This window comes from Stylophora pistillata, chromosome 11, assembly GCF_964205215.1.
Source record: "Stylophora pistillata chromosome 11, jaStyPist1.2, whole genome shotgun sequence".
Taxonomy (NCBI): domain Eukaryota; kingdom Metazoa; phylum Cnidaria; class Anthozoa; order Scleractinia; family Pocilloporidae; genus Stylophora; species Stylophora pistillata.
The window spans coordinates 10639617-10767116 of record NC_142529.1 but is presented as its reverse complement, the minus strand read 5'-3'; the positions used below and the strand labels follow the sequence as shown (position 1 = coordinate 10767116).

Genomic DNA, 127500 nt, shown 5'->3' with positions numbered 1-127500 from the left:
AGAAGAGAGAGGTTTTTTCTCTTGTTTGTTTTAGTTGTTATTTTTAATTACTGGGTTTTGGTTACAAGCATGCCAACACAAATTACATGTATGTGGGACTTGAAATGAACTCAGGTGGGCATTATGTTTTTGTGCAGCTTTGTTACATTCTTTCTGTTGATTGTTATGCCATAAAACTTATTCGTAAAGTTGAGCGCCATCAAGGTGAGAAATTTCTTGGACAATTCAACAATTGTCTAGAAGGAAGTATATTTTAAGGAGCAATTGTATCAAGCCAGTAATCACTGTAAAAGAATTGTAACTAGAATTGGTACTTTTAGAATAGTCATACAACCCACACCCCTCTATTACCTGCAGATAGATTAACAAAGCTGCAGGTAATTGGTTGTGAATTAGCATCTATGGGTAATAACATGATTTCAAGTGTAATTTGGTGTTAACCAACAGAAGTAAATTTTTCAAAAGGTAACAAAAATTGCACAAGCCTGTAGTCTTTGAAAAGTTAACAAGTGCTTATTTGCATCAAATTGCATTTGCAATCATGTCGTTACATGTCAAATAATTTACATGACAAAAGCACTACAGAAAGTGAAGACAGACAAATTTTGACAGGGCATTGGCTATTTGTAATTAGCATTTCTGTTACAACATTGTACTGGTGTCACAACCTTGCACTGAAATATGCGCTAATTTTCAGCCAATTTATTTCTTGCCACTAGCTGAAGTTGTTTTGTTCATATACTGTAATACTTTTGATGAGTATACTGTGTTTATTTGACAGAGAAAGCCCTGCAAAGACATTTACATAGACTTCCCGAGCCTCCAATGATAAGAGAAAATCTTAAAAAAGAGATAAAAATGTTTGTGGAAATGTTGCAGCAGAAAGCAAAGAAGGAAGGAAGGTACATTGTACAAATTATAGATTGTATAATGAGTTTCATGTAGTAAGTATCAGTTTTTCTTTGTTAGAACAAAGATGTGCTTTGATTGTAGCACAGATTTCTCAAGTTTAACACGTTATACTGCGTAATAGATACAACTATCCATTAGCTCCCTGTCTGAAAATATTTGTAAGTTTGTAAAGAAGTTGTAAACTTAATGCCAAGATTTTTCAATACTGCACTTCCTTGTTAATCATCTATTGATCAAAACTTGTTATCAAAGCCAAATTTAAAGTGAATAGTCTTTAAGGAATTAGTATATAAATATAAAATTATTTGAAGTTGATTTCTTTACTTACTTGAACCTGCCGATTATCTATAGATAACTACCTGTGACAGATATTTCTACATTTGTTAAAACAATTTTCCATACTAGAAAAAACACACAAGGCAGAACAAAAACTTGACCTTTTCACAACTATAGAAACAGAAGGATCCATTTTGTTTGACATAATTTATTTATTATGATTTGACCCAACTCAATTTAAGTCGGCAATTTGATTTAAACTTTACAATCCATCAATCTACACTTCCTAGGAATCCATCAAACATTTTGAGTGACAAGGAGTCTGATATAGTGGAATATGTGTTTGACAATGCAGGTAGGTTCAACACTGAATTTATCGCTTTCCCGATTCCAACCACATTGTTTTAAAATCTACGCCCATACATTTAATAATAATGGAAGATGTATGTGCATTACAAGATCCAACAAAACTGTATTTTTCATTCAATAAGCCTTTCTGTTACCTTGATTGGAACAATCATATGGCAATTTTGATGTGGATGTTTCTTGGCATCAGTGATAGAAATGCATAGAAGTCTGTTTAATTTACTGATGTAGGCTCTCTTTTTTTGTTATTGACAGCTGCTCGACCCTCCAGCTCAGCAAGTCGACCATCCACTGCTCATTCTTCCAGAGATGGAAGGCAAACCCCTTTGAGGGCAACACCCAGTAATGAGGGTAGCAGGTGAATATGTAGATTGGTGTAATAGGCTGTTTGCTTCTGTCTGTTGGCTTGTGCTCTAAATGTAGCCCACAAATGTTATTTTTCTTCTTTTCTATAGCCAAACAGTATAATGCAAGATAAAACAATATTGTTTATGTTCCCGGGTATGGATATCTTTTGGGCCTGACTCGGAGTCATTGTAGCCCAAGCTGCTAGGCAAGGGTTAAAATGACCCTGTGAAGGGCTTAAAACATAATTATTTATGTCCAAGAACATAAACTGTATATTACTTTAAATATTACTTTATTACTATAAACTCTATTGTTACTTTAGAGTGCATTGAGAAATTTAAAACACTCAGAAAAAAATGGTAACAAAACAGTCTGACTGAGCATGCGGATGTGTGAGTGGGCTAAAATATATTTGTAGCCTGCCAAAATCTCCATTTTGACATGCAAAATCTGCCACAATCAATGCCCCACAAAGTGATAATTTATACGAGTGACTTTTTTTTTCTTTGGTTCAGGTGCACTTCTTCTCTCATTGACCATCTGGAGTCCATGAATGACAAGCTGAATGCATTGGAAATTGATAGAATTACCCATCATTTAAGGTACTCACTCAAATTCAAACCTCAATTATCCCAAACTCAATTATCCCAATTTTTCGCTTTAATTTGTAGACTTGCTTCTCTGCTCCCATTATCTAGGAACAGTTATATCCATATTTTCCATTATCCAGACTTTTGATTATCCAGACTTTTAAGCCTAGTCCCGGCAAGTCTCGATAAGCAAGGTTAAACTGTACTAATATTTAGCAGTGATTCCATTTCATTTAGCAGTATGTTAATATCAAGTTTTCAGATATCATCTTGATTGGTCAGGAGGAGAGCATACATGTATGCTTGTAGATTTTATGGCCTCATGTGGAATGATGTAACTTTCTGACTTTTCTGGATACTATTGTAGCCTACACTTTTCAGAAGTTTTATCCTCTGGTTACTAAGTAATTACTCTTAAATTTTAGTTGCGAAAAAAAAATTGTGTGAAAATTTCTGATGACCACTTTCCTAACTAATCAGATGCAAAAATAAACCCATTTGTTTGCGACACCTTTCCCACACATACAACCATTTATGAACTCATTGGGTGACCTTGTCCTGTTGTCCTTTCTTCTGATTGGCTATTTTGATTACTTTGGCAGCATGTTCCAAGCAATGTATTTAATGCAAATGGGAAAAATTTTGTCCAGTTTCCAGATGCAACTACTCTTTTGCTTTTTATTAATCCATAATTTTCTTGCATGTATTTTCAAATTGTAGGCAATTGTTGGTAGAGGAGAAGGAAGGTCTTCTTGGAGACATAACATTTTTGCAGGTACAACTGATGTGTCCTATCATGTTGTGATACTTTACCCCTAACTTCTAAAAGTGATTAACATGTAACTTCTCCCTATAATATCCATACATCATCCAGCAAACAAGTAATGAGAATACTGAAACTTTCTAGGTAGCAGTTGTTATCTTGACCTGATGCCAAAATTCTCACAACTTATTTAAAAGAAATCTCTGAATATAGAAATCCAAAATGTTGACACACTTTCCCTGTTTAAGTCTAATATGTAAACGTTACTCCTAAGTTGAATCCCTTCTTTTCTTAAGCTGCTTAAGTATTATGTTTGTTCATAGTTAATAGTTTGAGTGCCTGCTATTGTTTGTCATTTATTTTGTATGTGTGTGTGTGTTCTTTCCTTTTTAACCTAAAATATTTGTACCCAGATCAAGTCAAAAAACTGATACCAAGGAGGTGGCGTGGCCGAGTGGTCAATGCGTCAGACTCACAATCCACTACTCCCAGGTTCGAGACCCACCCTGACCACTACCTGGATTTGTTTCACGGAAGCTCCGAGTTCAAATCCTCGGCCATCCTTGTAAATAGCCAACTGGCTTGCCTCCAGCCATTTGGGATTCTTAATGACAATGTTCAATTTGAAAGATTTGTTTCAGTTGTTTGCTCGCCCCCACTAGCACTTGTGCTATAAACACTGCCGAGGGTAAATAAAAGCTTTTTTATTTGTATATATTTTTTTACCTCACTGTCGTAAAATATGAGGAGCCTGTAGCTTGCATAAGCCTTTTGGTTTCCTCACAGGTTTCCTCACCACGCGTTAAAACTTCAGTTGTATTATATTAATGTATATGTAATTCCTTTTATTTCTACTGATGTATCATAAATTACAAAATGGCAAATGAATAAGACATTCAATTCAAATTCAATTCAAGAAAATATGCAGCAGCTAGAGGTAAGAATTTATAATCAGTTCTAATGGGAGTTCAACGGTTAAAGCAGCAGGGTTGCTGCTGTCAGTGAAGCTAGTGCTCACTTACTGTGGTCTAAGCTCATAAATTCCACCTTTGAGTTTAGTTGGACGACCCCTTGTGGCTGTTTGACGAAAATTTCCCAAGAGAGCTGACTTTCATTGAGGTTGTCGCCGTATGCTGCTTTAATTCAGCTGGACATTATTTTCTGTTTGTTTCTCAGGATTGCTTAATGGAGGAATCAGACTATAGAGGCCAGGTTACATCACCAAATGAACCAGAGCCGTCATTGAGAGGTAGCATTTATTTTTGTGAATGTAAGCCTGCGAACATGCCCTCATTATCACATTAGCCATGCAGGATGCACGTCCATCCGTCAACGGAAGGATTTGAGGCGCGTCGGGAAAAGGTTTGCTGGGGGTCTGGCCCTAGACTTCTTGCAGAGCTCTCTCCGGCTCGCATTATTCGAGGTCACAAACTTTCCCGCGGGCAAAGACACGTTCTTGCTGAAGCACTTACAATGAGGGCTAACACTCAGGCTAGTGTGATTGTTTATTCAGATTGCATTTCAGCTGAGTGTTATCAAACCAAAACCCAAACTAATCACCAGCAGCCAATCACAACGTCAGGGGAAAAAAACACAAGTAGCTAATCAGAACACAAATTAGCATCAAGCAAACGGCATAAAGCGCTATTACTATGACTCATGTCGGACAAGAGCACTCAAGTGAGCCCCAACTTTTAACCACTGATGTAGCTGGGCGCAAGCGTGTTAACTAATTTGTTGCGTTTAAAGCATGCCCCAAATATATTGAAAGGGTGCAAGCTCTTTCGTATTTATCATTATTATTATTATTATTATTACTATTATTATTATTATTATTATTATTATTATCTTTATTATTATATTATTTTGGTTTAGATTTGCGTGATTTGGGAACGAAACTCGAGAAGGAAGTTCTTAACAACGTTTCAGCAGTTGCAAAGTAAGTAGTTCAAGATCTGATTTCTCCATCTCCGTTTAAACTCTTTATTACAAGTGATCGATGTATTTCGGTATAATTTAAGTGTCAGAAAAAATATCGTATACAACTATCTTATAAAACCAACTCAAGGGTTTAATAACCTTTTCCTTCATGTTCCAAACGTCGGTTACCTAGCGACAGCGACAGCGACAGCGACAGCGACAGCGACAGCGACAGCGACAGCGCACATTCCTCACAGCGGGACAACTTTTGTATTGTACCAATAATGTATTTTGACTTTTCTGCATGAGCAGCAATACCATGCTCTTCAGATTATGTCAGATGTGTAACGCTTCCCTAAACAGTTTGTCTCTGCCAACAACTATTACCATGATCACCCTGTTACATGTGGGTGTTCGACGCTAGAACGTTGCGGAAGCTTATAATACAAATAACTGTCCATGCCGCAGTCAAGAATGAGTGGCATCAATTAGAAGAATGTTTTATAAAGTTCCAAAACATAACTTCAGAATTTTCCAGTATCCACATTTCTTACTCCGTGAGAACACTTTAATTACGTACCGAGAGCCCCCGCTGGCAAAATTCTCTAACGGAACGACAAGTGACTAACACCTCTCTAGCCAGGAAACAACAAAAGGCCATGTTCCGGGCCCGTGGCAATGGTCATATCTTATTCTCTCACTCGTTTTGTATTGTAGACAATCGCAACGAAAACTGTCAGACTCCAAAAGACAAGCTTCGTTCAAAGAAAAACCTTCACTCAACAGACGTGTATCCACTGGGGCCGAACCTCATCCCGTACCCAGACCTTCGCTTTCTGCACAAGACCGACGTCATCGTGGCATGGTACTCAACCGCGTACTTACAAGTAAGAGCTCTGAGGTCAGCGGAGTTCCTCGCGGGCAGATTTCCCCTCCCCTACCGACATCTGCCAATCAAAAAAGACTGACGCCCTCTCCGCCTACTTCGGCGAAAACTGCTCGGCCGGGTTCGGCCGCGCGGTTTCGGAAAATGGTCGTTGAATGTCGTGACAGTGGAAGATAGTGCGTTGATCAGAAACTGTGTGCACGAAGGTTTATAACGTCTTTGGCAATTTTTGCATTTTAGTAGGCCGCGAAGTATTGTTAACGAGTCGTGTAATTTTTGTTCCGAATTAATTTGGACTTAACCTGCGTGTGAAGTTTTGGAATATTTATATTCCACAAGTGTTTGGCTGGGAAGGCATCTTCTTCAGGTCGCGCCTTGTCCGCGTCCGGATCAATGTGAAGCGTTTCTTGACTAGCAATTGATGAAACGTCACCCAGTTTATGCTGTGCTCAACTAATTATGTAACGCACTTACAAAAAAAACAAACAAACAAACAAACAACAAAAGAAAAACACTTTCTCGTGATAGGTTTCTTTTTTTCCATCAAAGACTAAAGAATCTGTTCGGGGGTACCCTGATTGTAAGCAGATCATGGTAAATGAATTTTTTGGAGGAAGAGGTAATGTTATTTATTCCGTTTTCATTTTTGTACAAAATGCATTCAATGAAATGAAAGAAGAGTAAGAAAACACGCACTGCTTTCTATAGCTTCTTTTCCTTCGTTTTAACTCGTGGCTGCGTGAAGCAAGGAAGCGGGTTTTTGTGGGGAATCCGATATGGAAGTGTGTCATTGACTTACTGACTTTTACGTCAGTGACAAAAAACCGCTTCTTTGCTTCACGCAGCCACAAGTAAAAAAAAAGGAAAAGAAACGAGGGGTAATTTTGTAATAAAACTATGATGCTGCGTCGGTTACAAAGTAATTTAGTGTTATCAACTGAGTTGATAAATGAATTGGCCACCGTTTAAGAATTACTGACGCGGACGTTTCGAGCGAAGGGCTAACACTCGCTACGTCAGCTTTGAAACTCTTCAAGATGTCCAATTTATTTCATCAACTGAGTTGATAAAATCAAAATAAAACATGTTTTCTTGTAGATATGGAATGTTTCTTGCCAGATTCAACTCGATTTCTCACTCATTTGGTAGAAGTATAGAAAACAAATAAAGGTATTTACAATCAAGGAAAGAGGCTTCACCGAAACATTTTTATTGTCTCCTCTAGGGAGGGGAAGAGACATATGTTGTCGATATGAGTGAGTAGGTGTAACAATAGGATTCAGACCTTGCCCCAATTTTGACCCGATGTTTACGGAACTACTTATTGTTTTTTTGGGAATACCCAGTAGTTCAACATTCGTACTCGATACACAGTTGAGTTCTCTCCTTTTGTCATTTCTTGCTTAGAGCCACTAGCACATTATTTTAAAGTAGTTCCTGCCATGACAGTACAGAAGACGATAAGTATCTCACAATCATTTTAGGTTGCACGCGATTTTAAATAACAGTAAAAGTTTTCCTGGCAGAAATATCTTAATAAGTTTGATCGGCACATCGTGGAACCTCAAGGAAATGTTTTTTCTCTGAAGAGAGAGCATTTTACCGTTTTAATCATAAAATTATGTTGATCCGAATACGTAATTATCTTTTCAATTCTTGCCGTGACATTACAAAAGACGATAAACTAATTTCACGTGGCATCCACTGACCCGTAATTTAAATCAATACTTTTCCTGCAGAAACACCTTAATAGATGTGATCCGCACATCCTGTAAGCTTTGAGGAATTTTTGTTTTTTGAAGAGAGCGTTTTACTGTTTAAATCAGCCACAACCGAAAAGCGCCACAAAAGAAATTGCAAAGCGAGCAAGCTGCGAATTACAGCTAAATACGATACCTTGAGTTACTCAACAGAATGATTAAACGGCCAGTGACGGAATTACAGAACATGTAAATTGATGCAATAGATGTATCAATGCGCTGCCCAACTAAAGAAAACGACATTAAAACAAAGGCGATGGTATCTTTCATTCAACGGACATGGTTCAGGACAAAAAACGCCTCACTATATACGGGAAATTTAGTGAGACAATAACATGTCGCAATAGACAGGGAGTTAATTACCTTTCCAGTCGAAAAAAAAAACAGGAGCACACAATTAAGTTTAGTTCTTGTATACAATCCATCCCTAGAATCAGCAATAGTCAAGGCCTCCTTGAAAATATTATCTGTTCTCAAGTTGGCAAATGCAGTTAACAGTTTTTAAAATCATGCCAATGCACTGAATGGCTGCATCTAGGAAAGGTTTCAATTCAACTTGGAGGTTTAGAGAGTCCTCCGAGTTCTCTTCCCTCTCAAGGCGATTAAATGGAACCACAGTAATTCTTGAAAAAACTCTAAAAACCAAAACAAATTAATGAAAAATGTTTTCCCAAAAGTTTGCAACTCTTTCTGGAGTTAAGTTTAAAATAATTAGTTTAGGTTTTGTTCTTCACTAGAATATCAAATCACAAAGTAGCGACCTCAACTGAAGCCATGCTTTTCTCATAATCATAATCTTGAACAATAGTATATAGTGGAACCCCGATTTAACGAAGTGCTAAGGGACTGGGGAAATTGGTTCGTTATACAGTGAAACCTCGATTTAAGGAACCTCTACATAGCGAAGTCCTCTGTGTAATGAACGATATTTCAGCTTCAGCCCGGCTAAAGTTACAGTAAAATGTATGCCACAAAACCTCCATATAACGAACCCTCAATATAACGAACCAATTTCACAGGTTCTGCTGTATCAATGTTTTGTAGCATACATTTTACTCTAACTTTAGCCGGGCTGAATCTCAAAATATATAGCTAGTTCTACCGAGGACTTCCTTATGTAGAGGTTCGTTAAATCGAGGTTCCACTGTACGCAAATGTATCTTATCCAACCTCACAGTCCAACCACATACGTTCTTAGTTTTTCTTTGTCTTTATTAGCTGTTATTTTACATCCTGTAGATTCATGTTATGATAGGCACTGTTCTGGGCTTCAAGGACCTTTGGCTTGATGCTGTTTTCATTTTGGACCAAAAATAAGATATACGACCGCATTTGCTGGTAAGCACCATTCCCTCATGTACACTTGTTTTTGAGCACACGTTTTAATCTTATTTAGACTATTCCATTACCGCTGGACAAACGTAGCAACTACCGACCACAAGGATTTCCTATGAAATGATTTATTCAAAAATGGAAGATAAAAGAAATGGATTTTGACACAGCATTCCGGTCATATTTGGGGCGTTGCAGAGTTGGTTTTACAGCCTCGAAAAATACAAAATGACCCAAAATACTATCAGAGATACAAGCGAAAAGACAGACAGACGTTAATGTACCTGGAGGGTAAACCCTTGTGCGGTTGAAACCACAGCTTTACAAAATATCTCTGTGCCTAAACTCTTTGTAAAGGCTGGGTTTGACAAGCTGACCGCGTGCGTCCGAGACGAGAATAAAGAACAAAGCTAACTATGGTGTAACGTGATCTAAAACATCTGCAGATTTGATCGGAAAAGGTTGATAAGGTCCAGCGTTTTTATCAATGTAAACTCAACAAACTGAGATTCTTAAATCGTTTGAAGAATATACGAACATGGCGTTTATTGATGGTAGTGAAAAAGCTATTGAGCGGCACATAAAGAGGAACAAAAAGCTGTTAGCTCGAGAGAGACTCAGTAAACTGTTAGATGACGGAACTGACTTGCTTGAGTTGTACCAATTTGCTGGACTTGATCTTGAGTATCATGACGTGCCTTGCGCCGGGGTAGTTACAGGGATTGGAAAGATTGCAGGACAGTTGTGTGTTCTTATTGTCAATGATTCAACAATGAAAAGTGGAACCATTTATCCTATTGCAGTTGTCATCCTCAATTCCATTTGACGACAAAAAGAGAAAGAAAACTGTCAGGCACCTCGCTTATAGTCTAATCGTGATATGACTTTTTGTGTGTGTTATTTGTTACTTTCTGTGTATGTTTCCCTTTCTCACCCATTCCTCCAATCGACAGATTTAACGTTGCTCTGGTAACCATGAGAGTCAGAAAAACTTTTCAATTGGAGTTTGCAGTTACATGTACATGGCTGTACTTAAAAATTTGGTTTTGGTTTTCAGCTTGCGTAGTCAGTCATGTATCAGACGAGCGTTGCAAAAGAAAGTAATTTTCATTTCGACACCTTCTGAGATTGCATATTGAAAGAGCCCTCTACTCAGTCACAAATCTAGCTAGCTGAAAGAATTAGGTTTTTCTCAAATACTGTACAATATTATTTGTATAATTTATTTTATTTAAAGAATAAAAAGGAGATTACGGAAGGACATCAGAGGCAACTGGTTAATAGAGAAGTATGTTCGGCTCAATAAAATTTAGACCTTGCTTGTTTAAAAGGCAAAAGCTGTAAAGATAGTTTCAGATATTCAGCATCGTACAAATGCATCTTGGCTGTTTCAGTGACTTATAGTTACTAGAGCCGAGATCATCGTTAATACTCTCAGGCTTGTTTTATATAATTAATTAAAAAAGAGGCTTGTTTCATAGAATTCATTAAAAAAGAGATGTACATACATTTACATGTATTTCAGCAATTTCGGGTTTTTCTTTTTACTATTTTTTTTATTAGGTTAAGCGTCAGTTAGAGCAGAAGGAAGTTGAAGAGGAAGGAGAAGATATTCGACAATTTTCTCAAGCTAAAAAGGTACTTAAGTCTTAATGAGGAGCTCAAATTAAAATTTACCTGTGTTTTTGTCCTGTGTATTTCTTTTTAAAAATTCGAACTCTTCTTGTTTGTCCCTTTGAAGGTTGAAACCCTTCAATAACAGTTTTTCAAAATTCTTGCCTTCACTAACTTATAGTTGGTAACTAACTTACTTTATCTCCAGTTTTGCTGTGTGTTTGCTAAAGTAGTGTTTCTGGTCTTTTGCAACTGTAGAAAATGGCAAGGATGCGTAAAGAGAAAGAGAGTGAACTGTTCAGACAACCAACAAACATATGTATGAAATACATATATATGAACTGCGGTTATAATAATATAATATAGATCAATTTCTATAGCGCATTTCCATGTAAAATGCTCTAATGCGCTTTACAACACTGTGCGGGGGACTTTTCCAGACTGCCGGCGGCAGTTTACAATTAATAAAGGAGAAATTTTTACAGATGCCCCCTCCCCCCATTCCCAGTAAACAGGCCAGACCACATCACAGTAATCTCGTGATGTGGGTTCTTTAACGTCCCTTGCCGAAATTAACTAATTGATAGGTGCAGGAGACGGGACCTCCGGCTTTACGTCCTATCCGAGAAGACGAAGCAATGTGAGTGAAGCGTCTTGCTTAAGGACACAACGTCAAGCCCCAGCCAGGACTTGAACCCGGGCCATCTGACCTAGAGTCCAGCGCACTGACCACTGGACGCACTGACCATATGAAACGTATATGTGCACGATCCTTCGCAGTTAAGCACTATTTAAGCAATAGTGATTATCAGACCTGAAAAAAATTCAGGCCTGTACGGGATTCGAACCACTGACCTCTGCGATACTAGTGCAGCGCTCTACCAATTGAGCTAACGAGCCAACTGGGAGCAGGCCATCAAATTAATTCGACATAAACCCGTAGATGATAAATCAAACAACAAACATATGTATGAAATACATATATATGAACTGCGGTTATGAAACGTATGTGCACGATCCTTCGCAGTAAAGCACTATTTAAGTGCTTTAATAAGTAATCAATTTCTATTTATAGCGCAGTAAAGCACTATTCGCAGTAAAGCACTATTTTTTTCATAAAGATTAATGGTTCATTACTTGTTTGGAAGTGTTTTTTTCTGCCAGGAGGCCTCAAAATCGTTCTTTTGGGGCTTCCAAAGTTCGGCGGTTAATTCGGCTCGCTCTCCACAGTGAAGAAATATTATTATAACATAACCAAAGTAAAGCGCGCACTCTGATTGGTCAATTTAGCGTCCCTCGTTTTCCCATGGGTGTACGCTGCTGACGTGAGCAAATGCAAAGACTATTTTTCCACGGGCGCATCTTTTTCTGGCCACGTAAGATTTGTTAAATAAAAGGGAACTCTTTAGCTACAATGTATCAATGTTATGTTATAAAACAAATGGTAAACACCACAGCGTACACTATTGAGTTATGGATGCACTTGAGAGGTTTGCTAAGCACTCAAGAAGCTAGAGTCGCTCTCGGCTATCGCCTCGAGCGACTCTTACGCTTCTTTCGTGCTTAGCAACCTCCCGCGTGCATCTATAACTCAATAGTTTGTTAATTATCATTATTATTATTATTATTATCATTATTATTATTATTGTCGCAGAGAAATCAACTGAATGCTACATTCTAATCAGGCAGCACAGGACGAAAACCGTAACCTGTGAGCCATGGAGTAAAAAATAAATGTACATTAACTAATCCTAAAAAGCTTTTCCGTTGTGTCTACGGTCCTCCCTCTGACAGGAACTCAAACTGCCACCTTGAAAGTCCGGGCAATATTCAGCGTGCCCGAGAGCACTGCCGTCTGCATCTTTCGCAGTACGTCTGTGCTTCTGCCTCCCACCAGCTCGCGCATCATGACATCCAGCTCCCATGACCACCCCCCGAGGGCATCCATAATGATGTTATATTGCTTCACCTCGTAGCCTGGGAACTGCTGCCTTAGTTCCCAGCGAAGGGGTCCGTACTATTATTATTATTATTATTATTATTATTATTATTATTATTATTGTATATGGAACGGTTTTTATTCGTTGAAATGTTAAAAGCTTTCTTTTATGTCACCAGCCCGAAGTGAAGGAGCGAGAGCGACAAGCCAAGGCAGCTGAACTACGCTTGGACAAACGCAACGGAGAGCTGCTCAGAGAGGAGGTCAGATTCAATTCCAAGAGTACGCCAACAAGGTCATCACTAAAGCCAAAGACAATGACCGTAATCCGTACCTACTTATGAAGGCCGCTCAAGAAACGCCCGGAGGAGGTCGTGGGCCCAAATTTCTAGGCAAAAGAGGACTTCAACCAAGTTACCTTGTGGGTGATGCTACCGGCGTGCAGTTGCCAAATTACTCCAATGGAACAGTGAAGGGCTCATACAAGAAAATTTACGGCAATCCCGGCGATAGTAAGAAGCGCTTAGGGTTTACCTGGTGACTGATCTCAAGTGCGATGAATTTGAACTTGTAAATAGACTTCCGTTTATCGGAGATAACTTCTTGTTCTTAGAGTTTCCAGAGTGACCGGATTTCATGAAGTGTTATATGCTGGCAGGAATTACAAATATAACAGAAGACTACAGGTTTCCAGCTTTCTTTTCCAGAGATCTAAAACCACGGCGAAGTATTTTGGCAAAAAAAAAAGCGTGCAAACAGAATAAGAAAGATGGTAAAATTGGACTTCGGTCGTCGGATGAAGGAAAATCTCCCTAGTTGTAAAACAATCGCTTGTAAAAGGAAACTTTGATATAACAATGTATGACTTACTTTCTGTCCATAAGATATAATGAAAATGATTAAGGTAGCAAGGAACGCGTATTGTCTTTACGCAAAGAATTCTTATTATGCCTAGCACCTCGATGTTTCACGGGGCAACTGTAGTATATAAGGAATACCATTTCAACTTTGTTGATATATCCAAATTATTTCGTTACACCCACCGACGCAGCCCCAAACAGTTTCTTTCGGAACCATCAGCCTTTATAAGGAATACTGTTTAGTCCCGCTAAAAGATAACTCGCATTGAACCATCTCCCCTGAATTTTCATGTGCGAACGACTTAGCGTGTATATCGTGACAAATTAGTTGCATTTTAGCAAGGTTTCCAGTTGAGCAAAGTAGCGAAGACTGATTGTCACCAGCGCACCTGGAATTCTTAGTTTCCAGGAAAATATTATCATAATTTATGCTGACATGATTTTTCCGACAATCAACTCTGCTATTCAAATAACTGATTATCACGCAAGCTCGTAAACAGTTTCAGAGAGAAGACATTGAAAGGAGATTAGCGTAATCAACAAAGAGTAATTCGTGCTTTACGAATTCATGCCCGCTCCCTTACAATACGTGAGTAACTTACCGTGTTTATCTCTCTCCTATTTGTACTATGTACAGTGATAAGGTGGAATAACTATTTGCCTTGATATCAAGACCTTTTTCAAAGGCAAAAATAGTCAAGGTCGGCTATTTACACGAGGTCTAAACCAAACCGCGTATTTACGCAAGCAGTGGGCCTTACGTACGTATTTTCTATAAGTGGTAAGTTTTCATTCAATGAACGTCCTTTCACTGCTAGCTTTCGGCTCTCCTAACACTCCTCAAAAAAACAAAGGTTCGGCTAAATTTCAGATGGCCTTGAACGCGGTTCTGATAAACAATGGCTAAACTTTGTTCCAATGACCGGCCCTCAGTCTCTAAAACCAATCCGCATTGGAAAAAGCAATCTGGCAGACGTCTAAATTTGGCCATTTGGAGGTTAACGATATTTCTTTTCCGAATGAAGGCTTATTACGAAACATAACGTGGCAAATTTCAGGGTCTTCTTCAATACGAAAACCAAAAGATTCAGGAATCGTATAAGTAGTTTATCAATGCTTTTTCTCCCCACAGGAGATTGGAGCGGCTAACACACCAGAAAATTTATTTTGTTGTTGCTGTCGTTTTTGTTGTGATTGTTTCCTTTTGTTTGGCAGATATCTCTTCCCTGACAATGCAGCACAACCCCGTCAATAAATTCCAAAATCCACTCTTCTGTAACTTAAACAACGGCATTTAATACAAAAGCAATTACAAAGAAAGTGAAAAACAGGTCAATACAACAATTGGAGTGGCGTGATATAATATCATCCGGCTCCAACTAAACTTTCTGAACTTTTCCCCTCGACAATTCGTTTAAGACATAATTTTGAAACTGCCATGCCGTTTCCGAATAAAAAGAAAAGAAAATTAAATTATTCATTGAAGCTTTTCGTTTTCCAACTGAACAATTGGTTTTTAACAGCATTCTTAAAATGTATCTGATACATTTACACAAGGTACAATTTATCGCAATCAAACGCAAAAGAGAAATCTTTCTAAATATTGGTAAAAACAAGGTTAAACCTTGGCCATAACAAATAGAATCAGGCGCTCAAAGTCTGACAAAATGAATTAATAAGATGCAGAAAATAACTTCGATAACAAATAACTAGGTAAAATTCCTCGAAAAGTTAGTCACGCAATTTCCACTCGTCTAGAACTAAGATTATCGAACAATTGCGGGACAGCTGATTGCTCTTCAAGTTCTCTGGAAACTATCTGTACAAGCATATAACTTTCACTCAGCTATACGGCAAAAATGGATTAAGAAAAATTTTAAAAAAAGAAACCTATTCGACTTAGACGAAAATGCAACACCTAAAAATGTGTTTATAGGTAACGACTTCATTCATATTACATTACAGCTACCTAGCCAGTCGTGATAATTTTAAGACATCACTTATTAAAAAAAAAAACATTATAAACTAATTTAAATCAGACATCAACACACTTTAAAGTTCTTTCTCTTTGATATGTCCAAAATTCAAGAGCATTTCTGGAAGCGAAGAAACAATTTTTGAGACAATAGAAATCTACAGGGGCTCTTCTTGAATTTTTAGATTGAACCGTCGTTTGGTTCTCTCTGTTTTGAAAAGAAGACCACCACAGACATTTCATCGGAAGCCCAGTAGGTTTTGGTACAAACGTCTACAGACAACTTTAAACTGCATCAGCTTTCTTTCTTGAAGGCTCACTTCCTTAACTGAAAAATAATAATAAAAAAAATACGTTGAGAAGAGCAAACTTAGGGGAGCTTGTTGAATTTCCGTAAATCTCTTTCCTTAATTCGGCTATGCGAAATAAGACGAGACAGTGCATAACAGGATCAATTCGAACGAAAGTGATTTTTAACCTCTCTTGTTTTCTACGAAAAACCATATCGTAGAAAATGTTGCGAGTCATTTGCATGCCATGTCAATTTGCTCGTGCAACAAGGAAACTCTAGCCTGAAGAAAAAGAATCGCATGGCAAAGAAAAGCATCTCTTCCCACATCTAAAGCTATCTTTCTGATCTGAAGTCGCTTAGTACTGAATTAAAGTTATAAACAGAGTAATTACATGGTTCAGCATCTAAATTTCCTCGAAATCCAGGTGAACATCATCACCAATGAGTACGAATGGTGCCCACTGCTTCACCTCCTTGAAATTTCCAGATTCTCTCATACACTTCATGGCTTCATTAAGAGCTTCACTTGCCCTCTTGCCTTTAACCAGTGCATCGTAGAAGAAACTCATGAACTCCAGGGTTGCCTCGTCTTCAATCGCCCACAACGTTACCACAACCGATCTAGCTCCGGCACCCAAAAATGCTCGCGCGATGCCGACCACACCCTCGGCCATGACCTCCCCACGGGCTGTGTAACAACAACTTAGAACAACTAGTTGCGCCCGCAGCCCAACTTCTAGAACATCTTTCATCGTCATTAGATAATCAGTCTCTTGAGGCTGAGGGTTTTCTCTTGCGGTGTTTGGAGCCAAAAGGATTTCTCCAGTTTCCATTTTACCATGCGCTGCAATGTGTACTAAAGCCACCGATGAAAGTCGTTTTAAAACTTCATCTTTTGAGGCCATTTCTCTTATTAGTGGGGAAGTATTGAGGATTCGTCCGATCATCGCAACTTCTTTCTTTGCTCCTGGCAGTTGTATCAACGGTTTTCCCTGATGAAGGATATGTTTAAAACATGGGTCGCCGACAAGCAAAGCACCAGTCTTCATGTGGAATTCAGCTGGGCAATCATTAATTAATCGTAGAGTCGTCAGGGACGGAAGCATGCGAATTCTGAGAGAGTCACTTAGGTATGTTGACTTCGGGTCCTCTAGAGCTGCATAAGGTACAAGGCAAAATGGCCCCTCAGGGACAACTGTGAGCACTTTACTGTCGATCAGATCAGCGATGGGAGTAATGGTGATATCATAAAGCTTCTGCAGAGCAGTTGATTGTGAAGACTTCACATCGATTCGAATCATATCGTTCGCCGCCTCCTCCTCTTTCAGCGAATCAATCGGCCGATTCTCACCGGTTACAGCATCTCTACTAGAACCGATCTCCTTAAGGGCGTTTCTGTTCATCTGCTCGATGAAAAATTCCAATTCTTCCTGATATCTGTAATTATTGACATGTACCTTTCTCAGCTGGACGTTATCATTGCTAAGGAAAATCCAGAAGTAAACGCAAGGCCCACTAATGGCGATGAAAACTGTAGTAGATGGAACACGACTCAGAAAAACGTCTGGGCTGGTATTTTCTGAATAGTCTCCAACCTTATATTTCGAGTTCATAAGATCTCTCAGAGCCTGAGCACGTCCTTTTTCTGCGGTAAAGAGAGCTTTGACAACTTCACCAAGCCTAAGGTTTATGCGCCAGAAAGCTGTGTATGCACCTTTGTGCTGATTGCGATAGCAAATCTTCCAGTTGTCATTAGGTTGAAGACTATCCCTGATATCATCATAAATCCTTACACTCGAACGACAGTGTTCAAGCGCTCTCATGAGATTCCCTTTAGATTCCAAATTTATACCAAGAGAAAAGTGTGAGCCTGCCTCTCCTGCCTTGTCTCCCACTTCTTTAGCAATTTCTAGATGACGTTGATGGTACCCGATTGCTGTTTTGAACTGTCCTAGACGAGAATAAGCGCAGCCGAGATTGGCATAACTTGTTCCCTCTGCGGCCCTGTCTCCCACTTCTTTGGCAATTTCTAGATGACGTTGATGGTACCCGATTGCTGTTTTGAACTGTCCTAGACGAAAATAAGCGCAGCCGAGATTGCCATAACTTCTTCCCTCTCCGGCCTTGTCTCCCACTTCTTTAGCAATTTCTAGATGACGTTGATGGTACCCGATTGCTGTTTTGAACTGTCCTAGACGAGAATAAGCGCAGCCGAGATTGCCATAACTTGTTCCCTCTCCGGCCTTGTCTCCCACTTCTTTAGCAATTTCTAGATCACGTTGATGGTACGCAATTGCTGTTTTGAACTGTCCTAGACGAGAATAAGTGCAGCCGAGATTGCCATAACTTGTTCCCTCTCCGGCCCTGTCTTCCACTTCTTTAGCAATTTCTAGATGACGTTGATGGTACCCGATTGCTGTTTTGAACTGTCCTAGACTACCATAAGCGCAGCCGAGATTGCCATAACTTGTTCCCTCTCCGGCCTTGTCTCCCACTTCTTTAGCAATTTCTAGATCACGTTGATGGTACGCGATTGCTGTTTTGAACTGTCCTAGACTATGATAAGCGTAGCCGAGATTGCCATAACTTGTTCCCTCTCCGGCCTTGTCTCCCACTTCTTTAGCAATTTCTAGATGACGTTGATGGTACACGATTGCTGTTTTGAAATGTCCTAGACGAGAATAAGCGCAGCCAAGATTGCCATAACTTCCTCCCTCTCCGGCCCTGTCTTCCACTTCTTTAGCAATTTCTAGATGACGTTGATGGTACCTGATTGCTGTTTTGAACTGTCCTAGACGAAAATAAGCGCAGCCGAGATTGCAATAACTTCTTCCCTCTCCGGCCTTGTCTCCCACTTCTTTAGCAATTTCTAGATCACGTTGATGGTACTCGATTGCTGTTTTGAACTGTCCTAGACTATCATACGCGCAGCCGAGATTGGCATAACTTGTTCCCTCTCCGGCCCTGTCTTCCACTTCTTTAGCAATTTCTAGATGACGTTGATGGTACCCGATTGCTGTTTTGAACTGTCCTAGACGAAAATAAGCGCAGCCGAGATTGCCATAACTTGTTCCCTCTCCGGCCTTGTCTCCCACTTCTTTAGCAATTTCTAGATCACGTTGATGGTACTCGATTGCTGTTTTGAACTGTCCTAGACTATCATACGCGCAGCCGAGATTGGCATAACTTGTTCCCTCTCCGGCCCTGTCTTCCACTTCTTTAGCAATTTCTAGATGACGTTGATGGTACCCGATTGCTGTTTTGAACTGTCCTAGACTACCATAAGCGCAGCCGAGATTGCCATAACTTGTTCCCTCTCCGGCCTTGTCTCCCACTTCTTTAGCAATTTCTAGATCACGTTGATGGTACTCGATTGCTGTTTTGAAATGTCCTAGACTATCATACGCGCAGCCGAGATTGGCATAACTTGTTCCCTCTCCGGCCTTGTCTCCCACTTCTTTAGCAATTTCTAGATCACGTTGATGGTACCCGATTGCTGTTTTGAACTGTCCTAGACGAGAATAAGCGCAGCCGAGATTGGCATAACTTGTTCCCTCTCCGGCCCTGTCTCCCACTTCTTTAGCAATTTCTAGATGACGACGATGGTACTCGATTGCTGTTTTGAACTGTCCTAGACGAAAATAAGCGTCGCCGAGATTGCCATAGATTGGTCTCTCCCTGGCCTTTAGTTCAGCGTCAGTCTTGCTTAGTAAATCTAGCAGAAGCTTATTATTATCATCAATCTTAAAGCGAGTTGAGGTTAATTAGCTGATAAGAAGATTTTAGAGGAAATGTGCTTTTCAGAAATAATGGAATATTGGGTAGAGGTGTAGATAATAGACTTACTTTCTTAAGAACACTCTCAGCGAGCTCTCCTAGTGCAAGTGACTCCTTAGTTTTAGACGTCAGGGTGATTTACATCTAGACACACCAACCGGGGTTTTTTAAACTCCGGTCCTTGGCACTTCTCAGTGCGCCGTTAGTAAATATTGCCTGCTTTACTTTGCTTGTAACGTTTGAAACATTTATCAATGCAAAGGATACGGCCAATCCTGTGTACAACCAGCTCCTTGCTTCTTTATACAAGCAAAGCTTGACACAAGCGTTGGCTCCTGAAAAGAAGGAAATAATGGGTGGTTAGAGGTATTTCACCATCATTAATATAAAAATATAAGAAAATATCGACTTAGTGTTTTTTTCCGGCAATTTGAACTAGTGGGAGGGCTTAAAGTGAATAATAAGAACTAATGCAAAACTGTTGCCAATATTGTGGGTTCGTTTCTAAAGAAAAAGTGGCGCTGCTTTGGTGGGGGGTATAACAAAATGATTTGTTTTATTTGCTGAGTTGGCAATGTCAATCGGCCACCGAAGAGAGTTTTTAGAGCCAACGATTTTAGCGTTAGCCCTTCGTCAGAGCGTTCTGACGAGGGGTTAACGCTCGAAACGTCTTTATGGTGACCAATTTATACTATAAACTCAATATAGGTTCATATATATCATTGACACCTGGGGTGAAGTCAACCAAATTATCTTATGGCAGCAATATAGGTTCATATATATAATTGACACCTGGGGTGAAGTCAACCAAGTTATCTTGTGGCATCAATATAGGTTCATATATATTATTGACACCTGGGGTGAAGTCAACCAAATTATCTTATGGCATCAATATAGGTTCATATATATCATTGACACCTGGGGTGAAGGCAACCAAATTATCTTGTGGGATCTATATAGGTTCAACTGCAAACTTGTCGACCCTAACTTGCAGTATAGCACACATTTCCGCGCCGGATATCATTGACACCTGAGGTGAAGTTAAGTCCCTTTCGACAAAATCGCTGAAAGGGTTTTGATGACCTATGGTTGAAAAACCCACCTTTCTTTATAGCTTTCATTAAAATGGGTTCCAACTGAACAGAAACTGTTGCATCACTGAGACATTCCTCGTAGTTTCCTATGACATTCAGAAGTTAAGTGTAAGTGGTCGTTACACATCGATTGCAATTTACGAGTGACATCCGTTTATTTGTTTATCCTTGAAACCAGGCGACAGTCATTTTACTGGGTAAAATTAAGAGGAGAGACGGTTTTCGGTTTTACCCTCCTTTGTACCACTTGAAAATCTGCAAACGACACTGAAGAAATGTAGCCACACAATCGATTGTTGCTTATTGACCTATTGACATTTTAAAACTGGTAATTGGTCGTATTTAACTGAGTGTGATCACAACTCAACTCACAAAGTTCATCTTAGACGATTCTAAACACGTTACAATTTTGATGAGAGGAATATTGATCAAAGAAGCACCTCTACCCGTTTTTTGTATCATTTTGGTCCCATGCAGGATTTTGTTTCTTAGGCTCAATAACCCAACGCGTACCCAAGTTTTTTATTTGTGATTTTCCTATTTTTTTTTTGTAATATTTTAGTAAGTGAATAAGATGTCGAGGAATAAGTCTTTACAGGATGAAAAATACTTCGCGTTGTTCTTTGAAAGCTTGAAGATCTGAGTTAAAGATGAGTAGTTGGCTTGGATTTGGAAATTTCGATTTTTGTATAATTAACAATTATTCCACTAGCGCGCGTTGGATATGAGATGATTATAGCCAACTCGGCGCTACGCGCGTCGTTGGCTATCTATCATCTCATATCCAACAAGCGCTCGTGGAATAATTGTTTTATTAAAAACGTCGAATTAAATTATTAAATTTTATTAAATTTTTAGCTCCCTTTTAATTTTAAGCTGACACGTACGCTTACCATATTTGTAGATTATGGTATATTGGCTGATATATCATAATGGCTAAGCCAATAAAAAGTCTTGAATAGCATTATCCAATGATCTAGTTTTTAATAATTTATTTTATCTCTACATGCTTAGACTACGTTTTATTATTTTCCACAGCATGTTTTGAGAGGACCTCTCGCTTTTCCCACCACAGCCTGCATGAGTTTGAAAAATCATCTACTCGTAACTGAGAAATCGCCCAAGCTATTGTCTCTGGCGTATCTCTCAAGCCAAGATAATCATCTCGGCAGGCTGGTGTGAGTACTTCCGAAGAGTTCTTATAAATAACCGTGATCCAGAAAGATTTTTTTAATGAAATCTGGGGTGTCGCATTTGACGATATCTCCGTTTTGGTTAACGTCCTTAGCAAAAATATCACATTAAATCGCGAATATTATTCTGATTATTGTCATCTTTATCAGATTTTCTGAGAGATTCCCACGTTGTCCCAAACGAAAGAGTCACCTTAGGACTCGAAACTCGGCGAGAGCAACCTTAATTAACCAAGAGAAAATCCCTGAGGGTCACAAGAAATAGCGCAAATTTCTTCGGAAAAATTCAAATCACGAGGTCTGTGACCAAGCCTGGCAAGAGGGGGCGCTATTTCGTGCAAGAGGGCTCTTCTACCACTTATAAGTTAGGAACTTCTCAAAAAATGCGACGAAAGGCGGTTTTCTTAAAATTTCTTCTTTGCAGAACATTTCTGCGTTTCGTTTGACATGAGATATTCAAGTTACTATTGTCTTTAAATAAAATGCGGAAAGAACTTTAGGCGTCGATAAATCATGATATGAATGGTTCCAGATTTTTTGATTTTATTATCTTATGCTGCATGGAGGATTTAGTAGTTTTAGCAAGAAATTCTTACCCAAATGGAAATGAGCTGCTGCCCTGTTGCTATAAAGCTTGGCGTTTAGCCGTGTATCTTTGCAGTTCACTTGAAGTCCTTCCGTGTAAGAGTTTATCGCGTCATTAGTTTGTCCTTTTCTGTATTCTATGTTTCCTTCCTCGAGACATACTTTCGCTATATCTGAAATCATGCCGCTCGTGTGTTAATGGTTTTGAAATGAATGCAACGACTTTTTACGGATAATGCCAACCTTTGTTGCCTAAAAACGAACTTTTATGATGTAAAGAAGCTTAGAGCTCTCCAGAAAAGGAGAGGAGAAGATTTCGGAAACAATTATTTACGCATTTCTTTAAATAAAACATATGTAGTTATGGGAATTCGTCACTGTATCTTGGCTATTAAGTAAAGTTATTCGGTTGGCTTTTATTCATAGAAGCTTTCCAAACCCCTTTTACACCATTTGCTGGAGATTAGTACTCTTAGATGCTGTGGGTGAAGTACGGTGGAAATACTTCGGCGGAAAACGCGAATCGTCCTTCGAGCCCTTCCCCGCTTTCATGACATCCTCGAAGGAAACTATTGATTGTAAGATTCCAAAAAGTTTCAAGAACTTTCGATTCAATTCTTAAAGTTATCATGAAACTTTTGACGATCAAAGATAAACGTCCTGCAGAATACTCAAATTGGAAGTGGCGAATCGCCCGGTCAAGGTGGTGATCACTTGTTCAAAGGAATGATCGATAGTTCACATATAATATTGTTGATAGCATGACTCTTATTAGGCACTGGTTCTCTCACCTCTCAGAGGGTCATCTTGTACATCTATTTTCCAGTCAGTTGAAGTGGCTTCACATTCCTGTGTTGCTGAAATTATGATAAAAATTAACGTACCCTTGTTAGAGACCACAACTATAAGCGATTCCAGCGTTTCCACATTTACCCGGTAACTGTAGCGAGTTTCGTTACCCAGGATACCGGCGCATTTATTTAGCTCCTATAAACCTTTAAGAGTAACTGTCCAAAAAAAAGCCGAACCAGACTTACTCAACCACTCGACCAAACGGCCTTAAAACCGCTTCAAAATATTCATGTGGCAGTTTTTTCTGTTGCTTTCTCTCACCTGTGGCCTGACGCTCATTGTCCAAGTCCACTTCTTCTCCCGTTGTTGGGAGGTTACTTTCCGCCATAACTAGAAATAAAAACGGAATCGATTGTAATGAATGCGTGTACGGTCCGTGCACGGTTCGTCCAATCATTATTTTTAATGTTATAATATATGTTGACCAACAGTCAAAGCCAATGTAGAGTCTTGTTTTGTTTTTTCACTCCACATTATACCAGTACAGAACCTGATTTTACCTCAAACACATATCGTTTTATTAAATTTGAAGTCAAAACCACTTTACCTGATTAATGTAAAGAAAAAAACGTCAAATCGACAAAAATTGCCAAAATTTTAGAAATAATCATTTCTTTACTTCTGCATTATGATAAAAAGCCAAAAACAAAATCAACTTCTGTTTATCGCTTTTCGTTTTATGTGCAAGTTTAAACAGAAAAACGAAAATTGACTTCCGTTTTATCGTTTTCTGTTTTTTGCCTAAACTAAAACAAATAAACGAAAAACAAATTTTGAGTTTCGGTTAGTCGTTTCCTGTTTTATTTAAGTGCCTTTGGGGGTACATAACCTTATGCAAAATGGCCGGGGGAGGGTAGGGGAGTCCTGTATATGGGAGGGGTTAACGCTCATTTGCGATTTTAACGGGAACTCTTGACCAGTGATAAGCCCTCTTATATTCAGCTCTTAAGTCGCTGTTGCTGATTGGCTAAAGCCATGCGTTTGTACAGCACTATGCTTTGAGCGCGACACGTCGACCTCGTGAGGAAAAAACGTTTCGAACCGTCAGTCGCGGCCGTCAAAGTTGCTTTTTAATATCAAAAGTGTTATAACGAGACAGAAGTAAAGGCTATAGACGTATAGAGAAGACCAGAGTAGTGTGCTTTGTATGTTGTCTTGGTGGTGGTGCTTTGATCGCGTAAATATTAATGGAGGACAGAACATTCGTCCTTTGGCGCGCACAGCAGCGAGTGAACTGAAGATGACTTGACAGCTGATCGTATTTCGGCAGTGTTTAAGGTAAGACCAAGGGTAATACAGCATCTCAGTGGCAATAATATAATAGTATTTATCACCATAACATTGACAAGAGTTTCTACTATCGCTTTTCGTTCGGTTTTTATTTTTTTTTAAAACCTCGCAAATACCAAGGTTGAGTGTTTCGTTTTCCTGCGCGGCTCAGTAAATAGCACCCGATAATGAAGTAGCAGTGCACATCTCTATTTTAAGAAGGATTTGTTTCCGTTTGTTTTGTTTTTTATGCTTTGAGCGCTGACTCTTCCTTGTTTCAAAATATTTTTAGATTGAGAGGAGGTCCACAGTTGAACAGACCAAACCACGTCACACTGAATCAAATTAAAAAGATAACAATCCAAAAAAATACACCCTAAACAGCACAGTTGATGAACAAAAATACAAAATATTTTAAAAAATAATTACTTTGATCACAAATAAAGAAGCGACCTAACTTTTTCTCCAATGGAATCCGAAATAGTTAATTGATTCATTGATTGATTTTGAACCTGCTTTAGTCGCAGGCATGTGTTTGTCTTCATAGAGAACACTTCGATAGGAGACTTTCGCTAACTCGGCTAAGGGTAAAGTCACCCTCCACAGACTAGACATTTAGTTGTCGACAACTATTTGTTATTGGCAACTGAAAAACCTAATGTGTGGGACTAGATGGCGGCAATTACGCAGTTTCCCTTTTGGGGAAACTGCATTAGTTGTCGTCAAGTAATAGTTGTTGAGGATTTCTCAAGCCCTTGCAAGCCTGACTTAGTTATCGACAACTAATCCTCCAATGTGTGCAGCCAATGTGTGCAGTGCTTTAACATTTAGTTGTTGATAACAATTGTCGACAATTGAATGTCTAGTCTGTGGAGGCCCTGCAGTGAATGTAATTGCGGTAAGAACAAAACACTGTTCTCCGATGGCCACCGCAAAAACCCAGTTCAATCTGGTTCCTCCTCGGGCGCTTCGATTTTAGTCGCAAACAGGCGAGCTCGACGCAGCAGAATCGGGGAAATTCAATGGTTTCCTGTCTGTCCTGCGAGTTGCGAAATAGTACAGGGAGAGATGTAATCTCGTATTAGGCAACAGGGACTACACTTGCTCAGGTTGCCAGAGAAAAAAACAAGAATTCGCGGTTTTTTTATAGTGGAGAAACTCTTACTGTATATCTTCAGAGGTGTCTCGCACCCAAGCGATGTAGCGCGTCCCGTTTAAATTGAAGATACCTAAACTCCTGTATTAAAGTAAAGCTTATACGACTGTGGCTATCAAACGATACTAAGAATAGTAAAAAAAAAGTGAGTTGCCGAATTTTTCATGATCACTAAATGCGAGCTCCCGAATCACCTTTTGAAAGCTACAAGTGAAAGCCAATTGCGTTTTTGATCAATTTAATTTTTTCCTCGGTTTCAGGCCCAAAGCGCTAAAAAAACCATGTCTGCGTTTTGCCACAACCCGTTACAGTAAAACGTTATAGGACATTTTTGAAATAGGTGAAAAAAATATGGAGTGATTTTAAAAAAATATGATCTCGGTAACAAGGTACTATTTAAATTTGGGGGCAATCGAACAAATTGCCTTTGAGTTATAGCTGTTCTTTAAAGTGTGCTTCAAGCGGAAAAAATTATTTGAGAAAACAGCGTGAAAAAAAAACTCATGCTTCGCAAACAAACTCCGCCCACCAATGCCTTCAACTAGGTTCTCACATAACTGAGCCAAATAGAGCAAAGTGAAAAACTCGTGTGTTTCACAATGCACTGAAGGCGGGGAATAATTTTTCTGTAGCTCGGTTTTTCTTGAAGCTGCACTGGCAAAATGGGGAGGACGAAAAAGATACATTAATGCTGCAGTGGCTGGGCGAACATACTCCAAACGAAAGCGCGGCAGACACACCCTGGCAAAGCAATTGTGCATGGATAATATTCCAACGATTTCTCAGTATCGGACTCATGAGAAAAGTCTCTTTCGGGGGTGGGGGACACCTCCATTTATGGGCTATATAGGTATGTGCCGCGGGATAGGGTAAGGTTTTTGAGGTTCTCGATCTTTAAATAGGGTATCGTTTTTGCCCCTGTGAACAATGTGTTCCCAGCGCTATCCTTGGATAGGTTACCTAAATTTTATCAACTAAAATTGCAGTGCAAAAATGCCTAGCTAAACGAAAAAAACACTAATCTGAGAAAACCAAAATATCCAGTACAAGTATTTAATTGCAAACTGATGTTATAAAAATGTGCGTTGTGTCGTGCGCGGTTAGCCGTTGTTTGCTTTTTTTTTTTTTTTTTCCTTGAATAGAGTGTCATTCTCCGGGTTTGGGTCTTAAATAAGATATCAATTCTTGTTTGCTTCATACTTAGATAGGGTCAGGGTTTAAGAACATTCGCAGCACACACCTATCTGAAGTTTACGGGAGTGTCTCCCCCCCCCCCCCCCGGTCTCTTTAAACATATCCCTGTTACCGCCGTCAAGTTCCCAAACTCTTAGAGAACCTCTTTCTTCGCTGGAGTAAAACCTCCATTTCTTTGCCAACATGACCTTTTTCAAAAACTTTTTTCAGAAATTAGACATTACTCTTTGACCATTAAAATTGACCAAAAGTCTAAATTTGAAGAAAATTGACCATCTGAAGGTATGCGGACACGTATTTTTCAGTAGAAGCGCAAATCTGATAACCTGACATGCTAAGTATTAACAGGTCACTCTCAGCGACCAGTCCGTATTTTTGTTTCAAAATTCAAGTTCCTGAAAAACAATCGGGAGGCAAAGCCTGATAAAAATCTGAGAGTTGATTCTGTTTAAATGGAGTGACTTTAAGGGAGGCGCATGCTGGGCCTGAATTCCCCACAACTACTGTATGTGTAAAGAAGTGTTAGCCCAGATTATACTGAAAATACCATAGTGAATGTTAACCAATACCCATTCATATGACTTTTAAAACACTTTATTTGCAGGAGCCCAAAATTACAGGCAATTAAAGGTTTCATGAACATACATTGGACCAATCAAAAAGTTTGAGGACAGATTTCAAAAATAATTTATGCTTGACTGCTCTTAAAAATCTCTGCCGGGCCATCCTCAGGCTAAGTCAGGAATGAGGTTTAAAACAAATATTGATTAAAAATTATTACTTTTATGCAGGACCTGAATTCTGGGGAAAAGAAACAATGAAGATATATGCCTGCCGAGAGGTAGAATACGAGCGCATGAAACAGAAAAGAGCCAAGATGACGTCCAGAGAGGTAAAAGGGAAAAGAGGCAGGTTTACGAATGCGTCATCACTCGCTGAGTATTAATATTCAAATATCAATCTCATCTTGGTTAAATCAGATGACATGGAAGTTCACATCCACCGCCACACGAATTGCTGCAAGAGACTACGCGATTTAGAAAAAGCGCTGGCCACCGCATTCAAGTGCACCATCTGCCTGACTATTTTTCCACCAGATGGTGTCGAATTTGCAGGTTGCTGCCAGCGTCTTGTTGCTTGCGTTGAATGTGCCGAAGAATGGTATCAAGGAATCAATTCCTGCCCACTCTGCAGAAGCGAGGAAGGAGGCAGCAAGAGCCAACGGGCACGTGGATTTGAAGGGGTTCTAAATCTTATTGAACCAACATAGAATATTTCTTAAATCTTGTTAAACATTTGACACATTCGGTTTGTGTCGGAAAAAAGGTTGTGTTGCTTTATAGTTGTAGTAAATCGAACGGTTTCGTTTACATTTTACAGCAAAGTTTGTCAAACATATTATTTCTATCAAAAGTACTTAACAAATAGACTGTCTCCTGTTCTCGTTAATATTTTTGGATTGCACTACGAAAGGAACATGTTTAGTCTCCTGTGAGAAAAAACTAAAACTTATTGGCGAGAAAGGTGTCTTGTAGCTGTATGTAGTATGAGATAGCATCTCTAAAGAATACATAATTTCCATTAGCAATTGCCTAAAAAATTACATCAAAACGTGGAAAATAGTTCTTAAATGCTTTTTTTCTAATATCTTTCTTTGCTAGCTGTTGCTCCAGCGGATCGATTCCAAACGTTTGGTCCGTAGTCAAAGTCCCACTGTACATTTGAACAGCTACTTGGACCGTTAGTACAATGTTTCTGTTAATGGCCACCGCCCTGTTTTTTGCCCATCTTCTTTCCAGTGGAACACCTTTGCCTTCGTAGCAAATAAAAAAAATTCAGTAATTGTCCTCGTTATGAAATTAATAAAGGGTACTTTCCCTTTTTTAAGCACGGTCAAAGGCGAAAAACATCGTGTGTGACTTTAAACTGTTCGCTAGCTGGTGCTCACAAGCAGTAGCTCATCGTACAATCAGTGAGTACTCACAAGCAAATCAATTAATCAAATCGCGGGGAAAACACCGTCTGTCTTTCTAATTATTATTATCAATTAGCAGAAAAGGATGATTTGTAGCGGGAGCCGGTTACCTGGAATTGGGTGCGAGTTCCAAGAGCTAACAGCGTACTCTATTCCCACTTCTACAACTTGTCTCGTTATCCAGGAGACACAGTATTTGGTGACTTCATCCTTCCATATCGATGACTCCTTCATTTTCCATCTGGACAAGTGCACGCTTCACAGGATAGTTAGTGCGACAGTTCATTTCCACCCACAGTCGTTCCACCGCATGGTTCTATAGGAAGAAAAATTTGCGCTGATGCTAATTGGCACCACTGTAAAGTCTTTCACTTATTTTGGTCATTACTTACTTGTTTTGACTGTGTCTGTACATAGGGCTGCCTTGTATTGTTGTTTCGATACAGTTTTAGCCTTTCTTCTACAAACAACACAAGATAAAACTCCTTGCCATGATCTACTCTAACTTGATCCCAGAGACCGTAATGTAGTAATGTTTCCCTATAACAAAGATAAAGAGCACTTAGAAAATGTTTTCCTTACATTATTGCTATTATAATTGTTATTATTGCAATTGCAGTTATTATTATACAACAAATTAGCTCAGTAACATTGCAGGATGGCATCAAGCCGCCTTAGATTCATTCATCATCGGTATCAAGGACTTACCTAAACACCTCCTGCTAAATAACAAGGTTGTTCTTTAATGGCATAACAGACTTAGCCGTAATAAGTGATCTATAGCCATCAACATCAATAACTTCTGTTACACCGTAGCGAATTAGTTTCTCATTTTGATCAAGGTGGAGTTTATGACCAAAATATTCTGCGTAGTACGGAACTGGATTTAAATGCCACATAGTTGATGTCTGTCGCTCGCGATGATACTGAGGGTTGACTCTTTTGAGTGATTGTCCCACTCTGTTTACTCCAAACCGCAAACCTCTTGAATGTCTGTCATCATCTTCCTTCCATACGTGGTACCAACCTTGTGCGAAACATGAAGGAAGTGTGTCAAGATAATAGCCAGACAAACATTGCAAGCCACTTATATTATACGAGTCCACTGAAACTACGCCAGTGAATTAAACAGTTCATTGTAAATCCGTTCCCATTTCTTCGTTAGAGATGGAAGCGATTGTTTTTTTTTAATATTACCTTGAAAAACAAAAGCAGAGAGATTCATTTTTATAGTCGAATGGTAATGATCTCATGACGTCATTTACTATCACTGTACTACATACAGCGATTAAGCTCGCTGAAAAAAGTTGCTAGCAAAATCATCACTTAGGGCCCGTACGCACTAGGCCGACAAAATTTAAATTGCGTTGAAAATAGCTTTTGAGTTCCTTACTCTACGCAATAATGGACTAGATACCACAGATAATTACCTCGGCAACAGCTGATGAAACAACAGCATCAAGGTCTGCTTTCGATAAGCTTCTATCTCGACTGCGAATGCTGTGTTGTGCGCAAAATCTTCTCACGCTTCTCTCCGATAATCCATTCACTCCAGGGTGAGCCTGTCGCAGTAGAAAGCTTACTTCCTTGTGGCTTTTCTTGTCATTTTCCACAAGTTTACGAAGATAGTTATGGATACCGAGGCTTTGGATCGCCATTCTTGATCGAAAATTCCCGCCAAAATTGAAAATGAGCGTTAACCCCTCCCATATACAGGACTCCCCCTACCCTCCCCCTGCCATTTTGCATAAGGTTATGTACCCCAAAGGCACTTAAATAATACAGGAAACGACAAACCGAAACTCCAAATTTCTTTTTCGTTTATTTGTTTTTGTTTAGGCAAAAAACAGAAAACGATAAAACGGTAGTCGATTTTCGTTTTTCATTTATTTCTTTTAGTTTAGGCAAAAAACAGAAAATGATAAAACGGAAGTCAATTTTCGTTTTTCGTTTATTTGTTTTAGTTCAGGCAAAAAAAGAAAACGATAAAACGGAGGTCAATCTTCTATTTTCTATTTAAACTTGCACATAAAACGAAAAACTGTAAACCAGAAGTTGATTTGTTTTTGGTTTTTTATCCCAATGCAGAAGTAAAGAGATGATTATTTCTAAAATTTTGGCAATTTTTGTAGATTTGACGTTTTTCTTCACATTAATCAGGTAAAGTGGTTTTGATCTCAAATTTAATAAAACGATATGTGTTTCGGGTAAAATCAGGTTCTGTATTGGTATAATGTGGAGTGAAAAACAAAACAAGACTCTACATTGGCTTTGACTGTTGTTCAACATATATTATAAAATTAAAAATAAGGAGTGGACGAACCGTGCACGGACCCTATATACCTGCAGGCAGGCATTGTTATATATATATATATATATATATATATATATATATATATAACAATGTTTTTCTACTCAATAGAGTTACATATGGACTTTAATACAGGTCTGTTTCGTAGACCGACAAGGAGTTGGTGCACTCATCAGTTAAATTCCATATACACTGCTGCACCGCTTGAGTCTATATACATAAGGATTGACACTGAACGGGGCTAACATCTCTGGCAGCTAAAAGATCAAAAGAAAGACTTCGCAATCTCCTGGAAAATTCTAGACAAGCCCAAATATTACAGCAATCTTACTAAACGATGTAACCTATGCACTACCGAAAAATTCTATATTCTCTATAAACCAGAAATGGTAACGCTTAACAAACGTAATGAACTCGTATCAACTTGCAGGCATAAGCGAAATTTTCTCCTTAGATTCAACCGCATCCTTAAGAACCCGTCATAGTTTAAATTTTGTATCGATCATGCTGCCTATATATATAAACTCAAGCGATGCTGCAGTGTATATGGAATTTAACTGTTGAGTGCACCAACTCCTTGTCGGTCTACGAAACAGACCTGTATTAAAGTCCATATGTAACTTTATTGAGTAGAAAAACATCGTTATTATCGCTCCTTTACTGTTGAGCACTATTCTGGATTTATCAGTATGGAACTTACCAGAAGTTAAATATATATATTTATTATCCAACTACACCTAGACTAGTACATATAACGCCATAGACGAGTACAAATATCACGCGGTATTTGTACTCGTCTATTGTAGTACCGGTGAAACAGGTTTTCTCGCATCGCGCAAGCGAAGAATTGGATTGTAGTTACGAAAACAAAAACAAATGGCGGACAATTTGAATCATATTTCCGACGAGGAAGAGTCAGAATGGCTGGCAAATATAGATCCAAGTTCATTAGATGAATCGAACGAAGAAAAACAGCTTGACGACCAGAAAATTTATCCATTTAATGAAGAAAATAGAAACAGTAGCACAACAACGCGCCAATTCCGTTCCTCTTCGCATACTTCTGTCACGCACTCCCCGTGAATAAACATCCACGAAATTCGCCCGCACTGAAACAACAGTTTGGCGTGTCGGATAATAAATAACTTATTAGACGTTTTGTTGTGTAGTATCGCTGAGTATTTTTACTTGTTATTTGTATTTTGACTCGCCCTACGGGCTCGTCAAAATACGGCACAACTCGTAAAAATACTCAGCGATACTACACAACAAAACGTCTAATAAGATATATATAAATCCCTACATAATTAAAGGGATTAAAACTAGATCTACAAGCGCAAACTATTAGAATATGGCATTAGAAATCTTATGCCTTTTAAAGTGCATTTGAAACAATGAATCTTTTACGAAACCTCTCAGTCTTGAAAACCGGGTTGAACATGCGTGACTTCCTGAGTTTATGACACTTGGTATTTTGTGGGGGGAGTAAATTCCTGGCCTTACAGTCTTTGTTTTCCAAAATGTTCTTAAAAAGTTTGTCCGTCAGGGCTTGTCTTCTGCCTGGCAGAGTTACAAGTCCTGCCTTAACTAGCGCTTCGTCATAAGGAAAACATGGAAAAATGATACGCATCGCCCTCTTTTGTACTGCCTCTGACTCGCGACAAAGATGCACGGGTAGACTGTCACGAAAGAATGGGCAGGCATATTCAGTAATAGCGAATGCAGCTACGATAGAACTGTACTAATTCATCAGAACCTAGACCTGAGCGCTTTAACTGAGACAGACAAAACAGGCGTTTCCTAGCCTTCTTAAAAACTTTGGCGATATGATGGTGCTATTTTAAGTCGCTCAAAACATTTACAGCAGGGATCTTAGCATGCGAAACAATATCAATTTGATAGTCATTATTAACAATTAATAGGATCAAGATCTCGAGTCTCCTTTGTACAAAAACAAATCCTCATTTCCTTACACTCCGTCTCGTTTGGATGGAACTTGTCCGAAGCAGCACGCGAAGCAAAGGCGTCCTGTTGCGTTTTCCAAAGTCAATAGTCTGGGCAAATGAAGTCTACCACAAGAAATTTCGTTGACCGACGTAGACTGAAAGTGAAATGTTGGGAAATTTGAAAAAAAATATTTCCCAATGCATTGCCGAGAAAAAAAACTTTGTTGCTGCATGATTTTTAGCGAGATGTTTTTGAAATTTTTCGTGTTAGGCTGGTGTAGTGGTCTGGCCTTTCAGAGCAGTATTCTGCACTATTATTAGCATTTACTGCGCCTAAATTTTTACCCTCTCATGTATGATGTAAACGCGTCAACACATGTGCTAATTCAGTCCGTTACTGTACGAAAAGAATTCCCACCAAAACCAGTTAGAATTTTGAGTGACTACTTTGTGGTTACATAGTTCAAATTGCTTAAGACTAAAATTTAACTTCTCTAAAATATGACTAGGGTGGTGAGCTTTGCGAAAAAGGTCGAATCATGTTCACAAGCCCGCCATCGGAAAACCAGAATATTAAATCGTGACGTCTTCAAGGTTTCAATTTCACACATGATCATGATCAAGAGTTGGCAGCAAACGTCGTCGTGGGGTTAAAAGTTTTACTATCGTCAGCTTCTATTGATGTCTTCTCCTCATATTTTTATGTTGCTCTCATGCGATGAGACCAGCGAGTTGGCGAGATAAAAGGAATCTTGTGCTCTGATCGGCTAGCCGAAAAGGAAAATCAAAACTTGCTCTCTCGTGATTTCCTGCTTTGATCCCGCAAAATGGTAATTTTAGGAGGTTTAATACTTCTTACTGTAGTAGCCAGTCAATTGTTTTTTGCATTTGGTTCATGTTGTACAGATTTTCCAGCAGTGCTGGCTATAACAGAGTCGCCGAGATGTCTTTATGTCGGTCAAAACAAACTGGCTACGACGAGTCTCGCGGATTCATCTGGTAATTTCTTCGTGTCTTTGTTTTCTTATTTTTGTTACTGTCATAGCGTTTTTCATCACACTTAATTTCGTTTTCTAGAAATGTTGGTTGCTTTAGCTATAAATACAACAGGCCATCCATTCTGCTGAGGAAATTGCATAGTACGTGGACTTTTCAGCTGTAAACCAATTGAGAGAAACCAAGGAATTTATCAGGGATGCATACGTGGCATACTCTCGAATCGTTTCACAATAAAGCTGGAATATTCGAATGAAATTGAAACTCCATTTTTTTTTTTTAACGTCTCAGCCTTCAAACTGCTGTCAAAAATTACATAATGAAAACTAAATGTACCTGTCAACTGTCATCCTCTGAATCCGTTTATTCCCCAAAAGATGCCATTTTTTAGTTGTTAATGCCTGAAAGTATCAAAAATAATAAGTTTTAACCCGCTGTAATATCCACTTTTGTTATTAAAATTGTTCTGCTATTATTTATCAAAAGTTATCTTGTACATTCATTTGTTGTTTTTTGTAAGTTTGTTTCCTTTTAAAGTTATTTTTGCATTTTTCTGTGTTACGATGTAGTCATCCTAAGATTTAGACTCAGTTATTTTCCTTTTGGCGGAAAACATCCGCAACATCCTGATTCTCCTCAGAGCAGGACACTCTCCGCCATATAAAACTGAATCGAAAAGAGTGAAGTCAACCCGTGAGTTTTATTCTTGTAGCAAGAGGACATGTTCTCTTGATTGCACCGCAGATTTGCTAGAAAACAGTATCGTGGCAAAGAAGTGACATTGAATCAAACTGCTCTACAACTTAGCTCACAAAATCCAAAGATAGGGTTAATGCTCCCCTTGTCGCAATTTATTGGGGAGAATATAGTGTTTAATCAACAAAATATTCTCTTTGTTCGGTTTTTCTATAATTTTCGTAATAAATTGTTGGATTTAGATCAGTATTTTTTAGGAAATGTTCCATTTTAAGCTCTTGTGGGGGTTGTAGAGCTAACAAACTGTGCATAAAATAAAAGTCTTTCCAGTTATCTTTCCGTGAAAAGTGTTGGGATTTCCTCAAATTTTCACTTTTTAGCTTTCACCTTGACAGCCCCATGAAACCTCTAAAAATAATAATGGTGAATTTATTTCGCGTAAATGACGCGCGCTAATTCTGCACTGATGATATTTGCGGTGAAACGTATAGATTTTGCAAGCTAATTCGATGCCGTTATAGATTTCATTCCTATACAATTATTATGGAATCGCCAAAGCGGTTTTTTTTTTCTTCCGCTCATGCAGAGGACGTCAACGTAGAACATTATGAACGGCGAACTATATTTCTTAAGTCTACATTAATCAGTTTTCTCTCACTAGAATGAAAATTTGGGGCGAAAGAAAAATAAATTTAGCTGTTATTATCTGTGATGGTTTTTTTTTATTGCATTCATCCTCACTTTGGGAGGATAAATAACATCCACTGATCACCGTCGGGTTATATATAGAACCGGATGGAAATGCCATCAATTAGCAGTTTTTTGCGTGATATTTTCTGTGGAAAACCGTTACGACAACCAGCATTAGCTTTACTCACCTGCTTGCAATAAAACTCCAAAACTTTCTTTTCCAAGAAGGATACGTGACTTTTCGTTGAAACTATAGGAAAACAGATTCAAAGCGTTACGCGTTTACTAAAGAAAACGTTGACAGCTTACACCGGATAAAATTCGTGCACTTCTTATAGAAATACTAGATGTAGACATTCAGGTCGTTGCTGAAACATTTCTCTTTGGAGAAACACTTAGAGTATTTAAAAACTCTTTTAAGAAAAATTTTACTGAAGAAGATTTCTGCAAGCTGGGACAGAGTAAGAGAAGTCTGAGTCTCTCTTGAGGGTTTTAGAGCCGCAGTTTTTCCAGATTCTGCGTTCAGTCGCGGTAAGGGAGGCCATATACTAGGATTCGTATGTGACAAGCGCCGGTCATAATTCTGGAGTCAACCATATGGTAGCTTCATAGATCCTTCCTAAGCAGATGAATCAGCTACTTCAAATTCTGTTATTTGTTTCTATAATCAGCATTGTGAACATTTTTCTGTCATTTAATCTGGTAATAGAAGAAATAGACGAACTAGTTTTCTTTTTCGTTGATCGAGTTAAGAACAGTTTGTTACGCTTGTCACGATTATATAAAAAAGAATAAATCTCAGCCCCCTTGAGGATTCAATCTCTAAGCCTGCAGGTCTCCCCTTGAATTTCTTCATTCGACGAAGGAGTTCAAAACTTACTCTCTTTATCTATTTTCAGACATGACGCTTTCGACATTGACTCGTGTTTCATATGAGCCAGGTGCATGTCTGTGGATCTATGGTAGAGCTTCACATCGTAAAATCCGAAGTTCAGAGGCTCGAATCCTCAAGGAAAACTCAATATGTCTCTTTGTTATCCAACTACACTCCGTAGAGTACAAATAACGCCATATACGAGTACAAATATCACGCTGTATTTGTACTCCAGAGAACCGGTTAAACAGGTTTTCTCGCATCGCGCAGGCGAAGAATTAGATTGAAGTAACGAAAAAAAATGGCTGGAAAATATAGATCCAAGTTTATTAGACGAATCGAACAAAGAAAAACAGCTAGACGACCAAGAAATTTCTTCATTTATCGAAGAAATTAATAAACGCGGTAATTGCGTTCCGCGGCACTTCGCATACTTGCGTCACGCACTCCCCGTAAATAAATATCCTTGAAATTCGCCCGCACTGAAATAACAATTTGGCGTGTTGGATAAGAAATAACTTATTGGACGTTTTGTTGTGTAGCATCGCTGAGTATTTTTACTCGTTATTTGTATTTTGACTGGCCCTACGGGCTTGTCAAAATACGCTTATGACGAATAAATATTTTCCTTTGATTTTTTTGTCTTATATTTAACTTATTTCAACCTATATGTTTAATCACTACCCGCTTAACATTGTATATCTCTTATATCCTAACTAACTAATTCAGTTCTCACCTTAACTCTTGTGAAAATGTGATTTTTCCCGCAAGTGTGTAACAAAATGGTTCACTCGGTAACACGAGCAGTTTTGATGAAGCTGAATACTATTATAAGCATGACGAAGTCGGCAGAAACCGAAAATTATGAACTGTTTCTTTCGACTCATTCGTAATTCGAGTTTATTTTGCGGCTATGCCATTTCACTATTTATCTGCCAACTTGGACTCGGACGTCATATTTCAGCCTTTCATTTTCATAAATCTGAAGATGGCACAACTATGTTAATCTTCATCCTTTTCAATTTAATTTTTTTCGCTAGTGTGGCTGGTCGTTAAGAATCAAGTCTTTCCAAAGGTTGTATTGAGAGCGTGAGCTCTAAGTGTAAAATCAAGATTTATTTCAGAAATAAAATCGACCAAAACTAGCCTTTCCGTTGCTATCGTCTCACTTGAAAAGAAGTGTATGGGGTGGTCTATTCTCCTCGGCCCTGCTTCACGCGCCTCTTCATTGCACGCGGTTGGACTCAAAGGAAACGCCCGATGTATAAATTCGGCTCCGTTTTTTCTTCCTTTTTTTTTCTTTTTTTTTTTTGCGTTCAGTAACAAAACGCAGTTCCACTACAGCGCATGCGTGAAGTGTAAGCGTATGGTTTAAAGCAATGGCTGCCTGCGTGGACAATTCCTGCCTTGATGTACGCAAAAGAAATTCGATGGCTATTACGCTTAATATACATACAAAGTCACACACCGTTCGCGGTAGACCCACACTAAAGCTTGTAGAGGGTTTTGGGAACGGGTTGGTCCGCGAACTGTCATTGAGACACTGCCATCTATCAAAACACTTGGCGTTAAACTTGATACCATGTTATCTTTCAAGGATCACATTACTAAACAGCTGCAAAAGGTATACGCTAAAAGTGGCGCACTCAGAAGAATTAGGCGTTTTGTCCCTGGCAATGTTATGTTAAGGCTCTATAAAAATTCTCCCTCATTTTGAATACTGTTGCCCCCTCTTTCTTGGAGTGGGGAATGTGCAAGTGAATCGGCTAGAAGATGCCAACTATTATATTCTTAGATCTCTGCTAGGTTATTGCAAATCTACTCTTTATGATGAATTGTTGCGAATCTTGAATATGGAAACGTTAGACCGGCAGAGAAGGAAACAACAATCCCTTATTCTGTTATATAAATGTTTGCATAACGACGGTCCCAAATATATCGGAGATTTTTTTAGTTTTAGGGAAACTATGTACAATCTGAGAGGAACGGACATTAACTTGTGCGCACCTAAATTTCATTTACATTTTATGAAAAAACCTTTCACTTATATGTGTGCGCAGCTGTGGAATGGATTACCCACAAGTGTGAAACTGGCCAATAATATCAACCTTTTTAAGAAGCTTCTTTGGTTCAGGTGCACTTCTTCTCTCATTGACCATCTAAAGTCCATGAATGACAAGCTGAATGCATTGGAAATTGATAGAGTTACCCATCATTTAAGGTACTCACTCAAATTCAAACCTCAATTATCCCAAACTCAATTATCCCAATTTTTCGCTTTAATTTGTAGACTTGCTTCTCTGCTCCATTATCTAGGAACAGTTATATCCATATTTTCCATTATCCAGACTTTTGATTATCCAGACTTTTAAGCCTAGTCCCTGCCAGTGTCGATAAGCAAGGTTCAACTGTACTAATATTTAGCAGTGATTCCATTTCATTTAGCGGTATGTTAATATCAAGTTTTCAGATATCATCTTGATTGGTCAGGAGGAGAGCATACATGTATGCTTGTAGATTTTATGGCCTCATGTGGAATGATGTAACTTTCTGACTTTTCTGCATGCTATTGTAGCCTACACTTTTCAGAAGTTTTATCCTCTGGTTACTAAGCAATTACTCTTAAATTTTGATCGCAAAAACAAATTTAAGAATAAACACTAGCGAGAAAAACACACAACGTTTCGATGACTCCATGTCATCATTCTCAAGTGAGAAGAGAATAAAAATGAATAGTTAATTTATACCGTACGAAGGTGGCAAACGTAAAAAGTTTAAAATATTTAAAATATTTAAATAAATAATTGCGCGTGTTGAGTTCATAAATGTAAACTATTAAATAAATAGTTTCGCGTGTATGGAATCCGATTGTTTGTTCAAAGATGATTTGAATGTGATCATCTAAAGATGATGTTTACAAACCTTAAGTATCCCGATCACCTCATCAATTCCACCATCTCTCACTTTGTCACCTCAGTTAGGTCGGAAAACCCTGGAGTGCAAGCTCAATTATCCTTCAACGAAAATGCTGTTCACCGAGTGGTTTTGCCTTTTAAAGATCAAAAGGCAGCTGACGCAGTGAAAAGGCAATTATCAGATCTAAGCAACAAAATCGATCACACCGTTCATCCCGTGTTCAAGAGTCGCAAAATCTGTGAAGATCTCAGAGTTCGTGAGCCTAAACCTCCTATAGTTGGCCAACAATGCGTTGTATATAATTATAAATGTGATCTCTGTGATGCAGAGTACGTCGGGTACACCAGCCGGCATTTACATCAACGTATTAATGAGCACCGTAATTCGGCCATCGGCAAACATCTAAAGAACGACCACGGCCTACAAACCATCGGCGACCTGACCAAGCATTTCAACGTACTTAAAATGTGCACCGGGAAACTGGACTGTTTAGTTCATGAAATGCTTTTCATAAAGAAGATGAAGCCCTCTTTGAACAAACAATCGGATTCCATACGGGCGAAACTATTTATTTAATAGTTTACATTTATGAACTCAACACGCGCAATTATTTATTTAAATATTTTAAATATTTTAAACTTTTTACGTTTGCCACCTTCGTACGGTATAAATTAACTATTCATTTTTATTCTCTTCTCACTTGAGAATGATGACATGCAGTCATCGAAACGTTGTGTGTTTTTCTCGCTAGTGTCTATTCTTAAATGTCTAACAAAAAAATATTGTGAGAAAATTTCTGATGACCACTTTCCTAACTAATCAGATGCAAAAATAAACCCATTTGTTTGAAACACCTTTCCCACACATACAACCATTTATGAATTCATTGGGTGACCTTGTCCTGTTGTCCTTTCTTCTGATTGGCTATTTTGATTATTTTGGCAGCATGTTCCAAGCAATGTATTTAATGCAAATGGAAAAAAGTTTGTCCAGTTTCCAGATGCAACTACTCTTTTGCTTTTTATTAATCCATAATTCTTGCATGTATTGTCAAATTGTAAGCAGTTGTTGGTAGAGGAGAAGGAAGGTCTTCTTTCTTCTTGGAGACAACATTTTTGCAGGTACAACTGATGTGTCCTATCATGTTGTGATACTTTACCCTTAACCTCCAGAAGTGATTAACATGTAACTTCTCCCTATAATATCCATACATCATCCAGCAAACAAGTAATGCGAATAGTCAAACTTTCTAGGTAGCAGTTGTTATCTTGACCTGATGCCAAAATTCTCACAACTTATTTACAAGAAACCTCTGAATATAGAAATCCAAAATGTTGACACACTTTCCCTGTTTAAGTCTAAATTGTAAACGTTACTCCTAAGTTGAATCTCTTCTTTTCTTAAGCTGCTTAAGTATTATGTTTGTTCATAGTTAATAGTTTGAGTGCCTGCTATTGTTTGTCATTTATTTTATATGTGTGTGTGTGTGTTCTTTCCTTTTTAACCTAAAATATTAGTACCCAGATCAAGTCAAAAAACTGATACCAAGGAGGTGGCGTGACCGAGTGGTCAGTGCGTTAGACTCACAATCCACCACTCCCAGGTTCGAGACCCACCCTGACCACTACCTGGATTTGTTTCACGGAAGCTCCGAGTTCAAATCCTCGGCCATACTTGTAAATAGCCAACTGGTTTGCCTCCAGCCAGTTGGGATTCTTAATGACAATGTTATGTCGAATTTCAAATATTTGTTTCAGTTGTTTGCTCGGCCCCACTAGCACTTGTGCTATAAACACTGCCGAGGGTAAATGAAAGGTTTTTTATTTATATATATTTTTTTACCTCACTTTCGTCAAATATGAGGAGCTTGTAGCTTGCAGAAGCCTTTTGGTTTCCCCACAGGTTTCCTCACCACACGTTAAATCTTCAGTTGTATTATAATAATGTATATGTAATTCCTTTTATTGCTACTGATGTATCATAAATTACAAAATGGCAAATGAATAAGACATTCAATTCAAATTCAATTCAAGAATTAATATGCAGCAGCTAGAGGTAAGAATTTATAATCAGTTCTAATGGGAGTTCAAGGGTTAAAGCAGCAGGATTGCTGCTGTCAGTGAAGCTAGTGCTAACTTACTGTGGTCTAAGCTTATAAATTCCATCTTTGAGTTTAGTTGGACGACCCCTTGTGGCTGTTTGGCGAAAATTTCCCAAGAGAGCTGACTTTCATTGAGGTTGTCGCCGTATGCTGCTTTAATTCAGCTGGACATTATTTTCTGTTTGTTTCTCAGGATTGCTTAATGGAGGAATCAGACTATAGAGGCCAGGTTACATCACCAAATGAACCAGAGCCGTCATTGAGAGGTAGCATTTATTTTTGTGAATGTAAGCCTGCGAACATGCCCTCATTATTACATTAGCCATGCAGGACGCACGTCCATCCGTCAACGGAATGATTTGAGGCGCGTCGGGAAAAGATTTGCTGGGGGTCTGGCCCTAGACTTGTTGCAGAGCTCTCTCCGCCTCGCATTATTCGGGGTCACAAACTTTCCCGCGGGCAAAGATACGTTCTTGCTGAAGCACTTACAATGAGGGCCAACACTCAGGCTAGTGTGATTGTTTATTCAGATTGCATTTCAGCTGAGTATTATCAAACCAAAACCCAAACTAATCACCAGCAGCCAATCACAACGTTAGGGGAGAAAAACACAAGTAGCTAATCAGAACACAAATAAGCATCAAGCAAACGGCATAAAGCGCTATTACTACGACTCATGTCGGACAAGAGCACTCAACTGAGTCCCAACTTTTAACCACTGATGTAGCTGGGCGCAAGCGTGTTAACTAATTTGTTGCGTTTAAAGCATGCCCCAAATACAATAAAAGGATGCAAGCTCTTTCGTATTTATTATTATTATTATTATTATTATTATTATTATTATTATTAATTTCATTATCTTTATTATTATATTATTTTGGTTTAGATTTGCGTGATTTGGGAACGAAACTCGAGAAGGAAGTTCTTAACAACGTTTCAGCAGTTCCAAAGTAAGTAGTTCAAGATCTGATTTCTCCATCTCCGTTTAAACTCTTTATTACAAGTGATCGATGCATTTCGGTATAATTTAAGTGTCAGAAAAAATATCGTACACAACTATCTTATAAAACCAACTCAAGGGTTTAATAACCTTTTCCTTCATGCTCCAAACGTCGGTTATCTAGCGACAGCGCACATTCCTCACAGCGGGACAACTTTTGTATTGTACCAATAATGTATTTTGACTTTTCTGCATGAGCAGCAATACCATGCTCTTCAGATTATGTCAGATGTTTAACGCTTCCCTAAACAGTTTGTCTCTGCCAACAACTATAACCATGACCACCCTGTTACATGTGGGTGTTCGACGCTAGAACGTTGCGGAAGCTTATAATACAAATAAGTGTCCATGCCGCAGTAAAGAATGAGTGGCATCAATTAGAAAAATGTTTTATAAAGTTCCAAAACATAACATCAGAATGTTCCAGTATCCACATTTCTCTCTCCCTGACAACACTTTAATTACCTATCCGAGAGCCCCCGCTGGCAAAATTCTCTAACGGAACGACAAGTGACTAACACCTCTCTAGCCAGGAAACAACAAAGAGCCATCTTTCGGGCCCGTGGCAATGGTCATATCTTATTCTCTCACTCATTTTGTATTGTAGACAATCGCAACGAAAACTGTCAGACTCCAAAAGACAAGCTTCGTTCAAAAAAAAACCTTCACTCAACAGACGTGTATCCACTGGGGCCGAACCTCGTCCCGTACCCAGACCTTCGCTTTCTGCACAAGACCGACGTCATCGTGGCATGGTGCTCAACCGCGTACTTACAAGTAAAAGCTCTGAGGTCAGCGGAGTTCCTCGCGGGCAGATTTCCCCTCCCCTACCGACATCTGCCAATCAAAAAAGACTGACGCCCTCTCCGCCTACTTCGGCGAAAACTGCTCGGCCGGGTTCGGCCGCGCGGTTTCGGAAAATGGTCGTTGAATGTCGTGACAGTGGAAGATAAGATAGTGCGTTGGTCAGAAACTGTGTGCACGAAGGTTTATAACGTCTTTGGCAATTTTTGCATTTTAGTATGCCGCGAAGTATCGTTAACGAGTCGTGTAATTTTTGTTCCGAATTAATTTGGACTTAACCTGCGTGTGAAGTTTTGGAATATTTATATTCCACAAGTGTTTGGCTGGGAAGGCATCTTCTTCAGGTCGCGCCTTGTCCGCGTCCGGATCAATGTGAAGCGTTTTTTGACTAGCAATTGATGAAACGTCACCCAGTTTATGCTGTGCTCAACTAATTATGTAACGCACTTACAAAAAAAAAAACAAACAAACAAACAACAAAAGCAAAACACTTTCTCGTGATAGGTTTCTTTTTTTCCATCAAAGACTAAAGAATCTGTTCGGGGGTACCCTGATTGTATGCAGACCATGGTAAATGAATTTTTTGGAGGAAGAGGTAATGTTATTTATTCCGTTTTCATTTTTGTACAAAATGCATTCAATGAAATGAAAGAAGAGTAAGAAAACACGTACTGCTTTCTATAGTTTCTTTTCCTTCGTTTTAACTCGTGGCTGCGTGAAGCAAGGAAGCGGGTTTTTGTGGGGAATCCGATATGGAAGTGTGTCATTGACTTACTGACTTTTACGTCAGTGACAAAAAACCGCTTCCTTCCTTCACGCAGCCACGAGTAAAAAAAAAGGAAAAGAAGCGAGGGGTAATTTTGTTATAAAACTATGATGCTGCGTCGGTTACAAAGTAATTTATTGTTATCAACTGAGTTGATAAATGAATTGGCCACCGTTTAAGAATTACTGACGCGGACGTTTCGAGCGAAGGGTAACACTCGCCACGTCAGCTTTGAAACTCTTCAAGGTGTCCAGTTTATTTCATCAACTCAGTTAATAAAATCAAAATAAAACATGTTTTCTTGTAGATATGGAATGTTTCTTCATATCGTGGAACCTCAAGGAAATGTTTTTTCTCTGAAGAGAGAGCATTTTACCGTTTTAATCATAAAATTATGTTGATCCGAATACGTAATTATCTTTTCAATTCTTGCCGTGACACTACAAAAGAAGATAAACTGATTTCACGTGGCATCCACTGACCCGTAATTGAAATTAATACTTTTCCTGCAGAAACACCTTAATAGATGTGATCCGCACATCCTGTAAGCTTTGAGGAATTTTTTTTTTTTGAAAAGAGAGCGTTTTACTGTTTAAATCAGCCACAACCGAAAAGCGCCACAAAAGAAATTGCAAACCGAGCAAGCTGCGAATTACAGCTAAATACGATACCTTGAGTTACTCAACAGAATGATTAAACGGCGAGTGGCGGAATTACAGAACATGTAAATTGATGCAATAGATGTATCAATGCGCTGCTCAACTAAAGAAAACGACATTAAAACAAAGGCGATGGTATCTTTCATTCAACGGACATGGTTCAGGACGAAAAACGCCTCACTATAGACGGGAAATTTAGTGAGACAATAACATGTCGCAATAGACAGCGAGTTAATTACCTTTCCAGTCGAAAAAAAAAAACAGGAGCACACAATTAAGTTTAGTTCTTGTATACAATCCATCCATAGAATCAGCCATAGTCAAGGCCTCCTTGAAAATATTATCTGTTCTCAAGTTGGCAAATGCAGTTGACAGTTTTTAAAATCATGCCAATGCAGTGAATGGCTCCATCTAGGAAAGGTTTCAATTCAACTTGGAGGTTCACAGAGTCCTCCGAGTTCTCTTCCCTCTCAAGGCGATTAAATGGAACCACAGTATTTCTTGAAAAAAATGAAAACCAAAACAAATTAATGAAAAATGTTTTTCCAAAAGTTTGCAACTCTTTCTGGAGTTAAGTTTACAATAATTAGTTTAGGTTTTGTTCTTCACTAGAATATCAAATCACAAAGTAGCGACCTCAACTGAAGGCATGCTTTTCTCATAATCATAATCTTGAACAATAATATACAGTGGAACCCCGATTTAACGAAGTGCTAAGGGACTGGGGAAATTGGTTCGTTATACAGTGGAACCTCGATTTAAGGAACCTCTACATAGCGAAGTCCTCTGTGTAATGAACGATATTTCAGCTTCAGCTCGGCTAGAGTTACAGTAAAATGTATGCCACAAAACCTCCATATAACGAACCCTCAATATAACGAACCAATTTCACAGGTTCTACTGTATCAAGGTTTTGTAGCATACATTTTACTCTAACTTTAGCCGGGCTGAATCTCAAAATATATAGCTAGTTCTACCGAGGACTTCCTTATGTAGAGGTTCGTTAAATCGAGGTTCCACTGTACACAAATGTATCTTATCCAACCTCACAGTCCAACCAAATACCTTCTTAGTTTTTCTTTGTCTTTATTAGCTGTTATTTTACATCCTGTAGATTCATGTTATGATAGGCACTGTTCTGGGCTTCAAGGACCTTTGTCTTGATGCTGTGTTCATTTTGGACCAAAAATAAGATATACGACCGCATTTGCTGGTAAGCAGCATTCCCTCATGTACACTTGTTTTTGAGCACACGTTTTAATCTTATTTAGACTATTCCATTACCGCTGGACAAACGTAGCAACTACCGACCACAAGGATTTCCTATGAAATGATTTATTCAAAAATGGAAGATAAAAGAAATGGATTTTGACACAGCATTCCGGTCATATTTGGGGCGTTGCAGAGTTGGTTTTACAGCCTCGAAAAATACAAAATGACCCAAAATACTATCAGAGATACAAGCGAAAAGACAGACAGACGTTAATGTACCTGGAGGGTAAACCCTTGTGCGGTTGAAACCACAGCTTTACAAAATATCTCTGTGCCTAAACTCTTTGTAAAGGCTGGGTTTGACAAGCTGACCGCGTGCGTCCGAGACGAGAATAAAGAACAAAGCTAACTATGGTGTAACGTGATCTAAAACATCTGCAGATTTGATCGGAAAAGGTTGATAAGGTCCAGCGTTTTTATCAATGTAAACTCAACAAACTGAGATTCTTAAATCGTTTGAAGAATATACGAACATGGCGTTTATTGATGGTGGTGAAAAAGCTATTGAGCGGCACATAAAGAAGAACAAAAAGCTGTTAGCTCGAGAGAGACTCAGTAAACTGTTAGATGACGGAACTGACTTGCTTGAGTTGTACCAATTTGCTGGACTTGATCTTGAGTATCATGACGTGCCTTGCGCCGGGGTAGTTACAGGGATTGGAAAGATTGCAGGACAGTTGTGTGTTCTTATTGTCAATGATTCAACAATGAAAAGTGGAACCATTTATCCTATTGCAGTTGTCATCCTCAATTCCATTTGACGACAAAAAGAGAAAGAAAACTGTCAGGCACCTCGCTTATAGTCTAATCGTGATATGACTTTTTGTGTGTGTTATTTGTTACTTTCTGTGTATGTTTCCCTTTCTCACCCATTCCTCCAATCGACAGATTTAACGTTGCTCTGGTAACCATGAGAGTCAGAAAAACTTTTCAATTGGAGTTTGCAGTTACATGTACATGGCTGTACTTAAAAATTTGGTTTTGGTTTTCAGCTTGCGTAGTCAGTCATGTATCAGACGAGCGTTGCAAAAGAAAGTAATTTTCATTTCGACACCTTCTGAGATTGCGTATTGAAAGAGCCCTCTACTCAGTCACAGATCTAGCTAGCTGAAAGAATTAGGTTTTTCTCAAATACTGTACAATATTATTTGTATAATTTATTTTATTTAAAGAATAAAAAGGAGATTACGGAAGGACATCAGAGGCAACTGGCTGATAGAGAAGTATGTTTGGCTCAATAAAATTTAGACCTTGCTTGTTTAAAAGGCAAAAGCTGTAAAGATAGTTTCAGATATTCAGCAGTGTACAAATGCATCTTGGCTGTTTCAGTGACTTATAGTTACTAGAGCCGAGATCATCGTTAATACTCTCAGGCTTGTTTTATATAATTCATTAAAAAAGAGGCTTGTTTCATAGAATTCATTAAAAAAGAGATGTACATACATTTACATGTATTTCAGCAATTTCTGGTTTTTCTTTTTACTATTTTGTTTATTAGGTTAAGCGTCAGTTAGAGCAGAAGAAAGTTGAAGAGGAAGGAAAAGATATTCGACAATTTTCTCAAGCTAAAAAGGTACTTAAGTCTTAATGAGGAGCTCAAATTAAAATTTACCTGTGTTTTTGTCCTGTGTTTTTCTTTTTAAAAATTCGAACTCTTCTTGTTTGTCCCTTTGAAGGTTGAAACCCTTCAATAACATTTTTTCAAAATTCTCGCTTTCACTAACTTATAGTTGGTAACTAACTTACTTTATCTCCAGTTTTGCTGTGTGTTTGCTAAAGTAGTGTTTCTGGTCTTTTGCAACTGTAGAAAATGGCAAGGATGCGTAAAGAGAAAGAGAGTGAACTGTTCAGACAACGTATGTAAAGTGTAATTAGTATGTGAACGGACTTCTCAAGGTCGAAAATAAGGTGAATGGTAAAAATTGCTGTATTTTGGATATCATTTATCAGTGTTTATTGTAAGTAATAGTAATAGTAATCAAAGTTTAACGTCTTTACGTGGGGCATGGTTACCCATATTGCCCGAGCCAGAGGCTCGTGTATGAAACGCAAGACAACAACCCACCCATCCCACTCCAGGGGAGGACATCCATCACACAGTAATCTCGTGCGTAGGAAATTAACGTCTCCTGCCCCTAACCCTGCAAAAGACGGGACCTCCATTTATTCATCTCTATGGAGGAACTGGGATTCGTCGATAACGTAGACAATCCACCTTTGTTGCCTCTTATAAATGAAACTTGATTGCCATTTTGATCATTTCGGGCGTTTGTAAGCTCTTTTATAACTTCCTGCAGTAGATCTTTACACTTCTCTATTAAACGACGACATGATGGTGTGGCTGTTAGCTTTGCCGCAGGTTTACCATCATAAATATCTGTGGTTTCGGGTTTCTATGGTAATGGGTTCCTGTGGCATTTACATAGCCATTACGAATGTAGTTCAAATATATTGCCTCTAGAATCTGTCCCTAGCAGTCAGTCTTCAAAAAACAATCAGCTCCGAATAAAGATTAATGGTTCATTACTTGTTTGGAAGTGTTTTTTTCTGCCAGGAGGCCTCAAAATCGTTCTTTTGGGGCTTTCAAAGTTCGGCGGTTAATTCGGCTCGCTCTCCACAGTGAAGAAATATTATTATAACATAACCAAAGTAAAGCGCGCACTCTGATTGGTCAATTTAGCGTCCCTCGTTTTCCCATGGGTGTACGCTGCTGACGTGAGCAAATGCAAAGACTATTTTTCCACGGGCGCTTGTTTTTTCTGGCCACTTAAGGAGGTAGTTAACCCTTATTTGGTATTCAATAAAACAGTGGCATATTTTTTTAATGATTCAACCAAACTCCATGAAATTTGGACAGAAGATAGAACTTATTGAGTTCGAAAGATTGACATGACATATAAGGTGCCACGCCCACCAGTTGCCATGGCAACCTCAGAAAACTGCGGTTCACTCTCTATTTTATGGCAAACCTATCTTAGCAAATACATACAATGAAGCAATGAAACACTACAAGGACACTTATATGGATGCAAATTGTGCAATGAGTGAAATAGTTTTTGAGTGTCGCCAATTCGAAGTCGCACTTGATTAAAGTAGCATGTTTCCATAGCAACCAACTAAGCTGCCGTAAAGGGCTAAAACTAATTCACTCATTGCACAATACTACTAAAACTACACATCCTGTGAAAAAATGGTAAAAATCCATTGAAAATTGGCAAAGATATAACTGCCACAAGTGTGTAAATGAGATTTTAAGAAAAATGCTTTGAAAATTTAAGACATGAGCTGTGAATGTAGTTCACCGTAATTCCCTTCCATTTTGGCAGTCAAGAGGCTTTTTTAGTTTTTATCAACTGAGAACATCAAGTATAACTGAAAAGTTTTTCTCCAGCCAAAGTACATGGCTGGATGGCAAAAAAAAGTCAGTTTAGTTTAGTTCTCTTCATGAATACGCTGCTCTTTTGAAGGGGCCACAACTTCAAAAATAGGTTCTGCGAATGTGATCTCCACATGTTCCTCTCTGCTTGTGGATTCTGCAACTGTGATCTCCACATGTTCCTCTCTGCTTGTGGATGGTAACACCTGAATGTCTTTCCTGGACTCAACTTTCTTTCCTTGCTTTACTGTTGTTTCAGGCTTTGAATCAAGGCCAAAGGCCCCTGAAGAGTATGATTCCTCTCCTTTCGACTTCCGCTTTGCACGCAAATTTTTCCTTTGTTTCCTATATTTCAATGAAACTTTTTGTCCTGCACTTTTTATCCTTTTTTTGTCTTGTTCCCTCAAAGCTTTCAGCATGCTTGCACCAGGATTCACTCCAGAAAGATCCATAATGACTGCTTTATTAGCTGCCCCAGTGTTAAACACAGCCACAGTTTCACAAACAGCTATTCGTACTCTTCGCACACCAACAAAGGTTGTTTTTGAACACTTGGACCACAACTGAGCATTAACACTCTCATTCTGATTTTGAGTGAGTCCCTGGAGGCACCTTGTCAAAAGAGATTCATCAGACAATCTCTCAAAAATGGGATCTAACTCTTTCATGAAAACTTCTGGTAGACGCTTGCTGTTGTCGTAAGTGTTTGTCTTGTTTTGCTTGTCTGCCCAGAATTTACACCAAGTGCTTTTCCCCTTTGGGCAGTGTCTATGCTGCTTTTCCAGAGGCATGCTCGTATCCTCTATCATGTGGCACTGAATGGCCTTGATACTCTCTCTCATTCCTTGAAGGTTGCCTGAATTTTCTCTTATAGCATTGCCATAATAGTTCTGAATGCGGTCAATAAGTTTGTCTGTTAGCCGCCCTTTTCCAGCAACACCTTTTCGGTCAGCTAGTTTTCTTCCCTTCATGTCCTTTTTATACTTCCGAAGAGCTGTGCCCATTCTCTTTTGGACATGTCCAACACACTCCTCCTTGACTACAGTGTACTTGTCTCCATATTTTGCAGCCATGGCCTCTCGCACGCGGCCAAAACAACTACTGTCACCATCACCCACAAAGGTTGTATACTTCAGGCTGTAGTTTTCTTTACTTCTACCAAACATTTCAACTGCTGCAGAAGCCTCCATATCCTCAGAGCTGGTGGAATGGTTAATTTGGCAATTTGTATGGCCAGCTTTCCAAGCTTTAAATTCTTCGGTGTCTTTGTCCATATTCGCACGAGCTCGACACTCGTGGCAAATAAGAGACTTTACCTCATAATCAAGAATCTCTCCAGTAGCCACTGAAATCACAAACACAACACCGATCTTTGAGGAATGGCCCCTTTTCTGCCATGTTCCATCAACTGTTACTGCTACCTTGGCCATTGCTTTGGCATTTTCGTCTTCAATTCTATCAGGGTGTCGATCCTTAGTAACTACAAACAGTCTCCTAGCAGCATCTTGCATTTGAACTTTAGCATGTTCTACAGCAGCCTTTTCAATTTGAATCAAGTGTTCATTGAAAGATTTCTTGGTTACTGGTGGGGGCAGATTCATCCTGGCACAAAAATCTGTTAATCCAGCCTGGCCAAGTTTCTGGGAAGCCAACACTGACCTCCTGTTGACTTCATGTGCCCCTCCACCCACACCTCCAAGTTTCTTGCTTGTTTTCAAGTCAGTCTCATGATTACAAATTGAGCATTTCAGAAAAAGACATTCAGCAAGTCCTTCCCTCTGATAATCTCGCTGATAGAGTTTGAGAGTTGACTGGGGTTTGCGACAAGAGCTGCAAATTGCAGCTGAGGCAATACCTTCACTCAACAGAGTGGCATCTTGCAATTTAAACCCGCTTGCAACTTGGTCAACATCTGCTGATGCGACTCTGAGTCCAACGCTTATCGACTTCTTTCGGGTCAGGGTACCTTCTTGCTCTTCAAAACTCGAAAACGAAGAATTTTGAAGTTTTGAGGCGGAAACATTGACTCTCACTGGCAAATCTTTGGTTTCGCTGAGGTCACTTTCGTCTCTGGCTTCACCTTCGCCGCCGCCATCTTGATCTGCTAGCGCTTTCTTTGTCAGCTTTGGCCGTTTGTTTGCCCCATTGTGGCCACAAAAACCTTTTCTTTTTTTTCTTCTTACCGATCTAAATTTCCTTTTTCCATGTTCGACCATCTCATGAAGCACAACAAGTAAAAATATTCGAAAAAACAATTCAAATTCGCCACACCACGCTTTTGAGAAAATCACAACTTCGAATCTTCGACAACCGCGCTGCATCGTGGTTACTGCAAATGAAAATCTGGACTGGACACTGTGAAATTTGGCTTTTAAGGACTGTGGAAACGACTTTTAGGGGACTTTTGACCCAACGCGGAGCAGAAAGTCCCATGACAACCAAAATAAACAAAGTGTAAACAAACGGTTGCTATGCATAAATAATTGACCTCTTCCCAATTAATTAGCCGTTGTAGGCGGGATTTTCAAATTTTTCAAAAAATAAAAGTGGATTATAAAAATTGAATAGATAAGGGTCATAGGGGGGCTTGAAGAAGTTTTTATGAAATGTTCGACTTTTTTCTTAAAATAAGGGTTAACTACCTCCTTAAGATTTGTTAAATAAAAGGGAACTCTTTAGCTACAATGTATCAATGTTATGTTATAAAACAAATGGTAAACACCACAGCTTACACTATTGAGTTATGGGTGCACTTGGGAGGTTTGCTAAACACTCAAGAAGCTAGAGTCGCTCTCGGCTATCGCCTCGAGCGACTCTTGCGCTTCTTTCGTGCTTAGCAACCTCCCGCGTGCATCTATAACTCAATAGTTTGTTAATTATTATTATTATTATTATTATTATCATTATTATCATTATTATTGTCGCAGAGAAATCAACTGAATGCTACATTATAATCAGGCAGCACAGGAAGAAAACCGTAACCTGTGAGTCATGGAGTAAAAAGTAAATGTACATTAACTAATCCTAAAAAGCTTTTCCGTTGTGTCTACGGTCCTCCTTCTAACAGGAACTCAAACTGCCACCTTGAAAGTCCGGGCTATACTCAGCGTGCCCGAGAGCACTGCCCTCTGCATCTTTCGCAGTACGTCTGTGCTTCTGCCTCCCACCAGCTCGCGCATTATGACATCCAGCTCCCGTGACCACCCCCCGAAGGCATCCATAATGATGTTATATTGCTTCACATCGTAGCCTGGGAACTGCTGCCTTAGTTCCCAGCGAATGGGTCCGTACTATTATTATTATTATTATTATTATTATTATTATTATATATGGAACGGTTTTAATTCGTTGAAATGTTAAAAGCTTTCTTTTATGTCACCAGGCCGAAGTGAAGGAGCGAGAGCGTCAGGCCAAGGCAGTTGAACTACACTTGGACAAACGCAACGGAGAGCTCCTCAGAGAGGAGGTCAGATTCAATTCCAAGAGTACGCCAACAAGGTCATCACTAAAGCCAAAGACAATGACCGTAATCTGTACCTACTTATGAAGGCCGCTCAAGAAACGCCCGAAGGAGGTCGTGGGCCCAAATTTGTAGGCAAAAGAGGGCTTCAACCAAGTTACCTTGTGGGTGATGCTACCGGCGTGTAGTTGCCAAATTACTCCAATGGAACAGTGAAGGGCTCACACAAGAAAATTTACGGCAATCCTGGCGATAGTAGGAAGCGCTTAGGGTTTACCTGGTGACTGATCTCAACTGCGATGAATTTGAACTTGTAGATAGACTTCCGTTTATCGGAGATAACTTCTTGTCCTTAGAGTTTCCAGAGTGACCGGATTTCATGAAGTGTTATATGCTGGCAGGAATTACAAAAATAACAGAAGACTACAGGTTTCCAGCTTTCTTTTCCAGAGATCTAAAACCACGGCGAAGTATTTTGGCAAAAAAAAAGCGTGAAACAGAATAAGAAAGATGGTAAAATTGGACTTCGGTCGTCGGATGAAGGAAAATCTCCCTAGTTGTAAAACAATCGCTTGTGAAAGGAAACTTTGATATAACAATGTATGACTTACTTTCTGTCAATAAGATATAATGAAAATGATTAAGGTAGCAAGGAACGCGTATTGTCTTTACGCAGAGAATTCTTATTATGCCTAGCACCTCGATGTTTCACGGGGCAACTGTAGTATATAAGGAATACCATTTCAACTTTGTTGATATATCCAAATTACATACATACATACATACTTAATTGCATAGCTCCCCCCTGGGGGCTCTTCCGCCATACATGAATATAAGATATTAAGTCATAAAAACGTCACAATAAGATAACATGATATTAAAAATTAAAAAAATAAAAAAAATAAAAAAATAAAATTTTGCTTATATTTCAATACTAAAGTCACATGTTACGAATTAAGAATATTCTTAAAAATTTTCTTTTTAAAACCACTTAGGCTATCTGTGTCTCTGATAAATTTAGGTAAAAAATTATAACTTTTAGCCCCACGGAAGGCAAAAGCCCTTTGCCCAGCCGCGATCCTGCACTTGGGCAACGTAAGCTCGCTCTTCTGTCTGGTATCTCTTTGGTGAATTTCGGAACGTTGTTTAAATCGTTCACAGAGATAGTTAGGAGTCAAGTTGTTGATGCATTTATAAACCATGACTAAGTCATTAAAAAGTAGTTTTTTCTTTACGTTAAGCCATTTAAGGGACTTCAGTGCCTCTGTGATGTGATCGTACTTTTTCAAGCCAGTCACGATCCTGCAAGCATAGTTCTGGACTAACTGAAGTTTTTTGATATTCTTATTACTTGTGTTGCTCCAAACTGTCGAACAATAAAAAAGTTTGCAAAAGACGAAAGCATTTATGAGGTATATCAGAGTGCTTCGATCCAGTAAATGTTTTATCCTATTGACTCTCGTTAATTTAAACATACAGTCAGATACCGTTTTAGTGATATGCTCATTAAAGTTAAGATGGCAATCAATGTGCACTCCCAGGTCCTTAACTACGGTCACAGGCTTGATTTCAGTTCCCAATATTGTGGCACTTGGAAGAGTGGCAGGTAAAGTTCTCATTAGTTGGGGGACGCCCACATAGAGAAGTTTTGTTTTATCAGGGTTGATGAGCAGCGAATTTCTACAACACCAACTCAATATTTCTTCGAGATCTTCGTTTACAGCAGAGATAACGTCTTGAAGTTTGTTTGAGGGGAACCCGAGGAAAATTTTTGTGTCATCCACATAGCCCAGAGGTTTGCAGTGTTTTGGAACTCGAAAGAGATCATTTACATGTAATGTAAACAATACTGGGCCCAGGATGGATCCTTGCGGTACTCCGACTGTTAAGGGTAGAGGGCTGGACAAGGTATCCTGAATCTTTACAACTTGTTGACGTTGTGTCAAATAACTCTCAAACCAGGTACAAGCTATTTCCGATAAACCAACGTTGCGAAGTTTTCGCAACATCAAGTCATGTCGAATGCTATCAAAAGCTTTGGACATATCCAAGAGAACTATAACCGACATCTTTCTGTGATCCATGTTATTTAGTAGTTCGTCTGTGAAATAAAGTAATGAGGTCTCGGTTGAGTGAAATTTTCTGTTTCCGCTTTGCATTTGATATATTATATTGTTTGAGTCAAGGAAGTCGACTAGTTGCGAGTGAGCTGCTCTTTCGCATACTTTAGATAAAATGGGTAGTAGTGAAATTGGTCTTGTGTTGGCAGGTTCCTCACTGTCGCCTGATTTAATGATTGGAACGATTTCTGCTTTCTTCCATTGTAGTGGAAAACTGCCCAAAGAAAAGGAGTCATTTATAAGACTAGTTATGATGGGAGCAATAACTGGTGAACTATCTTTCAGAATTTTTGCATTTACTTTGTCGCAACCGGGAGCTTTGTTAGACGGTGTACTCATAATAATCTTCTGCACATCGCCCGTAGTGATGGAACGAAACATAAACAAGGTATTTTGACTAGAGCTGCGAATGGATTCACACGGATGAATTCCCTCAGTGTCTCGGGAGTTGAGATTATGTTCTTCAGCAAGGTCCGTGGCTTTCAAAGCTGTCACTTTTCCCACATTAGCATAAAATTCATTGAATTTATTTGCCAGAAGGAGTGGATTTTCAACAGCGGCTAATGGAGCGTTTTTCTTGGGAAGACAACGGTTAAGAATTTTCCAAATCGAGTTGGAGTTTCCATTCGATTTTGAGATTTCAGAACGAACATGTTCTTTTTCGGCAAGCTTGATTTCATGTTTGACCTCCTGACGGAAAAAGCGATAAGCATTCCAGTGCAATTTGTCGTTGGTTTTCATCGCCTTTTTATGCCACATATCACGCGTGTTCATTAGTCCTTTGATCTCTGGTGTAATGAATGGATTAGGCCTTGAATTCATCCTGATACGTTTAATTGGGGCGTGCTCGTCTAAGACCTGAAGAAAAAGGCAGTTAAAGGCGTTAACTTGATCATCAGGATCTTCAAAAAGATTAACGATATGAAAGGGAACATTTGCCAAATCGTCAATAAAGCCATTACGATCGTAATTTTTATATGTTCTCGTGGTTACATATGTTTTCCGTGGCCTTGGTGTCTTAAACTTGAGTGTTAAGCTAACCAAACTATGATCACTAATTGCAGACTGTATCACTTCGCAAGCGTAGATGATATTTTTGTTTGTAGTCAGAGCAACATCGATGAGTGATTCAGAATTTTCGGTTACTCTTGTTGCGGTCTTGACGAGTTGAGTTAGGCCAAAAGTCGAGCAAAAGTTGATCAGTGCGCGGCCCCCAAGATCGGTTGTTCCAAGAACATTACAATTAAGATCTCCAAGGATTAGCACATTTAAGCCATGTAGCAAAGAGTCAACAAAAGTCTTACTTAAGTCTTCTAAGAAATCTATTGAGGCATCCGGTGGTCTGTAAACTGTGCAGAGAAGAAAAGATTTAAATTTCTTATACTGTACATTCATCCAAAGCTGTTGAAAATTCGATTCAGACGTTGAGGACCATTTTTCAATCACCGAGGCCTTATAAATATTTTTAATGTAAACAAGTAATCCGCCACCTCTCGTGCGTAGCCCTCGATCTTGCCTGAACGTCGCATATCCTGGAATAAGAATATCCGCGTCATGTATTGTAGAGTCCAACCACGACTCAGAAATAGGAAAAAGGTCATACTTGTTATTGATAATCATGTCTTTAAGAAGGTGAAAATTTTCGCGAGACGCCACAGAGCGTACATTAAGATGGGCGACGGACATGAGATGTTTTCGATTCTTCGTTGCTTGATTTCTGGTCGATTTGTTGCCTTGGTTTGTAGTTTCATTGCTGCCTGCTTTTCCTCGTATGGAGGGCCCAGGTTGCGGGTGAATGTCGCCAGACAAGAGGATGAGATTAACCGCAAAGATGCCTCGAGCGTCAGGCATCGCCATGGTCGTTTGGCCATGTTTAGACCATTTGCAAATGGGAAACCTTCGCTGTTTACACCGCGACGAAGTTCGACGAAAGATAGTACAACGATTTGAATCAAAGGTGATATCTTTGCTGGTGCTGTCGAGGAGACGCGAGAAAAGAAATAGGATAATGAAGATAATGACAAAAGTCGAGGGACGGACGCAAACTTGACCGACCACCATGACGGTGTTATCAAAATTATTTCGTTACACCCACCGACGCAGCCCCAAACAGTTTCTTTCGAAACCATCAGCCTTTATAAGGAATACTGTTTAGTCCCGCTAAATGATAACTCGCATTGAACCATCTCCCCTGAATTTCCATGTGCGAACGACTTAGCGTGTATATCGTGACAAAATAGTTGCCTTTTAGCGAGGGTTCCAGTTGAGCAAAGTAGCGAAGACTGATTGTCACCAGCGCACCTGGAATTCTAAGTTTCCGGGAAAGTATTATCATAATTTACGCTGACGTGATTTTTCCGACAATCAACTCTGCTATTCAAATAAATGAATATCACGAAAGCTCGTAAACAGTTTCAGAGAGAAGACATTGAAAGGAGATTAGCGTAATCAACAAAGAGTAATTCGTGCTTTTCGAATTCATGCCCGCTCCCTTACAATACATGAGTAACTTACCGTGTTTATCTATCTCCTATTTGTACTATATACAGAGATAAGGTGGAATAACTATTTGCCTTGATATCAAGACCTTTTTCAAAGGTAAAAATAGTCAAGGTCGGTTATTTACACGAGGTCTCAACCAAACCGCGTATTTACGCAAGGAGTGGGCCTTACGTACGTATTTTCTATAAGTGGTAAGTTTTCATTCAATGAACGTCCTTCCACTGCTAGCTTACGGCTCTCCTAACACTCTTCACAAAAACAAAGGTTCGGCTAAATTTTAGATGGCATTGAACGCGGTTCTGATAAACAATGGCTAAACTTTGTTCCAATGACCGGCCCTCAGTCTCTAAAACCAACCCGCATTGGAAAAAGCAATCTCGCAGACGCCTAAATTTGGCCATTTGGAGGTTAACGATATTTCTTTTCCGAATGAAGGCTTATCACGAGACATAACGGGGCAAATTTCAGGATCTTCTTCAATACGAAAACCATAAGATTCAGGAATCGTATAAGTAGTTTATCAATGCTTTTTCTCCCCACAGGAGATTGGAGCGGCTAACATACCAGAAAATTTATTTTGTTGTTGCTGTTGTTTTTGTTGTGATTGTTTCTTTTTGTTAGGCAGATATCTCTTCCCTGACAATGCAGCACAACCCCGTCAATAAATTCCAAAATCCACTCTTCTGTAACTTAAAAAACGGCATTTAATACAAAAGCAATTACAAAGAAAGTGAAAAACAGGTCAATACAACAATTGGAGTGGCCTGATATAATATCATCCGGCTCCAACTAAACTTTCTGAACTTTTCCCCTCGACAATTCGTTTAAGACATAATTTTGAAACTGCCATGCCGTTTCCGAATAAAAAGAAAAGAAAATTAAATTATTCATTGAAGCTTTTCGTTTTCCAACTGAACAATTGGTTTTTAACAGCATTCTTAAAATGTATCTGATACATTTACACAAGGTACAATTTATCGCAATCAAACGCAAAAGAGAAATCTTTCTAAATATTGGTAAAAACAAGGTTAAACCTTGGCCATAACAGTTAGAATCAGGCGCTCAAAGTCTGACAAAACGAATTAATAAGATGCAGAAAATAACTCCGATAACAAATAACTAGGTAAAATTCCTCGAAAAGTTAGTCACGCAATTTCAACTCGTCTAGAACTAAGATTATCGAACAATTGCGGGACAACTGATTGCTCTTCAAGTTCTCTGGAAACTATCTGTACAAGCATATAACTTTCACTCAGCTATACGGCAAAAATGGATTAAGAAAAATTTTAAAAAAAGAAACCTATTCGACTTAGACCAAAATGCAACACCTAAAAATGTGTTTATAGGTAACGACTTCATTCATATTACATTACAGCTACCTAGCCAGTCGTGATAATTTTAAGACATCACTTATTAAAAAAAAAAAACATTATAAACTAATTTGAATCAGACATCAACACACTTCAAAGTTCTTTCTCTTTGATATGTCCAAAATTCAAGAGCGTTTCTGGAAGCGAGGAAACAATCTTTGAAACAATAGAAATCTACAGGGGCTCTTCTTGAATTTTTAGATTGAACCGTCGTTTGGTTCTCCCTGTTTTGAAAAGAAGACCACCACAGACATTTCATCGGAAGCCAAGTGGGTTTTGTTACAAACGTCTACAGACAACTTTAAACTGCATCAGCTTTCTTTCTTCAAGGCTCACTTCCTTAACTGAAAAATAATAATAAAAAAAATACGTTGAGAAGAGCAAACTTAAGGGAGCTTGTTGAATTTCCGTAAATCTCATTCCTTAATTCGGCTATGCGAAATAACACGAGACACTGCATAACAGGATCAATTCGAACGAAAGTAATTTTTAACCTCTCTTGTTTTCTACGAAAAACCATATCGTAGAAAATGTTGCGAGTCATTTGCATGCCATGTCAATTTGCTCGTGCAACAAGGAAACTCTAGCCTGAAGAAAAAGAATCGCATGGCAAAGAAAAGCATCTCCTCCCACATCTAAAGCTATCTTTCTGATCTGAAGTCGCTTAGTACTGAATTAAAGATATAAACAGAGTAATTACATGGTTCAGCATCTAAATTTCCTTGAAATCCAGGTGAACATCATCACCAATGAGTACGAATGGTGCCCACTGCTTCACCTCCTTGAAATTTCCAGATTCTCTCATACACTTCATGGCTTCATTAAGAGCTTCACTTGCCCTCTTGCCTTTAACCAGTGCATCGTAGAAGAAACTCATGAACTCCAGGGTTGCCTCGTCTTCAATCGCCCACAACGTTACCACAACCGATCTAGCTCCGGCACCCAAAAATGCTCGCGCGATGCCGACCACACCCTCGGCCATGACCTCCCCACGGGCAGTGTAACAACAACTTAGAACAACTAGTTGCGCCCGCAGCCCAACCTCTAGAACATCTTTCATTGTCATTAGATAGTCAGTCTCTTGAGGCTGAGGGTTTTCTCTTGCGGTGTTTGGAGCCAATAGGATTTCTCCAGTTTCCATTTTACCATGCGCTGCAATGTGTACTAAAGCTACCGATGAAAGTCGTTTTAAAACTTCATCTTTTGAGGCCATTTCTCCTATTAGTGGGGAAGTATTGAGGATTCGTCCGATCATCGCAACTTCTTTCTTTGCTCCTGGCAATTGTATCAACGGTTCTCCCTGATAAAGGATATGTTTGAAACATGGGTCGCCGACAAGCAAAGCACCAGTCTTCATGTGGAATTCAGCTGGGCAATCATTGATTAATCGTAGAGTCGTCAGGGACGGAAGCATGCGAATTCTGAGAGAGTCACTTAGGTATGTTGACTTCGGGTCCTCTAGAGCTGCATAAGGTACAAGGCAAAACGGCCCCTCAGGGACAACTGTGAGCACTTTGCTGTCGATCAGATCAGCGATGGGAGTAATGATGATATCATAAAGCTTCTGCAGAGCAGTTGATTGGGAAGACTTCACATCGATTCGAATCATGTCGTTCGCCACCTCCTCCTCTTTCAGCGAATCAATCGGCCGATTCTCACCGGTTACAGCATCTCTACTAGAACCGATCTCCTTAAGGGCGTTTCTGTTCATCTGCTCGATGAAAAATTCCAATTCTTCCTGGTATCTGTAATTATTGACATGTACCTTTCTCAGCTGGACGTTATCATTGCAAAGGAAAATCCAGAAGTAAACGCAAGGCCCACTAATGGCGATGAAAACTGTAGTAGATGGAACACGACTCAGAAAAACGTCTGGGCTGGTATTTTCTAAATAGTCTCCAACCTTATATTTCGAGTTCATAAGATCTCTCAGAGCTTGAGCGCGTCCTTTTTCTGCGGTAAAGAGAGCTTTGACAACTTCACCAAGCCTAAGGTTTATGCGCCAGAAAGCTGTGTATGCATCTTTGTGCTGATTGCGATAGCAAATCTTCCAGTTATCATTAGGTTGAAGACTATCCCTGATATCATCATAAATCCTTACACTCGAACAACAGTGGTCAAGCGCTCTCATGAGATTCCCTTCAGATACCAAATTTATACCAAGAGAAAAGTGTGAGCCTGCCTCTCCGGCCTTGTCTCCCACTTCTTTAGCAATTTCTAGATCACGTTGATGGTACCCGATTGCTGTTTTAAACTGTCCTAGACGAGAATAAGCGCAGCCGAGATTGCCATAACTGGTTCCCTCTCCGGCCTTGTCTCCCACTTCTCTAGCAATTTCTAGATGACGTTGATGGTACTCGATTGCTGTTTTAAACTGTCCTAGACGAAAATAAGCGCAGCCGAGATTGGCATCACTTCTTCCCTCTCCGGCCTTGTCTCCCACTTCTTTAGCAATTTCTAGATGAAGTTGATGGTACTCGATTGCTGTTTTGAACTGTCCTAGACGAGAATAAGCGCAGCCGAGATTGCCATAACTGGTTCCCTCTCCGGCCTTGTCTCCCACTTCTTTAGCAATTTCTAGATGACGTTGATGGTACTCGATTGCTGTTTTGAACTGTCCTAGACGAAAATAAGCCCAGCCGAGATTGCCATAACTGGTTCCCTCTCCGGCCTTGTCTCCCACTTCTTTAGCAATTTCTAGATGACGTTGATGGTACCCGATTGCTGTTTTGAACTGTCCTAGACTATCATAAGCGCAGCCGAGATTGCCATAACTGGTTCCCTCTCCGGCCTTGTCTCCCACTTCTTTAGCAATTTCTAGACGACGTTGATGGTACTCGATTGCTGTTTTGAACTGTCCTAGACTATCATAAGCGCAGCCGAGATTGCCATAACTGGTTCCCTCTCCGGCCTTGTCTCCCACTTCTTTAGCAATTTCTAGATGACGTTGATGGTACCCGATTGCTGTTTTGAACTGTCCTAGACTATCATAAGCGCAGCCGAGATTGCCATAACTGGTTCCCTCTCCGGCCTTGTCTCCCACTTCTTTAGCAATTTCTAGATGACGACGATGGTACTCGATTGCTGTTTTGAACTGTCCTAGACTATCATAAGCGCAGCCGAGATTGCCATAACTTCTTCCCTCTCCGGCCTTGTCTCCCACTTCTTTAGCAATTTCTAGATGACGTTGATGGTACCCGATTGCTGTTTTGAACTGTCCTAGACGAAAATAAGCGCAGCCGAGATTGGCATAACTTCTTCCCTCTCCGGCCTTGTCTCCCACTTCTTTAGCAATTTCTACATGACGACGATGGTACTCGATTGCTGTTTTGAACTGTCCTAGACGAAAATAAGCGTCGCCGAGATTGCCATAGGTTGGTCCCTCCCTGGCCTTTAGTTCAGCGCCAGTCTTGCTTAGTAAATCTAGCAGAAGCTTGTTATTATCATCAATCTTAAAGCGAGTTGAGGTTAATTAGCTGATAAGAAGATTTTAGAGGAAATGTGCTTTTCAGAAATAATGGAATATTGGGTACTTACTTTCTTAAGAACACTCTTAGCGAGCTCTCCTAGTGCAAGTGACTGCTTAGTTTTAGACGTCAGGGTGATTTACATCTAGACACACCAACTGGGGTTTTTTAAACTCCGGTCCTAGACACTGCTCAATGCGCCGTTAGTAAATATTGCCTGCTTTACTTTGAAACATTAACGTTTGAAACATTTGTCAATGCAAAGGATACGGCCAATCCTGTGTACAACCAGCTCCTTGCTTCTTTATACAAGCAAAGCTTGACACAAGCGTTGGCTCCTGAAAAGAAGGAAATAATGGGTGGTTAGAGGTATTTCATCATCATTAATATAAAAATATAAGAAAATATCGACTTAGTGTTTTTTTCCGGCAATTTGAACTAGTGGGAGGGCTTAAAGTGAATAATAAGAACTAATGCAAAACTGTTGCTAATATTGTGGGTTCGTTTCTAAAGAAAAAGTGGCGCTGCTTTGGTGGGGGGTATAACAAAATGATTTGTTTTATTTGCTGAGTTGGCAATGTCAATCGGCCACCGAAGAGAGTTTTTGGAGCCAACGATTTTAGCGTTAGCCCTTCGTCAGAGCGTTCTGACGAGGGGTTAACGCTCGAAACGTCGTTATGGTGGCCAATTTATACTATAAACTCAATATAGGTTCATATATATAATTGACACCTGGGGTGAAGTCAACCAAATTATCTTATGGCAGCAATATAGGTTCATATATATAATTGACACCTGGGGTGAAGTCAACCAAGTTATCTTGTGGCATCAATATAGGTTCATATATATTATTGACACCTGGGGTGAAGTCAACCAAATTATCTTATGGCATCAATATAGGTTCATATATATCATTGACACCTGGGGTGAAGGCAACCAAATTATCTTGTGGGATCTATATAGGTTCAACTGCAAACTTGTCGACCCTAACTTGCAGTATAGCACACATTTCCGCGCCGGATATCATTGACACCTGAGGTGAAGTTAAGTCCCTTTCGACAAAATCGCTGAAAGGGTTTTGATGACCTATGGTTGAAAAACCCACCTTTCTTTATAGCTTTCATTAAAATGGGTTCCAACTGAACAGAAACTGTTGCATCACTGAGACATTCCTCGTAGTTTCCTATGACATTCAGAAGTTAAGTGTAAGTGGTCGTTACACATCGATTGCAATTTACGAGTGACATCCGTTTATTTGTTTATCCTTGAAACCAGGCGACAGTCATTTTACTGGGTAAAATTAAGAGGAGAGACGGTTTTCGGTTTTACCCTCCTTTGTACCACTTGAAAATCTGCAAACGACACTGAAGAAATGTAGCCACACAATCGATTGTTGCTTATTGACCTATTGACATTTTAAAACTGGTAATTGGTCGTATTTAACTGAGTGTGATCACAACTCAACTCACAAAGTTCATCTTAGACGATTCTAAACACGTTACAATTTTGATGAGAGGAATATTGATCAAAGAAGCACCTCTACCCGTTTTTTGTATCATTTTGGTCCCATGCAGGATTTTGTTTCTTAGGCTCAATAACCCAACGCATACCCAAGTTTTTTATTTGTGATTTTCCTATTTTTTTTTTGTAATATTTTAGTAAGTGAATAAGATGTCGAGGAATAAGTCTTTACAGGATAAAAAATACTTCGCGTTGTTCTTTGAAAGCTTGAAGATCTGAGTTAAAGATGAGTAGTTGGCTTGGATTTGGAAATTTCGATTTTTGTATAATTAACAATTATTCCACGAGCGCGCGTTGGATATGAGATGATAGATAGCCAACTCGGCGCTACGCGCCTCGTTGGCTATAATCATCTCATATCCAACAAGCGCTCGTGGAATAATTGTTTTATTAAAACCGTCGAGTTAAATTATTAAATTTTATTAAATTTTTAGCTCCCTTTTATTTTTAAGCTGACACGTACGCTTACCATATTTGTAGATTATGGTATATTGGCTGATATATCATAATGGCTAAGCCAATAAAAAGTCTTGAATTGCATTATCCAATGATCTAGTTTTTAATAATTTATTTTATCTCTACATGCTTAGACTACGTTTTATTATTTTCCACAGCATGTTTTGAGAGGACCTCTCGCTTTTCCCACCACAGCCTGCATGAGTTTGAAAAATCATCTACTCGTAACTGAGAAATCGCCCAAGCTATTGTCTCTGGCGTATCTCTCAAGCCAAGATAATCATCTCGGCAGGCTGGTGTGAGTACTTCCGAAGAGTTCTGATAAATAACCGTGATCCAGAAAGATTTTTTTAATGAAATCTGGGGTGTCGCATTTGACGATATCTCCGTTTTGGTTAACGTCCTTAGCAAAAATATCACATTAAATCGCGAATATTATTCTGATTATTGTCATCATTATCAGATTTTCTGAGAGATTCCCACGTTGTCCCAAACGAAAGAGTCACCTTAGGACTCGAAACTCGGCGAGAGCAACCTTAATTAACCAAGAGAAAATCCCTGAGGGTCACTGGAAATAGCGCAAATTTCTTCGGAAAAATTCAAATCACGAGGTCTGTGACCAAGCCTGGCAAGAGTGGGCGCTATTTCGTGCAAGAGGGCTCTTCTACCACTTATAAGTTAGGAACTTCTCAAAAAATGCGACGAAAGGCGGTTTTCTTAAAATTTCTTCTTTGCAGAACATTTCTGCGTTTCGTTCGACATGAGATATTCAAGTTACTATTGTCTTTAAATAAAATGCGGAAAGAACTTTAGGCGTCGATAAATCATGATATGAATGGTTCCAGATTTTTTGATTTTATTATCTTATGCTGCATGGAGGATTTAGTAGTTTTAGCAAGAAATTCTTACCCAAATGGAAATGAGCTGCTGCCCTGTTGCTATAAAGCTTGGCGTTTAGCCGTGTATCTTTGCAGTTCACTTGAAGTCCTTCCGTGTAAGAGTTTATCGCGTCATTAGTTTGTCCTTTTCTGTATTCTATGTTTCCTTCCTCGAGACATACTTTCGCTATATCTGAAAACATGCCGCTCGTGTGTTAATGGTTTTGAAATGAATGCAACGAGTTTTTACGGATAATGCCAACCTTTGTTGCCTAAAAACGAACTTTTATGATGTAAAGAAGCTTAGAGCTCTCCAGAAAAGGAGAGGAGAAGATTTCGGAAACAATTATTTACGCATTTCTTTAAATAAAACATATGTAGTTATGGGAATTCGTCACTGTATCTTGGCTATTAAGTAAAGTTATTCGGTTGGCTTTTATTCATAGAAGCTTTCCAAACCCCTTTTACACCATTTGCTGGAGATTAGTACTCTTAGATGCTGTGGGTGAAGTACGGTGGAAATACTTCGGCGGAAAACGCGAATCGTCCTTCGAGCGCTTCCCCGCTTTCATGACATCCTCGAAGGAAACTATTGATTGTAAGATTCCAAAAAGTTTCAAGAACTTTCGATTCAATTCTTAAAGTTATCATGAAACTTTTGACGATCAAAGATAAACCTCCTGCAGAATACTCAAATTGGAAGTGGCGAATCGCCCGGTCAAGGTGGTGATCACTTGTTCAAAGGAATGATCGATAGTTCACATATAATATTGTTGATAGCATGACTCTTATTAGGCACTGGTTCTCTCACCTCTCAGAGGGTCATCTTGTACATCTATTTTCCAGTCAGTTGAAGTGGCTTCACATTCCTGTGTTGCTGAAATTATGATAAAAATTAACGTACCCTTGTTAGAGACCAAAACTATAAGCGATTCCAGCGTTTCCACATTTGCCCGATAACTGTAGCGAGTTTCGTTACCCAGGATACCGGCTCATTTATTTAATTCCTATAAACCTTCAAGAGTAACTATCCAAGAAAAGGCCGAACCAGACTAAAGATTTACTCAATCACTCGACCAAACGGCCTTAAAACTGCTTCGAAATATTCATTTGGCAGTTTTTTCTGTTGCTTTCTCTCACCTGTGGCCTGACGCTCATTATCCAAGTCCACTTCTTCTCCCGTTGCTGGGAGGTTACTCTCCGCCATAACTAGAAATAAAACGGAATCGATTGTAATGAATGCGTGTTCCTTACTGCCAACCGTTTTTTAATTTCGTAGGAAAATGAATATCAAGTTTCATTTTCAATGCAATGCGTGTACCTTAGTGTCAACCGTTTTTCGATTCCGTAGGAAAATGAAATGAAATTTCATTTTCGTTTTTCGTTTTTCGCTACGCCGTAAAAAAATGAAACTGGACTTCAATGCGTGTACAATGATGCGTGTACAATAATGCGTGTACAATAATGCGTGTACCTTAGTACCAACCGTTTTTCAATTTCGTACAACAACAAAAATCAAATCTCATTTTCGTTTTTCGTTTTTCGTTTTTCGTTTTTCGTTTTTCGCGGTGCTATGAAAAAACCAAATTCGACTTCAATTTTCGTTTTTAGTTTTTCGTTTTCGTCTGGAATTTGAAAAACGGATTCCGAGGGCCTGATTACATGAGCCGGGCTGGCCCGGTTAGCCGGGCTGATTTCTTTTGTTTTGGTGTTCGCCAAAGCGTGAAAACAAAAGAAATCAGCCCGGCTCATGTAATCAGGCCCCAAGTCAAGTAACTCGTTTTTCGTTTTTCGTTTTTGGCAAGGGCACTGAAACTGACATTCTTTGGGAAGAGTCGCGGCAAAATAAGATAACTCACGGCAAAATGAAATAACTCGAGGCAAAAAAAAATCAACCCACGGCAAAACAAAATCAACCTACGGCAAAACAAAATCGACCCACGGCAAAACAAAATCAACCTACGGCAAAACAAAATTAACCCACGGCAAAAACAAAATTTAAGGGCTAGCGGTTGATATCGTTCAAATACTGAATGCGTATTGGGTATGAAGCTGTGTATTTTAAGATGGCGGATTACGAATCCCCTCGTATTCGTAACCTTGCTTAAAATATTTCAACAGAAGCCGAGTCTTTTAACATTCATTTGAGGGTCAGATACTAACTACGCATAACACTGTGTATTTTTAAAAGGCGGGTTACGAAATTATCCTTTGCTGTGAGTCTTGCAAAGAAAGTGTGTTCTTGAATGACAATATTCTGCTGTATATGCGGTTTTTTCTTCCGCTGTGGCTTAATGACCGACAGTCGCTCAAGGTCTTCAAATTATTAAATGACCGGCAGTCTGATATTTTGCTCAACTGAGTTAAGGAATCGAAGAAACCGTGGAAATTCTCTGCGTTGAAAAATACTTTGAAAAAGATGCTAGTTGTCGGTTCTTAAATCAACGAAGAAGAAGAGCCGCGTAGATTTTGTTTGTTTTGTTTGCCCAAAAATGATAAACGACGAAAGTGAAGACAGCATTGCTTGTAACGGGTGTCTCCTTTGGACTCATTTTGCATGCACTTCATTAAAAAGTCGACCAAAGAACAGAAACTGGTTCTGCAAATCTTGTAGAATTAAATACTCATAACAATTTACACGAGATTATTTTTCAGTCTACTCCTACTTCTAGGATTACTCGGTTATTAATCAAAGTCATGGCATATGGGATTTTCCATACGCTGCGTTTTCCATAGGTAGAGCACAAATGGGCGCTTCCCATGCCTCAGTCCAGCATTATAGCTACAGGGTCCGTGCACGGTTCGTCCACTCATTATTTTTAATGTTATAATATATGTTGAACATCAGTCAAAGCCAATGTAGAGTCTTGTTTTGTTTTTTCACTCCACATTATACCAATGCAGAACCTGACTTTACCTGAAACACATATCGTTTTATTAAATTTGAAATCAAAACCACTTTACCTGATTAAAGTAAAGAAGAAAAACGTCAAATCTACAAAAATTGCCAAAATTTTAGAAATAATCATCTCTTTACTGCTGCATTATGATGAAAAGCCAAAAACAAAATCAACTTCTGTTTTATAGTTTTTCGTTTTATGTGCAAGTTTAAAAAGAAAAACGAAAATTGACTTCCGTTTCATCGTTTTCTGTTTTTTGCCTAAACTAAAACAAATAAACGAAAAACAAAAATTGACTTCCGTTTTATCGTTTTCTGTTTTTTGCCTAAACTAAAACAAATAAACGAAAAACGAAAATCGACTTCCGTCTCATCGTATTCTGTTTTTTGCCTAAACTAAAACAAATAAACGAAAAACAAATTTTGAGTTTCGGTTTGTCGTTTCCTGTTTTATTTAAGTGCCTTTGGGGGTACATAACCTTATGCAAAATGGCCGGGGGAGGGTAGGGGGAGTACTGTATATGGGAGGGGTTAACGCTCATTTGCAATTTTAGCGGGATCTCTTGACCAGTGATAAGCCCTCTTATATTCAGCTCTTAAGTCGCTGTTGCTGATTGGCTAAAGCCATGCTTTTGTACAGCACTATGCTTTGAGCGCAACACGTCGACCTCGTGAGGAAAAAACGTTTCGAACCGTCAGTCGCGGCCGTCAAAGTTGCTTTTTGATATCAAAAGTGTTGTAACGAGACAGAAGTACAGGCTGTAGACATATAGAGAAGACCAGAGTAGTGTGCTGTGTATGTTATCTTGGTGGTGGTGCTTTGATCGCGTAATTAATGGAGGACAGAACATTCGTCCTTTGGCGCGCACAGCAACGAGTGAACTTCACTGATGGTGACTTGACAGCTGATCGTATTTCGGCAGTGTTTAAGGTAAGACCAAGGGTAATACAGCATCTCAGTGGCAATAATATAGTAGTATTCATCATCGTAACATTGACAATAATTTCTACTATTTGTATGGGCGAAGGAATATATCGCTTTCATTCGGTTTTTATTTTTTTTTAAAACTTCGCAAATACCAGGGTTGAGTATTTCGTTTTCCTGCGCGGCTCAGTAAATAGCACCCGATAATGAAGTAGCAGTGCACATCTCTATTTTAAGAAGGATTTGCTTCCGTTTGTTTTGTTTTTTATGCTTTGAGCGCTGACTCTTCCTTGTCTCAAAATATTTTTAGATTGAGGGGAGGTCCACAGTTGAACAGACCAAATCACGTCACACTGAATCAAATTAAAAAGATAACAACAATCCAAAAAGACACACCCTAAACAACACAGTTGATGAGCAAAAATACAAAACATTTTAAAAAATAATTACTTTGATCACAAATAAAGAAGCGACCTAATTTATTCTCTAATGGAATCCGAAATAGTTAATTGATTCATTGATTGATTTTGAACCTGCTTTAGTCGCAGGCATGTGTTTGTTTTCACAGAGAATAATAATGATAATTTAATATTTATATTGCGCAAATTAACATGTCGACATGATCAAATGCGCATCACAACACTGTTCGGGGGACTTTGGCCAGACTGCATCAGCAGTTTTACAAACAATCGAAGGAAACTTATTTGAAGATGCCCCCTCCCCCCAATTCCCAGTAAACAGGCCAGACCACATCACAGTAATCTCGTGAGAGGGTTCTTTAACGTCCCCTGCCTAACCAAATTATCTAATTAATAGATGCAGGAGACGGGACCTACGGTTCATTCGTCCTTATCCGAGAAACTCTTCGATAGGAGACTTTCGCTAACTCGGCTAAGGGTAAAGTCACCCTCCACAGACTAGACATTTAGTTGTCGACAACTATTCCTTATTGGCAACTGAAAAACGTAATGTGTGAGACTAGATGGCGGCAATTACGCAGTTTCTCTTTTGGGGAAACTGCATTAGTTGTCGTCAAGTTATAGTTGTCGAGGATTTCTCAAGCTCTTGCTAGCTTGACTTAGTTATCGACAACTAATCCTCCAATGTGTGCAACCAATGTGTGCAGTGCCTTAACATTTAGTTGTTGATAACAATTGTCGAAAATTGAATGTCTAGTCTGTGGAGGCCCTGCAGTGAATGTAATTGCGGTAAGAAGAAAACACTGTTCTCCGACGGCGATGGAGTAAAACCTCCATTTCTTTGCCAACATGACCTTTTTCAAAAACTTTTTTCAGAAATTAGACATTACTCTTTGACCATTAAAATTGACCAAAAGTCTAAATTTGAAGAAAATTGACCATCTGAAGGTATGCGGACACGTATTTTTCAGTAGAAGCGCAAATCTGATAACCTGACATGCTAAGTATTAACAGGTCACTCTCAGCGACCAGTCCGTATTTTTGTTTCAAAATTCAAGTTCCTGAAAAACAATCGGGAGGCAAAGCCTGATAAAAATCTGAGAGTTGATTCTGTTTAAATGGAGTGACTTTAAGGGAGGCGCATGCTGGGCCTGAATTCCCCACAGCTACTGTATGTGTAAAGAAGTGTTAGCCCAGATTATACTGAAAATACCATAGTGAATGTTAACCAATACCCATTCATATGACTTTTAAAACACTTTATTTGCAGGAGCCCAAAATTACAGGCAATTAAAGGTTTCATGAACATACATTGGACCAATCAAAAAGTTTGAGGACAGATTTCAAAAATAATTTATGCTTGACTGCTCTTAAAAATCTCTGCCGGGCCATCCTCAGGCTAAGTCAGGAATGAGGTTTAAAACAAATATTGATTAAAAATTATTGCTTTTATGCAGGACCTGAATTCTGGGGAAAAGAAACAATGAAGATATATGCCTGCCGAGAGGTAGAATACGAGCGCATGAAACAGAAAAGAGCCAAGATGACGTCCAGAGAGGTAAAAGGGAAAAGAGGCAGGTTTACGAATGCGTCATCACTCGCTGAGTATTAACATTCAAATATCAATCTCATCTTGGTTAAATCAGATGACATGGAAGTTCACATCCACCGCCACACGAATTGCTGCAAGAGACTACGCGATTTAGAAAAAGCGCTGGCCACCGCATTCAAGTGCACCATCTGCCTGACTATTTTTCCACCAGATGGTGTCGAATTTGCAGGTTGCTGCCAGCGTCTTGTTGCTTGCGTTGAATGTGCCGAAGAATGGTATCAAGGAATCAATTCCTGCCCACTCTGCAGAAGCGAGGAAGGAGGCAGCAAGAGCCAACGGGCACGTGGATTTGAAGGGGTTCTAAATCTTATTGAACCAACATAGAATATTTCTTAAATCTTGTTAAACATTTGACACATTCGGTTTGTGTCGGAAAAAAGGTTGTGTTGCTTTATAGTTGTAGTGAATCGAACGGTTTCGTTTACATTTTACAGCAAAGTCTGTCAAACATATTATTTCTATCAAAAGTACTTAACAAATAGACTGTCTCCTGTTCTCGTTAATATTTTTGGATTGCACTACGAAAGGAACATGTTTAGTCTCCTGTGAGAAAAAACTAAAACTTATTGGCGAGAAAGGTGTCTTGTAGCTGTATGTAGTATGAGATAGCATCTCTAAAGAATACATACTTTCCATTAGCAATTGCCTAAAAAATTACATCAAAACGTGGAAAATAGTTCTTAAATGCTTTTTTTCTAATATCTTTCTTTGCTAGCTGTTGCTCCAGCGGATCGATTCCAAACGTTTGGTCCGTAGTCAAACTCCCACTGTACATTTGAACAGCTACTTGGACCGTTAGTACAATGTTTCTGTTAATGGCCACCGCCCTGTTTTTTGCCCATCTTCTTTCCAGTGGAACACCTTTGCCTTCGTAGCAAATAAAAAAAATTCAGTAATTGTCCTCGTTATGAAATTAATAAAGGGTACTTTCCCTTTTTTAAGCACGGTCAAAGGCGAAAAACATCGTGTGTGACTTTAAACTGTTCGCTAGCTGGTGCTCACAAGCAGTAGCTCATCGTACAATCAGTGAGTACTCACAAGCAAATCAATTAATCAAATCGCGGGGAAAACACCGTCTGTCTTTCTAATTATTATTATCAATTAGCAGAAAAGGATGATTTGTAGCGGGAGCCGGTTACCTGGAATTGGGGGCGAGTTCCAAGAGCTAACAGCGTACTCTATTCCCACTTCTACAACTTGTCTCGTTATCCAGGAGACACAGTATTTGGTGACTTCATCCTTCCATATCGATGACTCCTTCATTTTCCATCTGGACAAGTGCACGCTTCACAGGATAGTTAGTGCGACAGTTCATTTCCACCCACAGTCGTTCCACCGCATGGTTCTATAGGAAGAAAAATTTGCGCTGATGCTAATTGGCACCACTGTAAAGTCTTTCACTTATTTTGGTCATTACTTACTTGTTTTGACTGTGTCTGTACATAGGGCTGCCTTGTATTGTTGTTTCGATACAGTTTTAGCCTTTCTTCTACAAAAAACAAAAGATAAAACTCCTTGCCATGGTCTACTCTAACTTGATCCCAGAGACCGTAATGTAGTAATGTTTCCCTATAACAAAGATAAAGAGCACTTAGAAAATGTTTTCCTTACATTATTGCTATTATAATTGTTATTATTGCAATTGCAGTTATTATTATACAACAAATTAGCTCAGTAACATTGCAGGATGGCATCAAGCCGCCTTAGATTCATTCATCATCGGTATCAAGGACTTACCTAAACACCTCCTGCTAAATAACAAGGTTGTTCTTTAATGGCATAACAGACTTAGCCGTAATAAGTGATCTATAGCCATCAACATCAATAACTTCTGTTACACCGTAGCGAATTAGTTTCTCATTTTGATCAAGGTGGAGTTTATGACCAAAATATTCTGCGTAGTACGGAACTGGATTTAAATGCCACATAGTTGATGTCTGTCGCTCGCGATGATACTGAGGGTTGACTCTTTTGAGTGATTGTCCCACTCTGTTTACTCCAAACCGCAAACCTCTTGAATGTCTGTCATCATCTTCCTTCCATACGTGGTACCAACCTTGTGCGAAACATGAAGGAAGTGTGTCAAGATAATAGCCAGACAAACATTGCAAGCCACTAATATTATACGAGTCCACTGAAACTACGCCAGTGAATTAAACAGTTCATTGTAAATCCGTTCCCATTTCTTCGTTAGAGATGGAAGCGATTGTTTTTTTTTAATATTACCTTGAAAAACAAAAGCAGAGAGATTCATTTTTATAGTCGAATGGTAATGATCTCATGACGTCATTTACTATCACTGTACTACATACAGCGATTAAGCTCGCTGAAAAAAGTTGCTAGCAAAATCATCACTTAGGGCCCGTACGCACTAGGCCGACAAAATTTAAATTGCGTTGAAAATAGCTTTTGAGTTCCGTACTCTACGCAATAATGGACTAGATACCACAGATAATTACCTCGGCAACAGCTGATGAAACAACAGCATCAAGGTCTGCTTTCGATAAGCTTCTATCTCGACTGCGAATGCTGTGTTGTGCGCAAAATCTTCTCACGCTTCTCTCCGATAATCCATTCACTCCAGGGTGAGCCTGTCGCAGTAGAAAGCTTACTTCCTTGTGGCTTTTCTTGTCATTTTCCACAAGTTTACGAAGATAGTTATGGATACCGAGGCTTTGGATCGCCATTCTTGATCGAAAATTCCCGCCAAAATTGAAAATGAGCGTTAACCCCTCCCATATACAGGACTCCCCCTACCCTCCCCCTGCCATTTTGCATAAGGTTATGTACCCCAAAGGCACTTAAATAATACAGGAAACGACAAACCGAAACTCCAAATTTCTTTTTCGTTTATTTGTTTTTGTTTAGGCAAAAAACAGAAAACGATAAAACGGTAGTCGATTTTCGTTTTTCGTTTATTTCTTTTAGTTTAGGCAAAAAACAGAAAATGATAAAACGGAAGTCAATTTTCGTTTTTCGTTTATTTGTTTTAGTTCAGGCAAAAAAAGAAAACGATAAAACGGAGGTCAATCTTCGTTTTTCTATTTAAGCTTGCACATAAAACGAAAAACTGTAAACCAGAAGTTGATTTGTTTTTGGTTTTTTATCCCAATGCAGAAGTAAAGAGATGATTATTTCTAAAATTTTGGCAATTTTTGTAGATTTGACGTTTTTCTTCACATTAATCAGGTAAAGTGGTTTTGATCTCAAATTTAATAAAACGATATGTGTTTCGGGTAAAATCAGGTTCTGTATTGGTATAATGTGGAGTGAAAAACAAAACAAGACTCTACATTGGCTTTGACTGTTGTTCAACATATATTATAAAATTAAAAATAAGGAGTGGACGAACCGTGCACGGACCCTATATACCTGCAGGCAGGCATTGTTATATATATATATATATATAACAATGTTTTTCTACTCAATAGAGTTACATATGGACTTTAATACAGGTCTGTTTCGTAGACCGACAAGGAGTTGGTGCACTCATCAGTTAAATTCCATATACACTGCTGCACCGCTTGAGTCTATATACATAATGATTGACACTGAACGGGGCTAACATCTCTGGCAGCTAAAAGATCAAAAGAAAGACTTCGCAATCTCCTGGAAAATTCTAGACAAGCCCAAATATTACAGCAATCTTACTAAACGATGTAACCTATGCACTACCGAAAAATTCTATATTCTCTATAAACCAGAAATGGTAACGCTTAACAAACGTAATGAACTCGTATCAACTTGCAGGCATAAGCGAAATTTTCTCCTTAGATTCAACCGCATCCTTAAGAACCAGTCATAGTTTAAATTTTGTATCGATCATGCTGCCTATATATATAAACTCAAGCGATGCTGCAGTGTATATGGAATTTAACTGTTGAGTGCACCAACTCCTTGTCGGTCTACGAAACAGACCTACATTAAAGTCCATATGTAACTTTATTGAGTAGAAAAACATCGTTATTATCGCTCCTTTACTGTTGAGCACTATTCTGGATTTATCAGTATGGAACTTACCAGAAGTTAAATATATATATTTATTATCCAACTACACCTAGACTAGTACATATAACGCCATAGACGAGTACAAATATCACGCGGTATTTGTACTCGTCTATTGTAGTACCGGTGAAACAGGTTTTCTCGCATCGCGCAAGCGAAGAATTGGATTGTAGTTACGAAAACAAAAACAAATGGCGGACAATTTGAATCATGGTTCCGACGAGGAAGAGTCAGAATGGCTGGCAAATATAGATCCAAGTTCATTAGATGAATCGAACGAAGAAAAACAGCTTGACGACCAGAAAATTTATCCATTTAATGAAGAAAATAGAAACAGTAGCACAACAACGCGCCAATTCCGTTCCTCTTCGCATACTTCTGTCACGCACTCCCCGTGAATAAACATCCACGAAGTTCGCCCGCACTAAAACAACAGTTTGGCGTGTCGGATAATAAATAACTTATTAGACGTTTTGTTGTGTAGTATCGCTGAGTATTTTTACTTGTTATTTGTATTTTGACTCGCCCTACGGGCTCGTCAAAATACGGCACAACTCGTAAAAATACTCAGCGATACTACGCAACAAAACGTCTAATAAGATATATATAAATCCCTACATAATTAAAGGGATTAAAACTAGATCTACAAGCGCAAACTATTAGAATATGGCATGAGAAATCTTATGCCTTTTAAAGTGCATTTGAAACAATGAATCTTTTACGAAACCTCTCAGTCTTGAAAACCGGGTTGAACATGCGTGACTTCCTGAGTTTATGACACTTGGTATTTTGTGGGGGGAGTAAATTCCTGGCCTTACTGTCTTTGTTTGCCAAAATGTTCTTAAAAAGTTTGTCCGTCAGGGCTTGTCTTCTGCCTGGCAGAGTTACAAGTCCTGCCTTAACCAGCGCCTCGTCATAAGGAAAACACGGAAAAATGATACGCATCGCCCTCTTTTGTACTGCCTCTGACTCGCGACAAAGATGCACGGGTAGACTGTCACGAAAGAATGGGCAGGCATATTCAGTAATAGCGAATGTAGCTACGATAGAACTGTACTAATTCATCAGAACCTAGACCTGAGCGCTTTAACTGAGACAGACAAAACAGGCGTTTCCTAGCCTTCTTAAAAACTTTGGCGATATGATGGTGCTATTTTAAGTCGCTCGAAACATTTACAGCAGGGATCTTAGCATGCGAAACAATATCAATTTGATAGTCATTATTAACAATTAATAGGATCAAGATCTCGAGTCTCCATTGTACAAAAACAAATCCTCATTTCCTTGCACTCCGTCTCGTTTGGATGGAACTTGTCCGAAGCAGCACGCGAAGCAAAGGCGTCCTGTTGCGTTTTCCAAAGTCAATAGTCTGGGCAAATGAAGTCTACCACAAGACATTTCGTTGACCGACGTAGACTGAAAGTGAAATGTTGGGAAATTTGAAAAAAAATATTTCCCAATGCATTGCCGAGAAAAAAAACTTTGTTGCTGCATGATTTTTAGCGAGATGTTTTTGAAATTTTTCGTGTTAGGCTGGTGTAGTGGTCTGGCCTTTCAGAGCAGTATTCTGCACTATTATTAGCATTTACTGCGCCTAAATTTTTACCCTCTCATGTATGATGTAAACGCGTCAACACATGCGCTAATTCAGTCCGTTACTGTACGAAAAGAATTCCCACCAAAACCAGTTAGAATTTTGAGTGACTACTTTGTGGTTACATAGTTCAAATTGCTTAAGACTAAAATTTAACTTCTCTAAAACATGACTAGGGTGGTGAGCTTTGCGAAAAAGGTCGAATCATGTTCACAAGCCCGCCATCGGAAAACCAGAATATTAAATCGTGACGTCTTCAAGGTTTCAATTTCAAACATGATCATGATCAAGAGTTGGCAGCAAACGTCGTCGTGGGGTTAAAAGTTTTACTATCGTCAGCTTCTATTGATGTCTTCTCCTCATATTTTTATGTTGCTCTCATGCGATGAGACCAGCGAGTTGGCGAGATAAAAGGAATCTTGTGCTCTGATCGGCTAGCCGAAAAGGAAAATCAAAACTTGCTCTCTCGTGATTTCCTGCTTTGATCCCGCAAAATGGTAATTTTAGGAGGTTTAATACTTCTTACTGTAGTAGCCAGTCAATTGTTTTTTGCATTTGGTTCATGTTGTACAGATTTTCCAGCAGTGCTGGCTATAACAGAGTCGCCGAGATGTCTTTATGTCGGTCAAAACAAACTGGCTACGACGAGTCTCGCGGATTCATCTGGTAATTTCTTCGTGTCTTTGTTTTCTTATTTTTGTTACTGTCATAGCGTTTTTCATCACACTTAATTTCGTTTTCTAGAAATGTTGGTTGCTTTAGCTATAAATACAACAGGCCATCCATTCTGCTGAGGAAATTGCATAGTACGTGGACTTTTCAGCTGTAAACCAATTGAGAGAAACCAAGGAATTTATCAGGGATGCATACGTGGCATACTCTCGAATCGTTTCACAATAAAGCTGGAATATTAGAATGAAATTGAAACTCCATTTTTTTTTTTTAACGTCTCAGCCTTCAAACTGCTGTCAAAAATTACATAATGAAAACTAAATGTACCTGTCAACTGTCATCCTCTGAATCCGTTTATTCCCCAAAAGATGCCATTTTTTAGTTGTTAATGCCTGAAAGTATCAAAAATAATAAGTTTTAACCCGCTGTAATATCCACTTTTGTTATTAAAATTGTTCTGCTATTATTTATCAAAAGTTATCTTGTACATTCATTTGTTGTTTTTTGTTAGTTTGTTTCCTTTTAAAGTTATTTTTGCATTTTTCTGTATTACGATGTAGTCATCCTAAGATTTAGACTCAGTTATTTTCCTTTTGGCGGAAAACATCCGCAACATCCTGATTCTCCTCAGAGCAGGACACTCTCCGCCATATAAAACTGAATCGAAAAGAGTGAAGTCAACCCGTGAGTTTTATTCTTGTAGCAAGAGGACATGTTCTCTTGATTGCACCGCAGATTTGCTAGAAAACAGTATCGTGGCAAAGAAGTGACATTGAATCAAACTGCTCTACAACTTAGCTCACAAAATCCAAAGATAGGGTTAATGCTCCCCTTGTCGCAATTTATTGGGGAGAATATAGTGTTTAATCAACAAAATATTCTCTTTGTTCGGTTTTTCTATAATTTTCGTAATAAATTGTTGGATTTAGATCAGTGTTTTTTCGGAAATGTTCCATTTTAAGCTCTTGTGGGGGTTGTAGAGCTAACAAACTGTGCATAAAATAAAAGTCTTTCCAGTTATCTTTCCGTGAAAAGTGTTGAAATTTCCTCAAATTTTCACTTTTTAGCTTTCACCTTGACAGCCCCATGAAACCTCTAAAAATAATAATGGTGAATTTATTTCGCGTAAATGACGCGCGCTAATTCTGCACTGATGATATTTGCGGTGAAACGTATAGATTTTGCAAGCTAATTCGATGCCGTTATAGATTTCATTCCTATACAATTATTATGGAATCGCCAAAGCGGTTTTTTTTTTCTTCCGCTCATGCAGAGGACGTCAACGTAGAACATTATGAACGGCGAACTATATTTCTTAAGTCTACATTAATTAGTTTTCTCTCACTAGAATGAAAATTTGGGGCGAAAGAAAAATAAATTTAGCTGTTATTATCTCTGATGCTTTTTTTTTATTGCATTCATCCTCACTTTGGGAGGATAAATAACATCCACTGATCACCGTCGGGTTATATATAGAACCGGATGGAAATGCCATCAATTAGCAGTTTTTTGCGTGATATTTTCTGTGGAAAACCGTTACGACAACCAGCATTAGCTTTACTCACCTGCTTGCAATAAAACTCCAAAACTTTCTTTTCCAAGAAGGATACGTGACTTTTCGTTGAAACTATAGGAAAACAGATTCAAAGCGTTACGCGTTTACTAAAGAAAACGTTGACAGCTTACACCGGATAAAATTCGTGCACTTCTTATAGAAATACTAGATGTAGACATTCAGGTCGTTGCTGAAACATTTCTCTTTGGAGAAACACTTCGAGTATTTAAAAACTCTTTTAAGAAAAATTTTACTGAAGAAGATTTCTGCAAGCTGGGACAGAGTAAGAGAAGTCTGAGTCTCTCTTGAGGGTTTTAGAGCCGCAGTTTTTCCAGATTCTGTGTTCAATCGCGGTAAGGGAGGCCATATACTAGGATTCGTATGTGACAAGCGCCGGTCATAATTCTGGAGTCAACCATATGGTAGCTTCATAGATCCTTCCTAAGCAGATGAATCAGCTACTTCAAATTCTGTTATTTGTTTCTATAATCAGCATTGTGAACATTTTTCTGTCATTTAATCTGGTAATAGAAGAAATAGACGAACTAGTTTTCTTTTTCGTTGATCGAGTTAAGAACAGTTTGTTACGCTTGTCACGATTATATAAAAAAGAATAAATCTCAGCCCCCTTGAGGATTCAATCTCTAAGCCTGCAGGTCTCCCCTTGAATTTCTTCATTCGACGAAGGAGTTCAAAACTTACTCTCTTTATCTATTTTCAGACATGACGCTTTCGACATTGACTCGTGTTTCATATGAGCCAGGTGCATGTCTGTGGATCTATGGTAGAGCTTCACATCGTAAAATCCGAAGTTCAGAGGCTCGAATCCTCAAGGAAAACTCAATATGTCTCTTTGTTATCCAACTACACTCCGTAGAGTACAAATAACGCCATATACGAGTACAAATATCACGCTGTATTTGTACTCCAGAGAACCGGTTAAACAGGTTTTCTCGCATCGCGCAGGCGAAGAATTAGATTGAAGTAACGAAAAAAAATGGCTGGAAAATATAGATCCAAGTTTATTAGACGAATCGAACAAAGAAAAACAGCTAGACGACCAAGAAATTTCTTCATTTATCGAAGAAATTAATAAACGCGGTAATTGCGTTCCGCGGCACTTCGCATACTTGCGTCACGCACTCCCCGTAAATAAATATCCTTGAAATTCGCCCGCACTGAAATAACAATTTGGCGTGTTGGATAAGAAATAACTTATTGGACGTTTTGTTGTGTAGCATCGCTGAGTATTTTTACTCGTTATTTGTATTTTGACTGGCCCTACGGGCTTGTCAAAATACGCTTATGACGAATAAATATTTTCCTTTGATTTTTTTGTCTTATATTTAACTTATTTCAACCTATATGTTTAATCACTACCCGCTTAACATTGTATATCTCTTATATCCTAACTAACTAATTCAGTTCTCACCTTAACTCTTGTGAAAATGTGATTTTTCCCGCAAGTGTGTAACAAAATGGTTCACTCGGTAACACGAGCAGTTTTGATGAAGCTGAATACTATTATAAGCATGACGAAGTCGGCAGAAACCGAAAATTATGAACTGTTTCTTTCGACTCATTCGTAATTCGAGTTTATTTTGCGGCTATGCCATTTCACTATTTATCTGCCAACTTGGACTCGGACGTCATATTTCAGCCTTTCATTTTCATAAATCTGAAGATGGCACAACTATGTTAATCTTCATCCTTTTCAATTTAATTTTTTTCGCTAGTGTGGCTGGTCGTTAAGAATCAAGTCTTTCCAAAGGTTGTATTGAGAGCGTGAGCTCTAAGTGTAAAATCAAGATTTATTTCAGAAATAAAATCGACCAAAACTAGCCTTTCCGTTGCTATCGTCTCACTTGAAAAGAAGTGTATGGGGTGGTCTATTCTCCTCGGCCCTGCTTCACGCGCCTCTTCATTGCACGCGGTTGGACTCAAAGGAAACGCCCGATGTATAAATTCGGCTCCGTTTTTTCTTCTTTTTTTTTCTTTTTTTTTTTTGCGTTCAGTAACAAAACGCAGTTCCACTACAGCGCATGCGTGAAGTGTAAGCGTATGGTTTAAAGCAATGGCTGCCTGCGTGGACAATTCCTGCCTTGATGTACGCAAAAGAAATTCGATGGCTATTACGCTTAATATACATACAAAGTCACACACCGTTCGCGGTAGACCCACACTAAAGCTTGTAGAGGGTTTTGGGAACGGGTTGGTCCGCGAACTGTCATTGAGACACTGCCATCTATCAAAACACTTGGCGTTAAACTTGATACCATGTTATCTTTCAAGGATCACATTACTAAACAGCTGCAAAAGGTATACGCTAAAAGTGGCGCACTCAGAAGAATTAGGCGTTTTGTCCCTGGCAATGTTAGGTTAAGGCTCTATAAAAATTCTCCCTCATTTTGAATACTGTTGCCCCCTCTTTCTTGGAGTGGGGAATGTGCAAGTGAATCGGCTAGAAGATGCCAACTATTATATTCTTAGATCTCTGCTAGGTTATTGCAAATCTACTCTTTATGATGAATTGTTGCGAATCTTGAATATGGAAACGTTAGACCGGCAGAGAAGGAAACAACAATCCCTTATTCTGTTATATAAATGTTTGCATAACGACGGTCCCAAATATATCGGAGATTTTTTTAGTTTTAGGGAAACTATGTACAATCTGAGAGGAACGGACATTAACTTGTGCGCACCTAAATTTCATTTACATTTTATGAAAAAACCTTTCACTTATATGTGTGCGCAGCTGTGGAATGGATTACCCACAAGTGTGAAACTGGCCAATAATATCAACCTTTTTAAGAAGCTTCTTTGGTTCAGGTGCACTTCTTCTCTCATTGACCATCTAAAGTCCATGAATGACAAGCTGAATGCATTGGAAATTGATAGAGTTACCCATCATTTAAGGTACTCACTCAAATTCAAACCTCAATTATCCCAAACTCAATTATCCCAATTTTTCGCTTTAATTTGTAGACTTGCTTCTCTGCTCCATTATCTAGGAACAGTTATATCCATATTTTCCATTATCCAGACTTTTGATTATCCAGACTTTTAAGCCTAGTCCCTGCCAGTGTCGATAAGCAAGGTTCAACTGTACTAATATTTAGCAGTGATTCCATTTCATTTAGCGGTATGTTAATATCAAGTTTTCAGATATCATCTTGATTGGTCAGGAGGAGAGCATACATGTATGCTTGTAGATTTTATGGCCTCATGTGGAATGATGTAACTTTCTGACTTTTCTGCATGCTATTGTAGCCTACACTTTCCAGAAGTTTTATCCTCTGGTTACTAAGCAATTACTCTTAAATTTTGATCGCAAAAACAAATTTAAGAATAAACACTAGCGAGAAAAACACACAACGTTTCGATGACTCCATGTCATCATTCTCAAGTGAGAAGAGAATAAAAATGAATAGTTAATTTATACCGTACGAAGGTGGCAAACGTAAAAAGTTTAAAATATTTAAAATATTTAAATAAATAATTGCGCGTGTTGAGTTCATAAATGTAAACTATTAAATAAATAGTTTCGCGTGTATGGAATCCGATTGTTTGTTCAAAGATGATTTGAATGTGATCATCTAAAGATGATGTTTACAAACCTTAAGTATCCCGATCACCTCATCAATTCCACCATCTCTCACTTTGTCACCTCAGTTAGGTCGGAAAACCCTGGAGTGCAAGCTCAATTATCCTTCAACGAAAATGCTGTTCACCGAGTGGTTTTGCCTTTTAAAGATCAAAAGGCAGCTGACGCAGTGAAAAGGCAATTATCAGATCTAAGCAACAAAATCGATCACACCGTTCATCCCGTGTTCAAGAGTCGCAAAATCTGTGAAGATCTCAGAGTTCGTGAGCCTAAACCTCCTATAGTTGGCCAACAATGCGTTGTATATAATTATAAATGTGATCTCTGTGATGCAGAGTACGTCGGGTACACCAGCCGGCATTTACATCAACGTATTAATGAGCACCGTAATTCGGCCATCGGCAAACATCTAAAGAACGACCACGGCCTACAAACCATCGGCGACCTGACCAAGCATTTCAACGTACTTAAAAAGTGCACCGGGAAACTGGACTGTTTAGTTCATGAAATGCTTTTCATAAAGAAGATGAAGCCCTCTTTGAACAAACAATCGGATTCCATACGGGCGAAACTATTTATTTAATAGTTTACATTTATGAACTCAACACGCGCAATTATTTATTTAAATATTTTAAATATTTTAAACTTTTTACGTTTGCCACCTTCGTACGGTATAAATTAACTATTCATTTTTATTCTCTTCTCACTTGAGAATGATGACATGCAGTCATCGAAACGTTGTGTGTTTTTCTCGCTAGTGTCTATTCTTAAATGTCTAACAAAAAAATATTGTGAGAAAATTTCTGATGACCACTTTCCTAACTAATCAGATGCAAAAATAAACCCATTTGTTTGAAACACCTTTCCCACACATACAACCATTTATGAATTCATTGGGTGACCTTGTCCTGTTGTCCTTTCTTCTGATTGGCTATTTTGATTATTTTGGCAGCATGTTCCAAGCAATGTATTTAATGCAAATGGAAAAAAGTTTGTCCAGTTTCCAGATGCAACTACTCTTTTGCTTTTTATTAATCCATAATTCTTGCATGTATTGTCAAATTGTAAGCAGTTGTTGGTAGAGGAGAAGGAAGGTCTTCTTTCTTCTTGGAGACAACATTTTTGCAGGTACAACTGATGTGTCCTATCATGTTGTGATACTTTACCCTTAACCTCCAGAAGTGATTAACATGTAACTTCTCCCTATAATATCCATACATCATCCAGCAAACAAGTAATGCGAATAGTCAAACTTTCTAGGTAGCAGTTGTTATCTTGACCTGATGCCAAAATTCTCACAACTTATTTACAAGAAACCTCTGAATATAGAAATCCAAAATGTTGACACACTTTCCCTGTTTAAGTCTAAATTGTAAACGTTACTCCTAAGTTGAATCTCTTCTTTTCTTAAGCTGCTTAAGTATTATGTTTGTTCATAGTTAATAGTTTGAGTGCCTGCTATTGTTTGTCATTTATTTTATATGTGTGTGTGTGTGTTCTTTCCTTTTTAACCTAAAATATTAGTACCCAGATCAAGTCAAAAAACTGATACCAAGGAGGTGGCGTGACCGAGTGGTCAGTGCGTTAGACTCACAATCCACCACTCCCAGGTTCGAGACCCACCCTGACCACTACCTGGATTTGTTTCACGGAAGCTCCGAGTTCAAATCCTCGGCCATACTTGTAAATAGCCAACTGGTTTGCCTCCAGCCAGTTGGGATTCTTAATGACAATGTTATGTCGAATTTCAAATATTTGTTTCAGTTGTTTGCTCGCCCCCACTAGCACTTGTGCTATAAAAGGCTTTTTATTTATATATTTTTTTTTTACCTCACTTTCGTCAAATATGAGGAGCTTGTAGCTTGCAGAAGCCTTTTGGTTTCCCCACAGGTTTCCTCACCACACGTTAAATCTTCAGTTGTATTATAATAATGTATATGTAATTCCTTTTATTTCTACTGATGTATCATAAATTACAAAATGGCAAATGAATAAGACATTCAATTCAAATTCAATTCAAGAATTAATATGCAGCAGCTAGAGGTAAGAATTTATAATCAGTTCTAATAGGAGTTCAAGGGTTAAAGCAGCAGGATTGCTGCTGTCAGTGAAGCTAGTGCTAACTTACTGTGGTCTAAGCTTATAAATTCCATCTTTGAGTTTAGTTGGACGACCCCTTGTGGCTGTTTGGCGAAAATTTCCCAAGAGAGCTGACTTTCATTGAGGTTGTCGCCGTATGCTGCTTTAATTCAGCTGGACATTATTTTCTGTTTGTTTCTCAGGATTGCTTAATGGAGGAATCAGACTATAGAGGCCAGGTTACATCACCAAATGAACCAGAGCCGTCATTGAGAGGTAGCATTTATTTTTGTGAATGTAAGCCTGCGAACATGCCCTCATTATTACATTAGCCATGCAGGACGCACGTCCATCCGTCAACGGAATGATTTGAGGCGCGTCGGGAAAAGATTTGCTGGGGGGTCTGGCCCTAGACTTCTTGCAGAGCTCTCTCCGCCTCGCATTATTCGGGGTCACAAACTTTCCCGCGGGCAAAGATACGTTCTTGCTGAAGCACTTACAATGAGGGCCAACACTCAGGCTAGTGTGATTGTTTATTCAGATTGCATTTCAGCTGAGTATTATCAAACCAAAACCCAAACTAATCACCAGCAGCCAATCACAACGTCAGGGGAAAAAAACACAAGTAGCTAATCAGAACACAAATAAGCATCAAGCAAACGGCATAAAGCGCTATTACTACGACTCATGTCGGACAAGAGCACTCAACTGAGTCCCAACTTTTAACCACTGATGTAGCTGGGCGCAAGCGTGTTAACTAATTTGTTGCGTTTAAAGCATGCCCCAAATACAATAAAAGGATGCAAGCTCTTTCGTATTTATTATTATTATTATTATTATTATTATTAATTTTATTATCTTTATTATTATATTATTTTGGTTTAGATTTGCGTGATTTGGGAACGAAACTCGAGAAGGAAGTTCTTAACAACGTTTCAGCAGTTCCAAAGTAAGTAGTTCAAGATCTGATTTCTCCATCTCCGTTTAAACTCTTTATTACAAGTGATCGATGCATTTCGGTATAATTTAAGTGTCAGAAAAAATATCGTATACAACTATCTTATAAAACCAACTCAAGGGTTTAATAACCTTTTCCTTCATGCTCCAAACGTCGGTTATCTAGCGACAGCGACAGCGCACATTCCTCACAGCGGGACAACTTTTGTATTGTACCAATAATGTATTTTGACTTTTCTGCATGAGCAGCAATACCATGCTCTTCAGATTATGTCAGATGTTTAACGCTTCCCTAAACAGTTTGTCTCTGCCAACAACTATAACCATGACCACCCTGTTACATGTGGGTGTTCGACGCTAGAACGTTGCGGAAGCTTATAATACAAATAAATGTCCATGCCGCAGTAAAGAATGAGTGGCATCAATTAGAAAAATGTTTTATAAAGTTCCAAAACATAACATCAGAATGTTCCAGTATCCACATTTCTCTCTCCCTGACAACACTTTAATTACCTATCCGAGAGCCCCCGCTGGCAAAATTCTCTAACGGAACGACAAGTGACTACCACCTCTCTAGCCAGGAAACAACAAAGAGCCATCTTTCGGGCCCGTGGCAATGGTCATATCTTATTCTCTCACTCATTTTGTATTGTAGACAATCGCAACGAAAACTGTCAGACTCCAAAAGACAAGCTTCGTTCAAAGAAAAACCTTCACTCAACAGACGTGTATCCACTGGGGCCGAACCTCGTCCCGTACCCAGACCTTCGCTTTCTGCACAAGACCGACGTCATCGTGGCATGGTGCTCAACCGCGTACTTACAAGTAAAAGCTCTGAGGTCAGCGGAGTTCCTCGCGGGCAGATTTCCCCTCCCCTACCGACATCTGCCAATCAAAAAAGACTGACGCCCTCTCCGCCTACTTCGGCGAAAACTGCTCGGCCGGGTTCGGCCGCGCGGTTTCGGAAAATGGTCGTTGAATGTCGTGACAGTGGAAGATAAGATAGTGCGTTGGTCAGAAACTGTGTGCACGAAGGTTTATAACGTCTTTGGCAATTTTTGCATTTTAGTACGCCGCGAAGTATCGTTAACGAGTCGTGTAATTTTTGTTCCGAATTAATTTGGACTTAACCTGCGTGTGAAGTTTTGGAATATTTATATTCCACAAGTGTTTGGCTGGGAAGGCATCTTCTTCAGGTCGCGCCTTGTCCGCGTCCGGATCAATGTGAAGCGTTTTTTGACTAGCAATTGATGAAACGTCACCCAGTTTATGCTGTGCTCAACTAATTATGTAACGCACTTACAAAAAAAAAAACAAACAAACAAACAACAAAAGCAAAACACTTTCTCGTGATAGGTTTCTTTTTTTCCATCAAAGACTAAAGAATTTGTTCGGGGGTACCCTGATTGTATGCAGACCATGGTAAATGAATTTTTTGGAGGAAGAGGTAATGTTATTTATTCCGTTTTCATTTTTGTACAAAATGCATTCAATGAAATGAAAGAAGAGTAAGAAAACACGTACTGCTTTCTATAGTTTCTTTTCCTTCGTTTTAACTCGTGGCTGCGTGAAGCAAGGAAGCGGGTTTTTGTGGGGAATCCGATATGGAAGTGTGTCATTGACTTACTGACTTTTACGTCAGTGACAAAAAACCGCTACCTTCCTTCACGCAGCCACGAGTAAAAAAAAAGGAAAAGAAGCAAGGGGTAATTTTGTTATAAAACTATGATGCTGCGTCGGTTACAAAGTAATTTAGTGTTATCAACTGAGTTGATAAATGAATTGGCCACCGTTTAAGAATTACTGACGCGGACGTTTCGAGCGAAGGGCTAACACTCGCCACGTCAGCTTTGAAACTCTTCAAGGTGTCCAATTTATTTCATCAACTCAGGTAATAAAATCAAAATAAAACATGTTTTCTTGTAGATATGGAATGTTTCTTCATATCGTGGAACCTCAAGGAAATGTTTTTTCTCTGAAGAGAGAGCATTTTACCGTTTTAATCATAAAATTATGTTGATCCGAATACGTAATTATCTTTTCAATTCTTGCCGTGACACTACAAAAGAAGATAAACTGATTTCACGTGGCATCCACTGACCCGTAATTGAAATTAATACTTTTCCTGCAGAAACACCTTAATAGATGTGATCCGCACATCCTGTAAGCTTTGAGGAATTTTTTTTTTTTGAAAAGAGAGCGTTTTACTGTTTAAATCAGCCACAACCGAAAAGCGCCACAAAAGAAATTGCAAACCGAGCAAGCTGCGAATTACAGCTAAATACGATACCTTGAGTTACTCAACAGAATGATTAAACGGCGAGTGGCGGAATTACAGAACATGTAAATTGATGCAATAGATGTATCAATGCGCTGCTCAACTAAAGAAAACGACATTAAAACAAAGGCGATGGTATCTTTCATTCAACGGACATGGTTCAGGACGAAAAACGCCTCACTATAGACGGGAAATTTAGTGAGACAATAACATGTCGCAATAGACAGCGAGTTAATTACCTTTCCAGTCGAAAAAAAAAAAACAGGAGCACACAATTAAGTTTAGTTCTTGTATACAATCCATCCATAGAATCAGCCATAGTCAAGGCCTCCTTGAAAATATTATCTGTTCTCAAGTTGGCAAATGCAGTTAACAGTTTTTAAAATCATGCCAATGCAGTGAATGGCTCCATCTAGGAAAGGTTTCAATTCAACTTGGAGGTTCACAGAGTCCTCCGAGTTCTCTTCCCTCTCAAGGCGATTAAATGGAACCACAGTATTTCTTGAAAAAAATGAAAACCAAAACAAATTAATGAAAAATGTTTTTCCAAAAGTTTGCAACTCTTTCTGGAGTTAAGTTTACAATAATTAGTTTAGGTTTTGTTCTTCACTAGAATATCAAATCACAAAGTAGCGACCTCAACTGAAGGCATGCTTTTCTCATAATCATAATCTTGAACAATAGTATACAGTGGAACCCCGATTTAACGAAGTGCTAAGGGACTGGGGAAATTGGTTCGTTATACAGTGGAACCTCGATTTAAGGAACCTCTACATAGCGAAGTCCTCTGTGTAATGAACGATATTTCAGCTTCAGCTCGGCTAAAGTTACAGTAAAATGTATGCCACAAAACCTCCATATAACGAACCCTCAATATAACGAACCAATTTCACAGGTTCTACTGTATCAACGTTTTGTAGCATACATTTTACTCTAACTTTAGCCGGGCTGAATCTCAAAATATATAGCTAGTTCTACCGAGGACTTCCTTATGTAGAGGTTCGTTAAATCGAGGTTCCACTGTACACAAATGTATCTTATCCAACCAACAGTCCAACCACATACCTTCCTAGTTTTTCTTTGTCTTTATTAGCTGTTATTTTTACATCCTGTAGATTCATGTTATGATAGGCACTGTTCTGGGCTTCAAGGACCTTTGGCTTGATGCTGTTTTCATTTTGGACCAAAAATAAGATATACGACCGCATTTGCTTGTAAGCAGCGTTCCCTCATGTACACTTGTTTTTGAGCACACGTTTTAATCTTATTTAGACTATTCCATTACCGCTGGACAAACGTAGCAACTACCGAACACAAGGATTTCCTCTGAAATGATTTATTCAAAAATTGGAGATCAAAGAAATGGATTTTGACACAGCATTCCGGTCATATTTGGGGCGTTGCAGAGTTGGTTTTACAGCCTTGAAAAATACAAAATGACCCAAAATACTATCAGAGATACAAGCGAAAAAACAGACAGACGTTAATGTACCTGGAGGGTAAACCCTTGTGCGGTTGAAACCACAGCTTTACAAAATATCTCTGTGCCTAAACTCTTTGTAAAGGCCGGGTTTGACAAGCTGACCGCGTGCGTCCGATACGAGAATAAAGAACAAAGTTAACTGGTGTAACGTGATCTAAAACATCTGCAGATTTGATCGGAAAAGGTTGATAAGGTCCAGCGTTTTTATCAATGTAAACTCAACAAACTGAGATTCTTAAATCGTTTGAAGAATATACGAACATGGCGTTTATTGATGGTGGGGAAAAAGCTATTGAGCGGCACATAAAGAGGAACAAAAAGCTGTTAGCTCGAGAGAGACTCAGTAAACTGTTAGATGATGGAACTGACTTGCTTGAATTGTTCCAATTTGCTGGACTTGATCTTGAGTATGGTCACGTGCCCTGCGCCGGGGTAGTTACAGGGATTGGAAAGATTGCAGGACAGTTGTGTATTGTTATTGCCAATGATTCAACAATGAAAAGTGGAGCCACTTATCCTTTTGCAGTTGTCATCCTCAATTCCATTTGACGACAAAAACAGAAAGAAAACTGTCAGGCACCTCGCTTATAGCCTAGTCGTGATATGACTTTTTGTGTGTGTTATTTGTTACTTTCTGTGTATGTTTCCCTTTCTCACCCATTCCTCCAATCGACAGATTTAACGTTGCTGTGGTAACCACGAGAGTCAGAAAAACTTTTCAACTGGAGTTTGCAGTTACATGTACATGGCTGTACTTATAAATTTGGTTTTGGTTTTCAGCTTGCGTAGTCAGTCATGTATCAGACGAGTGTTGCAAAAGAAAGTAATTTTCATTTTCGACACCTTCTGAGGTTGTGTTTTGAAAGAGCCCTCTACTCAGTGACAGATCTAGCTAGGTGAAAGAATTAGGTTTTTCTCAGATACTGTACAATATTATTTGTATAATTTATTTTATTTAAAGAATAAAAAGGAGATTACGGAAGGACATCAGAGGCAACTGGCTGATAGAGAAGTATGTTCGGTTCAATAAAATTTAGACCTTGCTTGTTTAAAAGGCAAAAGCTGTAAAGATAGTTTCTGATATTCAGCATTGTACAAAGGCATCTTGGCTGTTTCAGTGACTTATAGTTACTAGAGCCGAGATCATCGTTAATACTCTCAGGCTTGTTTTATATAATTCATTAAAAAAGAGGCTTGTTTCATAGAATTCATTAAAAAAGAGATGTACATACATTTACATGTATTTCAGCAATTTCTGGTTTTTCTTTTTACTATTTTTTTTATTTGGTTAAGCGTCAGTTAGAGCAGAAGAAAGTTGAAGAGGAAGTAGAAGATATTCGACAATTTTCTCAAGCTAAAAAGGTACTTAAGTCTTAATGAGGAGCTCAAATTAAAATTTACCTGTGTTTTAGTCCTGTGTTTTTCTTTTTAAAAATTCGAACTCTTCTTGTTTGTCCCTTTAAAGGTTGAAACCCTTCAATAACAGTTTTTCAAAATTCTTGCCTTCACTAACTTATAGTTGGTAACTAACTTACTTTATCTCCAGTTTTGTTGTGTGTTTGCTAAAGTAGTGTTTCTGGTCTTTTGCAACTGTAGAAAATGGCAAGGATGCGTAAAGAGAAGGAGAGTGAAGTGTTCAGATAACGTATGTAAAGTGTAATTAGCATGTGAACGGACTTCTGAAGGTCGAAGATAAGGTGAATGGTAAAAATTGCTGTATTTTGCATATCATTTATCAGTGTTTATTGTAAGTAATAGTAATTGTAATCAAAGTTTAACGTCTTTACGTGGGGCATGGTTACCCATATTCCCCGAGCCAGAGGCTCTTGTATAAAACGCAAGACAACAACCCACCCATCCCACCCCATGGGAGGACATCCATCACACAGTAATCTCGTGCGTGTGAAATTAACGTCTCCTGCCCCTAACCCTGCAAAAGACGGGACCTCCATTTATTCATCTCTATGGAGGAACTGGGATTTGTCGATAACGTGGACAATCCACCTTTGTTGCCTCTTGTAGATGAAACTTGATTGCCATTTTGATCATTTGGGGCGTTTTGTAAGCTCTTTTATAACTTCCTGCAATAGATCTTTACACTTCTCTATTAAACGACGACATGATGGTGTGGCTGTTAGCTTTGCCACAGGTTTACCATCTTAAATATCTGTGGTCTCGGGTTTCTATGGTAATGGGTTCCTGTGGCATTTACATAGCCATTACGAATGTAGTTCAAATATATTGCCTCTAGAATCTGTCCCTAGTAGTCAGTCTTCAAAACACAATCAGCTCCAAATAAAGATTAATAGTTCATTACTTGTTTGGAAGTGTTTTTTTCTGCCAGGAGGCCTCAAAATCGTTCTTTTGGGGCTTTCAAAGTTCGGCGGTTAATTCGGCTCGCTCTCCATAGTGAAGAAATATCATTATAACATAACCAAAGTAAAGCGCGCGCTCTGATTGGTCAATTTAGCGTCCCCCGTTTGCCCATGGGTGTACGCTGCTAACGTGAGCAAATGCAAAGACTATTTTTCCACGGGCGCTTGTTTTTTCTGGCCACGTAAGATTTGTTAAATAAAAGGGAACTCTTTAGCTACAATGTATCAATCTTATGTTATAAAACAAATGGTAAACACCACAGCGTACACTAGTGAGTTATGGATGCACTTGGGAGGTTTGCTAAGCACTGAAGAAGCTAGAGTCGCTCTCGGCTATCGCCTCGAGCGACTCTTACGCTTCTTTCGTGCTTAGCAACCTCCCGCGTGCATCTATAACTCAATAGTGTACACTGTGGTGTTTACCATTTGTTAATTATTATTATTATTATTATTATTATTATTATCATTATTATTATTATTATTTTCGCAGAGAAATCAACTGAATGCTGCATTCTAATCAGGCAGCACAGGACGAAAACCGTAGCCTGTGAGCCATGGAGTAAAAAATAAATGTACATTAACTAATCCTAAAAAGCTTTTCCGTTTTGTCTACGGTCCTCCTTCTAACAGGAACTCAAACTGCCACCTTGAAAGTCCGGGCTATATTCAGCGTGCCCGAGAGCACTGCCCTCTGCATCTTTCGCAGTACGTCTGTGCTTCTGCCTCCCACCAGCTCGCGCATCATGACATCCAGCTCCCATGACCACCCTACGAAGGCATCCATAATGATGTTATATTGCTTCACCTCGTAGCCTGGGAACTGCTGCCCTAGTTCCCCACGAAGGGGTCCGTACTATTATTATTATTACTATTATTATTATTATTATTATTATTATTATTATTATATAGAACGGTTTTTATTCGTTGAAATGTTAAAAGCTTTCTTTTATGTCACCAGGCCGAAGTGAAGGAGCGAGAACGACAAGCCAAGGCAGTTGAACTACACGTGGACAAACGCAACGGAGAGCTGCTCAGAGAGGAGGTCAGATTCAATTCCAAGAGTACGCCAACAAGGTCATCACTACAGCCAAAGACAATGACCGTAATCCGTACCTACTTATGAAGGCCGCTCAAGAAAGGCCCGAAGGAGGTCGTGGGCCCAAATTTCTAGGCAAAAGAGGGCTTCAACCAAGTTACCTTGTGGGTGATGCTACCGGCGTGCAGTTGCCAAATTACTCCAATGGAACAGTGAAGGGCTCACACAAGAAAATTTACGGCAATCCCGGCGATAGTAGGAAGCGCTTAGGGTTTACCTGGTGACTGATCTCAAGTGCGATGAATTTGAACTTGTAAATAGACTTCCGTTTATCGGAGATAACTACTTGTCCTTAGAGTTTCCAGAGTGACCGGATTTCATGAAGTGTTATATGCTGGCAGGAATTACAAAAATAACAGAAGACTACAGGTTTCCAGCTTTCTTTTCCAGAGATCTAAAACCACGGCGAAGTATTTTGGCAAAAAAAAAAGCGTGAAACAGAATAAGAAAGATGGTAAAATTGGACTTCGGTCGTCGGATGAAGGAAAATCTCCATAGTTGTAAAACAATCGCTTGTGAAAGGAAACTTTGATATAACAATGTATGACTTACTTTCTGTCGATAAGATATAATGAAAATGATTAAGGTAGCAAGGAACGCGTATTGTCTTTACGCAAAGAATTCTTATTATGTTTAGCACCTCGATGTTTCACGGAGCAACGGTAGTATATATAAGGAATACCATTTCAACTTTGTTGATATATCCAAATTATTTCGTTACACCCACCGACGCAGCCCCAAACAGTTTCTTTCGAAACCATCAGCCTTTATAAGGAATACTGTTTATTCCCGCTAAATGATAACTCGCATTGAACCATCTCCCCTGAATTTCCATGTGCGAACGACTTAGCGTGTATATCGTGACAAATTAGTTGCATTTTAGCGAGGGTTCCAGTTGAGCAAAGTAGCGAAGACTGATTGTCACCAGCGCACCTGGAATTCTAAGTTTCCAGGAAAATATTATCATAATTTATGCTGACATGATTTTTCCGACAATCAACTCTGCTATTCAAATAAATGAATATCACGAAAGCTCGTAAACAGTTTCAGAGAGAAGACATTGAAAGGAGATTAGCGTAATCAACAAAGAGTAATTCGTGCTTTTCGAATTCATGCCCGCTCCTTTACAATACGTGAGTAACTTACCGTGTTTATCTATCTCCTATTTGTACTATATACAGAGATAAGGTGGAATAACTATTTGCCTTGATATCAAGACCTTTTTCAAAGGTAAAAATAGTCAAGGTCGGTTATTTTTACACTAGGCCTAAACCAAACCGCGTATTTACGCAAGCAGTGGGCCTTACGTACGTATTTTCTATAAGTGGTAAGTTTTCATTCAATGAACGTCCTTCCACTGCTAGCTTTCGGCTCTCCTGACACTCTTCACAAAAATTTCCGATGGCCTTGAACGCGGTTCTGATAAACAACGGCTAAACTTTGTTCCAATGACCGGCGCTCAGTCTCTAAAACCAACCCGCATCAGTTGGAAAAAGCAATCTGGCAGACGCCTAAATTTGGCCATTTGGAGGTTAACGATATTTCTTTTCCGAATGACGGCTTATTACGAGACATAACGTGGCAAATTTCAGGGTCTTCTTCAATACGAAAACCATAAGATTCAGGAATCGTATAAGTAGTTTATCAATGCTTTTTCTCCCCACAGGAGATTGGAGCGGCTAACATACCAGAAAATTTATTTTGTTGTTGCTGTTGTTTTTGTTGTGATTGTTTCCTTTTGTTTGGCAGATATCTCTTCCCTGACAATGCAGCACAACCCCGTCAATAAATTCCAAAATCCACTCTTCTGTAACTTAAACAACGGCATTTAATGCAAAAGCAATTACAAAGAAAGTGAAAAACAGGTCAATACAACAATTGGAGTGACCTGATATAATATCATCCGGCTCCAACTAAACTTTCTGAACTTTTCCCCTCGACAATTCGTTTAAGACATAATTTTGAAACTGCCATGCCGTTTCCGAATAAAAAGAAAAGAAAATTAAATTATTCATTGAAGCTTTTCGTTTTCCAACTGAACAATTGGTTTTTAACAGCATTCTTAAAATGTATCTGATACATTTACACAAGGTACAATTTATCGCAATCAAACGCAAAAGAGAAATCTTTCTAAATATTGGTAAAAACAAGGTTAAACCTTGGCCATAACAGTTAGAATCAGGCGCTCAAAGTCTGACAAAACGAATTGATAAGATGCAGAAAATAACTTCGAGAACAAATAACTAGGTAAAATTCCTCGAAAAGTTAGTCACGCAATTTCAACTCGTCTAGAACTAAGATTATCGAACAATTGCGGGACAACTGATTGCTCTTCAAGTTCTCTGGAAACTATCTGTACAAGCATATAACTTTCACTCAGCTATACGGCAAAAATGGATTAAGAAAAATTTTAAAAAAAGAAACCTATTCGACTTAGACGAAAATGCAACACCTAAAAATGTGTTTATAGGTAACGACTTCATTCATATTACATTACAGCTACCTAGCCAGTCGTGATAATTTTAAGACATCACTTATTAGAAAAAAAAACAGAATAAACTAATTTGAATCAGACATCAACACACTTCAAAGTTCTTTCTCTTTGATATGTCCAAAATTCAAGAGCATTTCTGGAAGCGAAGAAACAATTTTTGAAACAATAGAAATCTACAGGGGCTCTTCTTGAATTTTTAGATTGGACCGTCGTTTGGTTCTCCCTGTTTTGAAAAGAAGACCGCCACAGACATTTCATCGGAAGCCCAGTGGGTTTTGTTACAAACGTCTACAGACAACTTTAAACTGCATCAGCTTTCTTTCTTCAAGGCTCACTTCCTTAACTGAAAAATAATAATAAAAAAAATACGTTGAGAAGAGCAAACTTAAGGGAGCTTGTTGAATTTCCGTAAATCTCTTTCCTTAATTCGGCTATGCGAAATAAGACGAGACACTGCATAACAGGATCAATTCGAACGAAAGTAATTTTTAACCTCTCTTGTTTTCTACGAAAAACCATATGGTAGAAAATGTTGCTAGTCATTTGCATGCCATGTCAATTTGCTCGTGCAACAAGGAAACTCTAGCCTGAAGAAAAAGAATCGCATGGCAAAGAAAAGCATCTCTTCCCACATATAAAGCTATCTTTCTGATCTGAAGTCGCTTAGTACTGAATCAAAGTTATAAACAGAGTAATTACATGGTTCAGCATCTAAATTTCCTTGAAATCCAGGTGAACATCATCACCAATGAGTACGAATGGTGCCCACTGCTTCACCTCCTTGAAATTTCCAGATTCTCTCATACACTTCATGGCTTCATTAAGAGCTTCACTTGCCCTCTTGCCTTTAACCAGTGCATCGTAGAAGAAACTCATGAACTCCAGGGTTGCCTCGTCTTCAATCGCCCACAACGTTACCACAACCGATCTAGCTCCGGCACCCAAAAATGCTCGCGCGATGCCGACCACACCCTCGGCCATGACCTCCCCACGGGCAGTGTAACAACAACTTAGAACAACTAGTTGCGCCCGCAGCCCAACCTCTAAAACATCTTTCATTGTCATTAGATAGTCAGTCTCTTGAGGCTGAGGGTTTTCTCTTGCGGTGTTTGGAGCCAATAGGATTTCTCCAGTTTCCATTTTACCATGCGCTGCAATGTGTACTAAAGCCACCGATGAAAGTCGTTTTAAAACTTCATCTTTTGAGGCCATTTCTCTTATTAGTGGGGAAGTATTGAGGATTCGTCCGATCATCGCAACTTCTTTCTTTGCTCCTGGCAGTTGTATCAACGGTTTTCCCTGATGAAGGATATGTTTAAAACATGGGTCGCCGACAAGCAAAGCACCAGTCTTCATGTGGAATTCAGCTGGGCAATCATTAATTAATCGTAGAGTCGTCAGGGACGGAAGCATGCGAATTCTGAGAGAGTCACTTAGGTATGTTGACTTCGGGTCCTCTAGAGCTGCATAAGGTACAAGGCAAAATGGCCCCTCAGGGACAACTGTGAGCACTTTACTGTCGATCAGATCAGCGATGGGAGTAATGATGATATCATACAGCTTCTGCAGAGCAGTTGATTGTGAAGACTTCACATCGATTCGAATCATATCGTTCGCCACCTCCTCCTCTTTCAGCGAATCAATCGGCCGATTCTCACCGGTTACAGCATCTCTACTAGAACCGATCTCCTTAAGGGCGTTTCTGTTCATCTGCTCGATGAAAAATTCCAATTCTTCCTGATATCTGTAATTATTGACATGTACCTTTCTCAGCTGGACGTTATCATTGCTAAGGAAAATCCAGAAGTAAACGCAAGGCCCACTAATGGCGATGAAAACTGTAGTAGATGGAACACGACTCAGAAAAACGTCTGGGCTGGTATTTTCTGAATAGTCTCCAACCTTATATTTCGAGTTGATAAGATCTCTCAGAGCTTGAGCACGTCCTTTTTCTGCGGTAAAGAGAGCTTTGACAACTTCATCAAGCCTAAGGTTTATGCGCCAGAAAGCTGTGTATGCATCTTTGTGCTGATTGCGATAGCAAATCTTCCAGTTGTCATTAGGTTGAAGACTATCCCTGATATCATCATAAATCCTTACACTCGAACGACAGTGGTCAAGCGCTCTCATGAGATTCCCTTCAGATTCCAAACTTATACCAAGAGAAAAGTGTGAGCCTGCCTCTCCTGCCTTGTCTCCCACTTCTTTAGCAATTTCTAGATGACGTTGATGGTACCCGATTGCTGTTTTAAACTGTCCTAGACGAAAATAAGCCCAGCCGAGATTGCCATAACTTCTTCCCTCTCCGGCCTTGTCTCCCACTTCTTTAGCAATTTCTAGATCATGTTGATGGTACTCGATTGCAGTTTTAAACTGTCCTAGACGAGAATAAGCGCAGCCGAGATTGCCATAACTTCTTCCCTCTCCGGCCTTGTCTCCCACTTCTTTAGCAATTTCTAGATGACGTTGATGGTACCCGATTGCTGTTTTGAACTGTCCTAGACTATCATAAGCGCAGCCGAGATTAGCATAACTTGTTCCCTCTCCGGCCTTGTCTCCCACTTCTTTAGCAATTTCTAGATCACGTTGATGGTACCCGATTGCTGTTTTGAACTGTCCTAGACTATCATAAGCGCAGCCGAGATTGCCATAAGTTGTTCCCTCTCCGGCCTTGTCTCCCACTTCTTTAGCAATTTTTAGATGACGTTGATGGTACCCGATTGCTGTTTTGAACTGTCCTAGACGAGAATAAGCGCAGCCGAGATTGGCATAACTTCTTCCCTCTCCGGCCTTGTCTCCCACTTCTTTAGCAATTTCTACATGACGTTGATGGTACCCGATTGCTGTTTTGAACTGTCCTAGACGAGAATAAGCGCAGCCGAGATTGCCATAACTTGTTCCCTCTCCGGCCCTGTCTTCCACTTCTTTAGCAATTTCTAGATGACATTGATGGCACCTGATTGCTCTTTTGAACTGTCCTAGACGCGAATAAGCGCAGCCGAGATTGCCATAACTTCTTCCCTCTCCGGCCTTGTCTCCCACTTCGTTAGCAATTTCTAGATGACGTTGATGGTACCCGATTGCTGTTTTAAACTGTCCTAGACGAAAATAAGCCCAGCCGAGATTGCCATAACTTCTTCCCTCTCCGGTCCTGTCTTCCACTTCTCTAGCAATTTCTAGATGACGTTGATGGTACCCGATTGCTGTTTTGAACTGTCCTAGACGAGAATTAGCGCAGCCGAGATTGCCATAACTTCTTCCCTCTCCGGCCTTGTCTCCCAATTCTTTAGCAATTTTTAGATGACGTTGATGGTACCCGATTGCTGTTTTAAACTGTCCTAGACGAAAATAAGCCCAGCCGAGATTGCCATAACTTCTTCCCTCTCCGGCCCTGTCTTCCACTTCTTTAGCAATTTCTAGATGACGTTGATGGTACCCGATTGCTGTTTTGAACTGTCCTAGACTATCATAAGCGCAGCCGAGATTAGCATAACTTGTTCCCTCTCCGGCCTTGTCTCCCACTTCTTTAGCAATTTCTAGATCACGTTGATGGTACCCGATTGCTGTTTTGAACTGTCCTAGACTATCATAAGCGCAGCCGAGATTGCCATAAGTTGTTCCCTCTCCGGCCTTGTCTCCCACTTCTTTAGCAATTTTTAGATGACGTTGATGGTACCCGATTGCTGTTTTGAACTGTCCTAGACGAGAATAAGCGCAGCCGAGATTGGCATAACTTCTTCCCTCTCCGGCCTTGTCTCCCACTTCTTTAGCAATTTCTACATGACGTTGATGGTACCCGATTGCTGTTTTGAACTGTCCTAGACGAGAATAAGCGCAGCCGAGATTGCCATAACTTGTTCCCTCTCCGGCCCTGTCTTCCACTTCTTTAGCAATTTCTAGATGACATTGATGGCACCTGATTGCTCTTTTGAACTGTCCTAGACGCGAATAAGCGCAGCCGAGATTGCCATAACTTCTTCCCTCTCCGGCCTTGTCTCCCACTTCGTTAGCAATTTCTAGATGACGTTGATGGTACCCGATTGCTGTTTTAAACTGTCCTAGACGAAAATAAGCCCAGCCGAGATTGCCATAACTTCTTCCCTCTCCGGTCCTGTCTTCCACTTCTCTAGCAATTTCTAGATGACGTTGATGGTACCCGATTGCTGTTTTGAACTGTCCTAGACGAGAATTAGCGCAGCCGAGATTGCCATAACTTCTTCCCTCTCCGGCCTTGTCTCCCAATTCTTTAGCAATTTTTAGATGACGTTGATGGTACCCGATTGCTGTTTTAAACTGTCCTAGACGAAAATAAGCCCAGCCGAGATTGCCATAACTTCTTCCCTCTCCGGCCCTGTCTTCCACTTCTTTAGCAATTTCTAGATCACGTTGATGGTACCCGATTGCTGTTTTGAACTGCCCTAGACTATCATAAGCGCAGCCGAGATTGCCATAAGTTGTTCCCTCTCCGGCCTTGTCTCCCACTTCTTTAGCAATTTCTAGATGACGTTGATGGTACCCGATTGCTGTTTTAAATTGTCCTAGACGAGAATAAGCGCAGCCAAGATTGCCATAACTTCTTCCCTCTCCGGCCCTGTCTTCCACTTCTTTAGCAATTTCTAGATGACGTTGATGGTACCCGATTGCTGTTTTGAACTGTCCTAGACGAGAATAAGCGCAGCCGAGATTGCCATAACTTGTTCCCTCTCCGGCCTTGTCTCCCACTTCTTTAGCAATTTCTAGATCACGTTGATGGTACCCGATTGCTGTTTTGAACTGTCCTAGACGAAAATAAGCGTCGCCGAGATTGCCATAGGTTGGTCTCTCCCTGGCCTTTAGTTCAGCGTCAGTCTTGCTTAGTAAATCTAGCAGAAGCTTGTTGTTATCATCAATCTTAAAGCGAGTTGAGGTTAATTAGCTGATAAGAGGATTTTAGAGGAAATGTGCTTTTCAGAAATAATGGAATATTGGGTAGAGGTGTAGATAATAGACTTACTTTCTTAAGAACACTCTCAGCGAGCTCTCCTAGTGCAAGTGACTGCTTAGTTTTAGACGACAGGGTGATTTACATCTAGACACACCAACCGGGGCTTTTTAAACTCCGCTCCTTGGCACTGCTCAGTGCGCCGTTAGTAAATATTGCCTGCTTTACTTTGCGTGTAACGTTTGAAACATTTATCAATGCAAAGGATACGGCCAATCCTGTGCACAACCAGCTCCTTGCGTCTTTATACAAGCAAAGCTTGACACACGCGTTGGCTCCTGAAAACAAGTAAATAATGGGTGGTTAGAGGTATTTCATCATCATTAATATAAAAATATAAGAAAATATCGACTTAGTGTTTTTTTCCGGCAATTTGAACTAGTGGGAGGGCTTAAAGTGAATAATAAGAACTAATGCAAAACTGTTGCCAATATTGTGGGTTCGTTTCTAAAGAAACAATGGCGCTGCGTTGGTGGGGGTATAACAAAATGATTTGTTTTATTTGCTGAGTTGGCAATGTCAATCGGCCACCGAAGAGAGTTTTTGGAGCCAACGATTTTAGCGTTGGCCCTTCGTCAGAGCGTTCTGACGAGGGGTTAACGCTCGAAACGTCTTTATGGTGGCCAATTTATACTATAAACTGAATATAGGTTCATCTATATCATTGGCACCTGGGGTGAAGTCAACCAAATTATCTTATGGCAGCAATATAGGTTCATATATATAATTGACACCTGGGGTGAAGTCAACTAAATTATCTTGTGGCATCAATATAGGTTCATATATATCATTGACACCTGGGGGTGAAGTCAACCAAATTATCTTATGGCATCAATATAGTTTCATATATATCATTGACACCTGGGGTGAAGTCAACCAAATTATCTTATGGCATCAATAGAGGTTCATATATATCATTGACACCTGGGGTGAAGTCAACCAAATTATCTTATGGCATCAATATAGGTTCATATATATCATTGACACCTGGGGTGAAGTCAACCAAATTATCTTATGGCATCAATATAGGTTCATATATATCATTGACACCTGGGGTGAAGTCAACCAAATTATCTTGTGGGATCTATACATGTTCAACTGCAAACTTGTTGACCCTAACTTGAAGTATAGCACACATTTCCGCGCCGAATATCATTGACACCTGAGGTGAAGTGAAGTCCCTTTCGACAAAATCGCTGAAAGGGTTTTGATGACCTATGGTTGAAAAACCCACCTTTCTTTATAGCTTTCATTAAATTGGGTTCCAACTGAACAGAAACTGTTGCATCACTGAGACATTCCTCGTAGTTTCCTATGACATTCAGAAGTTAAGTGTAAGTGGTCGTTACACATCGATTGCAATTTACGAGTGACATCCGTTTATTTGTTTATCCTTGAAACCAGGTGACAGTCATTTTACTGGGTAAAATTAAGAGAAGAGACGGTTTTCGGTTTTACCCTCCTTTGTACCACTTGAAAATCTGCAAACGACACTGAAGAAATGTAGCCACACAATCGATTGTTGCTTCTTGACCTATTGACATTTTAAAACTGGTCATTGGTCGTAATTAACTGAGTTTGATCACAACTCAACTCACAAAGTTCATCTTAGACGATTCTACACACGTTACATGTTTGATGAGAGGAATATTGATCAAAGAAGCACCTCTACCCGTTTTTTGTATCATTTTGGTCCCATGCAGGATTTTGTTTCTTAGGCTCAATAACCCAACGCATACCCAAGTTTTTTATTTGTGATTTTCCTATTTTTTTTGTAATATTTTAGTAAGTGAATAAGATGTCGAGGAATAAGTCTTTACAGGATGAAAAATACTTCGCGTTGTTCTTTGAAAACTTGAAGATCTGAGTTAAAGATGAGTAGTTGGCTTGGATTTGGAAATTTCGATTTTTGTATAATTAACAATTATTCCACTAGCGCGCGTTGGATATGAGATGATAGAGAGCCAACGAGGCGCGTAGCGCCGAGTTGGCTATAATCATCTCATATCCAACAAGCGCGAGTGGAATAATTGTTTTATTAAAAACGTTGAATTAAACTATTAAATTTTATTAAATTCTTAGCTTCCTTTTAATTTTAAGCTGACACGTACGCTCACCATATTTGTAGATTATGGTATATTGGTTGATATACCATAATGGCTAAGCCAATAAAAAGTCTTGAATTGCATTATCCAATGATTTAGTTTTTAATAATTAACAATTATTCCACGAGCGCGCGTTGGATATGAGATAATAGAGAGCCAACGAGGCGCGTAGCGCCGAGTTGGCTATAATCATCTCATATCCAACAAGCGCGAGTGGAATAATTGTGTTATTGAAAACGTCGAATTACATTATTAAATTTTATTAAATTTTTAGCTCCCTTTTAATTTTAAGCTGACACGTACGCTTACCATATTTGTAGATTATGGTATATTGGCTGATATACCATAATGGCTAAGCCACTAAAAAGTCTTGAATTGCATTATCCAATGATCTAGTTTTTAATAATTTATTTTATCTCTACATGCTTAGACTACGTTTTATTATTTTCCACAGCATGTTTTGAGAGGACCTCTCGCTTTTCCCACCACAGCCTGCATGAGTTTGAAAAATCATCTACTCGTAACTGAGAAATCGTCCAAGCTATTGTCTCTGGCGAATCTCTCAAGCCAAGATAATCATCTCGGCAGGCTGGTGTGAGTACTTCCGAAGAGTTCTGATAAATAACCGTGATCCAGAAAGTCTTTTTTAATGAAATCTGGGGTGTCGCATTTGACGATATCTCTGTTTTGGTTAACGTCCTTAGCAAAAATATCACATTAAATCGCGAATATTATTCTGATTATTGTCATCATTATCAGATTTTCTGAGAGATTCCCACGTTGTCCCAAACGAAAGAGTCTCCTTAGGACTCGAAACCCGGCGAGAGCAACCTTCATTAACCAAGAGAAAATCCCTGAGGGTCACTGGAAATAGCGCAAATTTCTTCGGAAAAATTTAAATCACGAGGTCTGTGACCAAGCCTGGCAAGAGTGGGCGCCATTTCGTGCAAGAGGGCTCTTCTACCACTTATAAGTTAGGAAATTCTCAAAAAATGCGACGAAAGGCGGTTTTCTTAAAATTGCTTCTTTGCAGAACATTTCTGCGTTTCGTTCGACACGAGATATTCAAGTTACTATTGTCTTTAAATAAAATGCGGAAAGAACTGTAGGCGTCGATAAATCATGATGTGAATGGTTCCAGACTTTTTGATTTCATTATCTTACGCTACATGGAGAATTTAGTAGTTTTAGCAAGAAATTCTTACCCAAATGGAAATGAGCTGCTGCCCTGTTGCTATAAAGCTTGGCGTTTAGCCGTGTATCTTTGCAGTTCACTCGAAGTCCTTCCGTGTAAGAGTTTATCGCGTCATTAGTTTGTCCTTTTCTGTATTCTATGTTTCCTTCCTCGAGACATACTTTCGCTATATCTGAAAACATGCCGCTCGAGTGTTAATGGTTTTGAAATGAATGCAACGACTTTTTACGGATAATGCCAACCTTTGTTGCCTAAAAACGAACTTTTATGATGTAAAGAAGCTTAGAGCTCTCCAGAAAAGGAGAGAAGATTTCGGAAACAATTATTTACGCACTTCTTTAAGTAAAACATATGTAGTTATGGGAAGTCGTCGCTGTATCTTGACTATTAAGTAAAGTTATTCGGTTGGCTTTTATTTATAGAAGCTTTCCAAACCCCTTTTACACCATTTGCTGGAGATTAGTACTCTTGGATGCTGTGGGTGAAGTACGGTGGAAATACTTCGGCGGAAAACGCGAATCGTCCTTCGAGCCCTTCCCCGCTTTCATGACATCCTCGAAGGAAACTATGATTGTAAGATTCCAAAAAGTTTCAAGAACTTTCGATTCAATTCTTAAAGTTATCATGAAACTTTTGAGGATCAAAGATAAACCTCCTGCAGAATACTCAAATTGGAAGTGGCGAATCGCCCGGTCAAGGTGGTGATCACTTGTTCAAAGGAATGATCGATAGTTCACATATAATATTGTTGATAGCATGACTCTTATCAGGCACTGGTTCTCTCACCTCTTAAAGGGTCATCTTGTACATCTATTTTCCAGTCAGTTGAAGTGGCTTCACATTCCTTTGTTGCTGAAATTATGATAAAAATTAACGTACCCTTGTTAGAGACCACAATTATAAGCGATTCCAGCGTTTCCACGTTTACTCGGTAACTGTAGCGAGTTTCGTTACCCAGGATACCGGCGCATTTATTTAGCTGCTATAAACCTTCAAGAGTAACTGTCCAAGAAAAGGCCGAACCAGACTAAAGACTTACTCAACCACTCGACCAAACGGCCTTAAAACCGCTTCAAATATTCATTTGGCAGTTTTTTCTGTTGCTTTCTCTCACCTGTGGCCTGACGCTCATTGTCCAAGTCCACTTCTTCTCCCGTTGTTGGGAGGTTACTTTCCGCCATAACTAGAAATAAAAACGGAATCGATTGTAATGAATGCGTGTACGGTCCGTGCACGGTTCGTCCACTCATTATTTTTAATGTTATAATATATGTTGAACTACAGTCAAAGCCAATGTAGAGTCTTGTTTTGTTTTTTCACTCCACATTATACCAGTACAGAACCTGATTTTACCTGAAACACATATCGTTTTATTAAATTTGAAGTCAAAACCACTTTACCTGATTAATGTAAAGAAGAAAACGTCAAATCTACAAAAATTTCCAAAATTTTAGAAACAATCATTTCTTTACTTCTGCATTATGATAAAAAGCCAAAAACAAAATCAACTTCTGTTTACCGCTTTTCGTTTGATGTGCAAGTTTAAACAGAAAAACGAAAATTGACTTCCGTTTTATCGTTTTCTGTTTTTTGCCTAAACTAAAACAAATAAACGAAAATCGAAAATTGACTTCCGTTTTATCGTTTTCCGTTTTTTGCCTAAACTAAAACAAATAAACGTAAAACAAATTTTGAGTTTCGGTTTGTCGTTTCCTGTTTTATTGAAGTGCCTTTGGGGGTACATAACCTTATGCAAAATGGCAAGGGGAGGGTAGGAGAGTCCTGTATATAGGAGGGGTTAACGCCCATTTGCGATTTTAGCGGGAACTCTTGACCAGTGATAAGCCCTCTTATATTCAGCTCTTAAGTCACTGTTGCTGATTGGCTAAAGCCATGCGTTTGTACAGCACTATGCTTTGAGCGCGACACGTCGACTTAATGAGGAAAAAACGTTTTCGAAGTTGCTTTTTCATATCAAAAGTGTGGTAAGGAGACAGAAGTACAGGCTATAGACGTATAAAGAAGACCAGAGTAGTATGCTGTGTATGTTCTCTTGGTGGTGGTGCTTTGATCGCGCAATTAATGGAGGACAGAACATTCGTCCTTTGGCGCACAGCAGCGAGTGAACTTCACTGAAGACGACTTGACAGCTGATATACCCTACATACTTTACCCCGAAACATTTACAGCAGGGATCTTAGCATGCGAAACAATATCAATTTGCTTGTCATTATTAACAATTAATAGGATCAAGATCGAGAGTCTCCTTTGTACTGAAACAAATCCTCATTTCCTTACACTTCGTCTCGTTTAGCTGGAACTTGTCCGAAGCAGCACGCGAAGCAAAGGCGTCCTGTTGCGTTTTCCAAAGTCAATAGTCTGGGCGAATTAAGTCTACCACAAAACATTTGGTTGACCGACGTAGACTGAAAGTGAAATGTTGGGAAATTTGAAACAAAATATTTCTCAATGCGTTGCCGAGAAAAAAAACTTTGTTGCTGTATAATTTTTAGGGAGATGTTTTTGAAATTTTTCGTGTTAAGCTGTTGTAGCGATCTCGCCTTTCAGAGCAGTATTCTGCACTACTATTAGCATTTACTGCGCCTAAATTTTTTCCCTCTCACGTATGATGTAAACACGTCAACACATGCGCTAATTCAGTCCGTTACTGTACGAAAAGCATTCCAACCAAAACCAGTTAGAATTTTGAGTGACTACTTTGTGGTTACATATTTCAAATTGCTGAAGACTAAAATTTAACTTCTCTGAAGGATAACATGACTAGGGTGGTGAGCTTTGTGAAGAAGGTCGAATCATGTTCACAAGCCATCGGAAAACCAAAATATTAAATCGTGACGTCCTCAAGGTTTCATTTTCAAACATGATCATGATCAAGAGTTGGCAGCAAACGTCGTTGCGGGGTTAAAATTTTTACTATCGTCAGCTTCTATTGACGTTTTCTCCTCATATTTTTATGTTGCTCTTATGCGGTGAGACCAGCGAGTGAGCGAGATAAAGGGAATCTTGTGCTCTGATCGGCTAGCCGAAAAGGAAAATCAAAACTTGCTCTCTCGTGATTTCCTGCTTTGATCCCGCAAAATGGTAATTTTAGGAGGTTTAATACTTCTTACTGTAGGAGCCAGTCAAATTGTTTTTTGCATTTGGTTCATGTTGTACAGATTTTCCGGCAGCGCTTGCTCCAACAGAGTCGCCAAGATGTCTTTATGTCTGTCAAAACAAAGAAAGCTACGACGACTCTCGCGGTTTCATCTGGTAATTTCCTCGTGTCTTTGTTTTCTTATTTTTGTTATTGTCATAGCGTTTGTCGTCACGCTTAATTTCGTTTTCTAGAAATGTTGGTTGGTTTAGCTATAAATACAACATGCCATCCATTCTGCTGAGGAGATTGCATAGTTCGTGGACTTTTCAGCTGTAAACCAATTGAGAGGAACCAAGGAATTTATCAGGGATTCATAAGTGGCATACTCTCGAAGCAGTTCACAATAAAGCTGGAATATTCGAATGAAATTGAAACTCCAATTTTTTTTTTTTTTTTAACGTCCCAGCCTTGAAACTGCTGTCAAAAATTACATAATGAAAACTAACTGTACCTGTCAAATGTCATCCTCTGAATCCGTTTATTCCCCAAAAGATGCCATTTTTCAGTTGTTAATGCCTGAAAGTATCAAAAATAATAAGTTTTAACCCGCTGTAATATCCACTTTTGTTATTAAAATTTTTCTGCTATTTATCAAAAGTTATCTTGTACATTCATTTGTTGTTTTTTGTTCGTTTGTTTCCTTTTAGAGTTATTTTTGCATTTTTCTGTATTATGATGTAGTCATCCTACGATTTAGACTCAGTTATTTTCCTTTTGGCGGAAAACATCCGCAACATCCTGATTCTCCTCAGAACAGGACACTCTCCGCCATATAAAACTGAATCGAAAAGAGTGAAGTCAACCCGTGAGTTTTATTCTTGTAGCAAGAGGACATGTTCTCTTGATTGCACCGCAGATTTGCTAGAAAACAGTATCGTGGCAAAGAAGTGACATTGAATCAAACTGCTCTACAACTTAGCTCACAAAATCCAAAGATAGGGTTAATGCTTCCCTTGTCGCAATTTATTGGGAGGAATATAGTGTTTAATCAACAAAATATTCTCTTTGTTCGGTTTTTCTATAATTCTCGTAATAAATTGTTGGATTTACATCAATATCTTTTAGGAAATGTTCCATTTTAAGCTCTTGTGGGGGTTGTAGAGCTAACAAACTGTGCATAAAATAAAAGTCTTTCCCGTTATCTTTCCGTGAAAAGTGTTGGGATTTCCTCAAATTTTCACTTTTTAGCTTTCACCTTGACAGCCCCATGAAACCTCTAAAAATAATAATGGTGAATTTATTTCGCGTAAATGACGCGCGCTAATTCTGCACTGATGATATTTGCGGTGAAACATATAGATTTTGCGACCTAATTCGATGCCTTTATAGATTTCATTCCTATACAATTATTATGGAATCGCCAAAGCGGTTTTTTTTTTTCTTCCGCTCATGCAGAGGACGTGAACGTAGAACATTATGAACGGCGAACTATATTTCTTAAGTCTACATTAATTAGTTTTCTCTCACTAGAATGAAAATTTGGTGCGAAAGAAAAATAAATTTAGCTGTTATTATCTCTGATGGTTTTTTTTTTATTGCATTCATCCTCACTTTGGGAGGATAAGTAACATCCATTGATCACCGTCGGGTTATATATAGAACCGGATGGAAATGCCATCAATTAGCAGTTTTTTGCGTGATATTTTCTGTGGAAAACCGTTACGACAACCAGCATTAGCTTTACTCACCTGCTTGCAATAAAACTCCAAAACGTTCTTTTCCAAGAAGGATACGTGACTTTTCGTTGAAACTATAGGAAAACAGATTCAAAGCGTTACGCGTTTACTAACGAAAACGTTGACAGCTTACACCGGATAACGTTCGTGCACTTCTTATAGAAATACTAGATGTAGACATTCAGGTCGTTGCTGAAACATTTCTTTTTGGAGAAACACTTAGAGTATTTAAAAACTCTTTTAAGAAAAATTTTACTGAAGAAGATTTCTGCAAGCTGGGACAGTGTAAGAGAAGTCTGAGTCTCTCTTAAGGGTTTTAGAGCCGCAGTTTTTCCAGATTCTGCGTTCAATCGCGGTAAGGGAGGCCATATACTAGGATTCGTACGTGACAAGCGCCGGTCATAATTCTGGAGTCAACCATATGGTAGCTTCATAGATCCTTCCTAGGCAGATGAATCAGCTACTTCAAACTCTGTTATTTGTATCTATAATCAGCATTGTGAACATTTTTCTGTCATTTAATCTGATAATAGAAGAAATAGACGAACTAGTTTGCTTGTTCGTTGATCGAGTTAAGAACAGTTTGTTACGCTTGTCACGATTATATAAAAAAGAATAAATCTGAGCCCCTTTGAGGATTCAATCTCTAAACCTGCAGATCTCCCCTTGAATTTCTTCATTCGACGAAGGAGTTCAAAACTTACTCTCTTTATCTATTTTCAGACATGACGCTTTCGACATTGACTCGTGTTTCATATGAGCCAGGTGCATGTCTGTGGATCTATGGTAGAGCTTCACATCGTAAAATCCGAAGTTCAGAGGCTCGAATCCTCAAGGAAAACTCAATATGTCTCTTTGTTATCCAACTACACTCCGTAGAGTACAAATAACGCCATATACGAGTACAAATATCGCGCTGTATTTGTACTCCAGAGAACCGGTTAAACAGGTTTTCTCGCATCGCGCAGGCGAAGAATTAGATTGAAGTGACGAAAAAAAATGGCTGGAAAATATACATCCAAGTTTATTAGACGAATCGAACAAAGAAAAACAGCTCGACGACCGAGAAATTTCTTCATTTATCGAAGAAAATAGAAACGCGGTAATTGCGTTCCGCGGCACTTCGCATACTTGCGTCACGCACTCCCCGTAAATAAATATCCTTGAAATTCCCCCGCACTGAAATAGCAATTTGGCGTGTTGGATAAGAAATAACTTATTGGACGTTTTGTTGTGTAGCATCGCTGAGTATTTTTACTCGTTATTTGTATTTTGACTCGCCCTACGGGCTTGTCAAAATACGCTTATGACGAATAAATATATTTCTTTGATTTTTTTGTCTTATATTTAACTTATTTCAACCTATACGTTTAATCACTACCCGCTTAACATTGTATATCTCTTATATCCTAACTAACTAATTCAGTTCTCACCTTAACTCTTGTGAAAATGTGATTTTTCCCGCAACCTTGTAACAAAATGGTTCACTCGGTAACACGAGCAGTTTTGAAGAAGCTGAATACTATTATAAGCATGACGAAGTCGGCAGAAATCGAAAATTATGAACTGTTTCTTTCGACTCATTCGTAAGTCATGAGTTTATTTTGCGGCTATGCCATTTCACTATTTATTTGCCAACTTGGACTCGGACGTCATATTTCAGCCTTTCATTTTCATAAATCTGAAGTATGGCACAACTATGTTAATCTTCATCCTTTTCAATTTAATTTTTTGCGCTAGTGTGGCTGGTCATTAAGAATCATGTCTTTCCAAAGGTTGTATTCAGAGCGTGAGCTCTAAGTGTAAAATCAAGATTTATTTCAGAAATGAAATCGACCAAAACCAGCCTTTCCGTTGCTATCGTCTTACTTGAAAAGAAGTGTATGGGGTGGTCTATTCTCCTCGACCCTGCTTCACGTGCCTCTTCATTGCACGCGGTTGGACTCGAAGGAAACGCCCGATGTATAAATTCGGCTCCGTTTTTTCTTCTTTTTTTTTCTTTTTTTTTTTTTGCCTTCAGTAACAAAACGCAGTTCCACTACAGCGCATGCGTGAACTGTAAGCGTATGGTTTAAAGCAATGGCTGACTTCGTGGACAATTCCTGTCTTGATGTACGCAAAAGAAATTCGATGGCTATTACGCCTAATATACATACAAAGTCACACACCGTTCGCGGTAGACGCACACTAAAGCTTGTGGAGGGTTTTGGGAACGGGTTGGTCCGCGAACTGTCACTGAGACACTGCCATCTATCAAAACACTTGGCGTTAAACTTGATAGCATGCTATCTTTCAAGGATCACATTACTAAACAGCTGCAAAAGGTATACGCTAAAAGTGGCGCACTCAGAAGAATTAGGCGTTTTGTCCCTGGCGATGTTATGTTAAGGCTCTATAAAAATTCTCCCTCATTTTGAATACTGTTGCCCCCTCTTTCTTGGAGTGAGGAAAGTGCTAGTGAATCGGCTAGAAGATGCCAACTATTATATTCTTAGATCACTGCTAGGTTATTGCAAATCTACTCTCTATGATGAATTGTTGCGAATCTTGAATATGGAAACGTTAGACCGGCAGAGAAGGAAACAACAATCCCTTATTCTGTTATATAAATGTTTGCATAACGACGGTCCCAAATATATCAGAGATTTTTTTAGTTTTAGGGAAACTATGTACAATCTGAGAGGAACGGGCATTAATTTGTGCGCACCTAAATTTCATGTACATTTTATGAAAAAACCTTTCACTTATATGTGTGCGCAGCTGTGGAATGGATTATCCACAAGTGTGAAACTGGCCAATAATATCAACCCTTTTAAGAAGCTTCTTTAATTCAGGTGCACTTCTTCTCTCATTGACCATCTGGAGTCCATGAATGACAAGCTGAATGCATTGGAAATTGATAGAATTACCCATCATTTAAGGTACTCACTCAAATTCAAACCTCAATTATCCCAAACTCAATTATCCCAATTTTTCGCTTTAATTTGTAGACTTGCTTCTCTGCTCCATTATCTAGGAACAGTTATATCCATATTTTCCATTATCCAGACTTTTGATTATCCAGACTTTTAAGCCTAGTCCCTGCCAGTCTCGATAAGCAAGGTTCAACTGTACTAATATTTAGCAGTGATTCCATTTCATTTAGCGGTATGTTAATATCAAGTTTTCAGATATCATCTTGATTGGTCATGAGGAGAGCATACATGTATGCTTGTAGATTTTATGGCCTCATGTGGAATGATGTAACTTTCTGACTTTTCTGCATGCTATTGTAGCCTACACTTTTCAGAAGTTTTATCCTCTGGTTACTAAGCAATTACTCTTAAATTTTGATTGCGAAAAAAAATTGTGAGAAAATTTCTGATGACCACTTTCCTAACTAATCAGATGCAAAAATAAACCCATTTGTTTGAAACACCTTTCCCACACATACAACCATTTATGAATTCATTGGGTGACCTTGTCCTGTTGTCCTTTCCTCTGATTGGCTATTTTGATTACTTTGGCAGCATGTTCCAAGCAATGTATTTAATGCAAATGGGAAAAAAGTTTGTCCAGTTTCCAGATGCAACTACTCTTTTGCTTTTTATTAATCCATATTTCTTGCATGTATTGTCAAATTGTAGGCAGTTGTTGGTAGAGGAGAAGGAAGGTCTGCTTGGAGACATAACATTTTTGCAGGTACAACTGATGTGTCCTATCATGTTGTGATACTTTACCCTTAACTTCTAGAAGTCATTAACATGTAACTTCTCCCTATAATATCCATACATTATCCAGCAAACAAGTAATGAGAATACTCAAACTTTCTAGGTAGCAGTTGTTATCTTGACCCGATGCCAAAATTCTCACAACTTATTTACAAGAAATCTCTGAATATAGAAATCCAAAATGTTGACACACTTTCCCTGTTTAAGTCTAAATTGTAAACGTTACTCCTAAGTTGAATCCCTTCTTTTCTTAAGCTGCTTAAGTATTATGTTTGTTCATAGTTAATAGTTTGAGTGCCTGTTATTGTTTGTCATTTATTTTATATGTGTGTGTGTGTTCTTTCCTTTTTAACCTAAAATATTGGTACCCAGATCAAGTCAAAAAACTGATAACAAGGAGGTGGCGTGACCGAGTCGTCAGTGCGTTAGATTCACAATCCACCACTCCCAGGTTCGAGACCCACCCTGACCACTACCTGGATTTGTTTCACGGAAGCTCCGAGTTCAAATCCTCGGCCATGCTTGTAAATAGCCAGCTGGTTTGCCTCCAGCCAGTTGGGATTCTTAATGACAATGTTATGTTCAATTTGAAAGATTTGTTTCAGTTGTTTGCTCGCCCCCCCCCCCCCCCCTAGCACTTCTTGTGCTATAAAAGGTTTTTTATTTATATATTTTTTTTACCTCACTTTCGTAAAATATGAGGAGCCTGTAGCTTGCAGAAGCCTTTTGGTTTCCTCACAGGTTTCCTCACCACGCGCTAAATCTTCAGTTGTATTATATTAATGTATATGTAATTCCTTTTATTTCTACTGATGTATCATAAATTACAAAATGGCACATGAATAAGACATTCAATTCAAATTCAATTCGAGAAAATATGCAGCAGCTAGAGGTAAGAATTCATAATCAGTTCTAATGGGAGTTTAAGGGTTAAAGCAGCAGGGTTACTGCTGTCAGTGAAGCTAGTGCTCACTTACTGTGGTCTAAGCTTATAAATTCCACCTTTGAGTTTAGTTGGACGACCCCTTGTGGCTGTTTGACGAAAATTTCCCAAGAGAGCTGACTTTCATTGAGGTTGTCGCCGTATGCTGCTTTAATTCAGCTGGACATTATTTTCTGTTTGTTTCTCAGGATTGCTTAATCGAGGAATCAGACTATAGAGGCCAGGTTACATCACCAAATGAACCAGAGCCGTCATTGAGAGGTAGCATTTATTTTTGTGAATGTAAGCCTGCGAACATGCCCTCATTATTACATTAGCCATGCAGGACGCACGTCCATCCGTCAACGGAATGATTTGAGGCGCGTCGGGAAAAGATTTGCTGGGGGTCTGGCCCTAGACTTCTTGCAGAGCTCTCTCCGCCTCGCATTATTCGGGGTCACAAACTTTCCCGCGGGCAAAGATACGTTCTTGCTGAAGCACTTACAATGAGGGCCAACACTCAGGCTAGTGTGATTGTTTATTCAGATTGCATTTCAGCTGAGTGTTATCAAACCAAAACCCAAACTAATCACCAGCAGCCAATCACAACGTCAGGGGAAAAAACCACAAATAGCTAATCAGAACACAAATAAGCATCAAGCAAACGGCATAAAGCGCTATTACTATGACTCATGTCGGACAAGAGCACTCAAGTGAGCCCCAACTTTTAACCACTGATGTAGCTGGGCACAAACGTGTCAACTAATTTGTTGCGTTTAAAGCATGCCCCAAATACAATAAAAGGGTGCAAGCTCTTTCGTATTTATTATTATTATTATTATTATTATTATTATTATTATTATTATCTTTATTATTATATTATTTTGGTTTAGATTTGCTTGATTTGGGAACGAAACTCGAGAAGGAAGTTCTTAACAACGTTTCAGCAGTTGCAAAGTAAGTAGTTCAAGATCTGATTTCTCCATCTCCGTTTAAACTCTTTATTACAAGTGATCGATGTATTTTGGTATAATTTAAGTGTCAGAAAAAATATCGTATACAACTATCTTATAAAACCAACTCAAGGGTTTAATAACCTTTTCCTTCATGCTCCAAACGTCGGTTACCTAGCGACAGCGCACATTCCTCACAGCGGGACAACTTTTGTATTGTACCAATAATGTATTTTGACTTTTCTGCATGAGCAGCTATACCATGCTCTTCAGATTATGTCAGATGTGTAACGCTTCCCTAAACAGTTTGTCTCTGCCAACTACTATAACCATGACCACCCTGTTACATGTGGGTGTTCGACGCTAGAACGTTGCGGAAGCTTATAATACAAATAACTGTCCATGCCGCAGTAAAGAATGAGTGGCATCAATTAGAAGAATGTTTTATAAAGTTCCAAAACATAACATCAGAATGTTCCAGTATCCACATTTCTCTCTCCGTGACAACACTTTAATTACGTATCCGAGAGCCCCCGCTGGCAAAATTCTCCAAGGGAACGACAAGTGACTAACACCTCTCTAGCCAGGAAACAACAAAAAGCCATGTTCCGGGCCCGTGGCAATGGTCATATCTTATTCTCTCACTCGTTTTGTATTGTAGACAATCGCAACGAAAACTTTCAGACTCCAAAAGACAAGCTTCGTTCAATGAAAAACCTTCACTCAACAGACGTGTATCCACTGGGGCCGAACCTCATCCCGTACCCAGACCTTCGCTTTCTGCACAAGACCGACGTCATCGTGGCATGGTACTCAACCGCGTACTAACAAGTAAAAGCTCTGAGGTCAGCGGAGTTCCTCGCAGGCAGATTTCCCCTCCCCTACCGACATCTGCCAATCGAAAAAGACTGACGCCCTCTCCGCCTACTTCGGCGAAAACTGCTCGGCCGGGTTCGGCCGCGCGGTTTCGGAAATTGGTCGTTGAATGTCGTGACAGTGGAAGATAGTGCGTTGGTCAGAAACTGTGTGCACGAAGGTTTATAACGTCTTTGGCAATTTTTGCATTTTAGTAGGCTGCGAAGTATCGTTAACGAGTCGTGTAATTTTTGTGCCGAATTAATTTGGACTTAACCTGCGTATGAAGTTTTGGAATATTTATATTCCACAAGTGTTTGGCTGGGAAGGCATCTTTTTCAGGTCGCGCCTTGTCCGCGTCCGGATCAATGTGAAGCGTTTCTTGACTAGCAATTGATGAAACGTCACCCAGTTTATGCTGTGCTCAACTAATTATGTAACGCACTTACAAAAAAAAACAAACAAACAAACAAACAACAAAAGCAAAACACTTTCTCGTGATAGGTTTCTTTTTTTCCATCAAAGACTAAAGAATCTGTTCGGGGGTACCCTGATTGTATGCAGATCAATGGTAAATGAATTTTTTTGGAGGAAGAGGTAATGTTATTTATTCCGTTTTCATTTTTGTACAAAATGCATTCAATGAAAAGAAAGAAGAGTAAGAAAACACGTACTGCTTTCTATAGTTTCTTTTCCTTCGTTTTAACTCGTGGCTGCGTGAAGCAAGGAAGCGGGTTTTTGTGGGGAATCCGATGTGGAAGTATGTCATTGACTTACTGACTTTTACGTCAGTGACAAAAAACCGCTTCCTTGCTTCGCGCAGCCACTAGTAAAAAAAAAGAAAAAGAAACGAGGGGTAACTTTGTAATAAAACTATGGTGCTGCGTCGGTTACAAAGTAATTTAGTGTTATCAACTGAGTTGATAAATTAATTGGCCACCGTTTAAGAATTACTGACGCGGACGTTTCGAGCGAAGGGCCAACACTCGCCACGTCAGCTTTGAAACTCTTCAAGGTGTCCAATTCATTTCATCAACTGAGTTGATAAAATCAAAATAAAACATGTTTTCTTGTAGATATGGAATGTTTCTTCCCAGATTCAACTCGATATCTCTCTCATTTGGTAGAAGTATAGAAACAAATAAAGGTATTTACAATCAAGGAAAGAGGCTTCACCGAAACATGTTTATTGTCTCCTCTAGGGAGGGGAAGAGACATATGTTGTCGATATGAGTGAGTAGGTGTAACAATAGAATTCAGACCTTGCCCCAAATTTGACCCGATATTTACGGAACTACTTATTGTTTTTTTCGGAATACCCAGTAGTTCAACATTCGTACTCGATACACAGTTGAGTTCTCTCCTTTTGTCATTTCTTGCTTAGAGCCACTAGCACATTATGTTTAAAGTAGTTCCTGCCATGACAGTACAGAAGACGATAAGTATCTCACAATCATTTTAGGTTGCACGCGATTTTAAATAACAGTAAAAGTTTTGATGATAAAAATTAACGGTAAAAAACTACGACGTTTCGAAGTCTGCATGACCTCATTATCAAGTAAAATGTTAAAACTGATGTAAAATTGTAGCTCAGAGATTATATACAAATAAAATGTGATAACTTCATTAGAATAATGAGCGTTCATTGTTATTGGTGTCAGATCGTGCAGTATATGTTTAAATAAATACTTTTGCACGTATTGAGTCAGACTGCGTGTTTAAGTCTGACTCAATACGTGCAAAAGTATTTATTTAAACATATACTGCACGATCTGACACCAATAACAATGAACGCTCATTATTCTAATGAAGTTATCACATTTTATTTGTATATAATCTCTGAGCTACAATTTTACATCAGTTTTAACATTTTACTTGATAATGAGGTCATGCAGACTTCGAAACGTCGTAGTTTTTTACCGTTAATTTTTATCATCAAATGTATTTCTAAACATTCTCTGATTAGTAAAAGTTTTCCTGGCAGAAATATCTTAATAAGTTTGATCGGCGCATCGTGGAACCTCAAGGAAATGTTTTTTCTCTGAAGAGAGAGCATTTTACCGTTTTAATCATAAAATTATGTTGATCCGAATACGTAATTATCTTTTCAATTCTTGCCGTGACACTACAAAAGACGATAAACTAATTTCACGTGGCATCCACTGACCCGTAATTTAAATCAATACTTTTCCTGCAGAAACACCTTAGCAGATGTGATCCGCACATCCTGTAAGCTTTGAGGAATTTTTTTTTTTTTGAAAAGAGAGCGTTTTACTGTTTAAATCAGCCACAACCGAAAAGCGCCACAAAAGAAATTGCAAACCGAGCAAGCTGCGAATTACAGCTAAATACGATACCTTGAGTTACTCAACAGAATGATTAAACGGCGAGTGGCGGAATTACAGAACATGTAAATTGATGCAATAGATGTATCAATGCGCTGCTCAACTAAAGAAAACGACATTAAAACAAAGGCGATGGTATCTTTCATTCAACGGACATGGTTCAGGACGAAAAACGCCTCACTATATACGGGAAATTTAGTGAGACAATAACATGTCGCAATAGACAGCGAGTTAATTACCTTTCCAGTCGAAAAAAAAAAAACAGGAGCACACAATTAAGTTTAGTTCTTGTATACAATCCATCCATAGAATCAGCCATAGTCAAGGCCTCCTTGAAAATATTATCTGTTCTCAAGTTGGCAAATGCAGTTAACAGTTTTTAAAATCATGCCAATGCAGTGAATGGCTGCATCTAGGAAAGGTTTCAATTCAACTTGGAGGTTTAGAGAGTCCTCCGAGTTCTCTTCCCTCTCAAGGCGATTAAATGGAACCACAGTAATTCTTGAAAAAACTCTGAAAACCAAAACAAATTAATGAAAAATGTTTTTCCAAAAGTTTGCAACTCTTTCTGGAGTTAAGTTTACAATAATTAGTTTAGGTTTTGTTCTTCATTAGAATATCAAATCACAAAGTAGCAACCTCAACTGAAGCCATGCTTTTCTCATAGTCATAATCTTGAACAATAGTATACAGTGGAACCCCGATTTAACGAAGTGCTAAGGGACTGGGGAAATTGGTTCGTTATACAGTGGAACCTCGATTTAAGGAACCTCTACATAGCGAAGTCCTCTGTGTAATGAACGATATTTCAGCTTCAGCCCGGCTAAAGTTACAGTAAAATGTATGCCACAAAACCTCCATATAACGAACCCTCAATATAACGAACCAATTTCACAGGTTCTACTGTATCAAGGTTTTGTAGCATACATTTTACTCTAACTTTAGCCGGGCTGAATCTCAAAATATGTAGCTAGTTCTACCGAGGACTTCCTTATGTAGAGGTTCGTTAAATCGAGGTTCCACTGTACACAAATGTATCTTATCCAACCTCACAGTCCAACCAAATACCTTCTTAGTTTTTCTTTGTCTTTATTAGCTGTTATTTTACATCCTGTAGATTCATGTTATGATAGGCACTGTTCTGGGCTTCAAGGACCTTTGGAGTGATGCTGTGTTCATTTTGGACCAAAAATAAGATATACGACCGCATTTGCTGGTAAGCAGCGTTCCCTCATGTACACTTGTTTTTGAGCACACGTTTTAATCTTATTTAGACTATTCCATTACCGCTGGACAAACGTAGCAACTACCAACCACAAGGATTTCCTATGAAATGATTTATTTAAAAATTGAAGATAAAAGAAATGGATTTTGACACAGCATTCCGGTCATATTTGGGGCGTTGCAGAGTTGGTTTTACAGCCTTGAAAAATACAAAATGACCCAAAATACTATCAGAGATACAAGCGAAAAGACAGACAGACGTTAATGTACCTGGAGGGTAAACCCTTGTGCGGTTGAAACCACAGCTTTACAAAACATCTCTGTGCCTAAACTCTTTGTAAAGGCCGGGTTTGACAAGCTGACCGCGTGCGTCCGAGACGAGAATAAAGAACAAAGCTAACTATGGTGTAACGTGATCTAAAACATCTGCAGATTTGATAGGAAAAGGTTGATAAGGTCCAGCGTTTTTATCAATGTAAACTCAACAAACTGAGATTATTAAATCGTTTGAAGAATATATACTAACATGGCGTTTATTGATGGTGGTAAAAAAGCTATTGAGCGGCACATAAAGAGAAACAAAAAGCTGTTAGCTCGAGAGAGACTCAGTAAACTGTTAGATGACGGAACTGACTTGCTTGAGTTGTTCCAATTTGCTGGACTTGATCTTGAGTATCATGACGTGCCTTGCGCCGGGGTAGTTACAGGGATTGGAAAGATTGCAGGACAGTTGTGTGTTCTTATTGTCAATGATTCAACAATGAAAAGTGGAACCATTTATCCTATTGCAGTTGTCATCCTCAATTCCATTTGACGACAAAAAGAGAAAGAAAACTGTCAGGCACCTCGCTTATAGTCTAATCGTGATATGACTTTTTGTGTGTGTTATTTGTTACTTTCTGTGTATGTTTCCCTTTCTCACCCATTCCTCCAATCGACAGATTTAACGTTGCTCTGGTAACCATGAGAGTCAGAAAAACTTTTCAATTTGTTTGCAGTTGCAGTTGAGTTTGCAGTTACATGTATATGGCTGTACTTAAAAATTTGGTTTTGGTTTTCAGCTTGCGTAGTCAGTCATGTATCAGACGAGCGTTGCAAAAGAAAGTAATTTTCATTTCGACACCTTCTGAGATTGCGTATTGAAAGAGCCCTCTACTCAGTCACAGATCTAGCTAGCTGAAAGAATTAGGTTTTTCTCAAATACTGTACAATATTATTTGTATAATTTATTTTATTTAAAGAATAAAAAGGAGATTACGGAAGGACATCAGAGGCAACTGGTTAATAGAGAAGTATGTTCGGCTCAATAAAATTTAGACCTTGCTTGTTTAAAAGGCAAAAGCTGTAAAGATAGTTTCAGATATTCAGCATTGTACAAATGCATCTTGGCTGTTTCAGTGACTTATAGTTACTAGAGCCGAGATAATCGTTAATACTCTCAGGCTTGTTTTATATAATTAATTAAAAAAGAGGCTTGTTTCATAGAATTCATTAAAAAAGAGATGTACATACATTTACATGTATTTCAGCAATTTCGGGTCTTTCTTTTTACTATTTTTTTTATTAGGTTAAGCGTCAGTTAGAGCAGAAGGAAGTTGAAGAGGAAGGAGAAGATATTCGACAATTTTCTCAAGCTAAAAAGGTACTTAAGTCTTAATGAGGAGCTCAAATTAAAATTTACCTGTGTTTTTGTCCTGTGTTTTTCTTTTTAAAAATTCGAACTCTTCTTGTTGGTCCCTTTGAAGGTTGAAACCCTTCAATAACAGTTTTTCAAAATTCTTGCCTTCACTAACTTATAGTTGGTAACTAACTTACTTTATCTCCAGTTTTGCTGTGTGTTTGCTAAAGTAGTGTTTCTGGTCTTTTGCAACTGTAGAAAATGGCAAGGATGCGTGAAGAGAAAGAGAGTGAACTGTTCAGACAACCAACAAACATATGTATGAAATACATATATATGAACTGCGGTTATGAAACGTATATGTGCACGATCCTTCGCAGTTAAGCACTATTTAAGCAATAGTGATTATCAGACCTGAAAAAAATTCAGGCCTGTACGGGATTCGAACCACTGACCTCTGCGATACTAGTGCAGCGCTCTACCAATTGAGCTAACGAGCCAACTGGGAGCAGGCCATCAAATTAATTCGACATAAACCCGTAGATGATAAATCAAACAAAAAACATATGTATGAAATACATATATATGAATTGCGGTTATGAAACGTATATGTGCACGATCCTTCGCAGTAAAGCACTATTTAAGTGCTTTAATAAGTAATCAATTTCTATTTATAGCGCAGTAAAGCACTATTCGCAGTAAAGCACTATTTTTTTCATAAAGATTAATGGTTCATTACTTGTTTGGAAGTGTTTTTTTCTGCCAGGAGGCCTCAAAATCGTTCTTTTGGGGCTTCCAAAGTTCGGCGGTTAATTCGGCTCGCTCTCCACAGTGGAGAAATATTATTATAACATAACCAAAGTAAAGCGCGCACTCTGATTGGTCAATTTAGCGTCCCTCGTTTTCCCATGGGTGTACGCTGCTGACGTGAGCAAATGCAAAGACTATTTTTCCACGGGCGCATCTTTTTCTGGCCACGTAAGATTTGTTAAATAAAAGGGAACTCTTTAGCTACAATGTATCAATGTTATGTTATAAAACAAATGGTAAACACCACAGCGTACACTATTGAGTTATGGATGTACTTGGGAGGTTTGCTAAGCACTCAAGAAGCTAGAGTCGCTCTCGGCTATCGCCTCGAGCGACTCTTACCTTCTTTCGTACTTAGCAACCTCCCGCGTGCATCTATAACTCAATAGTTTGTTAATTATCATTATTATTATTATTATTATCCTTATTATTATTATTGTCGCAGAGAAATCAACTGAATGCTACATTCTAATCAGGCAGCACAGGACGAAAACCGTAACCTGTGAGCCATGGAGTAAAAAATAAATGTACATTAACTAATCCTAAAAAGCTTTTCCGTTGTGTCTACGGTCCTCCCTCTGACAGGAACTCAAACTGCCACCTTGAAAGTCCGGGCAATATTCAGCGTGCCCGAGAGCACTGCCCTCTGCATCTTTCGCAGTACGTCTGTGCTTCTGCCTCCCACCAGCTCGCGCATCATGACATCCAGCTCCCATGACCACCCCCCGAAGGCATCCATAATGATGTTATATTGCTTCACCTCGTAGCCTGGGAACTGCTGCCTTAGTTCCCAGCGAAGGGGTCCGTACTATTATTATTATTATTATTATTATTATTATTATTATTATTATTATTGTATATGGAACGGTTTTTATTCGTTGAAATGTTAAAAGCTTTCTTTTATGTCACCAGCCCGAAGTGAAGGAGCGAGAGCGACAAACCAAGGCAGCTGAACTACGCTTGGACAAACGCAACGGAGAGCTGCTCAGAGAGGAGGTCAGATTCAATTCCAAGAGTACGCCAACAAGGTCATCACTAAAGCCAAAGACAATGACCGTAACCCGTACCTACTTATGAAGGCCGCTCAAGAAACGCCCGGAGGAGGTCGTGGGCCCAAATTTCTAGGCAAAAGAGGACTTCAACCAAGTTACCTTGTGGGTGATGCTACCGGCGTGCAGTTGCCAAATTACTCCAATGGAACAGTGAAGGGCTCATACAAGAAAATTTACGGCAATCCAGGCGATAGTAAGAAGCGCTTAGGGTTTACCTGGTGACTGATCTCAAGTGCGATGAATTTGAACTTGTAAATAGACTTCCGTTTATCGGAGATAACTTCTTGTCCTTAGAGTTTCCAGAGTGACCGGATTTCATGAAGTGTTATATGCTGGCAGGAATTACAAATATAACAGAAGACTACAGGTTTCCAGCTTTCTTTTCCAGAGATCTAAAACCACGGCGAAGTATTTTGGCAAAAAAAAAAGCGTGCAAACAGAATAAGAAAGATGGTAAAATTGGACTTCGGTCGTCGGATGAAGGAAAATCTCCCTAATTGTAAAACAATCGCTTGTGAAAGGAAACTTTGATATAACAATGTTTGACTTACTTTCTGTCAATAAGATATAATGGAAATGATTAAGGTAGCAAGGAACGCGTATTGTCTTTACGCAAAGAATTCTTATTATGCCTAGCACCTCGATGTTTCACGGGGCAGCTGTAGTATATAAGGAATACCATTTCAACTTTGTTGATATATCCAAATTATTTCGTTATACCCACCGACGCAGCCCCAAACAGTTTCTTTCGAAACCATCAGCCTTTATAAGGAATACTGTTTAGTCCCGCTAAATGATAACTCGCATTGAACCATCTCCCTTGAATTTCCATGTGCGAACGACTTAGCGTGTATATCGTGACAAATTAGTTGCATTTTAGCGAGGGTTCCAGTTGAGCAAAGTAGCGAAGACTGATTGTCACCAGCGCACCTGGAATTCTAAGTTTCCAGGAAAATATTATCATAATTTATGCTGACATGATTTTTCCGACAATCAACTCTGCTATTCAAACAACTGATTATCACGAAAGCTCGTAAACAGTTTCAGAGAGAAGACATTGAAAGGAGATTAGCGTAATCAACAAAGAGTAATTCGTGCTTTTCGAATTCATGCCCGCTCCCTTACAATACATGAGTAACTTACCGTGTTTATCTATCTCCTATTTGTACTATATACAGAGATAAGGTGGAATAACTATTTGCCTTGATATCAAGACCTTTTTCAAAGGTAAAAATAGTCAAGGTCGGTTATTTACACGAGGTCTCAACCAAACCGCGTATTTACGCAAGGAGTGGGCCTTACGTACGTATTTTCTATAAGTGGTAAGTTTTCATTCAATGAACGTCCTTTCACTGCTAGCTTTCGGCTCTCCGAACACTCTTCACAAAAACAAAGGTTCGGCTAAATTTCAGATGGCATTGAACGCGGTTCTGATAAACAATGGCTAAACTTTGTTCCAATGACCGGCCCTCAGTCTCTAAAACCAACCCGCATTGGAAAAAGCAATCTGGCAGACGCCTAAATTTGGCCATTTGGAGGTTAACGATATTTCTTTTCCGAATGAAGGCTTATCACGAGACATAACGGGGCAAATTTCAGGATCTTCTTCAATACGAAAACCATAAGATTCAGGAATCGTATAAGTAGTTTATCAATGCTTTTTCTCCCCACAGGAGATTGGAGCGGCTAACATACCAGAAAATTTATTTTGTTGTTGCTGTTGTTTTTGTTGTGATTGTTTCTTTTTGTTAGGCAGATATCTCTTCCCTGACAATGCAGCACAACCCCGTCAATAAATTCCAAAATCCACTCTTCTGTAACTTAAACAACGGCATTTAATGCAAAAGCAATTACAAAGAAAGTGAAAAACAGGTCAATACAACAATTGGAGTGACCTGATATAATATCATCCGGCTCCAACTAAACTTTCTGAACTTTTCCCCTCGACAATTCGTTTAAGACAATTTTGAAACTGCCATGCCGTTTCCGAATAAAAAGAAAAGAAAATTAAATTATTCATTGAAGCTTTTCGTTTTCCAACTGAACAATTGGTTTTTAACAGCATTCTTAAAATGTATCTGATACATTTACACAAGGTACAATTTATCGCAATCAAACGCAAAAGAGAAATCTTTCTAAATATTGGTAAAAACAAGGTTAAACCTTGGCCATAACAGTTAGAATCAGGCGCTCAAAGTCTGACAAAACGAATTAATAAGATGCAGAAAATAACTTCGATAACAAATAACTAGGTAAAATTCCTCGAAAAGTTAGTCACGCAATTTCCATTCGTCTAGAACTAAGATTATCGAACAATTGCGGGACAACTGATTACTCTTCAAGTTCTCTGGAAACTATCTGTACAAGCATATAACTTTCACTCAGCTATACGGCAAAAATGGATCAAGAAAAATTTTAAAAAAAGAAACCTATTCGACTTAGACGAAAATGCAACACCTAAAAATGTGTTTATAGGTAACGACTTCATTCATATTACATTACAGCTACCTAGCCAGTCGTGATAATTTTAAGACATCACTTATTAAAAAAATAACATTATAAACTAATTTGAACCAGACATAAGCGATCAACACGCTTTAAAGTTCTTTCTCTTTGATATGTCTAAAATTCAAGAGCATTTCTGGAAGCGAAGAAACAATTTTTGAAACAATAGAAATCTATAGGGGCTCTTCTTAAATTTTTAGATTGAACCGTCTTTTCGTTCTCCCTGTTTTGAAAAGAAGACCACCACAGACATTTCATCGGAAGCCCAGTAGGTTTTGGTACAAACGTCTACAGACAACTTTAAACTGCATCAGCTTTCTTTCTTGAAGGCTCACTTCCTTAACTGAAAAATAATAATAAAAAAAATACGTTAAGAAGAGCAAACTTAGGGGAGCTTGTTGAATTTCCGTAAATCTCTTTCCTTAATTCGGCTATGCGAAATAAGACGAGACAGTGCATAACAGGATCAATTCGAACAAAAGTGATTTTTAACCTCTCTTGTTTTCTACGAAAAACCATATCGTAGAAAATGTTGCGAGTCATTTGCATGCCATGTCAATTTGCTCGTGCAACAAGGAAACTCTAGCCTGAAGAAAAAGAATCGCATGGCAAAGAAAAGCATCTCTTCCCACATCTAAAGCTATCTTTCTGATCTGAAGTCGCTTAGTACTGAATTAAAGTTATAAACAGAGTAATTACATGGTTCAGCATCTAAATTTCCTCGAAATCCAGGTGAACATCATCACCAATGAGTACGAATGGTGCCCACTGCTTCACCTCCTTGAAATTTCCAGATTCTCTCATACACTTCATGGCTTCATTAAGAGCTTCACTTGCCCTCTTGCCTTTAACCAGTGCATCGTAGAAGAAACTCATGAACTCCAGGGTTGCCTCGTCTTCAATCGCCCACAACGTTACCACAACCGATCTAGCTCCGGCACCCAAAAATGCTCGCGCGATGCCGACCACACCCTCGGCCATGACCTCCCCACGGGCTGTGTAACAACAACTTAGAACAACTAGTTGCGCCCGCAGCCCAACTTCTAGAACATCTTTCATCGTCATTAGATAATCAGTCTCTTGAGGCTGAGGGTTTTCTCTTGAGGTGTTTGGAGCCAAAAGGATTTCTCCAGTTTCCATTTTACCATGCGCTGCAATGTGTACTAAAGCCACCGATGAAAGTCGTTTTAAAACTTCATCTTTTGAGGCCATTTCTCTTATTAGTGGGGAAGTATTGAGGATTCGTCCGATCATCGCAACTTCTTTCTTTGCTCCTGGCAGTTGTATCAACGGTTTTCCCTGATGAAGGATATGTTTAAAACATGGGTCGCCGACAAGCAAAGCACCAGTCTTCATGTGGAATTCAGCTGGGCAATCATTAATTAATTGTAGAGTCGTCAGGGACGGAAGCATGCGAATTCTGAGAGAGTCACTTAGGTATGTTGACTTCGGGTCCTCTAGTGCTGCATAAGGTACAAGGCAAAATGGCCCCTCAGGGACAACTGTGAGCACTTTGCTGTCGATCAGATCAGCGATGGGAGTAATGATGATATCATAAAGCTTCTGCAGAGCAGTTGATTGGGAAGACTTCACGTCGATTCGAATCATATCGTTCGCCACCTCCTCCTCTTTCAGCGAATCAATCGGCCGATTCTCACCGGTTACAGCATCTCTACTAGAACCGATCTCCTTAAGGGCGTTTCTGTTCATCTGCTCGATGAAAAATTCCAATTCTTCCTGATATCTGTAATTATTGACATGTACCTTTCTCAGCTGGACGTTATCATTGCTAAGGAAAATCCAGAAGTAAACGCAAGGCCCACTAATGGCGATGAAAACTGTAGTAGATGAAACACGACTCAGAAAAACGTCTGGGCTGGTATTTTCTGAATAGTCTCCAACCTTATATTTCGAGTTCATAAGATCTCTCAGAGCTTGAGCACGTCCTTTTTCTGCGGTAAAGAGAGCTTTGACAACTTCACCAAGCCTAAGGTTTATGCGCCAGAAAGCTGTGTATGCATCTTTGTGCTGATTGCGATAGCAAATCTTCCAGTTGTCATTAGGTTGAAGACTATCCCTGATATCATCATAAATCCTTACACTCGAACGACAATGGTCAAGCGCTCTCATGAGATTCCCTTCAAATTCCAAATTTATACCAAGAGAAAAGTGTGAGCCTGCCTCTCCCGCCTTGTCTCCCACTTCTTTAGCAATTTCTAGATGACGTTGATGGTACCCGATTGCTGTTTTAAACTGTCCTAGACGAAAATAAGCCCAGCCGAGATTGCCATAACTTGTTCCCTCTCCGGCCTTGTCTCCTACTTCTTTAGCAATTTCTAGATGACGTTGATGGTACCCGATTGCTGTTTTGAACTGTCCCAGACGAGTACAAGCGCAGCCGAGATTGGCATAACTTGTTCCCTCTCCGGCCTTGTCTCCCACTTCTTTAGCAATTTCTAGATCACGTTGATGGTACCCGATTGCTGTTTTGAACTGTCCTAGACGAAAATAAGTCCAGCCGAGATTGCCATAACTTGTCCCCTCTCCGGCCCTGTCTTCCACTTCTTTAGCAATTTCTAGATGACGTTGATGGTACCCGATTGCTGTTTTGAACTGTCCTAGACGACAAAAAGTGCAGCCGAGATTGGCATAACTTGTTCCCTCTCCTGCCTTGTCTTCCACTTCTTTAGCAATTTCTAGATGACGTTGATGATACCCGATTGCTGTTTTGAACTGTCCTAGACGAAAATAAGCGCAGCCGAGATTGGCATAACTTCTTCCCTCTCCGGCCTTGTCTTCCACTTCTTTAGCAATTTCTAGATCACGTTGATGGTACCCGATTGCTGTTTTGAACTGTCCTAGACTACCATAAGCGCAGCCGAGATTGCCATAACTTCTTCCCTCTCCGGCCTTGTCTCCAACTTCTTTAGCAATTTCTAGATGACGTTGATGGTACCCGATTGCTGTTTTCAACTGTCCTAGACGAGAATAAGCGCAGCCGAGATTGCCATAACTTGTTCCCTCTTCGGCCCTGTCTTCCACTTCTTTAGCAATTTCTAGATGACGTTGATGGTACCCGATTGCTGTTTTGAACTGTCCTAGACGAGAATAAGCGCAGCCGAGATTGCCATAACTTGTTCCCTCTCCGGCCTTGTCTTCTACTTCTTTAGCAATTTCTAGATGACGTTGATGGTACCCGATTGCTGTTTTGAACTGGCCTAGACGAAAATAAG

The 127500-nt window shown here is 39.1% G+C and overlaps 9 protein-coding genes, 2 long non-coding RNA genes and 4 pseudogenes across 13 annotated transcripts in view; 7 read left to right on the top strand and 8 right to left on the bottom strand.

Moving 5' to 3' along the window:
• Positions 1-7250, top strand: part of LOC111343978 (coiled-coil domain-containing protein 24) — an 8662-nt gene extending 1412 nt beyond the window's left edge. Inside the window, exons 2-10 of the mRNA XM_088739233.1 lie at positions 1-11; positions 782-902; positions 1479-1543; positions 1810-1912; positions 2418-2504; positions 3213-3267; positions 4432-4504; positions 5131-5194; positions 5893-7250. The exon at positions 1-11 is cut by the window's left edge and continues 50 nt beyond it. Of these exons, the coding sequence (XP_088595359.1) occupies positions 1-11; positions 782-902; positions 1479-1543; positions 1810-1912; positions 2418-2504; positions 3213-3267; positions 4432-4504; positions 5131-5194; positions 5893-6238 (925 nt within the window). The 3' untranslated portion in view covers positions 6239-7250. The remainder of the gene's footprint in view (positions 12-781; positions 903-1478; positions 1544-1809; positions 1913-2417; positions 2505-3212; positions 3268-4431; positions 4505-5130; positions 5195-5892) is intronic.
• Positions 7251-14837: 7587 nt separating this feature from the next.
• LOC111343979 (uncharacterized) lies at positions 14838-35819 on the bottom strand. Its single transcript, XM_088738294.1, has 9 exons — positions 35756-35819; positions 34518-34582; positions 23596-23664; positions 23274-23339; positions 22494-22655; positions 20713-20790; positions 19878-19945; positions 16226-19576; positions 14838-15869 (listed from the first exon to the last, which is right to left on the bottom strand). Exons 3-8 carry the CDS (start codon positions 23660-23662, stop codon positions 16238-16240), a joined length of 3780 nt encoding a protein of 1259 aa, XP_088594420.1. The 5' UTR covers positions 23663-23664; positions 34518-34582; positions 35756-35819; the 3' UTR covers positions 14838-15869; positions 16226-16237.
• Positions 26597-28223, top strand: LOC148720003 (uncharacterized; annotated as a pseudogene).
• Positions 27532-30586, bottom strand: LOC111343980 (uncharacterized; annotated as a pseudogene). The gene is made up of 5 exons (XR_015992937.1): positions 30346-30586; positions 29637-29955; positions 29321-29468; positions 29039-29244; positions 27532-28766 (listed from the first exon to the last, which is right to left on the bottom strand). The product of XR_015992937.1 is annotated as an uncharacterized LOC111343980 (transcript).
• Positions 35820-40484: 4665 nt separating the features above from the next.
• Positions 40485-44334, top strand: LOC148720002 (uncharacterized). Its single transcript, XM_088738296.1, has 3 exons — positions 40485-41724; positions 42345-42408; positions 43066-44334. The coding sequence occupies exons 1-3, from the start codon at positions 41661-41663 to the stop codon at positions 43409-43411; spliced, it is 474 nt and encodes a 157-aa protein (XP_088594422.1). The 5' UTR covers positions 40485-41660; the 3' UTR covers positions 43412-44334.
• A 4421-nt stretch (positions 44335-48755) lies between these two features.
• On the bottom strand, positions 48756-51997 carry LOC148720001 (uncharacterized). The gene has a single exon (XM_088738295.1). It carries the CDS (start codon positions 51654-51656, stop codon positions 49392-49394), a length of 2265 nt encoding a protein of 754 aa, XP_088594421.1. The 5' UTR covers positions 51657-51997; the 3' UTR covers positions 48756-49391.
• A 6123-nt stretch (positions 51998-58120) lies between these two features.
• On the bottom strand, positions 58121-66316 carry LOC148720000 (uncharacterized). Its single transcript, XM_088737552.1, has 7 exons — positions 66250-66316; positions 65921-65986; positions 65141-65302; positions 63360-63437; positions 62525-62592; positions 59488-62238; positions 58121-59131 (listed from the first exon to the last, which is right to left on the bottom strand). The coding sequence occupies exons 1-6, from the start codon at positions 66314-66316 to the stop codon at positions 59500-59502; spliced, it is 3180 nt and encodes a 1059-aa protein (XP_088593678.1). The 3' UTR covers positions 58121-59131; positions 59488-59499.
• Positions 66317-68806: 2490 nt separating this feature from the next.
• On the top strand, positions 68807-71348 carry LOC148719999 (uncharacterized; annotated as a pseudogene).
• A 172-nt stretch (positions 71349-71520) lies between these two features.
• LOC148719998 (uncharacterized) lies at positions 71521-74898 on the bottom strand (annotated as a pseudogene).
• Positions 74899-75903: 1005 nt separating this feature from the next.
• LOC111341524 (uncharacterized) lies at positions 75904-80301 on the bottom strand. The gene is made up of 4 exons (XR_015993011.1): positions 80223-80301; positions 78801-78862; positions 77563-77627; positions 75904-76385 (listed from the first exon to the last, which is right to left on the bottom strand). It is a non-coding gene; the product is annotated as an uncharacterized LOC111341524 (long non-coding RNA).
• A 3919-nt stretch (positions 80302-84220) lies between these two features.
• Positions 84221-87355, top strand: LOC148719997 (uncharacterized). The gene is made up of 3 exons (XM_088739266.1): positions 84221-84749; positions 85359-85422; positions 86086-87355. The coding sequence occupies exons 1-3, from the start codon at positions 84686-84688 to the stop codon at positions 86429-86431; spliced, it is 474 nt and encodes a 157-aa protein (XP_088595392.1). The 5' UTR covers positions 84221-84685; the 3' UTR covers positions 86432-87355.
• Positions 87356-90209: 2854 nt separating this feature from the next.
• LOC148719996 (uncharacterized) lies at positions 90210-93298 on the top strand. Its single transcript, XR_015993369.1, has 3 exons — positions 90210-90553; positions 90788-90888; positions 92525-93298. It is a non-coding gene; the product is annotated as an uncharacterized LOC148719996 (long non-coding RNA).
• A 1169-nt stretch (positions 93299-94467) lies between these two features.
• On the bottom strand, positions 94468-109764 carry LOC148719995 (uncharacterized). The gene is made up of 10 exons (XM_088738297.1): positions 109707-109764; positions 108286-108347; positions 107049-107113; positions 104552-104620; positions 104224-104289; positions 103448-103609; positions 101372-101449; positions 100348-100415; positions 95856-100046; positions 94468-95499 (listed from the first exon to the last, which is right to left on the bottom strand). Exons 4-9 carry the CDS (start codon positions 104616-104618, stop codon positions 95868-95870), a joined length of 4620 nt encoding a protein of 1539 aa, XP_088594423.1. The 5' UTR covers positions 104619-104620; positions 107049-107113; positions 108286-108347; positions 109707-109764; the 3' UTR covers positions 94468-95499; positions 95856-95867.
• A 1346-nt stretch (positions 109765-111110) lies between these two features.
• LOC148719994 (uncharacterized) lies at positions 111111-115879 on the top strand. Its single transcript, XM_088739576.1, has 5 exons — positions 111111-111194; positions 111900-111954; positions 113115-113187; positions 113799-113862; positions 114520-115879. The coding sequence occupies exons 1-5, from the start codon at positions 111142-111144 to the stop codon at positions 114863-114865; spliced, it is 591 nt and encodes a 196-aa protein (XP_088595702.1). The 5' UTR covers positions 111111-111141; the 3' UTR covers positions 114866-115879.
• Positions 115880-123574: 7695 nt separating this feature from the next.
• The window catches only part of LOC148719993 (uncharacterized), a 21479-nt gene continuing 17553 nt past the window's right edge, over positions 123575-127500 (bottom strand). For both annotated transcript variants that reach the window (XM_088739504.1, XM_088739503.1), the window contains exons 9-10: positions 124967-127500; positions 123575-124610 (exon numbers count right to left, since the gene is read on the bottom strand). The exon at positions 124967-127500 is cut by the window's right edge and continues 697 nt beyond it. In XM_088739504.1, the coding sequence (XP_088595630.1) occupies positions 124979-127500 (2522 nt within the window). In that variant the 3' untranslated portion in view covers positions 123575-124610; positions 124967-124978. The remainder of the gene's footprint in view (positions 124611-124966) is intronic.

Excerpts from the sequence above, each read along its gene's own strand:
- LOC148719997 (XM_088739266.1), top strand. The coding sequence starts at position 84,686 with ATGGAGGAATCAGACTATAGAGGCCAGGTTACATCACCAAATGAACCA. Across the intron at positions 84,750-85,358 it reads ACCAGAGCCGTCATTGAGAG|ATTTGCGTGATTTGGGAACG; the intron begins GTAGCATTTATT and ends ATTTTGGTTTAG. Across the intron at positions 85,423-86,085 it reads AACGTTTCAGCAGTTCCAAA|ACAATCGCAACGAAAACTGT; the intron begins GTAAGTAGTTCA and ends TTTGTATTGTAG.
- LOC111343979 (XM_088738294.1), bottom strand. The coding sequence starts at position 23,662 with ATGGCGGAAAGTAACCTCCCAACAACGGGAGAAGAAGTGGACTTGGAC. Across the intron at positions 23,340-23,595 it reads CAATGAGCGTCAGGCCACAG|CAACACAGGAATGTGAAGCC; the intron begins GTGAGAGAAAGC and ends TCATAATTTCAG. Across the intron at positions 20,791-22,493 it reads AGCAGCTCATTTCCATTTGG|GAAACTACGAGGAATGTCTC; the intron begins GTAAGAATTTCT and ends TGAATGTCATAG.
- LOC148719995 (XM_088738297.1), bottom strand. The coding sequence starts at position 104,618 with ATGGCGGAAAGTAACCTCCCAACAACGGGAGAAGAAGTGGACTTGGAC. Across the intron at positions 100,416-101,371 it reads AATGAAAGCTATAAAGAAAG|GAGCCAACGCGTGTGTCAAG; the intron begins GTGGGTTTTTCA and ends ACTTGTTTTCAG. Across the intron at positions 100,047-100,347 it reads GGTTGTGCACAGGATTGGCC|ATTGATGATAACAACAAGCT; the intron begins GTATCCTTTGCA and ends ACTCGCTTTAAG.
- LOC148720001 (XM_088738295.1), bottom strand. The coding sequence starts at position 51,656 with ATGCAGCGCGGTTGTCGAAGATTCGAAGTTGTGATTTTCTCAAAAGCG.
- LOC148719994 (XM_088739576.1), top strand. The coding sequence starts at position 111,142 with ATGAATGACAAGCTGAATGCATTGGAAATTGATAGAATTACCCATCAT. Across the intron at positions 111,955-113,114 it reads GAGACATAACATTTTTGCAG|GATTGCTTAATCGAGGAATC; the intron begins GTACAACTGATG and ends TTTGTTTCTCAG. Across the intron at positions 113,188-113,798 it reads ACCAGAGCCGTCATTGAGAG|ATTTGCTTGATTTGGGAACG; the intron begins GTAGCATTTATT and ends ATTTTGGTTTAG.
- LOC148720000 (XM_088737552.1), bottom strand. The coding sequence starts at position 66,316 with ATGGCGGAGAGTAACCTCCCAGCAACGGGAGAAGAAGTGGACTTGGAT. Across the intron at positions 65,987-66,249 it reads TAATGAGCGTCAGGCCACAG|CAACACAGGAATGTGAAGCC; the intron begins GTGAGAGAAAGC and ends TCATAATTTCAG. Across the intron at positions 62,239-62,524 it reads GGTTGTACACAGGATTGGCC|ATTGATGATAATAACAAGCT; the intron begins GTATCCTTTGCA and ends ACTCGCTTTAAG.
- LOC148720002 (XM_088738296.1), top strand. The coding sequence starts at position 41,661 with ATGGAGGAATCAGACTATAGAGGCCAGGTTACATCACCAAATGAACCA. Across the intron at positions 41,725-42,344 it reads ACCAGAGCCGTCATTGAGAG|ATTTGCGTGATTTGGGAACG; the intron begins GTAGCATTTATT and ends ATTTTGGTTTAG. Across the intron at positions 42,409-43,065 it reads AACGTTTCAGCAGTTCCAAA|ACAATCGCAACGAAAACTGT; the intron begins GTAAGTAGTTCA and ends TTTGTATTGTAG.